General features: G+C 36.5%; 11 protein-coding genes across 17 annotated transcripts in view; 7 read left to right on the forward strand and 4 right to left on the reverse strand.

The window, feature by feature from the left end:
- The window catches only part of LOC132177072 (inorganic pyrophosphatase TTM2), a 12656-nt gene extending 4119 nt beyond the window's left edge, over nt 1–8537 (reverse strand). Inside the window, exons 1-8 of one of the 2 annotated variants that reach the window (XM_059589285.1) lie at nt 8264–8537; nt 6090–6446; nt 4652–4766; nt 3288–3483; nt 3096–3209; nt 2552–2725; nt 640–834; nt 16–138 (exon numbers count right to left, since the gene is read on the reverse strand). In XM_059589285.1, coding sequence (XP_059445268.1) covers nt 16–138; nt 640–834; nt 2552–2725; nt 3096–3209; nt 3288–3483; nt 4652–4766; nt 6090–6426 — 1254 coding nt within the window. In that variant the 5' untranslated portion in view covers nt 6427–6446; nt 8264–8537. Of the gene's footprint in view, nt 1–15; nt 139–639; nt 835–2551; nt 2726–3095; nt 3210–3287; nt 3484–4651; nt 4767–6089; nt 6447–8228 lie in introns of both variants that reach the window. The other variant, XM_059589286.1, reaches the window with a different exon arrangement.
- A 3996-nt stretch (nt 8538–12533) lies between these two features.
- On the reverse strand, nt 12534–31931 carry LOC132177446 (protein PHYLLO, chloroplastic). Of its 2 annotated transcripts, XM_059589774.1 has the most exons (28): nt 31678–31931; nt 31387–31596; nt 31017–31234; nt 30143–30260; nt 29864–29980; nt 29183–29284; nt 28605–28664; nt 28422–28490; nt 25839–25943; nt 25506–25700; nt 24930–25028; nt 23938–24501; nt 23493–23717; nt 22505–22807; nt 19905–19972; nt 19460–19618; nt 17962–18087; nt 17756–17869; nt 17551–17668; nt 17148–17303; nt 16725–16967; nt 16423–16590; nt 16112–16255; nt 15169–15630; nt 14314–14610; nt 14066–14223; nt 13850–13957; nt 12534–13295 (listed from the first exon to the last, which is right to left on the reverse strand). In XM_059589774.1, the coding sequence occupies exons 1-28, from the start codon at nt 31825–31827 to the stop codon at nt 13022–13024; spliced, it is 5130 nt and encodes a 1709-aa protein (XP_059445757.1). In that variant the 5' UTR covers nt 31828–31931; the 3' UTR covers nt 12534–13021. The 2 variants fall into 2 exon arrangements, with proteins under 2 accessions (XP_059445757.1, XP_059445758.1); XM_059589775.1 differs by lacking the exons at nt 29864–29980; nt 30143–30260; nt 31017–31234; nt 31387–31596; nt 31678–31931 and adding an exon at nt 29635–29704 and having other exon boundaries at nt 12537–13295.
- A 416-nt stretch (nt 31932–32347) lies between these two features.
- On the forward strand, nt 32348–33604 carry LOC132177447 (fe(2+) transport protein 1-like). Its single transcript, XM_059589776.1, has 3 exons — nt 32348–32959; nt 33034–33183; nt 33299–33604. Exons 1-3 carry the CDS (start codon nt 32348–32350, stop codon nt 33602–33604), a joined length of 1068 nt encoding a protein of 355 aa, XP_059445759.1.
- An 11977-nt stretch (nt 33605–45581) lies between these two features.
- LOC132179496 (basic leucine zipper 43) lies at nt 45582–46344 on the forward strand. The gene has a single exon (XM_059592231.1). It carries the CDS (start codon nt 45676–45678, stop codon nt 46234–46236), a length of 561 nt encoding a protein of 186 aa, XP_059448214.1. The 5' UTR covers nt 45582–45675; the 3' UTR covers nt 46237–46344.
- Nucleotides 46345–49191: 2847 nt separating this feature from the next.
- Nucleotides 49192–55097, forward strand: LOC132177381 (chaperonin 60 subunit beta 4, chloroplastic). The gene is made up of 14 exons (XM_059589668.1): nt 49192–49422; nt 49514–49639; nt 49920–50057; nt 50525–50620; nt 50718–50960; nt 51039–51273; nt 52369–52538; nt 52716–52793; nt 52897–52968; nt 53324–53428; nt 53660–53752; nt 53885–53977; nt 54295–54418; nt 54525–55097. The coding sequence occupies exons 1-14, from the start codon at nt 49273–49275 to the stop codon at nt 54545–54547; spliced, it is 1746 nt and encodes a 581-aa protein (XP_059445651.1). The 5' UTR covers nt 49192–49272; the 3' UTR covers nt 54548–55097.
- A 4363-nt stretch (nt 55098–59460) lies between these two features.
- On the reverse strand, nt 59461–60595 carry LOC132177625 (GCN5-related N-acetyltransferase 1, chloroplastic). Its single transcript, XM_059590024.1, has one exon. The coding sequence runs from the start codon at nt 60181–60183 to the stop codon at nt 59605–59607; it is 579 nt and encodes a 192-aa protein (XP_059446007.1). The 5' UTR covers nt 60184–60595; the 3' UTR covers nt 59461–59604.
- Nucleotides 60596–65083: 4488 nt separating this feature from the next.
- Nucleotides 65084–66279, reverse strand: LOC132179385 (protein SOB FIVE-LIKE 1-like). 2 transcript variants are annotated; one of them, XM_059592108.1, is made up of 2 exons: nt 66084–66279; nt 65084–65999 (listed from the first exon to the last, which is right to left on the reverse strand). In XM_059592108.1, the coding sequence occupies exon 2, from the start codon at nt 65942–65944 to the stop codon at nt 65492–65494; it is 453 nt and encodes a 150-aa protein (XP_059448091.1). In that variant the 5' UTR covers nt 65945–65999; nt 66084–66279; the 3' UTR covers nt 65084–65491. The 2 variants fall into 2 exon arrangements, with proteins under 2 accessions (XP_059448091.1, XP_059448090.1); XM_059592107.1 differs by having other exon boundaries at nt 65084–65959; nt 66061–66279.
- Nucleotides 66280–70027: 3748 nt separating this feature from the next.
- Nucleotides 70028–76876, forward strand: LOC132177738 (ceramide synthase 1 LOH3-like). Of its 2 annotated transcripts, XM_059590181.1 has the most exons (7): nt 70028–70569; nt 74178–74407; nt 74562–74717; nt 74960–75145; nt 75350–75534; nt 76034–76110; nt 76582–76876. In XM_059590181.1, the coding sequence occupies exons 1-6, from the start codon at nt 70432–70434 to the stop codon at nt 76063–76065; spliced, it is 927 nt and encodes a 308-aa protein (XP_059446164.1). In that variant the 5' UTR covers nt 70028–70431; the 3' UTR covers nt 76066–76110; nt 76582–76876. The 2 variants fall into 2 exon arrangements, with proteins under 2 accessions (XP_059446164.1, XP_059446163.1); XM_059590180.1 differs by lacking the exon at nt 76582–76876 and having other exon boundaries at nt 76034–76268.
- Nucleotides 76877–78126: 1250 nt separating this feature from the next.
- Nucleotides 78127–80476, forward strand: LOC132179609 (peroxidase 11). The gene is made up of 4 exons (XM_059592352.1): nt 78127–78370; nt 78462–78653; nt 78743–78908; nt 79836–80476. The coding sequence occupies exons 1-4, from the start codon at nt 78128–78130 to the stop codon at nt 80255–80257; spliced, it is 1023 nt and encodes a 340-aa protein (XP_059448335.1). The 5' UTR covers nt 78127; the 3' UTR covers nt 80258–80476.
- A 5218-nt stretch (nt 80477–85694) lies between these two features.
- Nucleotides 85695–91070, forward strand: LOC132177662 (transcription factor bHLH49). Of its 2 annotated transcripts, XM_059590082.1 has the most exons (11): nt 85695–85902; nt 86006–86129; nt 86538–86608; nt 86739–87809; nt 87892–88122; nt 88219–88284; nt 88387–88455; nt 88984–89055; nt 89138–89332; nt 90346–90433; nt 90519–91070. In XM_059590082.1, exons 4-11 carry the CDS (start codon nt 86886–86888, stop codon nt 90554–90556), a joined length of 1683 nt encoding a protein of 560 aa, XP_059446065.1. In that variant the 5' UTR covers nt 85695–85902; nt 86006–86129; nt 86538–86608; nt 86739–86885; the 3' UTR covers nt 90557–91070. The 2 variants fall into 2 exon arrangements, with proteins under 2 accessions (XP_059446065.1, XP_059446066.1); XM_059590083.1 differs by having other exon boundaries at nt 86011–86608.
- A 1372-nt stretch (nt 91071–92442) lies between these two features.
- Nucleotides 92443–100725, forward strand: LOC132177752 (WPP domain-interacting tail-anchored protein 2). 2 transcript variants are annotated; one of them, XM_059590195.1, is made up of 5 exons: nt 92443–92798; nt 93434–94059; nt 94171–95306; nt 95729–95875; nt 100327–100725. In XM_059590195.1, the coding sequence occupies exons 2-5, from the start codon at nt 93519–93521 to the stop codon at nt 100567–100569; spliced, it is 2067 nt and encodes a 688-aa protein (XP_059446178.1). In that variant the 5' UTR covers nt 92443–92798; nt 93434–93518; the 3' UTR covers nt 100570–100725. The 2 variants fall into 2 exon arrangements, with proteins under 2 accessions (XP_059446178.1, XP_059446179.1); XM_059590196.1 differs by having other exon boundaries at nt 95729–95879; nt 100327–100418.
- Nucleotides 100726–101480: the final 755 nt, after the last annotated feature.

The raw sequence follows: 101480 nt of genomic DNA on the forward strand, positions 1-101480 counted from the left end.
GTTGAGTTTTCATACCATGACCTCATTTACAAGCTTTTCCAATTGAATTTGTTCAATATATGTACGAGGAACATATGAACCTTCCAATCTCAGCTGCTCAGCAACAAATTTTACATCTAACCGGTCCTTTCCTTGCACCTTTTCATCAAAAAGGAAGAAATTTAGGTTGGTATAGTTCACATACTGGGTTACAATAAGAGATCAAAAAGATTAAAGATGAACACAGTCGCATTTAAACACCAAACATCATGTCTCTTAGATGTATATCTTAGCCTCAACCACTTGTTCTGCAGTCATATGATGGAAAAAGGTAGGAAATAAATGAAGAGAAGTGAAAGTTTTGCCAATAGGAACCACTCAATGAGCCAGGTCAGGCAAGGCCCAGACTAAACTTTTCCTCTTAAGGTCACGCCAGCACCAACCACACAAGGCACTCAGGCGAGGGCAGGCCTTGGCCTGAACTATGAATGTTCTTGGCGCAGGCCTGGACCAAACACCTCTAGCCAGGCCATGGACAAGCCTATATAAGAGAAATGAAGAGTATGCCTAAGCATAGGTTTTCTAGAACCAAAGTTTACAACATATGTAGAATCCTATCTGAGTATTCATAGATGAAGGTGCAGAAATACATAGCCATACCTGAACATACTGACGTTTTAGTTGCTCTAGCCAATCGATTTTTACAATGACCTTCCCATCAGAGAATACATGGCTGGTTCTTTTAAGGATAGCTGCTATCGTGTATCCCAAGGCCATTAGTCCACCAAGTAGACGCACGCTAACCTCAAAAGTTATTCTTGGTGATATGAGAAATGGATTATCTGTCATCAATTCCTGCAAAACAGACGTATAACCCATCAAGTCAGGTAATACCATATAGCTTCGCCTTCAATGTGTCAAATTGATTCTTAGCTAGAATGGAGAGCCACAGAAAGGTAAGAAGTCAACCATATAGGAAATTTATTCTGTTATATATGGACTTACAAGATTAAATAAAGTGAAAAAAATCATTGGCAACAATGGTCTTTGTTGAAAAATTATCATCAAAGGAACAAGTACAAAATTCAATATAATGCAACTCCTATGGTCTACAACTCTTAATATAATTTGGTCCTCCAACTTCGATTAGTGTGGCTATTTGGTCCTTATTCTTCTAATTACAGTGAAATTGCCCTCCAATTTTTGACATTGTTCTTCAATTTTACCCTTTTGTCCAAATCTGTTTAAATTAAGTTAAAGTTAGTCACTTGCAAGTAGCATGATTCAAATTGCACAAGTGGCTTGCTTCATTGGACATATTATACCACATCACCTACCTTACAAATATCTTGGATTTTTATTTTTTTAATCAAATAACAAACAAAAAATAGAAATCCTCCTGTGGAGCTTCCTGGTGTTTCCTGCCATCTAGATCTTACAAACTTAATAGACCCAAAAACTCAAGAATCAATGGTGATACATCTAGCAAGAGGGAATGGTGTACAGCATGGCTATGTAGGTAAGTTCGAGAAAAAAAACCTTTGTTTGACCTGTCCTAATCTTGATTCCAACCTCCTCCAAGGACAAAAAGTCTCAATACCCAAACTTCCTCCTAACGCCACAAGCAATGCTACTACAGTACACAAATTGGGTGTGAAACCTTCCCTTTGCATCTACCCAGACAATAAAATTGCCTCCTTGCTCAAATAACAACACCTTACATACCCAAGTATCAAGGAATTCCATGAAACTATATCTTACACCCATCTTATGTCATGTCAAGGTACTGCAAAAGAAAAAAACAATTTATTTGACAAGAATTCAAGAAACAAAAGTCTAATCTGTCAACAAACCCATGGCACCTCCTGACCTTATAAGAATAACGTGAAGATCAGGTCATACTCATTAGGTGCATGCCTAAATTACCAATATAAAAAAATCTATTAGTACAGCCCCCCCCCCCCCCCCAAAAAAAAAAAAACAATTTTGTCCTATTAAACAACTCAAATCTTATTTTCTCGGTTTTTCTTTATCAAAAAAAAAAATCTTATTTTCTCGGTTTATGTAGATTGCTATTTATTACAGACAGTTTTTGGGCTTTCTTAGACTTGCTTGATAAATTTCTTTTAACTAAAGCCAACATCACTACATTGATTTGAAAATTCATTGGATCAACCGAAAACATGCTTAGCATGATATCAATGTCTCTACAAGACTACAATCACACAAAATCCCTTAATCTGAACTATTTGGGACCCACAAGATGCATCACTTTTATCATGCAGCTATATCTGATCATGCCCTACTAAGGCCTCACCACTAGACTTACTAACAAGCAACTATCAAAAGTGAGATACATAAAATTCTTTTTCTATGAAGCTATTTCTCGGACCATACCTTCACTAAACAATCATGTCCGTAAACAGAAAATACAGGGACATACAGAAAGTCTATTACTTCTCAAAATATGTTGATCACTAAAAATTTCAGAATGCACATTTATCCTTTTTTTTTCCTGCAAGTAAGAATGCAATTATAAAAACAAGAAAACTCAAACTTTAGAGAGGCGAACCTCAAACATGAGACTGTATTTTCCATCTTTATTCCGCATCCTTAAATATGATTGGCAAGATTCTGGATCTTCACCAGGTGGCAGAAGGTATATATCATAAGTCTGCTCCATTGAATCTGTATGATTTTCAGTGAAAACAGCCTTGACTTGGTCCACCGTCACCTTCCTTGCTGACTACAATTAGAGGCAGCACTCAGTTATCAACGTAGACAAGTTGTAGTACTACATCCATCCTACATTATTTGTCCACAAGTCCATTTTGAGATATTCCAAAATATTATCCACCATAAAAAGTTAATAGACTCAATTTTAATAATTTTCCTCACCCTTACTTTATATGAGTTCAAATTAAGGAGGTTAATTTCGAAAATAGATGACTTTTTTATTTAAAAAACAATGCATTAATGTCATCTCCTTAAAAAATTAGAGTTTCTAAGGTGGACAAACAATATGGGATGGAGAGTAACTTAGGGACTTTCGGCAAGAATAGCAACAAGTATACACATAAATATAAGAAGTAAAATATCATAACATAGAGAGTGACCTTTAATATATAAGTAGGAGTCTGAAATCCAGTAAATGGATTGAACTTGTTGGTGATTTTTATATGTGCTGTTTGGAGATCTGGCTCAATAAAGGCCTTGTACATTGGATATACCTGTGTAGAAGGGTCTAGTTGAGAACTTTTAACAAAGCAATTTCTATTTGGATATAACGATTAAAAGGAAAAACAAACCGTTTCCGATATTTGCTGGATTATTTCTTCTGGTTCTTGTCCAGCACGTTGTATATCTCGTAAAACCCGTTTGACAAGGTCAAAGTGAACTCCACCTGTTACAGACACACGAAGGTCCAGTAGAGGTCTCAACCTTTCACTCAAAGCATAGATGCCCTCAATGATGACAATACGGGAGCTTGGCACTTTGAGGGTCCTGTCACCAGTACATGCATTTAAATACATACCAGGTGGATATGAAAGAGGTGTAGATAATTTAACTAGGAATTAATAAACAAATAAACAATAAAAATAAAAACTGCCAGATTATTCAAGAAATAAACCGTGCATTAGCAGAACCATAAAACATCAAAAAAGGAAGTCCGATATCATAACGGAGTACATCTGTACAGGGAAAAATATGGCTTCAGATTTCAAGATATAGATAGGACATAGTACCCAAAATATTTCTTTTCCTTTTTGTTCTTGGATGGGCCGGAGGCTCTGAATATAAATATAGATCTCTCCAATTATGGAAGATCTTGCACAAACGACTTGGTCCCTTAAAATGAATGAGAAAAAACTAACCCTCATAACAATATATAAGTACATGAAAGATCACCTGTAACGACTCAAAGAAAAGAACAAGCTACTTCTACACTATTACCCCAAAAGAACTAATCAATTTGAAATTTCCCTAAAATTACTTATAACAGCCAGTTTCACCCAGTAAGTACCAATTTGGGACTTAGCACCCATTAGTGTCTTTTATAAACTACCTAGTCTATGTGGGCTACTCATCTTCTTAAAATAGGACCAAGGTGTTACAAACTCCATTCCTTAAACCCCTGACACCCTCGTCAGGGCCTTACAACCTAAATATGATACCATTTGTAACAACTTAAGGAAAAGCACTAGCCACATTTGCTGTATCACTCCAAAATGATTAGTCAATTTGGAGTTTCCCAAGATTCACTTATAAAGTCTAGTTTCATCTAGTAAGTAAGTAAAGTGAGACTTAGCACCCATAAACCACTCTATGTGAGCTACTCATCTTCTTAATATGGGACTGGGGTGTTGCATCATAATATCCACTACTGTTTGTGTCCAATAGCAGAGAAACTCAGTACATCATTGTACTGATCATTCACAATGAAAAAATAAAAAGCTTCTATTGTTTGTTAGGACTAATTGGGACATTTAGAACTCACATCTAAGATCTCCATATATTATTCCTTGAACTACCGTATCCTTATTCGTTTACTTATCAAAAAAATTATTCCTAGAACTACCGTGAAATAATATAATTTCAAACAGCTTAATCAAATAATAATGCACCCCTCGGCTATGAAAAACTATTAGACTATTAGATGGAGAGCAAGTACCTGTATCCTGTGCGGGAACTAGACTTGAAATCATAAATTGGAACCTGGACCTCCTTCCCTGCTTTTAAATCATGGATATTCTGAAGCAAGGTGTCAAAGTCTGTCAAGCGTGGATCTGTTTCAGAAAGATAATAGAACCACCAGAATTACACTTGTGTCTTATTTCCAAACTTGAAACTGTTAGCTTGGTTTGATTAAAGGCTCACAATTATAAATAAATTTGAAAACAAGGTATTTGACAGAAACTGATTAGATTGTCATGCCAGCTTTACAATGATATCCAGACATGCTCGCTTCTTCCCAACATGCAAAAGTTAGTTAACTTTACAAATAATTTCCATGAAACCAGACGGAACTTGGAAACAAACAAAAGATTTATACACTGAGTGCAAGTTATTGATATTTTCATTCATTAAAAGACAAAAGAGCAAGGCCGTAATGAGCTATTGAATCAGCGATGACACCAAGGGCCAAGACATCCATGGTAACGCACACCTAAGAACACTAACCATGACTGTGTCATTAAATCAGACTCCACAGATGGACTGAAGACATTCCAAGCTCACAATGACTTTTTTGCCCAATCATACACATTTTTTTAAAAAAAAAGATTTGGAAAAAGAGAGGGAAAGAAGTTTTGGCTCCACTCTTGTACTAGAGCATAAAGTATCCAATCATATTAAAAAGAACATTAAGAAAGAAATACTATTCAACAGGTCTTGCAAATTGCACGCGTCTCCTAAAGTTTCAAATCTCAAATATAAAAATCATTTGAGAGAGACAAAAAAAAAAAAAAAAAACCAGGAACAAAAGCTCTCCAGCCCGAATTGTTACTATAAGTTTCTATGAACAAACTAGTGTATTTTCCTATGGGTCACAAAGCCCTATACTCAATAGCATTACAAATCAGCACATTCACTAAATCAACACAGAAAATTGTAGCAATGAGATAACTGACAAAATCGTGACCTAAAAGTAATATGAGTCAAAACACCTATGTCAATGCTTCTGTGCAACTCTGAACTTAGACTTAATTCACTCAATTGATTGGTTTCCTCCCAACTTTCAATGTTAATATGCATATGTCTAGCAAGGCCCGAGTAAGTGGGAAGTATGCATATGCCCTCACCATGTATAAAGGAAAGCGTTTTCTTACACAGATTTCTTTTTCTTTTCTTTTTTTCCTTTTTTTTTTTAATCTTTTTTTTTAATTTTTTTTTATAAGTAATAATCAGTTTTATTGAAAGCGTAAAAACGCCCCAAAGTACACCGGTACACAGATTTCAACAAGATGATATAAAACTTTTGCAGATCTTATCTCCTAAGAAACATTAATGCAAGAAAATCTCTGATATTATTACTACTTCTGGAGAATAGAATACCCATAGATATGCTAAAGCTTCATAAGAGAAGAAAAATGAGTAAGAAGATGATTTACCATCAAAGTTGCCATCAACAACTCGACTAGCATCATTGTAATTGTCCATTGAAATAACAGCAACACTTGGCATAAAACTGAGTATCTTTTCTGTAAACACCGTCTTTCCAGCCCCAGAAGGACCTGCCACGCCTACCAATATTATTCCCTCATTCTTTTGGGCTAACAATTGGAATGCACGGATTACTATAAAGAAACCCTTCTCAAATGACAAAGGGTCTTGAATTGAAGTAATCTCATATCGATCGCAGTCCTTTCTCTTAACCAATCGCACTTGATCTTTTAACAGAACCGGCCGTCTCTGATGTGAATCGGTGATAGAAGTATCTTGAACCATTGCAGATATGCTGGGTCCCTCTGATTATGAGAAACAGATAAAGCACCAAGATAAACAAATTTAAAAACATATAATGTGATAACTACAGAATTTAAGACGCTTTGTAAGGCAAAAAGATAACAATCTGCATTTGAATAACAGCAGACGTATGTCATAAAAGAAGCAATATCTGCAATAATTCACGACTATGAAATTAAAATGTTTAATTAGACAAATGTTTCCAACATCCAATTAAGAAAATAAAATTTTCTGGACTTTCTTTTAGACTCGTATAGTATTTCTCTTTAGTAGTTAGTCATAGCTATTATAATTACAATTAAAGAAGGTAAATAATAACAGAATTGAGATGATTCATCAAAATCCTAGATAAACTCCTCTGTAGTGTAAGGAAAAACAGAAGTCCATTTAATGTCATAAAAGACAACACTACCTCATCTAGTACCTTATCATTAATATAGAAGAATGACTTAGTTTTCAAGAGAGATCAAAACAATCCTAATATAGAATGACTTAATTTACAAGACAGATCATTAAAATCCTTGATAAACTCCTCAACAGTGTAAGGGCAAACAGAAGTCTATTTTAATGTCATGAAAGACAACACTACCTCATCTAGTACCCTATCACTAAGATAGAAGAATGAGTTAATTTTCAAGATAGATCAAAACGCTCCTACAGTTAATTCATGAAAACATTCAAGCCATGGAAATGCAATTAAGGTCCATCTTTCTCGAGTGGTTCTAGCTTTGGTTGAGTAAATTCAGAACGATTTTCTTGCTTTTTTCTTTTTGGGTTGTTGGGTTGCTTGTGGGCATTGGGTTTTCCTTTGTTTTTCTTGCTTTTTTCTTTTGTTTGGTGTCCTTGTGTATATTCCCAGTGTACTTAGGGGCGCCTTACGCTTTTTATATATGCACTTGGTTACCTATCAAAACAGAGCTTTAGGAGCTTTAAGCTTTATACATCAAGTCAATTTGTTTGCTGTTTCATGCTGTTATCTTTCACTTATATCATATAACAGAGCACAATTACTGGTGAGTCTCCATGCAGAACTTTAAGAATGGAGCTAATTATACATGTAAAAATCAAAGTATTAAAATAACAGTATTTGAGAAATTAAGGCATTGCTACACAATTCAAAGTTTTCGTATTGTAAAATAATCATGGAAATCAATATTGACTTGATGTATTTGGATTGCTGATCATCATAAGAATCAATAATGTCATCAACATCGAATAATCATATCTTAGAAATCAATGCATAACACAAGGTCACAAAACCAACACATTCTGGTATAATTCCAAGTATTACATCCAAGAAGTTGGCATAGAAGCAGTAACCTCCAATTAACAAAACAATACCATACGTGTATAACAACTTTGACAGGACGTGCTTTTGAGAATTACATCAAACACAACTACAAAGTACCAAATTATGGTTTAAAGATCCAAACAAACACATGTTGCACTCATCTTAAAACAACAATAAATAAAAAAAATTGATCCAAACAACATCCTCCATTATAAAAATAAAAAATAAAAACATAAAATAAGGATCACCCAGAAAAGAATATCACAAACATAACATACCCAGAAAAGAAAACCAACAAAAATCATATATACACAAACAAAAAGCACAAAACAAGGTTAACTCTCTTCTAACAATCTGTTCGGATCCAACTTTATGTGCCCCCACGCAACCGACTTAAACAAAACGCGAAATAAAATGAGAAGAACAACAATTACGCATAAAACATAAATGCCAAACAAACAAAACCCAGAAAAAACAAGGATAAAAAACAAACCAATGTGCAATGTTGGTGATGATGGAAACACTAACCGAGTTGTTTCTTTCACTGGCAACAAGTCACGGTGAGTCCACCAAGAATTAAACCCAATAAGACAGGCCAGCCCAGTTCCTCCTATATATTGCTTTTTCTTCTGGTTTTCTTTCCCGGTATAGAAAGGATTAAAGGAATGTGATATTCCTGGACTTTTTTTGGCTAGTGGGAATTCTAGAGAATCTGCTTACACTCCTGAGAGAAAGAGAGAGAGAGGAACACTTAAAGCGGTAGTTTTTCTTTGTTCTTTTTTCTTTTTTCCTTTGTTTTTGTTTTTCTTTCTTTATAGTCACGACTCGTATACCAAGGACTTGGGCAACCCAACCCCAATGATACTGCTGTCTGCAAGTAGCCTACGAGATGTCTCTTCCAACCCTAACAATAATTTCTCTGCATATTTTTTGTATTTAATTTTTTTAATTTACGTTTTATTTTTTATTTTTTGGAGATTTCAATTGAATCTCATATTCTTTTCTGCTTCTGCCTTTTCTTTAATTCTATAGGATAATAAAACCCAACCAAATTAAAAAAAAAAAAGAAAGAAAATAAAATTACATGCAATATGTGATCGTTAGCCAAATATAATTAAAAAAAAAAATTAAAAATTATATTTTTCTCTCACAACTGTTTAACAATGCTAATACGACAGTTCAATTTATGTTACGATTATCATTAATAAAGCCAAATACAAATTATAATGTGTCACCGGCTCACAAAATTTATTATTTAAAAAATGTGTAATTAATTTATGAAATTTAAAATATATATATATATATATATATAACATTTTTTTTGGCATTATTATTAGTTTTTATTTATTTATTATTAGTTTTTCCTTTTTCTTTGGAAAATTTGGGTGCTGCTTTTCAATCATAAATTGCATGGTCTAGCTCAAAGTGGTAGCATGTGTTGTCCTAGCTTGATGTACAGAATATGCTTTTCTTTCCGTAGCTTTCACGGGTTGGCGCCTGGCGGTACAAATTGAATGAATTAATATAGGCAATTTCCAAAACTAGTTGTAAAGTTCCTCTCCTCTGCGGCTGCCCACCTCATATGAGCGGAATTAAATGCCAAAGAGAAGAGACCATGCCACTTGTTCATTAAATTCTACGTGTGGATGTCCAAGCCAGCAACCCGACCGAGAACCATCTAATTCTAGAGTTAGAGTCTGTTTAGGATTGTAGAGTCTGTCAAGCCAAAAAGTACGTTTTAGTTATTTTTAAGTTTTTTGAACTTTTAAAAGTGCTTTTAATTTTTTTACCAAACGAGTACTTTTTTTTTTCAAACGAACTTTTTGAGTGTTAAAAACACTTTTAAGCCCCTTAAACGCAATCCCAAACAAACTCTTAGTGTATTTAACGAGTGCATAATTTTATGTTATTTAAATTTTTTATCTTCAGGGATAGCTCAATTGGTTGGAGACCACACTTCATGAAGCGGAGGTCGCTAGTTTGAATTTTCTTCCTCCTCTTGTGCGGACATATAAAAAAAAAAAGTTATTTAAATTTTTTAAAAGATGTAATAGTATTGATTTTATATACAATAAAATATATTAACTTTAAATTATGACCATAAAATAAATATTATTGATTCTATTTATCAACTTGTAAATGTGGCAATAAATAAAAGAGATATATGTCCATATCCCACATAAAAAGAGTTTTCCTTTTCTTCTTCTTTCTTGTTGGCCGTACGTTTGAAAGTTTAAAGTGAAACTTTCGAGGTGGGAATTTTATTTCCTTGTGGTGTTGAAAAGAAGAGAGAATTGAAATGGCAAATACGGAATGGATTCGATTCCCACAGCTGGTCAAAAAGAAAGATTTCGGAAAGAAAAATGATTGAAAATGAAATAAAAAAGACTACCCAAAAGCAATAATATTGAAAGGATTAATTAATTGCTTCTGATTTGCTCTATTTCTTGTTAACCAATAGCATTGGCATGATAAGAGAGAGGCATGACATGGGTTGAACAAGACTGTGTGTAACCAAAATCTCACAGAATCCGTGGTTGGTGCTGCCAAGTCTATTTCTAGAAGGACACAATTTTTTTATAAATTGGATTGTAAGAACAAAATTTCAATCCAAAAATATCATGGGTTATTAGAGAATAACGTGTTTTTTAATAGTACGTACTTCTTATTACGTGTTTCTTGTATGTTCAAATGACACCACACCTTTTAAATACTAAAATTGGAAAAATTCCCATAAAATGGTTTGGAAAAAAGCAAGGACATATAAATAAGGAAAAAAGTTAAAAATTATTGCCCCCATCAAAATGCATGTGCTTTGTTGCTTTCTTATGTCGTGTGTGTGGCTGTGTATTATTTTTATAAACGTTTCAACATATAATGAATTGGTTGAGATTAAGACTAATGTTACTCTTCATACATATTACGTGTTTTAAGTGCTTGATAATGAAACCCGCTTAAAATACGTTACGTCAACCAGTGTGATAAAAGGAATTAAATAGTAGCATAAGTATGAGATTATTTACTAACCAATTTCTGCCAACAAATCCATTTAAACTATTAAAAAAAAAAACTACCTTGTTCAGCGTGCAATTCCATTGTGACAAGCGACAATTTATAATGATATTTGACTGGACCTTAAAGAGTCTTCGTCAACCATGCATGGCATCAGATAGTGACCCACCTCTCTGAGTCTCTCTTGTTCGACCAATTCAAAAGTTGTTGCTCGGGGGCCTGCTTCCTTTAATTTTACAGAAATTAATTATATCCATTTAAGGTTTCCCCTCTCCTTATCTATTGTATTGCTCATGAACCCAAAAAAAAAAAAAAAAAAAAAATGTTTTTCAGAGTATTACATTATTTATTTATTTATTTATTATAAGTTATTTACAAATTAATGTAGTGGTCATTCATTAAAATATAGACTATCATATGCCAGTTTTCATGTTAATTATTATTTGATGTATCAGTCCAACTGTCCACGTGACACTTACTAAATAAATTACGTACTAAGGAAAATTGTGTTATGCCATTTTCCTTTGAGTTGAAATTGAGGCGGTAAAATTTTCATTTTGAAATTTTTGGGCCAAGTGAATTTTCAACTTGACTTTTCAAACAGATTAGGAGGATTTATGGTCAACTGTGCCATAAAATTAAAGGTATTGTTTAGTTGTTTAGACTAAACGGCAATGCATTTAATTTTTACCAAAGTCATACTTACAATTTTAAAATGTATCTGACCAGTTCTTTTCAAATCAAACATCAATTATTCTTCTTTGCATCTTTTCTTTGACATTTTTCATGGGTTTACTTTGAATTTTCCACCCCGTTGTCTGAGTTTAAGTGGTATTTTTGATATTTCCATATATCATTTTTTTTTTTTTTTTTTGACTTTGTCTTCGGCTGTATGAGAGAGTTGCCTGGATCTTTGAGGAAGGTATCTGATTCTGATGGGCCCTTTGAAAATCCAAGAACTTGAGAATTGCTCAGCCAACCAAACCACATAAAGAGAATTGCTTACCAAATTGGCCCGTTTTACAGTTTTTTCTCTTCCTCTTCAAACAACTTGTTGGGCAGCACCTGCAAAGCCCTTTGGAAACCGATGAATTGAAACCAACCCTACTTCTCTCTTTGCAACCTCATCCACTCCAATTCAACATACTACCCATTACTCCTTACAAGCAAATAACTGACTGACTACCCACGTGCCATACAAACTAGACTAATTATTAGGGCATATTTGTTATTACTGAAAATGAACAAAAGTTAAAATATGATCATTATTTCTATTCATTAGTTTTGTTGTCCACTGTTTGGTATAGTGAATTTTTTGGTGAATAGAATTATATTGTAATCGAATTTTCTAAAACATTCTTATAATACAATTCTAAATTGGTATTTTGTGCTTCTATTATTTATATGTAAAAACATTGAAACTTGCTTATTTACTAATATAACACCTAAGAAAATAGAACACAATTTTTTAGACTTGATCAACCGAGTTTGCACTAAATGGTTGATTCAAACAAATTTGACTCAGAATTGAATGATTTGACTTGCATTGAATGCGAGCCATGATGACTCAGTTGACCTAGTCACAACCCTGATCGACTGACATGTGGGCTTGAGCCAGATCAAAAAGCCCTAGTTGAACAAAACCAGACCTAGGTTGGCTAAGCACTGTAACACCAACTTAAAACTCTAAATAGAGCCTCAAGTCGGTGCAAATATTGTTCAAAAGCTTTTCTCTCTCTAGAATCTATGAAAGCGTGAGGGAAGGTTCTTGAGTGTATTGTTGACAAGTCACTACTAACTAATTAAATTCACAAGTCATTTTTAGTTTAATCATTCCACAATTTATGAACTACCACCTCAGTTTGTAAGAAGATTTGTGGTAAAAGATGTTACACTCCTAGCAGCACTCTTTCGTGAAAAATCTCAAAATAGCAAATTAGATATACCCGCCACAGACTCCATCAGATTGGTATGAGAATTTATCAGCGGAGTAATCTAATTTTCTATACCACTTGAATATTCGCATGGTTTTCAAGGGCCTCTTCTCAGGAGTACTACGATACTTGATTAGAAGCGGCAACTGGCGAGTGTAAAGGCCTCCCATGCGGAATTAACTCCTAGTGGGTGTACACTGCAAAAGGAAATTTTTCCTGAAGAAAATTCTCAATATTAGTGCCTGTCATAGTAACGTCCCATGGCTGATACTGTTGGATTATCATCAGCTGACATTTTGCATCTTACTATTAAAAGGTTACAGCTCTCTATAGGATTTCTTTAGATTGAAAATGAACTCGTTTCCAGCTTCGTCAAAAATTGTCTCAATGCACTGATTATAGGGAGAGGGTTCTCCAGATGAGCAGCATGGCCACAGTTGGGAATCTCAACCATCTCATGTATCTTATTCTCATTCCATAAGTCATCTGCACTCTTGAAGCCATGGCAAGCTTCATAAAACATTTCTTGAGCAATTGTCTTGAACTTTGTATCCTTCTCCCCATAAATGAGCATAAGGGGCGTTCTGCAATGCTTCAAGTCTTCCCACAATGGCCTATAATGCAGAGAAAAAAGAAAATAAAACTTCAAAATAAAACTTGTTTTTGAAAGTAGTGTATGAAACTCCTAAAATTACATAGAGAATGTATGTTCTATAGAGCATAGACAAACGATGAAGGCAGCAGCATTAGCTTGTTTAGTTGTACTGGGTCCCCTATCTTCAGATGGCCATATCTCAGTCAAAAGGCTCAGCTAAACGTACCATAACATGCAATGGGAAAGGTGCCTAGAGTAAAGGAACGAGCCAATTACCAACATCCTTTAACACCCCTACAAGCACTTAATAATGTTAAGTATTGCATTGCATAGATGGCCCAGCAAAAAACTCGACTTGAAATTATGCTTTTTTGAATCCTCCCAATTTTAAAATTTCAGAAACTGGTTTTCCATTTCCATAAAATTCTGGCAAGATATGCAAATATCGAAGGTGCTGAAGACATTTAAAGATCCTTTGTGCTCCCATCGTTTTAATGATGGGGAAAAAAAAAAAAAAACTTAAGAAGCTGATACTTTAGATGAGGAAAATTTTAGAACTCAAGATAAGCTTACAGCTGCCTCCCAACGCTCGAGTCAGACAGAGCTTTTGCAAGATTCCACACATCATCATGCTGCAAGCGGCTGGTGACTATTTGATTGAAGTGGGGATGGCCTCTTAAGCTGTTCAAATGCAGAATTTATTAGACAATTAATAGGCCAGGAATCATGAGTCTAATGAAGGGAATCACAGAAGCTAGACAATCTGAAAGAGAAAAACCAAGAAATCACCTCTTCCACAGATCTCCAGCATACCAGGAGTCCACAAAGAGTTGTAAGCCATGAGCAACAAGGGAACGTGCTCTGGAATCATCTTTAGCCCTACGAACTTTTCTTGCTACTTTATCTTTTAAACCAGGGCTTCCAGCTATTATAACAGCTCCTTTGATCTTCATGATAAATATTCATTTCTATTAACCACATGAGAATAAATGTGAAGCTCAAAATGATGATCAAAATCTCAAACATCACCGTTGTACCTTATCACTAAATCTCAGGGCCATGTGTAGTGCAATTCTTGCTCCCATCGAGTATCCCACACAAATAACTTTCCCAGGAGTAATTTGATTAATCATTTTATATATTATGTCTGCAACTACCTCAATGGAAAAACTTGGTGGCGCGGTATCCTTAGCACCATGGTTTTGTATCTTTGATCCCCCATGACAAGGAAGATCAATTGAAATACATCTAGCTGATCCTGAGATGGCTTTCATAATAGAAATCCAGTCTTCACCAGTCCCAAGAAATCCATGAAGAAATAAAACTATATTATCCTGCAACAGCTAAATCATGGTGGAGTGAGCATGCAATAAAGGAACACAACTATGGGTATATACATCAGTCTCAACAAGCAATGACTGCAGAAAATGCAAAGAGTCATTAATAAGTAAAATTATTGTCATGGAAATTGTCCAACTACCACGCAAAATAAATAACATATACACACAGTAAAACAATAATTTGACCTCCACACCTCAAAACTGAAGATGCCAGGCAACTTTGTTATCAGTAGTTCATCCCTCATGTTCATAGAGTGCATTTCATTTGAGGTTTTCGAAGTCAACTAAAAGAGGCCAAGTTTTGGTAAACCTATTCCTGCTGTTGATACAATTTTGCTAACAAACCACTATTAACTATGCATTAATAAACCAATCAACTTTTCTTGGCAGAAGAAACTGATTACAAAATTATGGTTCCATGTCTTGCTGTTTCCAGTAACTGTAGTGATTATGATCCCAAAGAATGAGAGAGCATCTAGGTACATTAAGTTGTCGAAAGACGAAAAGAGAAAAGGGATAAGTACAGGAATGATGTAAAATTCTTCTACTTACACTGGTTCTTTGTCCAACCTCACGAACTTTGAAGAAACAAAAGTAATCCTTCGTATCTATATTCAGTTCGTATATACTAACTTGCTCCCCAGTAAACTTTCTACAAATAACGTTGTCGTTAATTTGAAATTTCTGCAGAACTCGATTAGCATCAGCAACAGAAGCTTCTACGAAACCACTATATGGATCACGACCAATCCTGAGAGGATCAGTTGTAACATCTTCTTCAAGCCAACGGTATGTTCCTAGGCCATGGGCTATAGATGGGACCAGTTCACTTTTCATAGCTTTGCATATGTCTGCATTCTGCAGCTCAAGATAGCAAGAAAATTGAATGTATGCTGACAAACCTAGGCCACTTTCAAAAGCAGCACTGACAACAGCCATCTTTCCCTGGTGTTGTGCCCAGCGTGCAAGCAATGCTGCATTTTCAAATCCACCAATGACACTTGGTTTGATAACCTGAAACGACCAGTATAACAAATCTAAATCAGGATAACACTAACATAATATTTAAAGATGATCTTTTGGTAATTGAGAGTTTTTTTCTGCACTTCCTCTAATATATAAGGTTCCCCCAGCCCTCCCCCCTTGCTTTGGTTATGGTTTTGTTCCTAGAACAACTTTCTTCAGAAACAAATTAACAGTTAAGTATTGGCACACAATAGTACTTGCAGGCAATGTCTTGCATTGCTGGCAGCGAACGTGTAAGAGCTAGGCCAATCTAAAAAGACCTCACTAATAAATGACCCCCAAAGATAGTCCTAGTTGAGTACAGTTACCATTAATCCTTAATAGCAAGGTAGGTATGTCAATCTTGTTGTCAATCTCGTCATCTATAAATTAAATAAACAGGTATATTGCAGTGTAACTTATCACCAGTGAAAAGCATGAAACCAACTCCAACACAAGCTTATAATAATGAAAATTCACTGCCACTTACAACAGCAACTATTCCTGGGTGAGCATACTTCGCAACTTTTTCAAGAGTATTTTCCTGAATATTGCCAATCGTTTCATCCAGAGCTACAGGCAAGCCACTTTCTTCACAGAACTTAATGATATCATTGTCATCCTGAACAGGTTCCTGGTATAAAGGACAATAGTAAGCTAAACAATTACTTGACGAGAAACACCAGATGACTACCAAAGGAGATCTATGTACAATTAGATCTAGTCAAGGATACCAAATATTATCCATTCCTTAGGAAACACAACAGGTAGAATAGTAATAGTCATGGATAAAGAGTATACCTCAATGTACTGCAGGTCACAATCCTTTACTAAAGAGCTAAATTGTATAGCTTCTTCAAAGGTCCAGCTACAATTTGCATCTGCCCGGAGATCTATCTGGCGTCCAACCCTCTTTCTTACTTCTTGTATTACAGCGGCATCGTCTATGAGGTTCCCCCGACGTGCCACCTGTACTGGGAATAGTTGTTAAACTAACTAACATTACCAATACAACCAAGCCTTTAAAAACATCAGCTGCATCAACAACAGCGGCATGTCAAACAAACATTAAGAAGCCTAATTTACCAGCATGTTTGACTTACTTTTAGCTTTATTGCAGTAAATCCTTCTTCAACAAGAGTCGTAGCAGCATAAGCTACTTCTGAAGGAGTTCCATTGGAATCAATAAGGCCACAAATCTTAACTTTTGATGACCTTTCAGATTTATTTCCCTCATCAATCTGGGGCTGTAGTATGTTTAATAAACTGGAACTTTGTCTGGCTGCTATGACATTAAGAATGGCCATTTCCAAGCCACATCTGACGCTAGGAAAGATTGAAGATGGCTGCATAACCATGAAATCAATTATTGCATAAAATTACTTCATTAAAAATGAGTGACGAAAATATATAACTAACAACAAAAGAAAACATAACTATTGAAAACTTTTTATTTTTGTTCTTTTTAAGAATTTTATTCACTGGCAATATTGATATTATACTTGCAGAATAAGGATAGGACTTACCGGGACTCCCAAGTTGTTCCATATCCAAGAAGAAAATGAGCCCCTTAGTAGAGGAAGGAAGCAACTAATCGTGGCTCCTTTTATAACATGAAGAATAAACCTGAGTTGCTGTTCAACATCAAGCAGGTTTTCTCTGTGGATTTCAAAAGGTGCCACCTGTTTAATAACAGCAATGCATGATCAAATAATTTTTGAGATCTTGAGGGATGACTGGGGGGGGGGGGGGGCAATGATATTAAAGATAAAAGAGAAGAGCAAATTCAAAATTAAAGAGAGAGAAGAGAAGAAGAATATGAAAAACATGCAAACATGTGACATTATGCCCGCTTGTTCCATGAAGGGTTATATCTTAATTCAAAGTGAATATAGTGGATGAAGAGAGCAAACATCTTCTAGAGCTAACCTCACCAAGCCCGACACTCCCATCTTCAAGATATAAAGACAAAATATAACCTTCTCTATAAAACTTGCTACGGTGTTGATCAACTGTAGTCATAGTAGGCGGTGCACGTAGTGGGATTCTGTCGCAAAGAAAATTTTGAAGATTTACACCAAATTCCTCAAATTTGAAAGGAGATTACGTTTCATTATGTAATTGAAATACCCACCTAAACAGTGAGTAATCCATTCCATGGATCTTGCAAACAGAATCTTGATCAGAAAGTCTCAAGAGGATGCTTAAAGCATCATTTGCTGCTTGGCTTGTGAATTGTCCCAAAATTCTGAGATGCAAGGCACAGTATGTCAGCAGACATTGACAAGACTAGGGGCTAAGACACAGATTAATCGAAGCAGAGCATTGGAACCTAACAACCTGTGGAAGGTGGCATTGGCATCAATGGAGCTCTCAACTTCAATTACACAATCCATCTCATCATATAGAGATATCAATAAAGCATCTTGAAGCTCCACCTTTGTCTGCACTAGTAAATGCTTGACACTGCACATTCAGAGCTTCTAAAGTAATTACAGCACGAATTGATTCACAAATACAGCTGATTCATATGTTATAAGCATACCAAGTTGCAAAATTAAGCTCTTTTCACAATTAAAGATGTTTTCTGTGGTTCTCTCATTCACAAATAATTCTTAGACAAAGAAAAAAACAGCTATAAAAATGTCGTTGTAGTCATTTTCACAATATGTAATGAATAAAGATGTTGCCTTAAGGAGAAAATTCATTTTTCTGACCCTCAAGATTAGTCGGTAATTGTCTAGGAGGGAGACAGCTTATGCTAAATCTTCAAAGACCTATTACTGATTTTAGAGTTTCGTTGAATTCTTGCAACTTTCACCACTTCTAATTAACAATTTTGTAGTTGGGTAGAACCCCCTCTTTTGGCACCTTTCAATATCACTTTAGCACAATGGATATATTGAGCCCCAGGTCATATACAATTGAATGCAACAAATTTTACAAATTACTAGATGATTATGGGGTTTCAATTAAGGCACTAGAGTTAGTTAATTATCTCATATTTAAAATTGTAATAGTAACTACCACATTAAAGAACATATAAAGAAAAAAATGGTGCAGCAATTGGAGACAGAAGTATGTCATAGATGTAAGAGCATTCACATCCGGCTCAACAAAATAGCAAAAATGCTATTTTGTTGAGCCAAGTACCAAAAAACGCATCCCATCCGGCTCAACAAAGGGGTTATCAAATTGTTGAGCAGTTACAGTGCTAAACAAGTTTGCTGAGCACTGTAGCTCAACAATGTATATCATATATTAATAAAAAATTCCTTCTTTTATCTTTTCTCTAATAAAAACTATTTTATCATCTCTCTTCTATAAAATGAAAAACCAGCCTTCTTCTTCTCCCTCTCTCTTCCAGCATTATTTAAGAACCTTTATTGTTAAGAACTTGCTATTGAATGCTTTATTTTAGAACAATATGATGGTTAATAAGAAAATTGGTATTAAATGCTTCATTTTTTTCTTCTTAAATATGACGATTAGAAAAAATACAAAATTTTAAAAAATATGACCATTAGGAAAATAATTTTTTTTTTAAAAAAAATATGATCATTAAGAAAAGACAAATTTTAAAAAATATGACTGTTAGGAAATGACAATTTAAAAAATATGATTGTTGAAGAAAGAATATTTAAATGGAATAATGAAAGTGAATAGCTAAAATGCTGAGCCGGATGTAAGTACTTTAAAAAAGTTGATGGTTAAAATAGAAAAAAGTGATATTTTGGCTAAATTTAGCTAAAATTTTGCTGAGTCGGATGTGAATGCTCTAATCAGTCAAAAAAGATAGAACAAATTAAATATGGTAACTATCTGTCTAGGTTTATACCCATGTGCTGCACACAGCCTGCGGATCGAAACACTATGAGAGGTGTAAAAGTATTGCTTCAGGATACTTGGTTCAGTTTTCTCTGCAATAGGAAGGAGGCTGAAGATCGCACCACCATGATTGTTTATTACGACTACTGTCATTGGTTTCCGTGATTTCCTTCAAGCATGTCAAAAAATTTTAAATATTAGAGAAACAAGTTTTGGTATCAAAAGAACAGATGAAACATTAATTGTAAATCAGTTACAATAAAAAAATGTTTAGAAAATATAAATCAAGCAGCTGGTTTGGTAAGGGAATGTAATTACCAATATCATGTAACATGTATGAAACAGGATACTAAGAAATTAGAGAAGCAAAAAGAAAAAAAGAAAATGAAAATGAAAATGGAATGCATTAACATAATATGACACAAGCCCGCAAAATTAAAAGAGAAATTTCCCACCTTTGATTCAAAATTGCCAAGCCATTTGTATCATGGAGGAAAGAAACATCTCCCATCACACAAAGTACCTGAATATAAGTATAGAAACATGAATCAAAATAATGTCTAAATTGGAATTATAAGAAATATAGAAGAAAAGGGAAAGAAAAAAAAAAAGGAACAAGATCAACTTATACTGATGGCAGGTAGCTATTGCAAAAATGAAAGGAGAAAGTTCCTCATTAATTTTATCACCAGCAGAGGAAATAGCCCCTGTAGAAACTTGTTTCTTTACAAAGCAATTCTACGTTGGGCAACTTCCTATCATCTTATATTTACAACATGAAAACGAACATAGAATCAGGATACATATATGATGGGTTACTAAACATCTGAAACTCATGATAATGAGGTCATGAGAAGTCCTTTCATGATCAGTGATTACACCACCAACTGTCAACCAAATTAGGTGACTTACGGAATCTTACTAAACAACATTAAAACAAACTTGAATTACTCTTCTGCAATTTATTGCAATACTGGTAAAATTACACTATGATAATAAAATTATCAGGACATACTGACCGAAACAGTTCCAGTTAAAGTCAAATGTACCAAAAATCATCTCCTTGTAATAATATCAACAATCCAATCAAATTCCATGGACAGAATAAGGTCTTTAAGACTGTATCACTGCAACAGAATAATTAATTATATTTCTTGTTGATCTCAGTAGAAACAAAAACATAATCAGATGAATCATGGCACAAGACTCGATTGTTTTTCTATCTCTTTCATAATAGGTCATTTGGTCTGTCTGCTTTCTCTCCCCCTCTCTGTTCATTTAGAAATAGTTTTTGTTCTGATGGATAAGTGCCAAAATAAAGACTGACAGAAATAGAAATGAAGGTATTAGTTTTCAAGGTTGGAGTGGCACCAATTAAGGATACAATGAGGGAGAGTCACCTCAAGTGGTTTTGCTACAACAACAAATGCCTAGAAATGCACAGATATGAGAAGAGTGACATTACCAAAGTTGGAGTGAAAATGGGCTAAAAAGAGGCCACAATGCTGTGGGTGGAATTACGGATGAAGGACATGCTAATTAAAGATGTAATAGAGTAATTGATCTTAACAAAGAAAAATGATTCATGTAGCACACCCAAAAAGTTGGGATAAAGGTCTAATTGTGCCGAGTTGTTGAATCATTTTTTTATAAGTAAATTCAATCTTAATAAAAGGTGCAAAGGGGGGCGAAATCCAAGTACACAAAAAGTACATGAAAGGGGCATACAATTAAGGAGATGAGGAAAGAACACAAATCTAGAAATTTTAGAAAATTGGAAAGATGAGAATTGTTGAAAACACCATAGCTTTTAACTCTACCACCGTTCTCTCACAATCTTCAAAATTTCTAGTATTGCAGTATCTCCAAATGCACCACATCAAACAAAGAGGAATCATCCTCCATACGTCTATACAACGGTGGCTACCAAATTGGCCCCTTGATGCTGGACAATCAACAGAGAACAAGAAGCAATAAGAAGAGAGAAGAGAACGGGAAAGAGGAGGAAGAAGAAGAAGAAGAAGAAGAAGAAGAAGAAGAGGGAAAGAGAGAAGAAAAAATAGGAGGAAGAAGACAAACAGTCTTTCATTTTTTTATTTTATTCATCAAAAACAGCTAACAACAATACAAAATTAGGTTTAATAACATATGACCCAACTAAATTAACATATAACACCCCCAAAGTCTGAAAAAATAAAATAACTGAACAATAAAATGTGACATAATCAAAAGTGCCAAAAATAAAAATATCCAGTTCTCAATCACCTAGCCACAAAGTAATAAGGCTGGGCCGTCCTTCAATGTTGGGGTTCAAATACACATGTAATCAGTGGCCTATATCCGGTGTCCACACCACCCTCCAACTAGCTAACAACACCACCGTTCAAGCATGACCCACTCTACCCTGAAACGACTGAACACCGAACCCACAAATCTCTAACTACATCACAATGGAGTGAGTGGTTGAATCATACAGACATGGAACTTGGAGGTTGTGAATGATCTAGCTATCAATAAATCAATTTCTCATTATACTTAAAAATAAAAATAAAAAACAAAACAAAAAACAAATTTCCATACATTGATTGAACTTGGGTAAGAGAATGTCGATGGCAATACTCAAAAGGATAATAAAAAACAAAAAGAGCAATCATATGTTTAACTGTAGCTTATGGATGGCTCATACGAGAAGAGAAAGCAAATAATGACAAACATTGGAAAATAGCTACTGCTTTACAAAAGAAAGGCAATTTAAATGTAACAACCCCTCCAAAAAATAAAAACACCATTCACAATTGGCATAGACTACACAAACTTCTACCTGGCTTCAAGGGGGGAAAAATAAAAGTTTTAAGAAACTTGATACCAACAAAAAGAAATATAAATGACAGCATGAAAATCTCTGTCAAAAATCCCATCAACAGCTTGTACGCAGCATCAGAAAATTCCTCTAACTGAAGAATAGCAGCAGTACCCAGGACTATTAACTCATAAAATAGTTCAATTTAGAAAGAAAAAAAAAAAAAAAAAAACAAAACAAATATTGAGAACTTACACGTCTGTTGCAACCCACGGCATAGCCAACAGCTGTGCTGAGCAACCCATCAATACCACTAGCTCCCCTATTCCCAGCCACCCGTATCCAGCGATATGGTAGTTCTGAGTTCAACATTGTAGCTGCAATACTATGAATACCTTCTGACCAATTAAGTCCATACATATCCAAATCGCGTATTGCCATGCTATTCCCAGCAAAAAGAGCAGACTTGTATGATAGTGTTTCTGAAATTACTTGCGCAGCTTCAGGTTCAGTCAATGAGTATTTGGTGTTAATTTGGAACGATATCTCCCATGCAACCTAAAATAAAGTGCAAGTAAACTCAAAAGAAACAAATAAATGTGAAAAAAAATATCAAAAAGCAGTATGTAGTTACAACATGAGCATCAATCAATAATCAAGGAAACAATTTTAACCACCTGCAAGTACAATAAGCCATGCATATTACACTAAGCAAAAACATTAAGTTCATTGCAACACCACCTGTATAATGGGTGAAACCTTAAAAAACAAGGACAAGAGCTACTGTTTAGTACTCTTTCTACATAGAAGAGAAAACAGCAAAGCAAGTGAGCTACTATAAAATTCTCCCTTCAGGAAAAAAGCAACAATTCTAAAGCCCAAAATTATGTCCTTAAATGAATCAGGAACACTGGTGACGTCCTAAATTGAATTCAAGAGCATGCAATCAATCTCAAACAACCAAGGAAGCAATAATACACTCTGCATACAGAAGATTAGCCAATAGCAAACTTTAGAGAATACAACAAAAGGCCCAAACATAAGTATAGCACATCATACTCGTTCACAGCTAATTCCAGCTGTTTAGTAGGGCTTAAGTTGGCACCAGCCAACTTGGAGCACCAAAAATATCCATCTCTATGACAAGGATTTTGCCACAGAAACATGCTAAACTGGAAGAAAAAACAACATAAATACAGAGCAGCAAATAGTATTTAGAGCCTCGTTGCTTGGGATCAATTACCACCATATTCAGTAATTGTAGAAAGGAGCTCCACTTCCTATTCTTTTTTGGAGAGCTAGCTTTAAGTAAACAATCGGCAAATTCAACAATGCCACTTTGAATCCTATGAGTTACAATGTGTGAAGGATCGTGACGACATGGATGCTTGTCAACCATGATATATGAGCATGGAAAGCACTTCTCAAGCATCTGAGAAATACGCTTGCTTGTTATCCTACTCCCAATCTGTATGCAGTTCAAAGTAAGGCAATCAACAAGATGAAAAACTTATGACAAACTATAAATTGGCATAGATAGCATAACCTTCCTGTGCACAACATAGGGCCTCAATCAAGTTTTTATTCTCAATAGCTTCAATCAAGATGAGTCAGATGTCTACAGGAGTTAGCAAGAACTAACACTGAAGGTAATAAAAATTAGCCAAAAGAAAAAGGTGAAATTATACCTGAATAATCACATCAGCCTGCAACCAGACCCTAACAGAATCTGAAAGCAGAGCATGATCAAGATGATCAATAAACATAAAATTCTCTTCAAGTTCAGGAAAAGCCACAAGCTTTCTCAATCGTAACCCTGACAAGATGTCAGGTACAGTAGGCCACTGCAGGTGTTTAGCCAATAGAAAAGCAGTCCATATGTCATCCTCTGTATGGACTGCACCAATAAGTAGAAGCCCATTCTTAGCCTTCTGAATAACATTTAGAACCTGTGTCATTTGTCCATGAGTATCAGTACGTGTATGAGAATGCTGTACTTGAATATATTTAGTAAATGGTTCTGCGTTTGACATCCAAAAGTCTAATCCCTTCAAGCAGCTTGGCACCCACTTGCTTGGACTATTTTCTAGTGGCTCCCTAAAAGGGCAGTTGATATGAACAGGGCCACGAGGTGAAGAGGTTGCCCAATGTACAGCAGAGTCAAGGGTGGTAAGTAACACCCGTGCAGGAATCTGATCAGTGGCTGCAGGAAGACCGAAGAAAAACCTCACAAAAGAACCAAAATGGTTCACCTAATATACAAATTCAAAAAAATGATTCATGAGTATGCTAAAAAAAAATACTTGGACATAGTCTCATTGCAGCAATTAATCCATGATCCATGCAGGTATACCCTGATAGAAAATCAGATTTTCAAATCGCTTCATTAAGTTAAGACTTCTAAGACAAATGAAGCTGTGCAGAAAGATAAAGTTTATACAAGATATAATATCAAAGACTGTACATTCATGGTGAAACAACCCAAAATCCAGCATCAGCAGCCCAGATTATCAACACGATGAAATATATAATCATTCTGTCTTTCTTGTATAAATGATATGTCAACACACACCCACAACCATATATCTATTTAAAACAGTTAGTTTCATGAAGGGTATAATGTGTTGCAATAAAAGAAAACTGGAAAACGCAATAATGGACTGACTTGATTGTTTCATACCTGATTAATTGCTTGATTTGCTCCAACATCCTGCAACTCTGCAGGACGATCTGCAGTGAGCAACAAAAGCGGTACAAAATCTTGACTAGCCTCCACAACCTGTACATTCTCACTAATGTATTATTGTAAATAGACAAAACTAAGCTTCATACGTATGTGTAAAATCCAAGTTTCAAGAAAAACATAAATGAAGAATGAAAACTAAAGTAGAATAATGGTAGAATAAGAAAAACAGGGACTGTGACTGATGATCAAAGCGGGCCATAAGTAAAAAGATTTTGCAGACTAATACTTTGTGGTTGAAGTTCTGTACCACTATAGCGGATTCACAAGATTAAACCCCCCAAAATCAAAATAGTTTTTTTGATAAGTAATTGAAATATCATTAAAAATGCAAAGTACAACCCAGGTACACAGAAAGTATACAAGATAAATGCCTATCTAGAAGGAGAAAAAAGAACAAGAAAACATTCCACCAAAATCAAAATAGTAAATTCTAATTTATGTCATAGTCGATAAATTTTCATTTGCAGCTAATAGATGGAGTCCATATCATAAATATTCAATAAAACTCACAGCAGGAAGAAGATTTGAAACTGCAGTGCCTGATGATGTTATGACTACTGCTGGGTTCTGAGATCCTCTTGCATAACCAACAGCATGGAATGCAAGTGAGCGCTCATCATAACATACAATGCATGTTATTAGGGGATGAGTGGAAGCAGCAACAGCAAGGGGGGATGATCTCGATCCCGGAGCTACACAAAAATACTACAATGAAGAATAAATAAGAGGCATGTACATTAATAGAAAGAGAACATATTTATTTATTTATTTGATGACGAGGAACCCTTTCAAGGCAAGGCCACTTTGGGAGAAAGAAAACAGATTTATAATAATTAATCTCACCGTTAGACCAAGTCGAGAGCATTCTTCAATTATAAGGGATGCCCAAACAGTGTTGATGTTGGCACAATCTTGTGTAGAGTAACACATTTGACTGGTATGATCCAACTGATAGTAGAAAGAGACATAGAACATGAACAATCTTCACACCAAGTTTGTTCCTTCTACAATTGTTACGCTACAACCTCAATATAATTAACATAAAAAGCTTGATAACAATCACCAAAGACATACACTACTAGACCAATTGTGTAATATAGAATTAATAAGGTGAAAAAGCAACCTTCTTAAAGGAGAATATTTTTATAGACAATATTAAACTCTCCAACCCTCCCTGCTGCAAGGGTTGGTTATGATAATGAAAGGAATTTCACATTTCCATATTTCAGGTCCAACTGATGCCATTTAAAAATAAAAATATAAAAAAGAATAATTGCATAAAATTCTGTCAATTTGAATTAATAAGTGAATAATGTTCATTCAGGAGACTTGTCTTTACTAACTACTAGAACTAACTATCCACAGGATCTTATCGAACTAATTGAAGTCAACTAATCATTCTTGATAACCAGTTCAGCCCCACAAAAGCAATTATCTTCACCTCTAGGAGGTTGATATCACTTCTTACAAAATCCTCTACTCATTTTTGGCAGTCCTCCCCAAAATTAGAACTTCAACTCCCATATTCTCTTGCACACTGCTATTCATTATTTTCTTTTTCTTTTTCTTTTCTGGAGTTGCAAAAGGCTAAATAAATCACAAAAAGTAATTGCTTTTCTTTGACCATCTTTGACAATCTCAGTGTATGTCACTGCTTACCATTATTATGACTATGATCCAATAGTGGTAAGCAATAGAACATTAATTGAGACCATGTATGTTACTGCTTACCATTATTATGACTATGATCCAATGGTCTTGATTAATGTTCTATTGCTTACCACTATTATGTTTTCAAGTCTTATCTCAACATCCACAGACCATGTCTACTTACCCTTGTGAAAATTTCATTTCTTGACAGCTAACATTATTTGCTATACAATGTGATAGTAGGTGCATACACAGGCTAAAAAGAGTAGGAAACCAATCAATTCATGCTTGTATTGGTTGAAGATGATGGTTCAAGCTGGAGCTACACCCATGTTTCTGTTGACTTTGACAAAGTTTCGCTAGAGTTAAGTTAGTTAATCAAGCTGGTTCCAGAAACTAGGCCTTGTGTCAGACCACACTGAACTGAAACCAAACTTTTCACGAGCTTTAGAAAAAGCTTCTCAAGTCTGCTACTCTGTCCCTAGACAAGACTAAAAAACCACCAAAATTACTAAACCGCACCATGCAAATCTGCTCTTAAAATTACTTTTTTCTTCTTCTTAATCCTCTTCATTAATCTTTCAATTGATAATACTTCCACAATTCATAAGACAGGGATGAACTGTTTTCATAACCCAGCTTAGTAGGGGATATCCAAGCTCGATCATTTAGCAACTCAGCAAGGACTCCAACCTGAAAGTCAGCTAGCTTAGTTGTTGCAGTGAGTGATTTTGATAAACTAAGCTTATAATATTTGTGACCGGCATGTTTTTACACCATCCTCAAAAAAAAAATCAGAACAGAGGCAAGAACGATATACCCACATTAGCTTGATGAATTAAATATTCGTGGTCTTATTCCTACTCCATACCTCATCTATATGGAAACTTAGGTCAAGGGATTGCTCTTATGTGCCTCCTTTTCTTTCTTTGTTCTTCTTCTTATTGTGTTTGGTAATCAAAATGTTTCTAATATCAGCATCAGTTGGCGTATTAATATGTCCCTGATCATGCATATAAGCCTGTCTCTTGCATGTTCATAAATGGGTGAAAATTTTAACCTCACAATGGGCCTTACATCATCACCATCACTGTAAATAATAATAATAATAATAACAAATTACTCCCCAACAAACAACAGAAGCTCAAAGGTCCCATCTAAGTTTTTTGCAAAATTTAGTGATTACTCATGTCTGGTACTCCAATACACATTATGCTGCACAAGTTTGAAGACTACTGGCAAAATGACATAAATCCAAATATCTTTCTTCTTTTTTTTTTTCTTTTTTTTTTTTTTTCTTTTTTATGTTGGAAAACCTCTCCAAGGCAGGGCCCTTCAGACCCACCTCTGCAGAGTAAACCCCAGTCCCATGCACAACACCCTCGGAAGTTTCCCTACACGGAACTGGTTAAATCGCCGACTTTCACTAGAGGGTGTAGCCCCAAGAGATTGTTTGCACCCATGAGGTGTTAAACCTTGGACCTTGAAAGGAGCAAACCTTAAGACCAAGGTCTCCACCACTTGGGCCAACCCCTTGGGGTTACATAAATCCAAATATCTTAGTTACATAAAAACACAAACTGTTGTACTTAATTCATCTTGCATATGCACAAGCAAACTTGAGAAAATGCCACATAATTCTTTAGTTTTCTTCTCACTCCAAGTATATGGCATTTGACCATGGCCGCTTATGCATCCACTTTTCACTGTTGGTGGACAACCAAGATGCTTAGAAAGATATGCTTTTCTGTGTTTACTGACAAAATATTACCATACCATGTTACTGGCAACAGCAGTGGTTGGTGAAAGCTTGATGCAGAATTGGCAAGAAGATGGAGCCTCTTTCTGCAATATAATACCAGTGTCACAATGATGCAATAATTATGAGCCCAACCTCACTTTGATAAATTGAGAGTAAAAAAATATAAAGGACAAAATTTACCAGGAAAAAGAGGATACCAGTTCCATGACGTCAGATGTCACTTCTCTCCCTCCTTGCGAAAGAAGGTTAATGTAAACCTACAAAATCATCTTGCTCACTGATAAAACACTGACTTAATCAACTCAACTGGACATCCTTTACTGAACTCCAGCTAATTCAATTCTTTTTTAAAAATTAAAAAAAAAAAAAAAAAAAACTCAAAGCAAAGAACTTTCAGAAAACTGAAAAGTATTCCATATTTTTCATATTTATAGTTCAAAGGTTAACTTAGCAATAGTACAAACAAAGCAACCACACAGTAGCCAAAGAGTTAAGTGATGATTGAATGATTTGTCCATGGTTGTCAACAAAAGAGAGGAGATTCACCAGCATCAAAGCATACAGACAAGTCTAAATTTACATATTACAAAAATTGTTCTAAATATTGGATACATTTGGTACGTAACCTAGAATACAAGAAACTATGAATACCAAAAAACCAGAGGCTTGGAGAAAAAGTAATATATATTTGTCGCCAGCAGACCAACGTTGGCATTTCACCCAAAAATGAATCACTGAATAGTAGAATTTATCTAAAAAAAATTAAAATCCATACCATCGAAAGAGTTTCATCCTCCACCACATTGAGCTTTCCAAGAGTATATCTCATGTCTTTGGAGTGCCATTTCTCAGTAGCAGGCCAAGAATAACAGCTGGCCTGAACAGGAAAAATCAAAGTAGAGATGTTATATGAGAAAGTAGTAAAATACAATTTTTTAGGACCACTTCTTGGAATAAAATTCTTCAACTAGATTCCCCCCTCCAAAAAAAAAAAATTGCAATCTTCTTCTAGCTTAAAATTAGGATAGGATTTTTATGCAAATATGAAAAGCGCTTAAACATAAAATACTGTGTGAGGAATCAAGTGAGAGAAGAAGTTCCAGACTAATAGTTAGAAAAAAAAAATTATAAGTATTACAAAATAATTATAAAATAGCAATCTCATCCAAAATTGCTAAATGCGAATATTAGCAATGAATGGTATGGGAAAAAAAATGCAGTACGTACAGCCTAGACATCAAGGTGGCCTCCAAGCAGGTCAGGAAATCACTGAAAAGCCAATGTCAAAGGACTTCGACACGGTTCTTTACTTTTTACCTAAAAACTCGGCTTTAGGTAAATATTGCACTCAGACTGAAAGTCCCCAAACCAATAGCAAAATATAACAAATCAACCAAATATGAAAAGCAGGGAATTATGGAACAAGAGCATTAAGGGAAATAAGAACCTAGAATACCTGTTTGAGAGATAACTCATAAGAGCAAACAGCTTCTTCAAATGAACAAAGGGAAGAATCACTCCAAGCCAGTGTTGCTGCTAAAGTAGAAACACCTTCATACTCATGTAATTCAATCTGCTAAAATCATAATGTTAATATTTTTAAAGCTTACACATTGGTGCTACCGCATTATCTTCTAATCTTAGAGGATGATAATAAGCATGAAAACAAGGGGAAGAAAAAAGGCAGGCACCACATAGTTCTATTAATACATATGCAAACAAATACAAATTTTACCTGAGGAATGAAAAAGTAAGAAGAACCAGCCTCATGTACCATGCAAGATGACTCCATGTTGAAATTAATATCCATAAAACCATAAGCCATTATAGAGGTTGAATCAATTGACAGATACCTGCAGAGAAACTATACATACATTCTTTAGTTGATCGGAAGAAAGCCAAAATTCATCTTAATTCATAGGAAGGAAACAAAACAAAACAAAAAAAAAAAAAAAAAAGGAAAAAGACAACGAAGAATGGCAGAACATATTGTAATACTTATATTAATTTTGGATAATGGAGCATCACTCCATCATAATTCATAAATGAATCACATTATGTAGACAGTACAGTGAGTACACCCATAAGGTTTAAGCTCATGGCCATATATTAGAACCGCTCATTATATTCAACTTCACCACTCTAATCTAATTAATACCAAGACAACTAACTTCTGAATAACAAAATGAAATCCAGATTTTGACCAACATATGCAATGTGGGGTGGGAGCTTTGCTGGGACGGTAACAGCTAATAAAAGGAATTACTTTCAAGTACTTTAGTACTGTTAGTGCAATGAAGTAACCAGTAACTAACGGCAAGTAGTAGCTTAATTTGGGGTGTTTGCTGTTGCACAGACTTTTAGATATGAAATAGCTGTTAATCCAAAAAAAAAAAAAAAAAAAAATGCTTATGCAAAACTGTTATTGCATCTATTTTAAATGCAAATAACACAATCACCTATCAGTAACCAATGAAACGAAGAAGTTCTAATGAGTCACAGGTCATTCTAAATGAAGGTTTAAAATGCATAGAGAAACATTTGATCTAAATGCTAGCATGCCCCCGTTAATTTTAGAAGAGCCACAAATGAGAGAAAACGAAATCAACCTTTTGGTCGAACTAAGCTCTCCTGAAGTAAAAGAAGAACAATTCGTGAAGTAAATTGCGGCACCAATTCCAAAAACTCCAGAGCTTTCATTCAAGTAGAGTGATTTATACGTTGGATTGTCCGTATTCTTAGAAAGGAAAAAGAGAGGATACACTGACGACTCCGCCGGTTGACAGCAAAACCAGTTCAAAGCTTTTGGACTGGGAGGCACAGGCACCTGCAGATTCACAGTCATATTGCATTATCCGTAGAAGACAGAAACTTGTACAACTTGCCGTATTTCAAGTTCTTAATACAATGTCACTCTAATTCACCAATCATTGTGTATTGCTATTTTGCTCTATCTTAAATGCTGCAACAGATATGTACCTGAAACCTGAAGATTCCACAGGCGGAAGAAGGAGGATCCATCTTCATCTTCTCAACGGCCTCTGTGATCCTCTGCAGCCCCTGCTCAAGCGTCAACGCCGGAGACAGGGTACGCGTAATGCACGTCTCGAACACCAAATCTCCATCCTCAGTTCCCGCGAATTCCCCGATTTCAACTACCGGACCGTCCACTCTCACCGCCTCAACAACCTAAGAACCAGAGACAAACTGTTAGTATAACAACTGCGAAGCGAGGCGGCGTGGCAATGAGGCAAGGAGACTCGGAAGGACCTTGGGATTGGGGAGCCGGAGCAGGTGGAAGCGAGGGAAATTTCGGCTGAGAAATGTGAGAGTTGGCGGTGGCAGTACGCGCGGTAAAGACCGTTTGGAGCGGAAGTGGAGTTCTGAGAATGGGAGAGAGGGGGCTCGAGCGAGTGACATTTTTTATTTTTAGGAGTTCATTTGCCGCTGGCTATGAAGAGAGAGAGAAAGGAAGGTTGCGTTTGTTTAAGCGAATGTGGAGAGGCGGAGGAGGAGAGTGGGAAGGCGGGGAACGGTTTCCAAGGTGAAAGGATAAGAAAACACAGACGCTGATGGGTTGTTCAAAAATGCCATGTCACCTAAAACACACCTGTTGAGGACACGTCAGACTGATGCTACCAAAAGCAGCTGGAGTCAAACTGTGTGGGCCACCAGCCGGCACACGCCCTGCGCAAGCCTTCCTCTTCCAATTCCACGATATAAAATTACCCTCATCTATGAACAAAATGACCACGCGGATGCGAACAAACTGAAGATATGCTGCGCTCTCGTTCAGGGCAATATAGACATTTAGTATCACAGCGTAGAACAATCCTAAAACCATGCAAAGAGAATCCCAACAAGCCAGTGAAGCCACCCCCTCCATGACTCATATATATAGGAGTTCTGTTCAGTACTCAGTTACACACTCACCATAGCCATGGCCGCCCATATGAAGCTCCAACCATTCCCTATCATTCTACTCCTCCTCGTCTCCTTCACAGTACAGGCTTTTTCCGAATCGGAATCCAAAGCGCCGCCGCAATGTCAATCAGAGTCAGTTGGAGGATGCCACGACAAGGCCGAGGCTCTAAAACTAAAAATCATCGCCATATTTTCCATACTAGTCACTAGCATGATCGGCGTTTGCCTGCCACTATTTTCGCGTTCTATTCCGGCTCTTCAACCCGACCGGGATCTATTCGTGCTGGTTAAAGCATTCGCTTCTGGCGTCATACTCGCGACCGGGTACATGCACGTGTTGCCGGATTCTTTCGACGACTTGAGATCGGAGTGCTTGCCAGAAACGCCTTGGAGAAAGTTCCCGTTCTCGACTTTCGTGGCAATGCTAGCGGCTGTGTTGACTCTTATGGTGGATTCAGTTGCACTGAGCTACTACAAGAAACGTTATGCTAAAGCTGCTATTGCAGCTGGCGAGAAAGCGAAAAATGGGACCGTGGAGTTGGGAACTGTTGGGCACGGTCACGTTATGAGTGAGGAGGTGCTCACCGAAAAGGGCACAGCGTTGCTGCGTTATCGTGTTGTAGCTCAGGTACCCAGATTGAATTTTCTGTTTCATTTAATTTGATTCATAGCTAGATTGGAAATACTAATTAATTAGTGCAGGTACTAGAACTGGGGATTGTAGTGCACTCTGTAGTGATTGGTTTGTCAATGGGGGCATCCGGCAATCCATGCACAATCAGACCGCTCGTTGTTGCCATCTGCTTCCATCAACTCTTCGAAGGAATGGGTCTAGGCGGATGCATACTACAGGTGATCATGAACAATGAACAATGAACATCCCTCTCTCAATTCTTTAACTTTTAATGACATAATGGTATTATGGGTTTTATTTTATTTTATTTTATAATTTAAATTCTATGGGCAGGCTGAATATGGAACGAGGATGAAGGCAATTCTGGTGTTCTTCTTCTCGATCACAACTCCATTTGGGATCGCGCTTGGGATTGCTTTGTCAAATGTATACACCGAAAACAGTCCATCTGCTCTAATCGTGGAGGGAGTGCTAAACGCTGCGTCTGCGGGGCTTCTGAATTATATGGCATTGGTGGACCTCTTGGCAGCTGACTTTATGGGACCAAAGCTCCAAGGAAGTTTGAAGCTCCAAATGTGGGCATGTTCTGCAGTATTACTAGGCGCTGGAGGCATGTCCTTGATGGCAAAATGGGCATAATTAAAGAGGCCAGATTCTCACTAGCTAGTACCCCAACATTTTTTGGTCAAACAGCTTTATTAAGCTGTCGTTTAAATTCTTGTTTTTAGGCCTTTTCGCTAGAAAATTTATTTTTGATCAAGTCACTTAAATAAGGTAGCATGCACTTCCAATACTGTAACACATGATTTGGTCTTAGGTTACAAGTTGATTTTTAATGCAACACTTTTCCTTTTTTGAAGTATTATTGATGCCATGCATCAATCTTACTGATCACAGGAACCAGTTCTTTTAAGAGATGGTAAAATTTTGGCTAAGAATTACATGTCTGCTGCAGATGGTATAAATTTACAATTTCGTAGTGGTTTTTTACTCTGTTTAGGTTGGTGTGAGATAGAGAAATAGGCAAATCAACTTTGTTTAGGTTGGTGTGAGATAGAGAAATAGGCAAATCAACTCTGTTTAGGTTGCTATCATTCAGTTATATACAATCAAGATTTGATCGGTGCCTCTCTAAGGTGCCCCATTTAGCAAGCCCATTTGAACATGGACTTTAAAAGCCAATATCATGGACAGCAATATATATAGGGCTTGCCCGTATTCTTGAGGATTGCAAACAGCAGACAATTACAAGTAAATTTGTAATTATTCTTGAGTACAAGACACTATCCTAGTCACTTCCTACTTTTACCAGAACCAGAACAATCACCAAACCTTAAAGGCTTGCCAATATGTTTTTTTGTTTTTTTGATGAATGAAATTCTAGTAACAACAAACAAGGAATACAACACACTCCAGCCCCTGATTCTAAACAGAGCATCAACCTATACAACTCTCAAATTCTACCGGCAACATCATGTGTGTGTTAGAGTATATTTGAATGAGGATTATATTATTTTTTTTATAAATATTAGATTAGCCTAACTTTAAGGATTTGATTAAGATTATATTTCATGTGTAAGCTCTATTAATAGAGTCTCTTGTATTGTAAACTCACCAAAGAAATATGAACAAAATGTAAACATTAATTGTGTTATAGTATATTTGAATGATCATAAAGTTAGAATTTGATGAGAATTATATTATCTTTGATGAATTTTAGATTAGCCTAACTTTAAGATCATTCAAATATACTCTAGCAAACTGCTTTACACCCCTTCACCCAACCGACACCATCAACCATTAATACAAAGTATTCTGAGAGATTCCCCACTTGCTACCTATAGCTACTACATTCTCATCATTTTCCTTAAATTTCCCCTTCCAATAACTCTGTTTCTTACCTCCCAACCAATCTTCTGCAACATTTCATCCTCTGAATTAATTTTATTACCATGCTTGACATCATTTTTTTGTCTCCAAATGTTATAAACTATTGCACCTCAAGCCGACTTGCATACCCTAGCTCTTAAGCTCTTACTCCTCCAGTCCATAATCCCTTTGCCTATCATTTCCTCCAAACCAGTGGGTAGTTCAGGCAGAAGGCATTTATTCATCACTTCCCTCCAAAGTCTTTTACTAAAGCCACAATCAAAGAACAAATATTTTACCTCACCTTTAAACCCCCACTGCCATTCTATCGCCTGTTACATTCTGTACTTGCATACATGCATCTGTACTTGGCTCCACCCATGATACATGCATCTGCCATCTGTACTTTGTTCAACAAAGGGCATTCACCATAATTACACATATGGCTTAGATGCATGCGGGTACTTTGTTCAACAAAGGGCATTCACCATAATTACACATATGGCTCAGATGCATGCGGTGATTTCACTGAAGAATTACTGGTTCTGCTATTAGCTCCTGGAAAAATTATGCTGCAGATGTATTTTGCTGTTTTACATAGTGGTGAGTCTGACAATAATGTTCATTAATAACCTTTCACAATAACAAATGACTACTTTTTCTTAAATTATGTCTCATGTTTATCAATTGATTGCTACCTAAAAACATCACCAGAATGAGGACAGCATATTGGTGTGAGTATTAGCATTACTTTCTCTAACTCACCATGTTTTTCACATGATTAAGACAATCCAATTGCTTTTCTCTTCCTCTCTCTCTCTCTCTCTCTCTCTCCCTTTTACAAAGTTGTGTATGGGCCACACATTCATAACTCATAAGACTAGCTACAAGTTAAAAAAGCTTTGGTAGAACTAAAGACAAACCACATAATATGTGGTGATCCTAAGTTCCATAGGTAATTGTCCCATTCGAAATAGGGAAGACAATAGGCCCCACAGGGCCGGCTCTCCTAATTTATAAAAGGTCTCCAAAAAAAGGTATGTTTAAAATCTCAAAATATTCTAAACTACAGCATGGCTTGCTTTTTTTTTTTCCTTTTTTTTCTGATATTTTTTTCATCACTTCTAATTTTTTTTCTTCTTGGCTATATATATATATATATATTACACTTAATTACTATCATACACTATTGATTTTGGTTGTTCGTTGTTATGAGTTCCGATCACATATCATCATCATACCGTTGATTTTAGTACACAACTAATTAAATTATAATTACTATTGACCATCTTCCAAGAAAGATCAAATGGATTAACCATATTATTTATTAAGAATAATATATCAACAAAACTTTAACATGGGAGAATTTAACTAGCTAGTAATTTTATATTTCAAAAAGCTAAAGGCCTGGTTTTTAAGTCAACTTTTTAAAGTTTCATATAAAAATCTATTATATTAACATTTTAAAATTAAAAATACCTCATTTTAGCTTTTTGCCTGATGCCTCTCCCTCAATTTTCATTTCGACCCTTCAGCCTAGGTGCCCCTAGATGCAATCAAAGGGACACTCATTGCCACTAAAGACCTTAAAAAAGCTTTGGCTTTATTGAGTGGCTTTCGTTTGCCCTCTGAATTACCACTTTGTACTCCTTTGATATTTTTTCTAAGAGGGTTAGGCGTCTAAAATTCAGGGCCTTATTTTTTGGATCTTGCACAGACCACTTTGTCAATCCACAATACATCTACAAAATAATTCCCAAATGACATTTCATTGAGGAAGAAAAAAAAAAACGAGTTATATCAGCAAATTCACCTAATAGGATTTTACCTTTCTACATATGTTACCACTCAAAAAGCATTTTCTTTTACCTTTTGCATTGCTTGATTGCTTCAATAGTAACAAAACCACAAAAGATGCAAGTAGAAGTGGTGGAAGTACTTTGAGTCATCTTCAAAGTCACTTCCGTATACGAAATCACCTAAAATATATTAAGCACTTCTAATGTCGTAAACAAGAATATTCTTACGATATCATATTATTTGAAACGAGAAACTCGTGGGTTTTTAAAAAATTATAATTTGAAAACGTAAAAAAAAATTGTATTTTGAAACTGTGGACGCTGAGTGCATTTTTAAAAACACACAATTTTAAAAAATAAGCTATAATTTTACAAAACGCTTAACTGTGTTTTTGAAAATCATAAACCCAAAAGGATATATATGCTAATGGAGACACCAAGAGATTTGAAGTTGATGGGCTTACGTACGCCACTTTAATTTCTAGTTATGTTCAAAGTTGAGGATGATAACCAAAAGCATTGTATATTAATTTTCACATCATGCCGGCCGGTGTCGAGTTTATGCTTATGCATTTGGTGTCATTATTAGCTAATTGGCTAAGAGCGCTTGTGGTTCTCTATGCTTGGAGAGTCCTCTTAATCATTCCTTTGGAAATACAAAATAATATATGAATATGATTTGCCCATATCCACCTCTTAAGCTCATACTTTTTCAAATAAAGGGTGAAAACCAGATTAATTAATACCCGAAAAGAGCTTAAGTTTTTTTTTTTTTTTTTTTTTTTTCAAATGTGAAAGAGATTGATCCACCATGGCACGTCTACTGGTCGCAGGGTTTTTGCAATGAACTGTAGCTTTTGGGATTTGTACTAGGAAGCATATGATTCTGGTTTCTGACCATATATTTTGAAATATCCTATCAGCAACCAACGGCTGCTATGATTACTCATGGAGACCCCTGCAGCTTGACACTTGGCATGTAAAAATAGTGGGCTAGCACTATAAACAAAACCTAATTAATTAACGTAAGCAGGAAGAAAGAGAGATATGCACCAACCCACCAGTAGTATTATAAGACGACCCAGAAGGCACAAACACAGACGACACGACAACAATTGCCTGGAGAAGATTTGGAGAATATATTAATAGGAAAACAAAGAAGGGATTTGATTTGATTTGAATTGTTAAGGAGAAGAGAAAAGATGCAGAAGAAGAGGGTGATGGTGATGGTGATGGTGATGAAGATGATGAGCTTATCCTGTTTGAACCAATCACAGACGAAGGAATTTGGAGGAGGAAGAAAGAAAAAGGTGGGGGGTGTGGGTTGTTAGTGGGGGTGGGAAAGTGGAGACAATGCATTTATGGTACAGGAGATCGATGGTATAACCAAAATAAAAATTGGAAGCCCATGATGGGGAAACCTAAAAGGGGCTTGAAAACAGATGATGAGGCAGGTCTCATGGAATTTTCAAGAGACTGTGTCTAGTTCTGACACGTGGAATGACAAAACTGATAATTATAAGTAATTGGTCCAGTAATTATTATAAATATATATCTGGGATCGATTCTTATAGAGAAAAAAGTAGAGAATTTTTTTTTAATTTTTCTGTCTCTTTCTTGGATCACTTGTTTTGTTCTTTGATCTGACGATCGATTTATATACATATGTATAGTAAAATATAATGATTTAATGAAAGTTGATAATTCAGCATTTTAATTTTAATTTGTTATGATTAAAATATAATATATCTTTCTTTAAAAAAAAAAATAGTACAAAACCATATTAATATGATGAATACATATATTATATTGTATTGTATAGTTAATAAGTTATAGTTCCACTATATATATATATATATCCATGACAACAACTCCAACGGATGGTACTTCCAGGCTCCAGCAATTAATTTGTCATGCACTGCGGCAATCCCGCTCTGTTTGGTGAGCATTGTTACTCTAGTCAAATGATCTATTTCGCAATAGATTGTCTTTGGTGTGAACGTTGCATAAAATAAGGGTTTTGTGCAATCTACTTAGAGTTTGACACATCATTATTAAAAGTAAATTGCAAAAAAAATATATGTAAGCAAAATACTGGATTATTTCACTCACACCATTTGAGCCACCGGACTCCTCCACCTGCTACCAACGCCGCCTCCATACACCGCCTCCGTCTCTCTCTTCGCCAGACACATGGTGGTGGCGCCATCCACCCCCGGCCTATGGGGTGGCTCCTAGACCACGGGGTGGCCACTAGCCACCCAAATCTGGCTGGGGGCGGTTGGCGAGCCACCCCTAGACCATGGGGTGGCACCCAGGCCACCCTGGGTTGGCGTGCGGCCACCCCAATGTTCTAGGGGTGGCTCACCAGATTTGGGGGTGGCGCACGGCCAACCCCGCCACCTTATGTGCTGTTGCTGCTCTTCTAAGGCCACCTTTCTAATTTTTATTTATTTTTAACTAAGAAAAGAAGAATTATTTTGATATTCTGTTTTCATTTTAAGTTTGTATAATAAGTTAATGTGTCAGCTACTGAATGGTGCACACAAAACAGAAATTTTGTACACCGACCATATTGAAGTTATTCTCATTTCGCAAACCAAATAAGGACTTAGCACACGTGTGTGAGAGAGAGCGGGCGCGGTGGGTTGGCTTTTTTGGAGTTGAGTAGATGGGGGGTGCAAATGGGTGGAGGGCTGGTCACTCGGCATGACACAGTAGCGACCGGAAGTTGCCGTCCACTGAGGTTTGAAGGCGTTCAATCAAGTCACCCTCCGTACCCAGCACAGGAGGCTCCTTTATGCTGCCCCCCATCTCCTGTGTCTGTGTCTGCGTTTTATCTAGACCTACATTTAGGCTAAACAATATAGCAAGTACACCAATAAGTGTACAGCCGTGCATCATATCTTTTCCTCTTGTTTTTCTCTCCTTTGTAGGACCCCTCCAGTTGCCTGTTAATTAATCAAACCACCATGTTCATTCGATCCCTTCTTTTCCTTCTCCTTTTCTTCTCTTTCTTTTCCCTTTTTTTATTGTAATGGGTATGATATGTGGCTGGCAGAGGACCAAGTTTTCCAATGATTCATCATGAATAGTCTATATGCTCCTCAATGCATGTCGTAATTGAACAGGGGTGTGCCAATTCGTGGTTTGGTTTTTCCCAAGGCATTTGATAAAGCAGGCCAAGTGATTGTGATGTATACCGGCGGCTTCATTTCTCGACTCATATTTGGATTGCCACCAGCCACTTAACTCATCTCATTAATTTTTTTTTAGATTCAATCCTACCTGGCTACCTAGAACACGGCCAAGATTTGATGGATTATGCCATGTTTTATAGATTAATGAGCAATCTACCCTCATCCATCTCATTAAATACGGAAGTTACCATAATTTATTTCATATGGCTTATTTTAAACGCTTAGATGAGATGAATAACTAAGATTTATGAATTTAAAAATCTTCAATTTAAAAAGAATTTTAGAGGATCTCATTCCAATATGCAAAAGTCTTAAAGACAATGACAAAAATTATGTTCGACAGTCACTCGAGCGAGCAATACAAACACTTGATAGTTGCTCGAGTGAGTGTGGCAAAGTAATGGATAGAAACTTCGCTCGGCAATGGCTCTCTTACCAAAAAAGAAGATGAAGGGATTTTTAATAATTTTCAAATAAATGATTAATTCTTACTAGAGTAGTGATATAAAAATCTCAAAAGGTTTTCTATGAAATAACATTGTTGTTGCTAAAAATCGACTTGTTTTTACATTGTGAAACTGCCATTGTCTTTTTCTTCTTTTCTTAAAGGGCATTATACAGACTTACAAGGACAAAAAAAAGGTTGTGAAAAAGGGAATAAATCAAATTGATAAAAATAGGACCGTACAAAGAGAAGCTTTTGACGTACGTATGATTTGGTCGGTGAAGATCAACTGTCAAAATATATAATTTTTTTTTTTTTAATCGATTTTTCAATAATTAAAAAGGATCCCGCTATTTCTAATTCTCAAAAAAGTTAAACCACGTTATAAAGTTATGGACGGAGTTTTCCATCAAACTAAGTTAGAGAAACTTTTTCTAACTCAGTCTACAAAAATGATATGTGTCATTTAAACATATGAAATGCACTTATTTTTTAATAGTAGAGACAAAGTTGGAATAAATAATATTAAAAACTCATGTGCATCTCTCATGTTAATAAAAAAAATAGATACAAGTTATTTTTAAAGACCGAGTTAAAAAAAGTTATTCTAACCCAATTTAAAGAAAAACTCTGTCGGTAAGTTATTACCAATTGTGAGGGAGCAATTTGTGTTGCTCTTCCTTTTAGGCAGCATATTTAATATAGGGGGTGCTCCTACTGCTTCCCCTCACTCCTGTCTCTGCCACTGGGCCTCAACAATGCCAAAAATAGGGGTAGATAAGAGCATGTGTATGGAGTTTGGCGGACAAAGTTAATTCCCAAGGCCATCAAATTCAAATACAAACTTGTGAAATCGTGATTATAGTAGCTATACATGTATCTCCTATGCTTTTCCCTTCAATCAAATATCCATGACAAGAGTGCGTTTGATCATAAAGAGCACCAGCATTCTTCAAAGCATATCCGAACTGAATATAGGGTGTGGTCAATCTACTGATAATTTTTATTTACCCTTATATTTCATCTTTTATTAAAATTGATTTTTAAGGTTTAAAAGTTATCAAATTACTCTCTAACGTTCGCACTGTTATCAGGTAACTCCATCTAAGTGACAAGTAGCAATCATGTCACATCATATCCAATAAAAATAAGACGTGTTCAGACCATCCATTTGGCTAGCTTACATCAAACATGGCCACACTAATTTGCCATGTCATCCTAAAGGGGGGTGGCATGTGGGTGGCCTCTACATCATGGTTGTAATGCGAAATCCGTTCTTGCGGCCATGTTGGCCACTTACGCCTGCAACTATGAAATGTGTACCTTCGCGGCAGTGGCACAGTAGAAGAACTCTACGCCCAACGCCCTCCTACACTGCCTTTTCCAGTGACTACATCACGTCCTTGACAACCAAGTTTGTAACGATGCACTTGAGCGTCTGCTACAACATGTTGAAGCATTTGAATGCGTCATTGACATCAATCACGTTTCTACTCAAACCCTTTGCAATATTCTCTTTGTTGTCTCTCAACCACGACTTCAAAACCTTGCTCAGAGAGGTGGTTACACTGCCGCCTCAAGAGTCTTTTTTTTTTTTTTTTCTCGATTCCTACTGATGTAGTGATGTGTACATTTTTAAAAAATATGGGCTAACGTGACAAGTAATCTAGTGTGACATGTGGCTAATGTAAGCTAACTGATTAGATGGTCTTGATACGTATCTTTTTTTTATTGGACATGACGTGGCCTAATAGCCATGTGTCATACAACACCATTAAAAATTTAACGGAAGGGAAACGAGGAGAGTTATTTAATAACTTTTAAACCTTAGAAAATCATTTGATAAAAATAAAACCGCAATGATTTTATCACTGGATAATTTTTTCAGTACTTTCTTTTTCTTTTTAATTATCGTACATTTTATATGAGTATTTTTTGTCTGAATTAAGTATGGCTTGCCATATTAACCTTCAAATATGTAATACAACATGGTAGACACGCTCCATCTACTGTACCCAACTAAATGTGGCCTATCTCAATTATTATAGGTCGTATAATTTCATGTTTTTCGCCCGCATTGTATGATTACTTTTTGCAAATCGTGTCTTTTCCAATTGACTAATTCAGGAAGCTTTAGATATAAAGGTGTATATATATTTGCGACTTATTAAGGGTGGACCAAATGGCTTCTGTGGCCAAAGTCGTGGTACAATAATACTATCTACAACTCAACTGGTATGAGCCACTATGAGTTTGTACATGGTCAAGGGTGCCTCCTATGGTATTCTCTAATCTCCCGGGACCCACCGATGTTCATCATAGGTCGAGATCATGTTGTCAGGTTTGATTGTAATCAAATCCTTTTTAATCTGTCAAACTGGTGATCATGTTTGATTAATTGTTAGCCGTGGTCCTTATATATAGAATATTGACCTTTAAGGATTGATTGTAATCAAATCATTTTGAATTGAATGTTATGCGCTACGTGAGTCACGTGACTATGTCCACTACTATTGGGCTCTTCCCTCGTAGTGGAGGTAGGCATGTAATGTTGAACCACCTTAAAATTCTCGTCTCACTTTCTCTCTTTCTTTCGACCGCATACACTTGAATATACAACAAACTAATTTATAGCTAATTTTTGTCTGCCTACATGGGAATACAGACTTCCAACCTTGAGAGGATCTGTTTTTTTTTAGATGCACCATTATATTATTTATTTTCCTAGTAACATTTTATGAGCCCTATTTTTATTTCCTTCTTGATTAATTTGGGTTTCCTTGTAAATTTGGACTTTGAACCCTATATAGATTAAGCTGGTATAATAGATGGCATTGGCTTTTCCTGGTTGAATAAAATTCCTCAAAAATAATTATAGGGAGTTCTTGACATGGCTCATCTATTAATTATTTATATTTGATTTATTTTATATGTATTTGATATGACAGGTTGGAACCAAGAATGCTCTCGAAAAGCAAGGAATGTTATTTGATAATTGTACTCGGTGCTATTTAGTATTTATAAGTTAATCTTCACTGATTAGATGTGAGAAGAACTCTAGTAAGACCAATTTTTCCTGTACTTTCTCTCTTTTTTCTTCTAATCAGAATTGTTAAAGCAAAAGCGAGTTCCACTACCGTTTGCTTTCCTTTTATCTTTTGCATTTTCACATTCTACTCTATCACCATTTCAAAGTATCAGAATCATCTTAATGGCATTTATGAAATTGCCCCCCAGCCACCTCTCAAGTTCGCAAAATGATCCTCCTCAGTTCAAAAGGGACGAGAGCATCTAGTCCTTTATATTACAAGGGCATAATTATCATTTTACATTTTTTTTTTTTTAATAATTATGTCTATTCTCTCGTTCAAATAAATTGGAGATAATCATAATCTCTCAAATTAGAGGCGGTAATGAGTGCTATTAGTTCGTAAGTGTTTTAGCCTTTATTATATATAATCTTTTTATAAATTGAAGTGATAGTTCAAGCACACTTATCATGCCATTTATTAAAATGTGAATCGTCATGTGACAATTCTCGTACATTTATAAATTAACGTAACACTTATTAAATCAATCGCTAAAATATAAACTACAACAACATAACACCCATTTTTATAAAATAATAGGGGTTTATCATAAAAGTTACCCATCACCCGACCTAGTAAATATAAAAAGTTAGGGCAATGGCAATGAGGATGTCCCTTGAAAATTTTAATAACTAATTAGAAGGATTGCTTTTCTAATTCAGGAAAATAAAAAGTTAATCACCAAAAACTGATCATGTTATCCTATTAATGAATTAACTTAGCCTAAGATGACGACTGCCTGGCCATATAGAGTAGAGTGGGCAAAACATACATAAAGGGAAGCACCACCATGGAACCACACATATTCCACACTAATTCCCAACACGAATTTATGGAATCTTATCCGATTTTTCTTTAGAATTAGAAGGTCGACTGGAAGTTTCTGAAGTGGGGAATCACCCAATTACTGCGTATTTATAATTGAAAAACAAGCAAGATTGGGATGGAATATTAGTTGAACACAGTTGATAAACTATAAAGAATAAACGTTTGCGCTTGCAAGTTGCTGCCTCTGGGATTTGCCCATAGACTTTTTTGATCTAGTCCTCTTTAATTTTAGTTTAGGGTTTGTCTTTTGTCTTTTGTCTTTTGTCTTTCATAATATATATTGCTTGTGGGCCTGAATCAAGGAGATCGAAGCTAGCCGATTTGCAACATTGTTTTGTGTTTAAAACAAATCAATATTGCCAAGCTCAGCTCAAACTATTACAAATTTACAAGCTTCATACAAGAATGAGACAATTGCAGACAATTGAATCCCTCCCTGCTGGTTCCTAAAATACAAAAATGAAGTGCTTTTGTGAGTCATCAAAACTGTATAAAAAGGGGATCATCAAAGGAAAATACTAACCACAAGGGTGGTAGTTGAGTTGGTAGAAGAATTCATTTCATCCTAGTGGTCGCGTGTTCGAAACCATTTGCGGTAGTAGATGCGTGAATCAGATGCTACTTTGAAGGGACTCTACTGGCTCACACCTTTGTGGGGTTGTGGTGACGGGCTCGCCTTCCCAGGCAGAGCTATAGCTCAAAACGGACATTCCACAACTGGTGGGAGCTCCGATGGTAACGCTCAAGAGAGGAAACTACACTGGTCGCCCCTTCTCACCTTTTTAATTAGAAAAAAAAAAATCAAAGGAAAATACTATTTAATAGTTTACCTTTTTAGCTGGTTCTCGTTGCGTCATCAATCAGGGCCAGGCGGCGTTATTGGCTCTTAAGAGTTCTGAAGTTCTAATATGCTTCTCAAAATTGGCTCTCCTGGAATTGACCTAACACCATTTCTTTAATTATATGAATTTCCAAACGTTCCTTACCTAAATTATTGCAACCCCACATCACAACTTCTCTCTCTCGTAAGCATTGTACCTTTTTTTCTTTTTCTTTTTCCTTTTTTTTTTTTTTTTTTTTTTTGAGAGAGAGATTTGTAAGGATTGATGTAATGCCAAATGATTATCCAAATATATTAGATGTCTATAGATGCATGCTGACTGAACTCATTACTTGCATACATACATATGATGAATTGATGATGATGTAAAGACTAAAGTGGTTTATAAAACAAACGCATAAGTAAAACATCTCATGCATGATACATTAAAATTAGATAGACATCTGCAGCGGCATCCCCTGACACTGTTACACTGTTGATCAAACTGGCCCACTTCTCTAGTCTTTTCCCTCCTATAAATCCCCTGCATTCCTCATGCTCTCCTTCCCTACCCTCTTCAACACAATCTCAAACACACACAACCCTTGAAGAAGAAGCATATCATCATCATCATCATCATCTTCGATCGAAGATTGAAGCATGCTTCCAGCTGAGATCACAGGAACCCAGATTCCAATTCCCGCTAACTTTGGCATGATGCAGAGCAACACACCAGACTTTTACTTCAATAGATTCTTAACCAACTTACCCAACTCCCACTTCTCTTCACAGTACTGCAGTATGAGCAACAACTCCAGCACTTCTGATGAAGCTGAGGAGCACCAACTCAGCATCATCGATGAAAGGAAGCAGAGGAGAATGATTTCTAACAGAGAATCTGCTCGCAGATCACGGATGAGGAAACAAAAGCACCTTGATGAACTCTGGTCGCAGGTGCTCAGGCTTCGAACAGAGAACCGCAATCTGATAGACAAGGTGACTCATGTAACTGAGTGCTATGACAGGGTTCTTCAGGAGAATGCAAGACTCAAGGAAGAAGCTTCTGATCTTCGCGAAATGCTTACAAACCTGCAAATCGGCAGTCCTTACACTACTCCTACTTTCAGAGATTTGGAAGAGGTCGTCCCTTGCAACGCTGCTCATCTCAGAGCTGAATCCTCAAACCAATCCATCTCTAATTCTGTAGACTTGCTTCATTAAGATATGTCATGGGGGGGGGGCTCTTTTTTTTTTTTTCCATAATAACCAGTCTATGTTTCTCATGTCATGTGTTTGTGTGCGAAAATAGACCTTCCAATAACAACTTCTTTGGACCACTTTGTCTGAACATGGTTAATTCCCTAACATTTACGTTATAATCAATACTTTAATACAACTGTTGTAGCTCTTCTCGCCGCATATATCTCATGCAGGTTGAGCATAATCCCTGAAAATGAGACTTTTTTCCCTTTTTTTTTTTGTTCTTTTTCTTTTTTTTTTTTTTTTTTGTGTACATCTGAACCATATCAAAGACTGAATAATTGATTTAATTACGAATCAGGGAAGGAATATGAAACAGCTAGCACAGAGGATAAAAAAATTAAAAAGAAAAAAGCTATTGGGCAATACCCAATCGTCAATATCCATACTATATTAAAGCAGCAACAATTTTTTTTTTTTTTTTCCCTTCACTAGGGAGGAAGAACAAGCAGATCGTGGGCGACCCATGTGGGAATAAGCTTGAGTCACGCTGAAACTCGGCCCCATGGGCAGTTTATGTTGCATAAGAATAAGAGGGCCAACAGGACAAATGGTGGTGGAGGTGCTGGTGTTAGTGGCTCATCATTCAAAAAACTACTATAACAAGCAGAACATTTGAAAAGGCTATCCACTAAAAACACCCAAAAGCTATCTGTTTTTAGCTTTTTGTGAGGACATTGTCATCACTGCCCGCCTGACCCTGCTTCAGCCAACCTACTGTTCTCCCCCAACTTCGATCATGCCATGTAGAGCCCCTACAGTTTCAGGTGTTCTAGAACAGTACCCATATGCTTCTGCATCAGCAAAGTCCCCACCATGCCTCCCCCTCACCCTTTTTCCCTTTCATGCGCATGTACGTGTGTGGGTCTCTCCGGACATGTAGTATATTTTTGGATATTTAAATTACTCTATCTAGTTTCTGCGGAAGCAATATAATGAGAAGAAATCAAATAAAAAGGATAAACATTATTTGAATCATAATTACTTCAATGATGCAAGTGACATCATGATTATATTGTTGACGGGGTAGTCTTGATCATATACCCTGCCCAGAGCGAATTCCATTGCATTTGACAAACGGGATTTTGTTTCAATCAAAGTCAAACAAATATCTTTCAAAATTCTTGATCGCTGTAACATCATGCTTCCATTATATCATTAATGCTGATGGAAGCATTCATGTACTGAGCACAGAGTGTCCCAACTTGGCGTGAGCATGAAAATTACGCTTATGGTGCTAATCCCCTGTCTCTACTATTCCTTTTTTTGTCGTGTCTTTCTTCACTGGACCTAAATTTGGAGGGTCACTAATTTTTTCAATTTCTATATGAGTATGCGTCCTTCTCTCCTTCTTACAATTACTTTAGACTCTTAAAATGTATGATCCGTTTAATTAGTATATGCCGTAAGACTTATTGACGCCATTCCACCCGCTTCGGAATATGCCATCGATTTTTGTCTATCATGTTGACTCTATTTTATTGAGATTGTTTGATTTTAGATACCTACGTCTACAATAAAAAAGTGTTTATTTATAATTGTGGTACAATATGGTAAAATGGGCTGTTGAGGAATAATCACGCATTGTGTGTGGACAACTTTTAGCATGTTTATAAGGAATGAGCAACCATCTTCTATAGAACCGATTTTATAAGATGAGTTAGGTTTATAAATTTCTTCATGGTATCAAAGCGTAGGCTTGCTTTGAGCACTCTAATTTTTTCAAAGTAACAGCACTGGAGGCACGACCTGATCAATTAAGACCAGGAGCGTATCATCAGTAGAAGGGACGAGCAGACTGGTACACACCAAGTGTATACCGATCTGCCCAACCCAAGATCCAACTACGAGCAACAACTTAAATATATGCTATTGGTGCTGATGTGAGATGTGTTAGGAAAGGTAAAGAAAATTCTGAAGATTATAATATTTGATATAAATAATTAATATGGTTGAAAATCCACTGAATTCTAACACTTTTTTTTTTTTTTTTTGCATGGACTGAATTCTAACACTTAAGATAGCACTAGCACCTCTTATGGCATAGCAATAAGTAGCAGCAATCCACAGTCAACTCGTATATAATTAAACATGAAGCTGAAAAAAGAAAAAATAGACAACCATGTCCATGAGGTTTCTTCAAACGTAAATTTCATAACATGGTCAAGGTGGTCTTAAAATGGTGAAACTTGAAGCCCAGATAGCATATAGTATCCGTGCAAAAAGTCACATTTAATTTTGTTACTGTCTCAGACCCATCCCATTTTGGACTTTTCAATGTAACATATCCATGGCAGAGGCAGACCCGAGCCAATTTATTAGGCCACATGTAGATCATCAAGTTATGAAGACATATGGGCATTTGAAGGTCATAAACATAAAAGAGGTTAACATGTATTGGATCACCAAAAATGTACTCTTGAAATAAAGCTTAAATGTAAAACATTTTTATAATTTTTTTTGTTCAAATTAATTAATAATCAATCATCATTTAAACATCGTACTTCATTCGTATAGATATGTTATTCTCGAGGCTTCTTGACCGTTTTGCAATGTTGGCCCGAAGACGTGTATAGTGTTCTGTTACATGCTACATTTCATTTCACATTGGGGCTGATGTGGATTACTAAACATTTTGGGTTATTATTAATTTCATCTTAATACTTCTGCTTTGAGCAATTTAGTTCTTATATTTTTAAAATATTTGCAATCTTATCCTTCCATCCATTGTGTGTTTATATGGCTGCCATTAACCATCAGAACGACGTCGTATTAGTCATTGAGAATTAGAAAAAAGTAAAAAAGGTGTAACCGGTAGCAGGCATGTTGATCTATAGGAATTTGCAATAAAACGGTGTCGTAGACAATCATATTAGCGCCAAAACATGTTCTTAGATTTTTCCCTCTCTCTCTCTCTGTGTCTCTGTCTCTCTTATCCTCGAAACGATATTTCAAGATATATGTTACTCCAACCAGAGCGCCAAACTGAACCAAGCCATGGCATGTACTCCAACCCCCATCTCTGCGATTTATTTCACTAACCCAATACTACCCAAAAGGCCTTCTTCGCCCTCCATGTTAAAACCGAGAGGCATGGCCAAAGAGCTTTACTTCAACCACGATGGTTCAACAACTAAGAAGCTTCAGGTTACAGTTCAGGGGCCCTGGTTCTTTAACATCCATAACTTTGTTTTGCTTGCAAGTTTTTGAACGGTCGGGTTGGTTGGTGGTGGTGCAGGCAGGGGTGGACATGGTCGCCGAGCTGCTTGGGGTGACTTTGGGTCCAAAGGGAAGAAATGTGGTATTGCAGAACAAGTATGGACCCCCAAAAATTGTAAACGACGGCGAAACTGTTCTCAAAGAGGTATTGCATTCTGTCCCTTGCCCTTCTACCGTTCTTTTAAACGCAGTTGAAGCGTTCGGTGAAATCTGTAAAAAAATGTAGGCTGGAAATTTAGGTAGTGTTAGTTCAAATTTTGGATACAATTGGTGAGCATGAGGATAGTAGTAACAGCATTAGCAAAATGAAAATATAATTATTCAAGTAGCATCAATTAAAGAAGGAAAAATCTAATTGTTCATTTCACTATTTCTCTCATCAAGAACTTTCCTCTTAACTGGCTATGTATTATTGTTTGATTTAGATTGAATTGGAGGACCCTTTGGAGAATGTGGGAGTTAAATTGGTAAGACAGGCTGGTGCCAGAACAAATGACCTTGCTGGCGACGGTTCCACTACTTCAATCATTCTTGCTCAGGGTCTAATTGCTGAGGGTGTGAAGGTATGAATTTGATGCTGTACATGAGTATCCTCTCTATTGCATTACTACAAAAGAAGTGTTTGTTAAGAGATGCAGGGTTTCCTAAAATGCTAGCCTATAGTTAAAAAGCAGGGCTTCCTAAAAGACTAGGCAATAGAAGATAGGGCTTTATGCCATTGAAAAAGCCTTGCCAATAAAGCATCAAGCTTAAACTTCCTTCTTGCATGCTTGCTCCTCCAGAAGCACACACTAAACTAAGAGGTAAAAACTGATTGGTAGCATGTTTGATCAAATGCGTGATTCTCTCGCCTTTTGACCCCAGGTTCCTTACCAATAAGGCCTTGCCACCTAGCTGTCTCTGAAAACTCACATAGGGAGGGCTTGTCAAGTACATGGCTCATATGGTGTTTCCTTTATTTGAATAGGTTATTAGGAACTTATATTAGGTGCTTCCAATATTTTGTTCTAAGAATATACGCTTTTTCTAGATTATTGCCGCTGGTAGGAATCCTGTTCAAATTGCTCGTGGCATTGAGAAGACTGCAAAGGCCCTTGTGTCTGAACTCAAATTAATGTCCAGAGAGGTAACCAAGTTTATCTTTCTTAACTCCGTTTTTGAAAGTAGTAGTTTATTATCTCATTTTTGCTGAATCAAACTGCAATACACCTCACATGTTGCAGGTTGAAGATCATGAGCTTGTAGATGTTGCTGCAGTTAGTGCAGGGAATGATTATATTGTGGGAAACATGATTGCTGATGCTCTTCGTCAAGTGGGAAGGAAGGGTGTAGTGACTATTGAAAAAGGGAAGTGTACCGAGAACAGTCTACAGATTGTAGAAGGAATGCAATTTGATCGTGGATATTTGTCTCCTTACTTTGTAACTGATCGACAAAAGATGACAATTGAGTTTCATAATTGCAAGGTAGGATTTGTATGATTTGCATAGTCTGGCATGCTCTCCCATGAAGTAATTAGAGGGTGTGAATTTTTTTGGTTGCAGTTACTTTTGGTCGACAGAAAAATCACAAACCCAAAGGAGATGTTTAAAATATTGGACAGTGCAGTTAAAGAGAAGTATCCCATTGTGATAGTTGCAGAGGGTATAGAGCAGGAAGCTCTGGCTCCAGTAATTAGAAATAAACTGAGGGGTGTGCTGAAGGCAGCTGCTATCAAGGCTCCTGCCTTTGGTGAGCGCAAGAGCCACTACTTAGATGACATCGCCATCTTGACTGGAGGTAATGGATGAAGTACTGAAACTTAGATATCATAGCGTCCATTTTCAAAATGCTTATGTGTCACTTACAATGACTTGAAATATCAATTTCCTTTAATTGGATGCAAAAAATGTAACTGTAACCTTATTGGGTTTCTAGTTACCAATCATTTGCCTATCCACTTAGGGTTTGTCGCAGCACCACATATTAATACGCTGATTTCAGTAGCTTTTGAGGTTTAAATCCATCATTCGGAGTGGACTCAATAGCTTTTGAGGTAGTAGTAGTGTAATACTAATAGCAGCAACAATAATAATAATGAGAAATGAGAGTATAGGAATAAAATGGAAAAAAAAAAAAATGAACAACACTGAATCAATCTTTTGGTTAATGCTAGTCTTTTAGTTAGCTTTTTATACTTTGGCACCCAAAAAAAGTTAAAATCCTTTTGGGGGCAGCCGGGCAGGCAGCTATTGCAAATGAAAACTGCAGATTTTTGTTGTACAATTTTACATGCGTTTGTTGCTGGCAGACATAGAGTGCTTATAGGCACAATAAAGATCTAAGATCTAATACACCTTCAGTTAAAAAATTAGATACACTGTCAATTACAGTTAAAGACTTGTGCTTGAGATGATTAATAGACCAGAAGTCACAGTGGAAGATCAATACCTTTCCCTACATCCACCCCAGCCTATTGTAGTATTCAAGGTCTGCTAATGAAGTTGATTTTGATCTTCAAAGATCCTTTATATGATATTAAACAATACAATTTCATAGAAATTTGATGTATAAAATTTAGTTTCCTATTGTTCTCTTTGATCCTTCTTGAGTATACTTACATGGTGAATCCCAAGCCCATAATGAAAATCCTTAGATTGGATTGAATGACAGAAAAAGATTAAACTTAAAGTCACATCTCCTAATCCAAATCCTTAGAAAAATGAATGTGATCTTAGATAGGATTGAATGACAAAAAGATTCATGTATCCGTACTTGAGTAGTTGGGAGTAAGACTTTTAGAGTTGAGCCGAGTTTGTTCTTTTGTCCCTTTAACATTTTGCTTCTTTAAAATTCTTCATGCTCTTGCATGTGTGGATCTTAATAATTATGCAGGCACTGTAATCAGAGATGAGATGGGGTTGAGCCTTGAAAAGGCTGGCAAGGAAGTATTGGGCTCCGCTATAAAGGTTGTGATAACCAAGGGTTCAACATTAATAGTTACAGATGGGAGCACTCGCAAAGCTGTTGAAGAGAGGGTTTCTCAAATCCGGAGGCTTGTTGAGGTGCAACTATTGTCTCTAGTTGCAGTGGTGTACTTTCTGCTTGAAGTTCGTACTGCAGTGTCAATCGCAAGATTAAATGACCACACATGCACACTAGTGCACTGCTGATGTGTAGAAGGAATTATACATTGTTAGCATTCTCCAGAGTACCAAATGCAATTGTTTCTTGTTTTGCAGAACACTGAAGAAAATTTTCAAAAAAAGATACTGAATGAGAGAATAGCTAGGCTGTCAGCGGGAATTGCCATTCTTCAGGTAATCTAAAATATATTTCAGTCAGCATCTTGAGAATTGGGGAGTCTGGAGGCTTTGACTTCCTTTGAAGCTAATACATTTAGTCTTACCAATTGAATCCTAGGTAGGAGCACAAACGCAAGTTGAGTTGAAGGATAAACAACTCAGGATTGAAGATGCTTTGAATGCGACAAAGGTAGCTAATTTCTTCCTTGATCTTGTTAAATCATCACTTATCTCAAAAGTTTAAGCTTATAGGAAGTGATAAATTTAATCATTTAATCAATACTTTAACACTTTCTCTCATGTGTGGGCTTAAACTCCCATCTATTAGGGGGGACTCAACATGTGAAATATCTAATTTAAATGGGGGGTACATTGTAGAGTCAGGGTTCGGGTTCGAACTCATGACCTTTGGCTCTGATACAATGTTAAATCACCACTTATCTTAAAAGTTTAAGCCTGTAGGAATTGTTGTCAACACTTTAACATATCTCAATAGAAGTTGGTCCGTCAATCATCAAGTAAGCTTCTAACTTGGCACATTACAGGCAGCAATTGAGGAAGGTGTTGTAGTTGGAGGGGGATGTACCCTTTTGAGGCTATCTACAACGGTAGATGGTATCAAACAAGGCTTGGACAATGAAGAACAGAAGGTGTTACCTCATTTATTTAAATCTGATAAAACATTTTCCTTTCCTTTTCCTTCTAAATTAAATATCTTAATCAGCGGCCTTTCTATTTGGAGGCGGCTAAAGTTCATTGCAATATTGGTAATCAATTGTATTTGTATGTCCTTTTAAATGAGCATGTTCTTGTTCTGGTGCAATTAGTTTCCATTTACCGTACATAAAGATTGTGATGTCATATATACAAATGCACCGCAGATTGGAGCTGAGATATTCAAAAGAGCTTTGAGATATCCTGCGAGACTGATAGCCAAAAATGCAGGTGTAAATGGCAATGTGGTTATAGAAAAGGTCTGTGCGTAATAACATTATTTTCTTTGATACACAAAGTAAGATTAAAAAAGTTTTAGGTTTATGAACTGATTCCGCCAATTGTTGTAGATCTTGAATCCATCAAACTTCCCTGGCGAATAAATTTTGCAGGTTCTTTCTAATGATAATATTAATTATGGATACAATGCTGCAAGAGACCGTTATGAGGATTTGATGAAGGCTGGAATCATTGATCCATCAAAGGTATCATCATTGAATGGTTTTATCAGATGATGCACATATCACTAGCCTAATGACATAGACATGTAAGCGTCGGGGGTACTACCATGTCATGATATATTTTGCCCTTGAGAAAGCTATTAGATTATCTGGACATATGTTATCTAAATTTTCATGCAGAAAACATCAAGAAGGGATATAGCTTACTGAAATTTGATTGCTCAGTCCACAACACATAAATAATGACTTCAGTTTAAGCCAGAATGTCTAGGCTTTGAACTAACCAATATCTAGGAGAAACTTTAGCTGATAAAATTATCCTTCTATCAAATATGGAGCAGGTAGTTAGGTGTTGTTTGGAGCATGCAGCATCTGTAGCCAAGACTTTTCTGACATCTGATGCCGTTGTAGTTGACATTAAGGAACTAGAGCCCATCAGAAGGAGACCACCAATGCCAACCTCAGGTGATTTCTGCTTTCTCAAAGAAGCTATCCTTTCTGCATCTTGTGTGTCCCTTTGACATAATATAGCGTGGTAAGTAACAAGTAATGCCAATGTTTTATCTTTCAGGTATCAGCCCAATTGGCGTTTAGTTTGGCGGATGAACTTGTGCACCAATTCAACTCTTAAAACCCTGCTTTCATCCACCCTTTCAAATATTAAAGGACTCTTACAGGAGTTACCAAGTAAACAAGGGTCACCTAAAATTACCAAGTTTTCCTATACAATGGTGCTGCTATGTTGACTACGAGACTCGCAAGTGTAGCTGCTTACAATTCAGTTCCTTCATCACAAGTGGATATTTCTAATAATAAAACAAGCATATCCTCTGCAAATTTGCAGGGGGGAAGAAATGCTACTCTGAAGAGGGAATCCAACAAGATAAGTTAGTTGCCGAGTTTAGCTCACTTGTGAAAGAGAAATGTTATTGTACTGGTGATGTTGCTTTCCTAGCTAATGATGGAAGCTGGTTAGTGGTATTTGCAATAGGGCCTCAAAGGATCAAGCAGAAGTTACCTTCAAATGAAACATTTGATACATTCACAAAAGCATGTCATTTTTGTAACCTGGCTCAGAGCTGTTATGTATATTGATAATACAAGGGCTCACCTTCCTATCTATGAGAGACATCAATTCACATTATAGCCTTTTCACTGTGGTCTGGATGGATGTTCTCAATCTCATGAACGACCTTGTTTCTAGTGTGTCAGATAATATCCAGGGCATTGGAGGCAAAAAGTTAGAAAAAATGGGAAAACTAATGTTGAGGAAGTGGGTGGGGTGAATTATAAGCTTGACTCAGTCGACAGTAGTGGAGACTGGAGAGACCCTCTAGTTTGCCAGGAAGAGTCTCCAAATGACCCATGAGAAGTTGGCATAGTAAATGGAGAAATATTTGCTTTCATTCTTTTTGCATTTTTTTTTTTTTGTTTTAAAAAAAAATTACCATAGGACTCATATAACACCTTTTATTAAAATATATATATATATATAACACCTTTTAGACTAATTAAAAATGATCATCAATGGTATATGCACGACATTACTATTTTTATTTACTCATAGAAATAATTTTAAAAAATATAAGAATTAAAAATTGGCTCCTTAACAAAAGGTGTAAAAATTAAAAGAAATATATTTCAAAATCAATGTTTCACTTTTTTTTATCTCTAGAAGCAGAGATAGATATAAAGTCGGAAGTAATACTAAGTACCATCTTTTATCTTTCTAAAATTCTTTTAAAACTGATGTAACTTTTAAAATTATAATTTGATAAAAATTTAAATATAATTCATTTAAAATTTAATGGTTATTTTTAAAAAAAATTAAAAAATTTTAGGAGGATAAAGCATTACTCTAAAGTCGGTCATTGAAGCATCGTCATGAATCATCAGACTTTTAGAATCCCAAGACACACAGTTTCGGCTCCCCTGCCTATGCTTATCTGTTGGGATTGATTCTCTCTTCTGTCTCGCCCTCTCTCTCTGTCTCGCCATCTAGCCTTATAAATGGCCTTGAGAGATCGTATTCCCTTCCACGGAGTTCTTTCGGAACCTTGAATCCGAAAGATCCCGTCCAGATTGTTTCCATTTCTAAATCACATGCATAGAGCTGTAAACGGAAAGATAGATTAAGAAGAAGAAGATGATGGGTTTGAGTGTGCAATGCATATTAGACTTGATTGTGGCAGGTATTTCTTTGGTGATTGGACTGGGTATTTTTGCGTTCATTGCCTCCATTCTTTGCTCTGCTGCTTTCTTCCACAATGCCAAGGAAGCCTCTTAATCCCACCCATCAACCAATTCAAGGTACATCATGTTATTTTCTTCTTTATTGTGCCATTATTAGTAGAAGAGGTAGTTGTTAGAGCAAATTTTTGAACAGTCGGAATAGGGACGACGGGCCACTTGCAAAATAGAGAAAAAGTCACCAAAACCGCTAGCCTGCAGGGACGGGAGATGCTCCAATGCTTAAGTTAGTGGCCTCTTTTTGAGGCAAAAAACTGAATAGAGAGTGTTTACGGGGAGGGAGAGTCATTATCCCTGATTTTTGGGTTTAACAAGTAAAAATCTTAAATATGGTTCATGAATACTTGTCAAGTGGTAGGCTTGTATAGTTGTATCCCTCTAATTAGTTTTCATGTAGTGGAGTGTTTGAGTGGAGGCTCATCTATCGTACCGGCAGTGACCCCCATTCTCACAGCCGACTTGCCCAACTGGTCGGGCTTTGGAAATCTTGTGTGTACTTACAATTAGGTTACCTTTAACCTTCAATACTAAGGGTGAAGAGTGTTGGCCGTCGGTTGCCTAATTGAGACTGTGGGTGTTGAAGTGCCCATCGCATTACGTAGGTCTTAACCCTTCGACCTTGTGGCTCGGTACTTGTCGAATCATTATGCTTTGTCGAGTGGATCCTGGAGGCAAGGTCAGTTGTGCCTTGTCGAGTGAGTACCCGAGGCAAGGTCTTTTGGCGATCTTGGTGGGTTGGGATGTGTGGCATCCCAACTGACAACGGCAATGGAGATTTTGGCGGGTTAGGATGTGTGGCATCCCGACCGACAATGGCGTTGGAGATCCTGGCAGGTCACACATCTCAACCAACAATGGCAATGGAGATCTCGGCGGGTCAAGATGTGTGGCATCCCAACCAGCAATGGCGATGGAGGTTGTGCCTTGTCGGGTGGACCCGAGGAAAGGTCTTTTGGCAATCTTGGCGGGTCTGGACATGTTGCATCCTGACCAACAATTTACTTAGTGGCTGAGGAGAGCTTGAAATTTTAGGTGTTTCTTGTAGAAGCTCAAAGCTCACAATAGACAAGAAATGTATAGCAGTTGTGCTGCTGGTTAGCTCAAATATAGCTAGATTTTAGTCCAGGTCATTCCAGTAGATCAGGTCGTAATCATCAAATAATTCAGAACGTTTTAAACAGTTAGAATATATGTACTGAAATTGGACAATGCCGAATCAACACTCATGCATAGATGCTGCTGGTCAGACAATTTATGCTTGACCAACACTTGTGCATGGGGACTGCCGATCGGACAAAATCATGCCTGACCAATGCGTATGCAAGCAAAATATATGTTATTAGGAGTAAAGGAACAATAAAAGTTTACTTGAGTCGAGTGGCTTGGGTTTTGCTGAAAGACATACCAAGTGCTTGGAGACTGCTTTGGTGGCATATATGTTATTTAAAGTAAAGGAACAATGAAAGTTTACTTGAGCTGAGTGGCTCGGGTTTTGCTGAAAGACATTCCAAGTGCTTGGAGACTGCTATGGTGGCAGCGGCGTCCACTTCAATAGGCATGTGGTACAAGAAAGTGCAACATAATTTGCAACCATGATTGCTAGCCAAATGTCTGGAGGATATATATATATTTTTTTACCTCAGAATCTGGTCCTCAAGAATGTGTTGCTCGAGCTTCGAATTTTGGCACTCAGACATTGGTCCTCAGCTATCGGGAATGTACTGCTCGGCTTGGCCAAGGTTGTGTCTACTCGGCAATGGCCCCTCGGGAAAGGCAGTGTGTGGCAACTCTGACATGAGGAGGGAGAAGAGGAGACCCATAAGCTTAGCCCAAGCGTTTGAAGAGAAGAGGAACATTGTTCCCACATACAGTGCCAGCTGTAGAAGCAAATTTTCGGATGGCCGAACTGACGATGGATCTCCTGCAAAATGAGGGAGAAAGGTCACCGGAAAACCGCTGGTCTGCGGGGCAATGGGGAACCTCCAATGCTTTAGTCTGTAAATGCTTGTTGAGAGAAAATTGAATGGAGAGAGAGTGGGGAGAGGAGAGGAGAACATGCACGTGTGAGAATGAGGAAAGTAGAATGTGCTTACTTGGGAATGTGTACCCTTTTTTATGGGAGGCTCCTTGGGGTGGTCCTTGGATGCTTCCCACGTGGCGGACTCCAGTTGCCATATGTTGAGTGCAATCTTGCTCAAACTACTTTTGAGTGTCTATAAGTGCAATAGTTTCTAATATTTTAGGATGTCTAAACTGATGTGTATGTGGGAAATCCAAATATAAATATCGTTTCTTACGGAATCTATAAGATGGATGTAAACAGAATACAAGTTTAGCCATCTCATGCTCTAATAGTTAGTTGTTTTCAGAGTATAGTTTTTAGTATGTTGATTGCAAACAGGTTTGGTAGAAAGTGATTTTTACTGCTTAATGAGCACTAGTTAGTGGGTATCCCTTTCAGGCTGTTCACCTTTATGTTTCCATTCCTATTTGTACTTGTGATTTTGTGGCTTGATATATAATTTCTGACTGTTCTGCTGTGAAAAATGTATTCTACCACAGAGTTTAAGTTGAATGGAAATGTAATTTTCCTTTTTGTTACATCCTCTGTAGATTTTTACCTGTTTTAACCATCATTTAAGTGCTTTTCACAGAACATTTTGGGCAATGATAACTTGGATCAATTGTTTTACATGTTTCTGTAGGTACTGAAGCAAAAGATCGAAAATGAAGCTTCTTGTTTCTTTGGAATTTATCACTGTTATGGAAGTGACATCAAGTGGCCTAATGTGGCCACTGGCCTTTATGTACACCAAAAATGCACCACTTCTCTCCTTACTAAAGTTTGATTTTCGCTAGAGTTTTTGCTGCCTCTGGTTTTTCTATTTCCCCTTCAATATTCTTATGCATCTTTGCACGAATAAGTCTCGAGCACTTAAATTGTCCCTCAATAAAATCAATTAGAAAATTCAATTGAAATGATCCTGATAAACAATTAAGGGTCCATTTGGGATTGTGGTTTTAATAAGTGAGATTTAAAAAATTACGTTTTTAAAAAATCGCGTTTTTTAAATCGCTACTTTTTAAAATTGCAATAGCGTTTGGTAAAATATATTAAAAAATACTTTTTTATCAAATATTTGTTATGCGAAATTATGATTTTGTTTAAATTTGTGTTTTTTCAAATAAATACCCCATAATCTGCTTAAAGAAATTGCAGATTTTTTTTTTCCTATTTTAGATTAAGTGTTTTTTAAATTGCATTGTCAAGTGTCTTACATGTTTTGATGTCTTTTAAAATCGTAGATTATTTTTGCGAAATCGCATTCCTAAACGCACCCACCCTAAGTAATGACATTGTGTTAGCGATGGTAAGAAAATACAACCGAAAAAACAATTTACTATTTTCTTTTTTTCTGTTTTCTGGAGTACACCATTCCCCGGATCCCATCCGGATCCGCCACAAACCCCAAGGGCCTATAGAACCCGAGAACGCGGGGCTCCGAATAGAGTGCAATATTACAAATCCCTTTGGATGACAGCTCATCTAACAACCTCTCCATCACAGCCTTCCCTAAACCAATCCCCTGGAAAGAGGGGTCCACCACCACGTCCCATATGATCGCGTTGAAGACGCCGTCACCCGTCGCCCTAGCAAACGCCACGGGCCTCTGCGTCTTGTTGTACTGGATCCACAACAGCGACTCGGTGTGCTCGAGAGCGAGCTTTATCTTCTGCGGGTCGCGCTTCGGGAACCCGACCGCCACGAACACGGTGTTGAGGTGGTCGAGGTTGAGGTCGTCGATCGTGCGGCGGAGGATGAAGCCCCGGGACTCCAGGGCTTGGTCGGAGATGGAGTAGTTGGTGGTCTTGGTGTCGGTTGAGGTATGAGCTGAAACGGCGACGGTTTTGTGGCGGGCTGGGGTTTTGAGGCGGAGAGAGGACGGGAGAGGCGTGGAGATTATGCCACGTAGAAGCATTGTTCCTTATTTACAAAGGGCTAAAGAGAAATGACAACCGTGGCGGTTGTATTATAATTATTTGCGTGATATTGATATGTATGAATTTGGTTGGAATTTGTGGTGGTCATGGACCGGTGGAAGATACGGTTGGTTGGTTCACAGGGATATAATGGGCCAATTTTCTTGGTGGTCCAACTGGGACAGCTCAGCATGGTGGGTGAATTCATTTCCAGCCCAAACTCGAAGCCAAATTTGATCAATGAGATTTGACCACCCTTGTGTAAAAGAAGTGAGCAGGAATAGCGATGATGAATTATATATAGAGGACAGTGAAAGAGTACGATCAAATTCTTGGTGCTCTGCAAAACCCACATACTGAATCTTTCTGGGTTCAGCTCATTTTCAAGCAATTCCATTGTCATAACCTTTTCAGGTATGTTCTCTGCATTTATTTTGCCTATATTTGTTATTTCAATCCTATGTAAATTGATTGACTTCGTTCGAGTTATTGTTCGTTTTACTAGTTGAGTTGGATTACAAACATATGCTAAAGACGAAAAAGGAAAAAAGAAAAAAAGCTAGATCCGTTATCCTTTTAATTTTGCTCGTCTTGCCTTTTGGGTTAATACTTTGCACTGTTTTCTCATGCAGTTGTTCTGTTAGAGTCATATTCCTGTCTACGATATGAAAATGTGAAAGTTGATCCTTTACTCTATAATGGACTATAATGAGAATCACAGTTTGATGGGTTTTTTTTTTTTTTTTGATAAGTAAACAAGAGATAAACTGTATCTGCCTTGTCACCGATATCCTATAAAAGAGAAAGGATAGTCGGAGCTAAAGGCAGAGTTACGCGTAAGGAATATATACACGCAACGAAATTCTACTTCAATATTGCCTAACGATAGATTATGATCAAATATGCTATGTTATGTTAAAGCATTACCACCAGCCTTACTCATATCAATCATGCTATGCAATGTTATAATGGTTGTTTTTTTAATCGGGAATTCATTAAAAAAGGGCGAAGTGGTACACCCGAAAAAAGAAAAAAAGATCAAGAAAATTATGAAAGCTAAAAATATTAAATTAGTCAAAGGTAGTTGTCCAGTGGTAAAGATATATGGTGCATAGATCGTCTTTTGAAGGATTCTTTTCCGGAGTTATTCCGTTTTGCTAGGAATAGGGATGCAACGGTGGCTGACCTTAAGAGTGTTAGTAATGATACAACTCAATGGGACATTAACTTCACTAGGTTGGTGCATGATTGGGAGGTGGACTGTGTCTCCTTTTTCTTCAACTTTTTGTACTATGCTAGAATGGGTCGGGAGGGTGATGATAGCCAATGTTGGAAGCACCCTAAAAAAAATCTTTTTGAGGTCAAAACTGTTTATAAGGTTCTTCTTGCTAATGTTATGCATTTAGATTATTTCTTTACAGCTTACATTATAATCTATGTAGGTTCATTCATATGTGTAAAAGATCTTCTTAAGTATTGGAATTCGATCGAACTAGTTTTTGTTTGTTTAAATGGGAATCACAAAGTCCTGAAGTGTTGAGTTTGCTTGTTGATCTTTGCTTAAAAGTTTTGTTTGGTTTCCTTCAAGCATTATGAAGTGGTAGTGGGATGAGGATGGTTAGTGTATGTTTTAGTGTCAAATCCTGCTTGGCCAAAAGAAAAAATGAGAAAGAAGGAATAAAAAAAAGAAGAATAAAAAGGTTAAAAATTGAGTCTCATCTCCTTGATCTTTCACGTTCTTGTGCCGAATCTGATAAATGTTCTCAGCAAGAACCTATTTTCTTATGGAAGATAGTTGTTTGTTGTTCTTTTTTTTGATATTGACTATCTTAAAAAAAAAAAAAATAGCATTGGCCTGGTGCTGAAAGCTTTCTTTGTGGTAGGCCTTGGCTACAAATCTTTCCTGGCCAAAACAGAGAGAAAAAAAAGGACAGATAATGATATTTAAATTTTACTTTGTTGCGATTGCAGAGAGATCTATCTCCTCCTTAGACATAATTGCTTGAAGGCCATATTTATTATTTACGAGCTTCGATATTTATGAAATTGAGATTTTTTCTTTTAATAACTATTAATTAGAGAGTATAAGGGCAACTTGTTTTGGTGACTTACATTTATGATTTTTCAGAAGTTATATTTTTATATTCTTGTATCTTTGTTTCTCATTTTTATGTCAACGTCAATGTTGTGTTGTACAATAAGGTCTGTTCCGCTAACACTCAGGTACCTTGTACAGAATTTATGGCTGTCCTAACCAGAATTGGCCTCGCTAGCCTTGCTTTCATGGGGTAAAATCTAGCCCTCAACATTGCAGAGAAGTGATTTCCAGTTTCTGTTTATAATTGGACCACGTCAAAAGTTAGAACGATCCGAACAGGAAGGAAACCTTCCCTTGTATGGATTCCATGATCCTGAATCCTTTGTTCGTTCGATCCAAAAACCTCGTGTCATAATCATGCTTGTAAAGGCTGGGTCTCCAGTTTATCAAACTATCAAAACCCAATCAGTTTACAAGGAGAAAGGAGACTGTATCATTGATGGTAGTAATGAGCGGTATGAGAATACTGAAAGGAGGGGGAGAGCCATGGCTGAGCTGGATCTACTTTATCTCGTCATGGGCCGTCTTTGATGCCTGGAGTTTCCTTTGAGGCCTATAAGTACAATGAAGATATTCTTTTTAAGAGCCACCCAAGTTCCTGATAGTGGCCTTTGTGTTTACTTAATTAAATTGATAAACGAGGATCAGGAAATTTTGTTAAGATGGTTAACAATGGGATTGAATACGGTGATATGCAGCTGATAGCAGAGGCCTATGATGTTCGTAAATCAGTTGGAAAGCTCTATAATGAGGAGTTAAGCCATGTTTCTCAGAATGGAAAAAGGGAGAGCCATTCAGCTTCTTGATTAATATCACAGCAAATCTGGTCCAAGCTCAAAGAGATTACTTTGGAGTTTGGAGGTCATACATATGAGAGGACCGACATGCCGGGATCCTTCCATACTGAATGGTTCAGGATTGCTAAACATTCAAAGATCTGATTTAAGCCGTCTGTGGTGGTCGCGTGCTGATATGATGTCATTAAATGTAATAATGTGACTGGTAAATTGGGCAATCATCCTGTCAACTTCTGGTGACATCATCTGTTCATGATAGGTTTATCAAATCTGTTAATTTGTCTAGAGAGCATTCTTCTTCTGTTTGTTGTGGAGATCAATCTTGAGTAGATCAATAAGCGCATGTGTATCCCCTTTAATTTTTTGGGAGCTAAACGCGGTTTCATCAAGTGTGTATTAAGAGGATGATGCTAGAAACATCAATGATTCTTGTTTGTTTGATAATCTCCTCTCCCTTTCCATCTTTTGTCTTTTCATTTCTTTTAGTGTGCTGTTCGTCATTGAATGTGGAGCTCTCCTCGCCTTTACTTGTAAAGCAATATTGAATTTCTCGTACTTGAGTCATCAAAGGTCTTTTATCTCATAAAAAGAAATGCTTCATGGCTCTGGGCGGGCGTTGGAAATGCTGACAATGCCTTCAATTCTACTTGTCCCTCGTTCTAATTAAATGCATCAACTTTAGCGTTAGCTTTCTCTCTAGAAAGTAGAAGCCTTGCCTCCTCCTTGTGAGGTTTTTCACCGCCTCTAGCGGTGTTCTAGGGGAGGAGGAATGGATCATTTTTCCTCCCTTCTCCCCTTTCTTGTCATCTCTTTTTGCTCTTTCGCTGTTCTTTTTTTTTTTTTTTTTTGGCTCCTCTTCTTTCAAGGATCGCAACATTAGCCCCTTCACCCCTTTTGCCGAGCTGCGCCACCCCCTTCGGCCTTTGCTTTCTACTTGCACTTTGATCCCTTCAGGGGGCATTTTCCAGCCAAATCTTTATTTTTCTATTAGTTTCGCCTACCGGCTCGACGCACCATCTTCTTCCTTGGCCTTTCCGTTGTCCTCCACGCCTCCTTGCGTCTCCCACGTGACCCCCACATGCTGGCGTGTGGATTTCACGTACTCGCTAGTGTTCTCCTAGCGCCATCCCCTCGTTGCTTCCTCCACTGATGTTGTTTTTTTTTTTGGGGGGGGCCGGGGGGGTTGTAGTTATTGTTGTTTTTTGTGGGGTTTTAACTAACTCCTTGCTCTTATATAGTTTTATCTAGTAGTGGAGTCATTTACAAATGGAATTCGTTCCTCCTTGTTGACAAACCTCCCCCTTGACGACTTTCTTTTGATGGTTGTTGTAGTTTCTTAATGAGGGGGTCAAAAATGGTTGAGGGACGTTTTGAAATTCGTGTTATTTCTGACACATAATTCAAATTGTTTTGACTGGCAACCAATCTTCTTGACGTTTGTGTTAGAAATTTATAAGGTCGTGTCATTCACTTAGCACATTCCCTTTTAATTTATATTTACTCGCATCGATCTAGTTGTATTGGAGCTTATTGTTGGGTTGTCCATTCTTTCCCTTTTAATTTATGTTTACTCACCCTAATCTAGTTGTATAACTTGTATTGAACTTATTGTTGGGTTGTACATTCCTTTTTCAGTGTTTTGATTTGGTGTAATCATCCCCTCCCCCTCCCCCTTCCCCTTCCATTGTTGCGAAGAAAAAACATTAACAATCAACCTGATGATGCATTTTCTTAAAAAAAACAAAAAAACAAAAAACAAAGTGTATCAACTTTTGGTTGAAGCAGTTAAAAAAAGACAAGTGCAATTTATGGGTCCACTACACAGAGAAAATGTGCTCATATCATGTCCTACTCACTTCCATCTCAATTTTACACTCAATTGCCGTGGGTATTACTTCCTCCTAGTTTTAACATTATTTCTAAAAGTTGGAATTCACTTTCTTGCCCATGCTTGAAGGAGATCAAGCAGTTGATGTAATGTAGCTACTTGCTTGAGCCTTGAAAAACACACATAAATAGCTAAATATATCATAAATAGTTGGCTTCTAATTTCTGATCTTTTTTGGAAGTTCATCAAGCATAAATATTGCAGAATTTTTCATCTGCCATAACTAGTTAACCTTCACTAAATTGTAACTACTACCCCTTTTTGCTTTTTTATTCATGCTACTAAGACATTGAAAAAAAAAAAAAAAAAAAAAAAACATATTCGTGCATACATGTCACAGATAACGTACAAGTGCATTTGCCAGCTAACCTACCTGCTATCTTGGTTCACCATAAACTCTGAAAAGTTGGAAGCGGGAGACAGATATGCATGAGCTGCCATCTGCCCTTTAGTCACCCGAGAAGATTTAATGGATACAAAACGACGCAATCTTTGTAAGGAGAAAAATGAGCAGCTAGAATACACTAGTCTTGTTTGAGCATCATCTTGGTTTTTCTTTGCTTGGCTCCACTAATTGAGACTTGGCTTGCAGCACTTTCTGCCCTGTACACAGATTGTCCTTTTTCTTCTTTGACTCTTGTTTCATCTTTTTTCTTCACCTGTTTGCGTGGCTTCTTTTCTGAGGAATACTTGCTATTTCCCTCATCTTGTGCATGCTTCATAATATGACCCATGTTGCCACTACTTCCCTCACCCTTTCCGCATGGAAGTAGTTGATCATGGTGGCTTGGACCGGAAGAGGCATCTGAAGCCATAGAGTCTTCACTCCCACCACCATCATCATCATCATCATCATCATGAATATCTCTGCCCTTGTCGTTTTCATTTGGTATGGTGGAGCCAATATATATTGTCCACCCAGACTCACCACTCCCGCTCTGTTCTTCTGCACCTCCAAGAGCCAGGGGAGACTCCATTGCTCTTCTAGCTAGCTTTAGAAACAGAATATCTATATAAGGAAAAACATAGTACCTAGAAAGAAAGAGAACAAAGTATAAAGTTAGAAACTTGATAGATATTGTTTCCAACTAACCTGCAATATTCAATTCTCATCACCTGGGAAATACACTTTCATTTTTTGTGTATCTGGGCTCTTCAACCAATTGCTTCTCTCCACATATATGACAAAGAGACCTATCTCAACAGTACACATTGAACCCTCATTATTAAATTGTCAGTGAACATGTCCCCTCTGGCAATCCTATCACCTTAAATTGTATGGCTTTAATCACTAGAAGACAAGCACTCTCTGATGAAAGGAGGAGTCCCCCCCCCCCCCCCCCCCCCTCCCCCGTCTCCAATATTATTTAGGAATAGATATAGTTTATATAGGCTAGGGAGGGACTTTATTTTGGTCATTAATTTAACCTCACCTGAAAAACCCACCATCTTTAATTCTCTGTCTATTGCATAAATAAAGAGCAGCTTTTAAGGTCAAAACTGAAAAACAGATTAGCCCCACTCGAACGAGACAGAATTTTGAGTCAATTTCTTAGATAGGTTTTTAAGTCTTTGCCTCTCTCCCTCTATTTCTCCTAATATTACTTTTCATATATTTAAAACATGACTTTGCGTCAACAAATAGCAGCCTTTACTGTGAAGCGTGCAGAGAAAACAGCTGGGTGTTGGCATTTTGCATCAGATGAATGTGATAAGGTTGGCAAAAGGTCATTTTGCTTCTATTCTTCTGTCCTAGTTTTTTTTCCCCCTTCCCAAAAAACAGGTTAATGCCTATTGTGTCATCAATAATGATGGCTATAAACTGCTGTACAACTGGAATGTCATTATCGTAAAAGTAATTTACTAAATAACATTACTCTTTGATTAACCAACGACACGATCATGAAAATTTAATTGTAACTTTACTTGGAGAGTTATTGCAGGGTATTATTTGACTCTATAATTTTCCTTATTTCACCTTATTGGATGTTGTGATTGAGTCCACCTCCATCTGGGCATTAAGTGAAGTGGCATGAGCAGGCTTTCATCATTGAAAAGCATTTCTATGGTGCCCCACATCCCTTCTTTGTCATGTATATAAGCCTAGACAAGTGAGGCCCCTTGCCAATTCCTGCTTTTGTGGGGGCAGGGAGATCGACTTGTTCTTGTCTCTGGGCTGCATGTGAATGGAACTCGTCACTTCTCTTTTAATAATTACACATTATGGCATAAATTGGGTTTAATGTGCATTTTAACTCAATATTAATGAGTATGACTTACCATACACATGAATCATATATATTTTCTTAGGAGCATTTATATATATATTATGGTAAAAAAGAATACATCAAATTTTTTTTTTATGTTATACTTATTCCCAACATTTAATTTGTCCAAACTCAAAGGGTTTCTGTCCTTTACTAGCTTTGAGAACATTGTCGGTGGCCCTTGTCTAACATGAAGTTGTTTTGCAGTGAATCATTAATGGATCAAGAGAGAGAGCAGAAAAGAGAGAAACTGAAATATGTATTTCCTACCGAGTTCTTTTACGTACATCTTGGACAGCTCAGTTTTATGTCATTGATGTCCTTCTGGTTTTGGTGTTTTCTGTACTTAATTGACTCCTGTGTAACCTTTAGAACCGAACCACACCCCCCCCTCGACACCCTTTTTGTTCAGTGTCTTATACTTCGTTTTAACTGACGTGTTTTACTGTTCAGTGTTTTTCTGCCACGTAAGCATGTAAGCCTTGGATTTTGAATTTCGAATACTTTTTGTTTTTTATTAGTTCTAGAAAAAAAATGCTATACACACACTCACATTTATTTTGAGATGAAACACTATTAAAATTTGAATCCAATAGTAATTTTTATTGTCGGTCAATGAGAATGTATAACTGGGAATGTGTCGCATCAGCTGAGGTGGGCTCTTGTTGCTTTAATACTGGCGGACTGGGTACACATGCATAGGATGTTGAAAGAGTTGGCCTGCAGCATAAATATCTTCAGCCAACACAAGGTCACCAAGATTACAAAATAGGTTGCAAAAGTTGCCTGGAATTTTCAGAAATTGTTGGGTCCAGTCTTCCAGTCCAGGCGGGGCCTAACCCATCTGAGCCAGGCTTAGGCATCCCATTCGTGTAGGAACACCAACCCGGCAGATTGCTCGACCCACCTGGCAGCTGCACCACACACCATCAGGGCCTCCAGAACCCCTTCCAAAAAATCCAAGAAAAGGAAACCAACCATTACAAACAGACCCAGAAAGAAAATATCATAGCTAAATTTTGGTTAATACGAGCTATTTAGAACATTGGAGCATCTCCAACATATGTTGCTATTTTAGCTATTTAAAACACACATATTTCTGTTTTATCTATTACATTTTCAATACAACCTCAACCGCTCTCTACTTTCTTTAGTTATTATTTTTCAAAATGTTTTTTTTTTCTAATTAAATGAACAGAAAAATCAATAAAAACAAAAAATAAACCATTACACTCAATATTATATTCTTGAACTTTCACATATAAAGCATATTTGGAAACCCAAAAAAGACTCATATTAACTAAATACAGCTAATAGTAATACAAATTCTAGTTGCACAATAATTCTCATATCTCCCGCAAATGTTTGAAATGATCTTTCTTATAGGGTTGTACATGCAGTTACAGTTAGCGGTTATTAGGTATAACCGCTAATCGTAACCTTAACGATTTTTAATAACTACAACCGCAACTACCTAAACGATTAGCGGTTATTAAAACTAATAACTTGTGGTTTTATAATTGCTTTTTTCATATGAGTTTTTGGGCTTTTTAAGTGTTTTGGGCCATCATTAAGCCTATTTTTTTGGGCTTGTTTTAAACGTTTTGGGCAAAAATGTTCCAAAAAATATAAAAAGAACATGTTTTTTAGGTCAGACAATGTTTTTGAGTAAGAATTTGTATTCCCAACTATGGATAATTAATGTTATTTGCTTAAATTATATAGCAAGTAAAGTTACCACTAATATGTCGTCAGTTAGACACATATAGTAAACAGGTGCAATCAGATAAAATAACATAAGTGTGTATACATCAAAGATGTTATGATTTGATTATTGTCTACAAGCATTAGCAGGTAAAGAGTTGACATGTTTTATGGTACCAAAGGTAATCATGTACAATTAGGATTTTATTACCGATCATATTAGTATGATCAATTGGGAGATGTTGGTACATATGATGATCACACTATTATAAGTGTGGTCATACCCACATTAGATTGTATAATATATACAGGAAGGTAATATAACTTCCAATGGGGGTAACCGATCAAGAGACACAACTCTTGATCAAGAGTTGAGTTCGGACTCTATTTATAGAGTCTCAAAAGAACACAAACATTATCTCAACAATCTATGTTTTTAGATTAGATTGTGTTCTTCAAGTTCTCTTGTTCTCCACGAGATTTCCACCATAATGGGAGAAATCCTTCCTTAGATTAATTATACATAATCCTACAAACTTGGCCCAAAACATCACTTACCACATTATATTTCACATACAAACAACCATACACAGCTAAAACGGTGTCGTTTTGGATGTTAAATTATAATTATTGTTAATATAAAATATATAATATATATTTATATTATTATATATGAGAGTAGACGGTTAGCAGTTATTAATCGCTTTTTCCTACCACTAGAATCGCTAACCGCAACTGCCTTAGGCGATTAACGATTTTTTATAATCGCCTACCAAAGTAGTTATCAATTAACGGTTATAGGTTGACGGTCATTTAAACACGCCTACTTTCTCATATGTTATGAGTGAATAACAAGATGTGGCTATTGTACTGGAGGAGCAAAATGGCTAATATTTGTTAAAAATAGTTAATATAAGCCATTTAGAATTTGAATTACTCACTTAAAAAAAAAAAAAAAAAAATTGAAACTTAAGGTTAGTAGTTTTATTTATTTATTTAATATTTTTGAGCAAATACATGGGAAGAGGGAGGGCCGGAGGGGGAATAGTAGTTTTATATTTACGATGCTCATGGCTACTCTCCCTATCCCTCACGCAGGCTCCAGCTCAACCCATCTACTGCCACGTGGCACCTCTACAACTGTTCCTGCGTCCCGAGATCCACCACCATACGGTCTGGATGAGATGGATCTTTTTGCCCACGGCCACGATCTCAGCACTCGCTTAATTACTCTAAAAACTCTCAACTCGGCAATTTCGTCCACTCAAAAGTAGTGGTACCTCTGAAGTTCAAAGAAACATCAAGGGTAATCCTCCAAGCCCTTAAGCAATCAAAAGTCACTGGGTGATCTCGAATTCATCTACGCTCTTTGAGCTCAACGAAAACTCTCTGCTACAGTGACGATTGACGAATGTCTCTGCTTGCACTCGTGATCCACAGCTAGTGACTGTTTGTTTCCCAAGAAAATTTGAATCTTTGACGGATAATCCGAGATGGGTTTGACCGAAACCTTGAGGTCCATCGCTTGGGAGCAAGAATCATACCCGGCACATGAGGATTTCACAATCCTTCTCTTCTTTGCTCTCTTCTTCCCCTCTGTTCGATTTTTCCTCGACAGGTTCATTTTCCAGGTACTCTCTCATATATATATACAAGCTCATAAAGTTTAGTTGACTTTTATCTATTTTTGGTTTGCATTGTCTTTTATCAGGGGATTGCCTCTCTTTTCAATCTATTGGAATGTCGAGTACTTTATTTATCAAATGTTTGATTGACCCGTATAAGTTCTTCATTTTTATATGATGGCTTGTGCTTATGTTACGAAAGTAGTCATTCTTATCTATTTAAGTCAATCTTTTAATTAGTTGCAGCACTACTGTGCAGAAGTCTTGTAATTAGTATCTATTAGAGTAGGAGACCATGGAGTCTATCTCCCATAAGGAGTTTATAGGAGTCCATGTCAATTAGGAGTCTTTCTCCCATTGGGAGTTTATCTCCACTTGTAATCTTTTCTATTTAAGTGCCACGGAATAATGAGAAGCTATGTAGAAAATTATGTTCGAACTTTGAATTAGTCAAAAGTTCTAGGTTCTCTATATGAATCTACTCGATTTATCCCCTTACGTGTTTAAGAAATTATGCAGAAGTCTTGTTCCCAAAAGGAGTTTATTGGAGTCCAGAGTGTAACAACCCAAAAAAAAGCGCTAGTCACATCTGCGCAATCACCCTAAAATAACTAGTCAATTTGAAGCTTTTTCTATAATCCCTTATAAGGCCCAATTTGACCTAGTAAGTAAACAATGTGAGACATAGCACCCCATGAGTATTTTTTTATAAACTGTCCTCTATGTGGGCTACTTCTCTCTTCCCAATATGATACTGGCGTGTAACAAAGAGTCTATCTCCCATAAGGAGTTTATATCCACTTGTAATCTTTTCTATTTAAGTGTGATGGAATAAGGAGAAGCTATGCAGAAAATTATCTTCAAACCTTGTATTCGTCAAAAGGTCTAAGTTCTCTTTATGAATCTACTCAATTTATCGTGTTACGTGTTTAAGAAATTTCCATAACCCACACGAGTTATGGAGAATTCATGTCTTGATCATATAGATCAAGGGTTGAACTATATCATCAATCTCGTGCAAAAAATCACAGAAAAATTTGATGAGACGACTGTCAAATTAGACAGTTATTCAGCCAAATTTGATCATTGTTTAGTTGAAATAACGATGGAATCCAGTGCTAGGACCACCCACAAATGGTGTTGCCATCGTATTCCTCATAACAAAATTCCCAACCACCCACTCTACCACATTGAAAATCTATCACAAAAAACATTGAATTTCCCACACTAATCCAACTTGCCACCACTGGAAACCCAACCAACCGAAAACACCCACAACCTTGTCAAGTCGTATGACCCATCACCCCATAACAATTTGCAGTCATCATGTTGCATTGCCAATCTTGAAGCAACTCCATGTTTGGGTGGGAGGGAAAATTCACGAAGAAGTGAAGGGCTGTTCATCACCGTGCATAGCCAAAACAGGAGCACCATTCCCACCTCGTGTTCAATCGTAACCACCGCTGCCACCACCCTGAGCCCAGATTGAGTAGCCCCACCACCACCGTGTATAGCCTCTCGCGGAAGAGGAACCACCAAATGAACGGCCGCCTAGAAAGAGAATAAGGTGAGTAGATCCAGTCAGAGAAAGGAAAGGGGAAGAAAAATACAGAAAAAAAAAAAAAGAAAAAAAGAAAAAAAGAAAAAAGGAAGAAACGTGAAATGGGATGACAGTTAGTTCAAGTCGTTTTCCCAATGCAAGAGCAACAGATGCAGGAGTCCTCTCGCTGAAGTTGATGTGCTTCTTTGAAAAAAAAAATGGTCCCAATCGAACTGCCACAAGAGGAAATGTAAGCTTCAAAGAGTCTTCCAAGGTCACTTGTGGCTTGAAGAGATAAGTTTTGACATAAGGTGGCTTGAATGGTACTTGATGAGAGTGGAGATATTGGAATAAATTGGCTACTGCAATTAGCCAAGTTAGCTTAAAAAAAAATGGTGCTGATGTTTGATTAGTGGTCGTGCTAGACATGGAAGATGGAAATCACTAGGAACTTGGGGACAAAGGCCCTTGTTAAGGGGGAAGGAATGTTACGAAAGTAGTCGTACTTATCTATTTAAGTCACAGTCTTTTAATTGGTTGAAGCACTACGGTGCAGAAGTCTTGTAATCTTTTCTAAAGTGTGATGGAATAATGGGAGTCTATGCAGAAAATTATCTTCAAACCTTGTGTTTGTCAAAAGGTCTAGGTTGCCTCTATGAATCTAAAGGTCTACATTCCCTCTATTAATCTACTTGATTTATCCCGTTACATGTTGAAGAAATTATTCATGTTTATATGCATACTTGGTTATTGAATACTAGTTGGATTCAGTGATACGTGGTGAATAAATGTGCAGCTTTTGTTATAGTCTTAGAAGCTTGTTTAAAGCTTTTTTGTGACTCCCCATTTCGGTAGTTAACTCTGTCTTTTAGTTTTCCTTTTTTTGGGTTAGTTAGAGAATGAAAGAGAAGAATTTGATTTAAATGGAATGGTTTTCACGGGAACGAGTAGCAATTTCTTAGCAGTTTGTCAAATCTGTACCATGGATTTGTATCTGCTTTGTTCCATGCTTGATGGGCATGGTCACCTTTTTGTGTCTCTTCTGGCCAGAAGGGTGAATATTTCATTTGTCATGGGAGTATTTGTTTTAAAATTCACATTTATCTGCCTTTGTTTAGTCTTGCCATTTTATAAAGCCCTTTGTTTCTAAAGTGTTTCTAAGTCTTTAAGTAGCTCTGAAATTAGTATTACTTTTACAGGGGTCTTGATTAGTAAAGCTGGGTTTTGCTCGCGAGCATATATATATATATACATATACCTCTTCTTATTGATCAATGTGCTTAGTTATTTAGTTTATTCTTGACCTGTGATCTATGGACGTTGTCATTGACAGATTTAACATGCTTTTCCCCATTGTTATCCCACTTTTACAGCACCATTGTATATGCTTCTGTTTGAAAATCCACTTCTTGCTTATGGTAAAGGCTGTGCTGTCTGTACTGCCTGTTCAGCTATGCTGTATGCTAGAAAGCTCTCCTAAATTTTGAGAGTGTATGCACTGAACAGTTGGTATTAATTTTCTTTCAGCTAGGAATGTGATAGGTCATACTTATGCTGTGATGAAATAGGCCAAATGGAGCACTAGGCTATTTCGGATGGTAAATAGTTCTCCGAACATGGAGTGTGAATCAAACCCATGTTTGAATTGAAATTGAGATACTGCTGCAAGTTCTTCCTCTCTTAATCTTCACTAGTCTTTGCTCATGCTTGAGCTAAGCTTGGCTATTGTTTTTTCTAACTCACCTCATCCAGTTCATGCCCCAAAATTGTAAAAGCTGGTATATGGCGCCATTGCATTCTTACAAGTTTGAGAACTAATACTTTGAAAACAACAAAAGTGGATGCATAGCTCCATGTTCCATTGCTTCCTCATTTTAACTTTCTTTTTATTCTTTCTCCAAATCATAGTGACAAATATATTCATATTAGGGAATTGTGAATGTGACTGCTTTTGCTCCATTGGTATTTTGCTTTTTTCTTTTTCCTCTCTCAGATATTTTCTTTCCCTTCCTCCTGCCAGAGATTTATTTATTTATATAGTTTTTGGTCTCTGCAATGAATCTGCATATTGCAGAAACTGGCCACTCGATGCATTTTTGGAAAGGGAGATGAGATGCCAGATGTTGAGACAAGCGAAAGAAGGAAGAAGATAAGAAAATTTAAGGAGTCAGCATGGAAATGCATTTATTATCTTTCAGCAGAGCTTCTCGCTTTATATGTAACTTATAATGAGCCTTGGTTTACTAACACAAGATACTTTTGGGTGGGACCAGGAGATCAGGTTTGGCCTGACCAAAAAATTAAGTAAGACTTCCCAAGCATGTATAAAAAACTTTTGATTCTTTGATGTATGTAACATTCACATTGGCTTAGCTCTATCCATGCGTTCATTTGTAATTTAAACCAAAGAAGGATACCTGTTTTATTTAGTCAATACCGACTGATTATTGACTTTCAGGTTGAAATTGAAGGGATTGTATATGTATACGGCTGGATTTTATGCATATTCCATATTTGCTTTGATTTTCTGGGAAACAAGGCGTTCAGACTTTGGGGTTTCCATGAGTCATCATGTTGCAACCCTCACTCTCATTGTGCTATCTTACATTTTTAGGTATGTTTTGATGTACTGCTGTTTGTAGCTTGGTCATGTACTGTTAATCACAATTCCAAGCTAGCAATTGTACTACCAACATATCTATAGAAATTATTAGGGATGGCTTTATTTGAAGTCATAAGTGTGTTATTCCTCTTGCCCATGTAGAAAAACATATGGCTCTGAGTGCGTGCAATGATTCAATTATCTGGGATATTTAGGTTTTATACAATAACATGTTTCTCTCCTATTTCTTGCAGGTTTGCCCGTGTTGGTTCAATTGTTTTGGCTCTTCATGATGCTTGTGATGTATTTCTGGAGGTAGGGAAGATGTCCAAATACAGTGGTGCTGAAAGGATAGCTAGCTTTTCATTTATTCTCTTTGTTTTGTCCTGGATCTTACTGCGCCTTATGTACTACCCGTTCTGGGTCCTATGGAGTACTAGGTTTGTATAATTTAATTTCTAACTTATATTAGAATGAATGATGTCTCGCATTGTTGACTTCTCCAAATAAATAAATAGATAAATACTGTTGCCAAAGAATAGTGCTTCAAAATTGATATTTTATCAGTATTTTTTCTTTTTTGTACTTGATATTTTATTTTTGTAATTCTATTTTTTTGGATTTCTTTTGTCCCTTTAATGCAGCTATGAAGTTACTCTGACCTTGGACAAGGAAAAACACCCAGTGGAGGGACCAGTTTATTATTATGTGTTCAATACTCTTCTATTCTGCTTGCTTGTTCTTCATATTTACTGGTGGGTGTTGATGTACCGGATGCTTGTTAAGCAAATCCAGGCAAGAGGCCAGCTTAGTGACGATGTTCGATCTGGTGAGTGAAATCTGTGTTCCTTTAGTGGTTGTGTCAAGTGTAAATATGCACATTAACAATTGTAGCATGGGCATGAGGATAAACTGCTTAGCCCGTCATGGGTGAAAGCTCCTGGATTACCTGGTAACTGGTTCTGGCGGGTGGGGTCAGTTACCCGTAGGAGTTTCCTCCTAAACCCTAAACGTAGGAGAACTTTACTCAGATTAATTGCACGTCGCAAACGCATACTGTACAACAATCCTCACCGTTAATCAAACTCCTACGGGTAACTGACCCCACCCTCCAGAACCAGTTACCAGGTAATTTAGGAGCTTTCATCCCTGACGGGCTAAGCAGTTTATCCTCATGCACATAGGATAACTGAGTCCCCTTTAATCCATCTATTTTACAGTTATTTTTCAATGAACTTGACTATTTGAACCTAACCTAAGTTTTACTATTTTATGAATACATAGTAACCTGATTATAAAATTTGTTTGGTTATTTTTATTTTTTGCAGATTCTGAAAATGAAGATGAGCATGAAGATTGACCAAGAAACAAAATTTGTGTCCGCTTTGTAATGATCATTGCAAAGGTAATCTGGTAATTGGGAGAAGTCATTTAGATGCTCCATGGAAGAAACCAAATGATTATTTAGCATTTTCACAAAGAACTAGTGAACAGATGTGGTTTGAATTGGAGTCACCATTATTATTAATAAATTTTTGAATGAAGTTGCTTTTTCAAATATCATCTAAAGTCGTCCACATTTTGAGCAAGAGATGCTAAAAACAAATTGATGCATAAAGTGCGGTAAGAAACATCTATTTCTCAAAATGCTCATGTAAAACACATTGGAAGAATTTACCTTGCGTGGGAGGTCTAAACACTTGCTGCATATGTTCCCTTCTTTTTTTTTTCTTCTTTTCTTTTTACTTATTTTTAATTATTTTTTGGGGCAGGGGGGGAGTGGGTTTGTTTGAGCGTGTCTCGTTGTACATGCATTATCTGTAGTCCCCTTCTTACTTCTGTTGAGAGAGATTCTTTCCTGCCCTTTCTCCTGCAGATGAGAACAGCATTAGGTCTACATCTGATATCTTTATTTGGCTAAATTGAGAAACTCGATGCTGGAGAACTCTCCCTTTTAAATTGAAAGGGTTGTATATCAATTTGAAATCAGATATGGAAGCAGGTTTTAGACTGTAGCAATTGGTGACAAGTTTCATTTTATCTTTGATATTTTGGCCCATGCAACTTGCCACCTTAAGTTCACGTTCGCTGGCTGGGAAATGATTTGTTGTACGGAAATTAACAGCTGCTTGAAAGTTTAATAAATGTACTGAAAGAGTTGATCCTGCTGAGTTGAGAATTTCTACTTTGCTTTGATCATTTTAATGAAACCTTCTTGTGACTTTTTCCTCTTACTTTACTGTAGTCTGATGTGTCCATGGAGAGTAATTTTTTTGGTGATGAGTTGCTTGGTTGCTGGTGTAAGCCGACATATAAGTTTCTTCCTTACTGTTCTTCACACATATTAATGCAGAAAAGACTCTCTTGGTGGTAATTTACAGGAAATGCTCATTTTTTGTATCATTTCTTCTTTGGAAAGAGGACTTCAATTCATTTGATCAGTTTTGTAAGTGGCCATGGGATTTGAACCTTTTTTTTTTTTTTTTTTGGCATTTGGATATAGTTGATATACTCATGGGAAGGAGTCTGATCTCTGCACATTTGAATCCAGGAAAAGATAACAAGACTTATAATCTTTACTGTGTAGTAGAGAGATCGCTTGAGCCTGGGGCCTAATTTCTAGCCAGTTAGATTTGAGACCCAAAGATTTCTTGGTTCCTGCACAGATCGAAATCCCGTTGGTCCTGACCAAAAATGGAAAAAAGAAACAAGAAAATATAAAAAAATTAAATTGCCTGTCTGAATAAGACTAAGTCAAATTCACGTGAGATTTATCCCAATCTTGCACTCCATGATCATCATGCATGACTCAACATCTTCTATGTCATTCTAGAATTTCTCCTGCAGAAAGCAGGCAAGAATATGAGAAGGCATATGAATGCTTGTTTTTGAAGAAAAGTCATGTGAAATTTGACTACAATATGAAATTTGGATGGGCTAGGTTTTCGTAACAAACAATGGAATAAACATTTAATGTGGAAAGCATCAGATTGTGACACATCTGAAAATTGCAGACTTTAATTTCGATTTATCAGCCAAAATTAGTACCAAAAAAAGATTATATTGTTTTTTTTTTTTCAAAAAAAACATATGATTAAATCTCCATGCATAAAGAATGATGATCAAACCTAATAATCTGTTAAAATTAGACCATCCAACCAGCATTAATTTAAGAGTTGAAAAAGTAAAGATGAGCTGTTATCAGCTAATTTCCGTTTGGTGACTTGCCCAAATCTTTTAAGTTACTTTTGGCTTTAGGAGTTCCCACCAACCAGCCAATATTAGTTGCATCCTCTCTTGACTTCACACTTTTTCATACAAAATACTCAAGCTCCCCCGCGCATGCACATCATATTCTCCACTTTATATATATCTCTCGCAGTCTCACCCATCTCTCCCATTCTCTCCAATTACTCAAGAAAATGGCACTTTTCCTACATTCAAAGCTCCTTCATGATCATCTTCCATTCATGATTCTAGTTTTCTTCAGTCTCGGAGCCTGCAGATTGCATGCAAGTGATCCTCCTCTAACGTTGGATTATTACGCATCTACTTGTCCAACTGTGCTCGAAACTGTCAAGAAACAAATGGAATGTGAAGTCCAATCTGATCCACGTAATGCTGCCATGATGCTTCGATTACATTTCCACGACTGCTTCGTTCAGGTTAACATCATAACATATAACTGAGATAATGTAACAGTGAAAACCAACCGTGTACTGATTTTGATATTTTGGTATTACTTAATGGGTGCAGGGATGCGATGGATCAATTTTGCTGGACGATACAATTACATTAGAGGGGGAGAAGAAAGCTTCAGCAAACCAAAACTCTTTAAAAGGTTTTGAAATTGTTGATAGGATAAAGAACGAGGTTGAATCAGAATGCCCTGGGATTGTATCTTGTGCAGATATTCTCACCATTGCTGCAAGGGATGCTGTCATTCTGGTACGTACCAAAATGTTAATTGGAGCTTCTGTAATTCCTTAATAGTGGGATATTTGAGTGCATTTGTTTTGATTAATTGTTTGCTGCAGGTTGGTGGACCTTATTGGGATGTTCCTCTAGGAAGAAAGGATTCTGTAACGGCTAGTCATGCACTGTCGGACTCGAATCTTCCTACACCAAATGAAAACCTGCTCTCTGTCATTTCCAAGTTTCTTTATCAAGGCCTCTCGGTCACAGACATGGTAGCTCTTGCAGGTTTGTCTCTTAATTATATTATTAACACTGATAATTAAGTCAAGTTACACCTTTCTAACACATGATACATTCAAAACAGAATTCTTTTTGTTTCATCCATGATTTAGAGTCTATTTGAAATTGTGTTAAAAAGCTTAAAAAGTATTTTGAGTACTTAAAAGACTGTATCAAATAAAAAGCTGGTTTAAAGTATATTTGTGATTGCGTTAGGAAACTTTAAAAGAACTTTTTAGAAAAAGACTTTTTCTAAACCTTTTCTAAAAGTGCGATTTTACCATTTTTATAGTGAAAAAGTTAACAGAAGTGCTTTTGAAAATTTTCACCAAATAAATCAGTTGTACTTCTTAGAACTTGTTTATGATTGCGTTAGAGAGCTTAAAAAGTACTTTTAGTACCGAAAACATTGTTCCAAACAAAAGCTGACATGTTTGGTAAAAGATTTTAAAAGAATTGTTTTGACTTTTTTACTCTAAAAATTATCAAAACACACTTTGACAAAAGCTTAAAAATGAAGCTTTTGCTAAAAAGTGTTTTTTTGACTTAAAAGTTCTATTTCTCAAAAACATATGCTCTTAAGCTCCTTAACGGAATCTCAAACATGTTCTTATTTTGTAAAAAAAACTCCAAAAGTAATTCTTTAACTGTTTTTTACTTTATAAATGACCCAAATGCATTTTTGAGAAAAACTTGAAAATTAAGTTTTTTTTTTTTTAAAAAATCTCTTTTTCACTTTGAAAGCTATATTTCCTAACGCAATCCCAAATAGGCTCTACATTGGACCTTATTTATTGAGGAGACGGTTAGAAATTAAGTAAATGATTAAACTTAAGCTTTAGAAACAGAAACCATCCTAATAATGTACAAGAGTTTTTGTTTTCTCCTATGGGCTATGGTTGCTTTTTGTGCTTATAATCTACATTAAAACAGGGGCACATACAATAGGCATGGCACGCTGTGCCAGTTTCAGATCAAGGATCTATGGAGACTTTGCAGCAACTTCAGGGCATGATCCAGCCTCTGAGTCACACCTCAACAGCTTGAAATCTATTTGCCCGCCTAGGGGGGCAGACAATAACATAACAGCCATGGACTATGAAACTCCTAACCTTTTTGACAATTCCTTCTACCATATACTGTTGAAAGGGGAGGGATTGCTAAATTCAGACCAAGAAATGTACTCAAATGTGTTTGGGATTGAAACAAAGCAGCTCGTGCAAAAGTATGCAGCAGACCCTATTGCTTTCTTCCAGCAATTCTCTGATTCAATGGTGAAAATGGGAAATATTACAAACCTAGATAGCTTTACCACTGGAGAAGTTAGAAGAAACTGCAGATTTGTGAACACTTGAGCTACAAGATTACTCCAGATTGCATAAAAAGCAGAGACAAATAAACATATATATATATATATATATTTATATTTACACTTATAAAAAATGTGTCACATTAGTTGGAAGTTGTTGTCTGTTTATTAAATATGATGTCTTTTTCTCCTATGTCTCCATGTCAATTGTATAACATTGCAGAAGAAGTTTTAATTGCGTGAACAAAATAGTAAAAGGTGACAGAAAGTTATCCATATGGGTATGATTAGATATCCATATTCTTCCATCTATTTTCAGCCACTACCGCACATAAAGGCTAAAGCATCATTTTTTGTTTAAAGCAAATTCATGGTAACCATGTGATGCAACAGGCATTGTTGTCCATTTAATTACCATTCTTTTATGGTGGTGAAGGCTGAAGGACTCTTGCTTACTTCTCAGTGGTAAATTTACTTTTAACTTTTGCTTTTTCAATACTTTTGCTTAACTTGGACTGCCGGCCAGAACTCATCCATGGCTTCACGTGTGTGTGGATGTTGTCATTGGCACAATATTAGAGAAATGTTATATACCCAATAAGTGTCCAACTTCATCTGCTAAAGCTGATGTGGCATGATCTTCGATGGTATTTGGTGGATGAATTAAGGATCACGCCACGACATCAGTCTTGGCGTATGAAATGTGGATACTTATTCAATATATAGCACTTCTTATCACATGATAAAGGCAAGCGTTTTTTCAAATAAATAATATTATAAATAAGTTGAAGCAAATTAAACTCATCGAAATTTGAGACACCATTTGACTTAAGAATTTTATTCAACTCAACCAATTAAGCGTGCATATGTTTTTATTCAGCTCAATTTGTATAAAATTCCCGTTCATAAAATATATATATACAAGGGTTAAATTTACTTTACCCCATGAAGTTTCAGAGGTTTTTCAATTCGAACTCCCATGTTTAAAAATTGGCAATGTACCCTTATAATGTTTCCAAAAATTTTAATTCAGACCCCCAGTTACTAATTTTCATCTAATTTGACAGAAATCTATGAAATTACGTAATTACCCTCAATGCTCATATAGATATTTTGGGAGTGGTACAGTATTCAAACAAGGCACAAAGAGTTGGAGTATAACAGCCTCCATTGTATGAAAATTTCCCAATTAAGGTCCACTTTTGCAAGATGCATGCATATTCTTCCATTGAGAAAAGGTGGGTTTTAATGGAATTAGGGTTTGAGAAAAGTGAGCCGAAGGGTCCAAAAAAAGTTGGAAAATATTAATCATTCAAAAACCAACAACTAATGCAGAGCAATAATGTTTGCATGAAATTCATAAAACTTTAAGGATATTCATCATGACCTTTTCCTTTGTAGACCCAACTGACATTCTTCCTCTCTACTCTTCAAGATCTTTGCATCCCCCAGGTTTTTTTTTTTCTTTTTCTTTTCTTGTAGCTCATCTTTGCATATATCTCAAGCAAAAGTTATAACTTAATTAACGTATGCAAACAAATCACAATAAATTAACTTGAAATGATCAAGTCAAACCTATCAGCTGTGAAGTTCAAGCCACCATAATATATACTATAAGCCTCTTTCTTACCCTTAAAATAAATACACTTGATTGAGCATCTAATTAAATCTCATTTCTGCACGACTTGGGCAGGACATAGATCCATTAGCTATTATCATCGATACATTAATATTCTCAAGAGTGATTCGATAGTCCATATGATACTTTTCCACAATAGTTGTAGTGTATATATATATATTATTTGATTAAAGGAGAGAGGGAGAGAGAGTAATAATCAGTGATAGGGTTAGGTAGGATAAAGAAATAGAAAGCTCAGGTTAAGAGATCTCGAATCCCCAACCCCTACCCCATGTTGTTTTGGAGGGGATTTGAATGCTTGGATTTAGCTTTCCGAAAAGGAGAGCCATGCCAACCATGAACCAACTCTCATCTCTAATATCATATATATTTTATAATATTGTACTTTTTTTTTTTTATCGTGTTACATATAGGTCTCCGAAAGGACACAGCATGAGACGTGGCGAAACCCCATTTGCCAAGTTCTTGGCTTTCCAATAACTTATCTGGAGAAAATGATTCCAAGGAATCTGATTACGATCCCCCTTTTCTTCAACAGAGACAGAGTGGTAGGTTTTTGTATTCATATTGCCTTCTCCTCCTGACTCTATATATATATATATATATATATATATATATATCCCCCACAGAATTTTGTTCGAGGTTTGTTATACAATGTACACTAATAAATAATTCTTTATATTATAGAATATATAGGAGGATACTTGAATCAATCTTTAATTTTCTTCTTTTGCCATGCCTTGTAAAACCAACCCAGCAAGCACAAATACACTTTTACTTCCTACATGACCCATTTTCTATACCTCAGGCAACACATGTTAAAATTCCGTGCAGTCCATTCATTTTAACTAAAATAAATGGTCCAAATCTTATCAACAATGTCAAAATGTGAAAAAAAAAAAAGGAAAAGAAAACAAGAAGTTAGAGTTTCTTATGGGGTGGCCGAACCATCTGAGACCGACTGTTTGGGCGTAATTAAACCATTTCCTTGACTAAATGGGTGGTTCGACCATCCCATCAAACCCACTTTTTTTTTTGACATTTTGGTATTGTTGGCAAGGTGTGGACCGTTCGGTTTAAATAAACAGTCAATAAAAAATGTAGTGCACCTGTACAATACTTAGCCCTATGCATTGAATGGGATCCGAATCCTAGGGCATGTTTGGTAAAAGTTTTAAAAACCTTTTTAACTTTTCAAACGTAGAAAACTCTTTTCAAATACTAATTAACAAAACGAATATTCAATTGTGGGCAATAAAAAAAATAGTTAAGGTAATGATACAACGAACTGAAAGGCCAAGAGATGGCCGTTAGAAAGATATGGCAGCCCTACGGTGGCTGCTAAACACATATGGCGACTAGTGGTCGCCGCTAGTGATGCCATATCAACACCACATTGGTGGCTCAGTGGTGACATCATCATAGAGCAACACTTCATTTTTCAAAAAACAAAAATCATTTATTTTGTAAAATACTTCTCAATTTTTTGTCCTTCAAAAACACTTTTCCAAATTTTACCAACCAAATTTCAGCCCCACCCAACACTTTTTTTTTTTAAAAAAAAAAGCTCCCACTAAATCAATTCTCATATTATACCTTTTTTAAAATCCAAAACCCCAAATACTCTTCAAAGTTTACCACATCAGCCCCAAATTTTGTAAGCAAGTGCAGAGAGAGATTTCATTATTTCAATGCTTGGGTCTTTGTGATTCCAAGTCCCAATGCCAAGTAATAATGACATCAAAGAAAGAGAAAAAGGGACATCACTCCAATAATTTTGCTTTTGGGATAGCAGCAAATCTCAAGCAGATTGTTTCTTATTTGGATAAGCCAGTCTTATAAAATCACTCTTACATTTATTGTCTGAGCAATAGAAATCTAATTTTTTTTTACCAATTACATAAGTTCACATATGTGTGCTATCTTTTATTTTTCATTATATCTATATGTTTTGTTTATATATATATATATATATATATATATGTGTGTGTGCTATCTTTTATTTTTCATTATATCTATATGTTTTGTTTATATATATATATATATATATATATATATATATATATAAGCCTTAACACTACTATGTTTTTTTTCTAAGCAGTAAGCCTCAACACTGCATGAAAAATGGAAGAGCTAAAAGATGGTTGGTCAAACTTAGAATGACAGAAGCCTTGAATTTGGGAAAAAGGAAAATAGACATATTTTTGTGAAATAAAGACTTAATTTTTAATGTCTCTCCAAACTAAAAAGTACATCAATGTCTCTTAAAATTATTGAAAATTTTTTCAATATATCCCCAAATGATAAAAATATATTTAATAATTTATTTTTAAAAAAAATAAAAATTAAAAAAGAGGCTGGAAGATGGGATAGTTGAGCCAATGGAGGTGGCTTGGCTACCCTCTCTTCCAGCCTCCCTTCTTCTTCTTCTTCTTCATTTTTTTTTTTTAAGATTTTAGTTAGTTTTATTTTTATTTTTTTAAATTTCTAAAAGTATTTTTGTCTTATTAAGAAAATTTTAAAATTATTTTTGTTTTTTTGCTGGACAAAAGGGATACATTAAAAAATTTTGATAGGTTTTTTTTGGGAGGGGGAGGTGGACATTGATGCAATCTTAAGTTTGAAGAACATTGCAAATTGTGTATTAGTTTAAGAAAAGTATGCGTACCTTTTTATAAAAAAAAAAAACTCAAATAGTCTAGATTTCACCTTTTATTAAAACTTTTCATATCACCCCTTAAAGTTTGCATTGTTGTCAAATATTTTTTATGTTCATTTTCCGTTAACTTTTTAACAATGATGAGTGATACTTCGCCATCGGGTTACGTCATGTCGTTTAGACCATCAAATCAACTAATTCACATCAAACACACACCACACTAGATGCGTCGCATTAGTTCAAAACTTAAAATTAAACAAGTCAACCATAACTTAAAATAAAAAGGTATAAATGCATTTTTTGTCCATATGGTTTGGAGTTTTGACAAATAACTTCACGAGTTTTTAAAAGTTATCAATTACTCTCTAGAGTAATAAAAAAAGAACAAATTAGTTCTTATCGTTAGAAAAGTTAACAGAATTCATTAACGTGTCATATCAACACAAATCAAATTGCCCAGAAGGGGTGGTCAAACCACCCCCATGGGCCTATGGCTACTGGGGGTGCTTCAACTGCCCCTCACTTTTATTTTATCTTATTTGATTTATTTTGTCATTTGAGGGTGGCCGAACAACCCTTATGATCGTGGTTCGCCTGCCCCCAAATATGTTCAAAAGGGGTGGCCGAATCACCCTCAAAGTCATGGGAGTGGTTCGACTCTCTCTATTTTGCACATTAACGAATTTTGTCAATTTTTCTAACTGTATGGATGAATTTGACTTTTTTGCTTATCACAAAAAAGTGATTAATCATTTTTTAAATTTAATGGAGCTATTTGTTAAAACTCCAAATCACATGAATAAAAATGCATTTATCCTAAAAAAAAAAAAAAGAAGTGGTGGGAAGGGTTAGAGGCTAATTTTTTCAATAATTTAGCGGCTAGATGCTCCATAATCTATTCCAGCAGCACACAATCAGATAAGACGGTTAAGTTATCACAATCAGCTACATTAGATCTCCCCCTCAAATAATGCACAGTTGCACACTAGTTGACATTATATATATATCTCTCTAGAGAGAGAGAGAGAGAGAGAGAGAGAGTACATCTGTACATGATGAAGGTGTGTGAATATGAGTAAAGATTGTGGTTTTGATTTCTTGACCAAACAAACCCTATTAAAGATTATAGATGTTAATAAGCTCTTCAACCAAGAACAAAGGCAGTAAGATAAAAAAAAAAAAAAAAAAAAAAAATGGAGATTAAAAACACTGAAAAAGAAAAGATAAAAAGATAGAAAGTAGGTTAAATAAAGAAATAAAAGATGGTACAGAAATTTATCGAGAACAATAAACAATCAAAGTGCGGAAGAAAGCTTGGGGAGGTCTTTCTAATATTTTACACTGGCAGTGGCGGTGGTTAATCATCAAGAGCTCTCTTTTTTATGCAAGCGTGGTATAAATGCAGGGTCTTTCCCATTTTCCTTCTCTTTAACTCCTTCATCTCCTTAATTTCTCTAGATTTTGCCTTTTGTGTTTCTCTCTCTTGGATGTGACAGTACAGCAGGGTTCTGAGCTAAAAAGACGGAGAGAGTTGAACAAAAGGCCCAAATTCAATAAAAGTTGGGAGTGGAAAGCTCGAATGGAGAGCGGACTACTAAAAGTACACATAATCTGAAATGGGTATCTTTCTCCTGCCACTTTTAGCTGTGTTCGCTCTTTCTCTGAGGGCTGTTTCTGCTGCTCTGACTAGGGTTTGAATGGGTATTTATTATGCTGAAATCGATGTTCTTTGTGTAATTGACTGCTTCCATGGTCTTTTCCCAGCTCTCCTTTGAACTGTCCTTTTTAATTCCTGTCTTGGTTGGGCTTCCTTTGTGTAATTTGGTACTTCCAAGTTCAGTGGTAGCTTTGGAAACGGTAGCTTTTAAAGTTGCCTGATCTTTGGTACTTTGTTTCAGTGTTTTTGCGTTTTTGAGCTCAAAATTTGATGTGGGTCTTTCTTGTTTACTGCTGCTGAGCTGTTTTTCTTCGTGTTAATTCCACATGGTTGCCTGATATTCTCGTCTTTTGGGTGGAAATGCATCGTAGGGGACCGGATTCGATACTATTGAGCTTTTTAGGAATATCTTAAGACCAATGTGTGAAGCTTCTTATATATTGTAAGTTTCGAATTACATGGTTCCGATTGAAGCCTGTTTGTATAGTTATTAGTGAACATATGTTTGGAAATTGACAAGTTCTTCATTTTGTTTGTCTCTGCTTTTGGTTCTTGATCCTTGGTTCATCTAGTATCTGGGCTACTAGCTTTTTATTGAGGGTGGTCAATTTCTGAAGTTTTTGTTAGATTCTCCAAAGATTGTTTGCCGGTTGTTTGAAAATAATTCTAAGAGAAAGGTATTTACCACTGGCTGCTTTTGGCATTCTTGTCGAGGAGAGATGGACATGGGTGGCAAGGATAAATTTGAGCTAGAAAACAGGAATGAGAATCCTATGAACTATGTACCTAGTATGTCAGATTGGCGATTTGGCAGTGCCAATCTCGCAAATAGATCTACCGGTTTGGCTCCCATGGGAAATCTGATGGCTGTTAGCAAAGGAGACCTAATTGGATCTTCCCCTTGTTCATCTACTTCAATGGTGGACTCATTTGGCCAAATCCTTTGGGACCATAACTCCAATTCGGAAAACTTGGGATTTTATGACATTGCCGTCCAGAACAACGCAAGCATTTCAGAAAGGATAGGAAAGGCAAAAGCTAGTCCGGCCTCTTTAAGAAGTATTGATACATCATTTGATATGGGTTGGAATCCAACAAGTTCAATGTTGAAAGGGGGTATTTTCTTGCCGAATGCAGCTGCCATGCTCCCACAGAGCTTATCTCAATTCCCAGCAGATTCTGCGTTCATTGAGCGTGCTGCTAGGTTCTCATGCTTCAACGGTGGTAATTTTAGCGGTATGATGAGCCCTTATGGGATTCCTGAATCAACGGGTCTTTATTCTAGGGGCGGGGGGCTCATGCAGGGGACGCAAGAGGCTTTTGTTGGCAATGGGTTGAAATCAGTTTCTGGTGGGCAGTCTCAAAAGAATGAGCAGAGTGGGGGTGACGCTTCCAAAGATGTTCCTTTGTCTATTGAGCATGGGGATACTGAAGGGAGCCTAGTAAAGGATGAGAGAAAAAGTGAGAGCCTTTTGAGATCTCATGATGAAGCAAAACAAGGCATTGGTCAGTCTGGTAATGATTCTGATGAAGCTGAGTTTAGCGGTGCTGGTGATCAAGATGAGCCATCGGTGTTGGAGGGTACAGGTGGGGAACCTTTTGCAAAGAGACTTGACTCAAAGAAAAGGAAAAGAAGTGGGCCGGTAAATCATGCTTCTGAATTTTTCTTCTATTATCACAAACGATTATATTTTTTCCCCTCACGATGTTGAACTTTTGTGCTAGGATACTAAACTTGATCTAGCCAATGGTGCTCCACAACAATATGGTGAATCTGCAAAGGATGACGCTGAAATTCAACAAAAGGGAGACCAAAACCCAACTTCAACTACTAGCAAGAGCTCTGGTAAACATGGTAAACAGGGTTCTCAACCTTCAGATCCACCAAAAGAAGAATATATTCATGTCAGAGCTCGAAGGGGCCAGGCAACAAATAGCCATAGTCTTGCAGAAAGAGTAAGATATGATTATTTTTTTTTTTTTTTATCTTTTAATAAAAACCAATTTTTTTGCTATAGCATTTGGGTTGGAATAAAATGAATCTGATTATAGGTAAGAAGAGAAAAGATCAGTGAAAGGATGAAGTTTCTTCAAGACCTTGTACCTGGTTGCAATAAGGTTAGCTAACTTGGCTTGTTGAAATCAATAGGTGAAATAGCATAATTACTTCAGAATTGAGTGGAAGCTGTTCAAATTATGAGAACTGATTTGTTTTTGCAGGTCACTGGTAAAGCGGTGATGCTGGACGAAATCATTAACTATGTACAATCACTGCAACGACAGGTTGAGGTATGAGAGTAACAATTCTTTTTCGTTTCTTAGGTAGTGACTCTTGGTTTATCTAGTGTTACTGACTGGCCTTTCCTGTATCTGGGGTTTCTTGAATTAGGATCCTCTGATTCTTCTCCATTTCATTTGAACTGGATAATATCCAGTTAGTTATATTGGAGGGGTGTTTTTGCCCCTCACCCCTCCAATATAACTAACTGGATATTATCCAGTTCAAATGAACTGGAGAGGATCTTGTTCCGGGTTTCTGGGCACATCAACTCAAAATTTCGCAAGAAGTTTGGTAGAGATACATGAACTACATAATATTGGGTCACTTTGAATGATTAAACATGGCAGCAGCTTATAATATCAGTGCCATGAGGTCTTGCTTTTGAGATAAAGACTGAAAATAGAAGAACTTTACACTAATTAACCTATCTAACGAACCCTTTTCATTAAATTATTGCTTCACGTGTATATTAGAAAGATGTGTGTTTCAATGAGTCCTTGGTTCTTATATTTTAACGCTTGCTCCCTTTTTTGCAGTTTTTGTCAATGAAACTTGCTACTGTGAATCCACGGCTAGATTTTAATATCGAAGGGCTCCTGGGAAAAAATGTAAATACACAAATATTTCAATATAATGAGAACTCTTATGTGTACTGCTGGTTTACCATGACACATTCTACAATTCATGCAGATCCTTCAGACAAGAGCAGGGTCTGCACAAGGATTTTCACCGGATATGTCTGTGGCTTGTCCTCTACTACTTCCATCTCAACAAAGACTTATTCAAGCTGGTCTTCCTGGCATGGGAAGCTCATCTGATTTGCTTCGAAGAACCAATGACACACAGCTGTCACCCATGGCTGGAGCATTCAAGGATCCTACACAGGTATCTTTTGATCCATAGCTAGTTTTTCATTTGTGGAAGTTGGACTTATTACTTATAATTTTTTTAAAAAAGGGATCTGGATGGCCTCCGTGGGTGGAGGCCATTGGATTGGTGGTTGCTAGATCTATTTGGCAGCCACTGCGATGGCCACCACCAGATCTGCATGGTCAGCCGGCCTTGTAATGACCGTTGATGACAACTCTGATCCACGTGGTGACCATTGCGGTGGCCGCTGATTTGTTTGGTGGTCTCCACCCTTCACAGATGAGTTTGTAGTGATCTAGGCAAAATGCTAGCTATATTTACGCTATCACTCTAAAATGATTAGTCAAGTTATAATTGGAGTTCTCTCCAAAATGCCTTAATAATCTACCAACTTTATGTGGGTTATTCATCTTCTCAGTGCGGGATTGGGGTATTACATGGTCGCCAACTATAGAGGCTAGCCTCCAACATGTCTCCAGCAGACTTCTTTTTTTTTTTTTTTTTTGGCTTTATTGTTTATCTGGTTTTATTTTTCAAAACAGTTCACAGCTTCTTGCTTTTCGGAAACACTTCTCAGTTTACCAAACAAATTTCCTTGTGTGGACCCTACAAACAACATTTTTTCTAATGTGGCCCTCACTGTGAACACTTCTTAATTTTCACTTTTCTATCAAAACTCAAGAACCCAAAACACTCTTCAAAAACTTTTCAAAAACTTTATCTAACAAGCTCTAGTTTCTCATCATCTGTTTTGATTCTAATATAGCTCATATTTAGTGTTATTTTTTTTATCTTATATTATATTGCACAAATGGAATAGTCGAACCCTATGTTGGGCATATTCTGTTTAATAAGTTGGTTTCTGTCGGCTAGGCCAAACATTTATGTTTTCTTGACATTCATTTGCAATATTGCTAAAGTCCTGTACACTTGAGGATGTATTGACATTATTCTTTCCACTCGGGCTTCATTGAGTCTCTCCCATGCGTCAAGATCAACATTTTCTTTTGATATGCATGACTATACAGCTACCTAATGTCTGGGAGGATGAGCTCCACAATGTTGTCCAGATGAGCTATGGAACCAGTACTCCCCTCAATAGCCAAGATGCAGATGGTATAATTTTTTTTTTATCCTTTTTGCATAAATCCTCTCCTATGGTATACCCCGTACTGTTCTCAAGTTTATTCTGTATTTGCAGGCTCTTTGCCACACAGCCATATGAAAGTTGAACCTTGATTACTGTTTTTGGATTTAAGCCATAGTACCATGACGGCCTCAAGGAAATAACAAAGCTCACGAGGTTTCATCTTCCATTATTAAAGATTTAACATCAACATATTTGCTTCAAGTTCTTTGTGTTTAAGTGAGATGCTACTAGCCTGGTGTAGAAAGTTTGAAGGGCCCCTCTTTTCGGATTCTCAGAGATATGATCAACCACAGCTGTTACTCTTCTGAAGTGTTAAATAGCATACAATATCCACAAGTGAGAATCCTATATTCACAATAGTAGGTTTGGTTCCCGACTTTAAGGATGTTTTTGGATCAGGGATGTAACAGGCTAAGAGGGATGCTCATAGTCATATATAGGCTTTTCATATGGTTATGAAATTGGCTGGGTGCATTTTGTTAGAAAGATTGCGAGGGAAAAACATAGTAATGTTTTCTCCAGTTTAGTTAGAGGCTGTTTGTTTTAATCATGTACTAACAGATGTAATTTTGTTTTTCCCTTCTAATTCCATTCTTTCACCGACTCCGTGGTAGTTTTGGGGTAAACAAAACATCCCATTTCTGTGATGATCACGGGAGTAATATTGAAGCCTTCTGCTAACTTATAGCACCCTCTAATATTTGGTCTCATGCAACTGAAAATGGAAGCAAATCAGTATTGCAGATACATATGGAAGCTCTCCCCCAGTATTACAAGACCATCATCAACATGCAGGTTTTGGGTTTGGTTTCAACTCTGGCAGTCTACAGTCTCCATCAATCAATTGTTAGACCAGAAGAAAAACCAGTAAAAATTATTGGGAACGTTGAGAAGTAGTAAAAACAGAGTTTTTCTTCAAAGAACTCTGTCATCAAAACAGAGCAAATTTCTCATCCCTCTGGCTTTGAGAGTATACCTTCAAACCACTGAATTATTCTAAATTCGATTCGATGATAATCTTAAAAATGATGTCAACTTTAAAGAATAAAATGAAGATATCGGTCTTGCGTATTGCATTACCCACCTCCAAACCTTTCCATTTTTCAATCTAATTTGTTTGCTTGGATTTGAAGCCGAGTGGTGGACCGAGTGGCTGACTGGACTGAGTTGACTCAGTTTCTAGCGACGGTTTGAAGTGCTTTCTTTCAAAATGCATTTGGGCTTGGACTGGTGGCTCAACTTCATTTGGAATTTCTTTTAACAGCTATTTGGGCTTTTCTTCGGATTGACGTATGAGTTCATGAATTGGCTTGGGTCTGATTGTTGCTTAAATCTTTTTGGACCTATGAAAAATGGACCCGTCTTTCTTTATTTCACATACACACACAAAGAGAAAATTAGAAAGAGAAATGCTATATTTACTATTTTTTTTATTATTATATTTTTTTAACACGTTTGCACAATAGGAAAGATGGAGATTCGAACTAGTGATATTTATTTCATTAAGGATGGTCTTAACCGATTGAGATACCTCTTGAGAACTTGAAGTCGGTTCAAAAGTAGACACATTTCTAGTTAAAAGCAACTACTTTAATTTATTTTGCAAATGTTTGCTTTTTTCAAGGATTTATTATGCTTCACGCTTCATCCTTTTCATTGTCTGATGAGACTGAGAGAGAGCTTTTTCCACACCTAACCTTTTGGAGAAAAAGAATGAGACCCACAAACATAGTAATTTTCTAAACAATTATAATTATAGAAACATGAAGTTTAAATTATAGATATGCCCATATCTATTTATTTTTTAATTACACAAATTTAGTGGTAAATTTGTAAAATAAACAAACTTTTGGTGTACTTTACCAATTTTCTTTTTCTAAGATTTTTTTTTAAAAAAAAAAAAAAAAAATCTGACAAATTCTGTTGCTTTCCTCAACAACTGGCGTCGTGCGCTTGTGTCTATGAGAGCCAAAAATGCAAAGAGAAGCGGACACATTTTGTACACTCAGCTTCATAGCTAGGCTGTCGTACTCTTCAATGTTTTGCTAGCCAGCCTCCATGATTGAATTCCACGTCGTAGGAGTGGCTAACGTGCACTCTCATCCAACGGTATCCAATATCGACGTTGACTCATCTGCACCTACTGCCTCGCGTAGACTTTTCCAAACTCACATACCATGGAACTTCAAAGGCTCTCAAAGATTGCGCTTTCGGATTAACGGTAATTTGGAAACAAGTGGTAGTTAAGAATTTGCTTTTTCCATTCTCTCTCAACACCCAATTTTTCTGCTGAGGAGCAAAGAAGGCCAGGCGGTAAAGATTTTCCCGCAGGTACTTTTTTTCTCATCGACCCATGAAAGAATTATCCCGGGGCATTCTGTGTGTATGATTTTAGTTCAAATCGTAGTTGCATTACCGTAATTTTGTTTTCTGTGTTTGTGTGGAGCGTTCAAATCGGTTTCAGATTCTCATTTTCAGTAAGGACAGCTTAGTTCGGAAACTTCGATGTGATTTTGTGAAAATAATTCATGGATTAATGGCTTTTTATCTGGGTGCTACGCTAATTCTTTTTGATGATCACATTTGATAAGGAAACATTTTTACAAGCCGAGTTTTTTTTTTTTTTTTTTATAGAAGTCATGTGGAGGAGAGATTTGGTTCTCATCCATAGAAGTAGAACTTAGTAAGCCTAGTGTAATTTTAAAACGGGTCAGTTTTCTAGGCATATTCTTCAAGTATTGTGCAAAACCAGTCTTTGCTTTTGAATAGTTAGTAATCATAGTGCCGTTGATGAATAACAGTGATTCCACTTTCTTTTTGCCCTTCATTGATGCTACACAGTAAATATCTTGTTTCTTGTTTAGTTGTTTTACTGTAGTCTGACTATAGTTGGGTATATTGTTTGTAGTACTAATAGGATGAAGTATATACTAACATTCTGCATTCGTCTGCATTAATTTTGCTAGGCCTTGCCTTTCTCCTCATCTTCCCTTCTCCTTAGTTTATTTGTCCTTTAGCCAGCTTGGTCGAACCAAGGACTGAGCAGTGGAAATGGATGACCAAGCTGTTGGTGACATGTATGCTGGGAGTGGGACTCCGGAGTCTGACCAACTTTACTATCATGAGGGAATCTCATCTAATGAAAATGGCGTGCAAGAGTTACAGAGGTCAATGAAAACTCTAAAAAAAGTAGACTTGGACTTGGCATATTCTTCTGAGAAGTTGGTAAATTTGCATATACTTTTGATGTACCTACTGGCTCGGGAAAATGATCTTCAAACGATGTCTTTGGACAATGGCCATATCTCGACAGACTCTATCGAGAAGGTATTGGTATCTGATCTCTTATCTGGCATTTTAGATGCTGAGGTAAGAGAGCTGGGCGGTTTCATGGACACTCTCCAGGCCGAAATTGTTGATGTCCGTCATAAAGAATCTTCGTGGAGACACCTGAGAGGACTATTAACTAAGATGGAAGAGAAATTGCATGATTCTGAAGAATCTTTAAAGCAGTCTCAAGTGCAGATTTTGGAGGTGCAGATGCAGTTAGCCAAGTTTCAGAGAAGCATCTTAGCTTTCAAATGTGAGAATGGTAAGTTAATAGCCTCGGTCTAGTTAGATGGTTGCCCCATATAATGAAGATGCATTTTTTATTTTTTATTTTTTTTATTTTGTTACCTCTTTGAGACATGCATTTTGACAGGGAAATATGACAAGGCCTTGGAATTTTCAGAAAACAGTCGACTGTCGAACATAAATTCAAAATCAAATATGCAGATGGCCAAACAACAAAGACATTTGCTACGGATGCTGGAAAAGTCACTCGCAAGGGAGCTAGATCTTGAGAAGAAGTTAGCAGAATCAAGACAAAATGAAGATGACCTAAAAGTAAAGTTACACTATACGGAACAAGTATCATTTCGGATGGAGGAAGCAGCAGAAGTAGTTTGGGGAAGGTTTTTAGAGGCAGAAAATGGTGCTGAGGTGCTCATGAACATTTCAAAGGAATTGGTTGGTCAACTCCATCTTGTTAAATTTAATCTAAATGGTTCAATTCAACGAGAAAGTGAGACAAAAACTAAACTTCAAGAATGTATTGAAGAGCTGAAAGAAAAAGATATTGATCTGGAGAAGCTTGAAAGCAGCAATGCAGAACATATTGCCCAAAGCTCTGAGGCATTCACTTTGAGAGAAAAAGTAAACTTGCTTGAGGAAATACTGAAAGAATCTCAGATCCATCTGAATGAAGCAAATGCCTGCAATGAAGCAAGTCAAGAACAACTTACTGAAATGGAAAACGTAATTGAGTCATTGAAAGAAAGCATATATGTAGCAGAAAGTAGGGTTGAAAGTGCAGAAGCCAAGGCTACTCAGTTAACGGAGACAAACTTGGAGCTTACCGAAGAGCTGAATTTTCATAAAGGAAGTGCTAGTAATACCGATAAAAAGGTAGGTGTACTTGAGAACCAGTTGAGGGAATTAGAGATCCAATTACAGCATGCGAAGGCATCCTCTGAAGCAAGTCAAGAGCAGCAGAACATGCTATATTCCGCAATTTGGGATATGGAAACTCTGATTGAAGATCTAAAATCCAAGGTTTCAAAAGCTGAAAGTAAGCTTGATACTGCAGAGGAGCAATGTGTTCTGCTATCTGAAACTAACTCAGAACTTAACAACGAATTAAGTTTCCTAAAGGCTAGAATAGAATTCTTGGAGATGTCGCTGGATCAAGTTAACAATGCAAAATTAGAAAGTGCAAAAGAAATTAATGTCAGGACCAAGTTTATTTTGGATATGGCAATGCAACTAGCCATTGAGAGGGAGCGGATCCAGAATCAGGTATGGACTTTCTTGTACAACCATTTCATAGTTTTTCTTTCTGCCTTCACAGCACTTAAAATGATTACATTTGCTGAAGGTGCCTTTGCATATCCCATGGATATTGAATTTTTCTGTTGTCTCTTGTCTATAACTAATTGGAGCTGCTAAAGGAAGTGGTAGCCCTCATTGCAAATGATAGTAGAAAATCCTAATGGCCACGTGTAAGAGGATAATAAACCTTATCAATATGATGGCTTACATATGGTCTCCTGGTTGTATTATGATGGTGAATCCGTAAATTCAGATGATGTATATAACTGTAGATGTTCCACTTCTCATGGGAAAACCATGGACTTCTGAATGCTTCTTCATAATCTTATGTAGTTAAATTTATCTTTCATATAGATTAATTTTGATCAATTATGATATGTTATATGCAGCTAAATACTTTAACAAAGGAGAACAAAATTCTGGTGGAAAATTTACATAATCCTAAGATTATGTACAACAACGTAGGTGGTGACAGCAAAGAGTTTCTGTTTTCCAAGAATGATCAGATCAATGCTAAGTTGGATAAAAGTCTCCAGGCAGGTATTCATTGGATCTTTCTTAATTTCTATGCTAACTTGCCTTGCATGTCTTTCTTGAAGAGAAAGAAGGGTGGAAATGGTCTTCATGGATTATAACTGGCCATCGGGTTAGGCCAGGAACATACAAATAGGGCTTTAATTTAGGTGCATAAGACTATTTAGCACTTGAATCATGTTTAAATTACCAGTTGTCACACAAGTTGAAGCTTATAGGAAGAGGTAAATTTAATAACTCAATCATTATTTTAACGCTCCCCCTCACGTGGGGGCTTAAACTCCCTTTTAATAGGTGAAGCTCAACATGTGAAATATTTAATTTAAATGGGAGTGAATTGACAGAGTCAAGGTTCGATCCCAGGACCTTTGGCTTTGATACCATGTTAAATTACCACTTGTCCTAAAAGGTTAAAATGATAGGAAGAGGTAAATTTAATCACTTAATTACTTTAACACTCCTCCTCACATGTGAGCTCAAACTCTCTTTTAATGAGGCCCAACACGTGGAATATTTCATTTAAATAGGGTGAATTGACGGAGTCAAGGTTCGATCTCAAAACCTTTGACTTTGATACCATGTTAAATTACCACTTGTCCCACAAGTTTAAGCTTATAGGAAGAGGTAAATTTAGGGGTTGTTTGGTAAACATCATTCCACCCCTAGATATTATTCATATTTTGGTGGAAAAAAAATTGAAAGTAATGATTGGTATGAAAAGTGAAAAAGTGGTATTGAAAAGTGAGAAAGTTTTGTTTTGTAGTATTTTTTTTTTTTAATTTGAATAGTAGTAAAAAGTAAATGATGTGATATAAAAAGTGAGAATGCTTTGATGTTAATTTTTTTGAAAAAAGATGTGAATAGTATTTGGGGGTGGGAGGGTGTTTGTTAAACACCCTCTTAATAACTTAATTATGACTTCAACAAATTACAAAGGTTTTGTAAGTATAAAATGTTGTCATTTAATTCTTCTATAGTGGATAAGTTTACTGGGTTTAATTGCCACGAAATGGTTTTACTTTTGAAGAATTCTTCAAAAGGTTTCAACTCCATCATGAAAATTATTGTGTTTGATGTTTTTACAGCTTAATTTTGGTGATATATTATGTGGCCGTGAAATTTTAATTAGTTGTTATTATTGGAAAACACCTACTTACCCCCTTCTAGGTGTTATTTATGGTAATTGGGCGAATTTCAATTAGTATCAAAGCCTAACTCTGTTTAGATTAAGTTCCTGAGTGAGATCCTTGACCCCAATTGTCAATGGATAAGTCCCAATCCCTTGGTACTCTTCCCTATTTTGATGGAACAATTATGCTTATTAGAAGGTACACATGAAAGCGTTCTTGAAAGCCTGAGATGTGTTTGGGCCTCTTTGGAAAAGGCCAACTACTGCCATTGACGCATGGTCTAAGGAGAATCAAATGAGTGTAATTAGAATAGCAAGGGATTGAATACTATATTCATGGTTGTTTCACTTGAAGAGTTCAAACAAACATCTATGTGTGAAAGCCAAGAAGGCATGAGACATTCTTGAAGTCACTCATGAAGGTATCAAAATTGTTAAAAATTCTAAACTTTTCCTGCTGCCATCTAAAATTTGAAGAAATAAGAATGAAAGAGGATGAAACTTTTGATGAGTTCTATGCCAAATTAACTGAAATTGTGAATTCTAGCTTCAACCTAGGGGAGAAGATACCTGAATCTAGAATTGTTAGAAAAATCATGAGGTCTTTGCCCACTGTTTAGACCTAAGATCACTACTATTGAAGAAAGCAAAGAATTTGACACTATTAACGTTGAGGAGCTAGTGATTTCTCTTCGAACCTATGAGCTCTCATTGCCTCAACCCAAGAAGAACAAGTCTATTGCCTTAAAAACTATGCCGGAAAAGGCTGATGACTCCTCTGATGACGGTTCATTGAATGATGAGGACTTGGCATTGTTTCCTAAAAGATTCAAGAAACTTTTCAGACCTAGGAAAGGAAACACAAAGAACAAGTCTTCTAAGAGTGCTGAGAAATCCAAAGGTGATTCCTATGGAACCTCCCAAGGAAAAAAGGACAAGGGTAAAAAAGATAAGAACTCTCAATGCATTCAGTGCCATGAGTGTTCAAGTTTTGGTCATATTCAGGCTGAAGTCCAAGGGTAAGGCCATGAATGTTGCCCTTAGTGATGAATCCGATTTTAGGACTCAATGATGCCCCTGATGAGAGTGGGAATTACTTGGCCTTTACTGCCTCCATTGGGAGCAGTCATGAGTCCAGTGTGTACATCACACCTGACTTAGGTGAGTCATCTCAGGGTGATTCTGATGATGAGGATGACCTGCAAGTTGCTTATAATAAGCTTTTCTAGAATGCAATAAACTGAAAAAATTGAACAAAGACTTTTAAAAAGCTTGATGAAGTTGAATTTGAAAAAGATAAGTTGCTTGCAAAGTTGGATGATACTCTTGTTGTTGATAAACTGAAAGTCTGAAACGTGAAATTGCCATGCTTAGTGAATAAAACAGGTCACTTGAGAATGAGATTAAGGAATCTGAAGATCACCTTAAATTTTTTTCTAGTGATAAGCTTGAAAAAATGTTAAATATTCAAAAACATAATTCTCATAAATCTGGCTCGGGCTTTGTTAATTCCTGTTCATCTTTGCCTTCTACTTCACATGCAAATTTTGTTTCTAAAGGCAAGACCATGCTTGTAAAGCTGTGAAAATCGAGGAGGCCAAGGCTGAGGTGGCTAGTCTGGGTAAGGGAAAAAATGTTTGCTTGAATGATGTTGTGAAGTCCAATTCTAGACATCCTCCTAAGAAACAACCTACGCCTAGGTTTGTTCTAACTTGTCACCATTGTGGGATTGTTGATCACACTAGACCAAATTGCTTTCAACTTAGATCTCGGATACGTTTGTTGGATTTGGCTATGCCGGAGTGGTTTTACTTTTGATTGGTTATTCCAAAGGTTTCCACTTCACAAACAAAATTGTTGTGCTTGATGTTTTTATAGCTTTACTTAATTTTGGTGATATATTGTGTTGCTGTGAAATATTAATTGGTTGTTATAATTGGAAAACACCTATTCACCACCATCTATGTGTTATTTGGGGTTATTGAGCGAATTTCAATTGGTGAGACTGAACTCTATATAATAAACCCTTTGAAGACACAACAACATACATTATACCAAGGTGTTTGAATTTTTTTTTCACCTGTTGATCCGTTGAGGGTTCTTACACCATTGATGTCTCTTCTTTGTATTCATAAAAAAAGTAAAAGTACTCATCTTTGTGCATTAGCAAACATATTGGTATACCCACAAGCAGTTCATGATTACTTCTTATTCAATGATAGAGGGAGGGAAGGGGTGGTGTGGGGGCACTGTGGCGAGCGTAACTTGCATTGAAAGCCACACCAAACAATCAATAAGCTTAATTTTTGGTCATTTCTGGTATGAAATGCATGTCTGATTCTGTGTGTGTGTGTGTGTGTGCGTGTATTGCAGTTTAAGCTTGATGGATACCCCTAGTTTAGTCAAAACATAGAATGATAAAATTTTAGGGCACTATGAACCAAAGAGAATACGGTCTCCAGTCTCTTATTGCATTATTGTTGATGGCTAAACCTTGGTGCTTGTGTAGTTCCCCCTTCCACACTCTCTTGTCTGTTCATTTTAAGCAAATTCTTATCTCTTGTTTTAACACTATACATTCTCAAATTGGTCACCTGTTGCTGGCTTCTTTGACTTGGAAAACGTTTTTTGCCAGTAAAGAAGCATTATTGTTACAATGTGCATGAAATTATTGGAAGAGGTGACATGGCTGGAGTTCAAATGAAGCAGAACAAATGATTCATAAGTCCTAGTTTTGCTTGTCCGTATGATGATTATTGTTTTCTTTTTAACCTCGTCTTCCTTATGTGGTTCTAGTAGTGGAAAATTGAATTCATAGTTTTGGGTATATCTCTAAAATTGTTGACAAAATCAATCCTCTCACCGTGCTTTTGTTCATTCATTGGATTGATGGGTCCTTTGTGGCTTTTTGCAGCCAACAGGTTGCAACAGTGATACACCTTAGGTCAAGTGAAAAACATTTAGGTGAATGGTTAACTATCAAATATTTTATTAAAGTCAATAAGTTATCCACATTTATGTGCTTAACATTGGTGTTAACTTCTTTATATTCTTAAGATTCATGAAGAAATTAAACGTTCTTATGCTGATCAGAGTAACTGGAAATTCTTAATGAGTTATTCAGGGACCTTGATTTATTTCCCAGTCGCATTCTTCCTGAGGGATTCTATTTGAGAAGTGGCATTTAGTTCCTTTCAAAATCAAAGGAGTTCTTAAGAGTTAGATGGAAAGTTTCTGAGTTTGACATTTCATGCACCTTGACAATCTATTTGGTAATTGAGGATTGCTGTTCTAAAAAATCTCTCCCGCTTTTTCTGAATTCAGGTGGATAAACCATCAGAAGAGGCACCTATCTGTGAGAGTGAAGTGAATTCTTCCATTTCTGCCAATAAGGCTGATGGCATGGTTTCAAAGTTTGAGGCTTCGGAAATGGCAAAGGCCAGGCGCTCTAACCGAATTTGTGTTATTCTGGCCGTATTTGTCTTGCTATTTTCATTGTCAGCGAAATATTTGTTCAACCAGAATTTCTTCTCTAATTTTGGTGCTCAACATTCTTCATCGCCTTGACACCTGAAGTGTTTGCAGTCCAAGTGCACATATTGTATCCTGTAAATCGTTTTTTTTTTTTTTTTTTTTTTTTTTTTTTGAGTTTCTTGATTTCTGTATAATATATCATTGTACTTTTCCCCTGATTTTATATCTAGTGGAATGTTTATTCTTTGTTGTCATAACGTCTTCTTATAACATCAACTGAAATCGCCTAAAGATGGAAACTTAAACCTAAAAAGCAAGTAAATCATCTGAGAAGGAACACTGCAAAATACTGAATCTCAAAAGGCAATAATATCATCCAAATTTGGATAAGGCCCTACAAAATCACTCACTCTAATTTGAAGAGGAAACAAATTTGGATGAAAAGTCTAAATGGAAATCGAGTCGGAATTCTTGTTGGTTCGGGAATGTTGAAATATTTTCAAAATAAATATATATATAGATATTATTTTGTGTCTTGGGAATGTTTTAAATGGAAAGTTTTAAAGAGCATTGAATGAAAGTTATCCCACATTGGAAAGAGTGAAGATTTTGTTGGCATTTATAAGTTCCAACAAGTTTAAGCTGTTAAATGATCTATGCTAGGGTACACCCTAATACATGTTACCGTACGGTGCGAAGCACCGGACACACACGCGCGCGTGGCGTGGGCTGTAGGGCGCTAGTGGTGCCTTGATGGCGCATCGGAGCTCGGAGCGATCAGATCATGACCATTCATTTTTGGACGGTCAAGATCGTTCGATCTAGAGGTTTGATCTAAACCGTAGGATGCTTCTTAAGTAGATCCAATGGTTAGATCTACTGGATTGTTGATCTAACTATTGAGATTAAATAATTATTTAATCTAACGGTCAGATTTAAGTGCCAATTGGATTAACAGTTTACAGCAGTTTATATTTCGAAATTCAAAACAGCAGTTTATATTT

This window comes from Corylus avellana, chromosome ca4 (assembly GCF_901000735.1).
Source record: "Corylus avellana chromosome ca4, CavTom2PMs-1.0".
Classification (NCBI taxonomy): Eukaryota; Viridiplantae; Streptophyta; class Magnoliopsida; order Fagales; family Betulaceae; genus Corylus; species Corylus avellana.

Coding starts and splice junctions, on each gene's coding strand:
- LOC132177446 (XM_059589774.1), bottom strand. CDS start 31,827: ATGTCACTCGCTCGAGCCCCCTCTCTCCCATTCTCAGAACTCCACTTC. Junction 28,665..29,182: donor AGGATGAAACTCTTTCGATG/GTATGGATTTTA, acceptor ATGATTTTGTAG/GTTTACATTAACCTTCTTTC. Junction 19,973..22,504: donor CCGTGGGTTGCAACAGACGT/GTAAGTTCTCAA, acceptor ACTTATATTCAG/GTACTTTGTGTGATGGGAGA.
- LOC132177447 (XM_059589776.1), top strand. CDS start 32,348: ATGGCCGCCCATATGAAGCTCCAACCATTCCCTATCATTCTACTCCTC. Junction 32,960..33,033: donor GTTATCGTGTTGTAGCTCAG/GTACCCAGATTG, acceptor TAATTAGTGCAG/GTACTAGAACTGGGGATTGT. Junction 33,184..33,298: donor TAGGCGGATGCATACTACAG/GTGATCATGAAC, acceptor TTCTATGGGCAG/GCTGAATATGGAACGAGGAT.
- LOC132179496 (XM_059592231.1), top strand. CDS start 45,676: ATGCTTCCAGCTGAGATCACAGGAACCCAGATTCCAATTCCCGCTAAC.
- LOC132177381 (XM_059589668.1), top strand. CDS start 49,273: ATGGCATGTACTCCAACCCCCATCTCTGCGATTTATTTCACTAACCCA. Junction 50,621..50,717: donor TCAAATTAATGTCCAGAGAG/GTAACCAAGTTT, acceptor CACATGTTGCAG/GTTGAAGATCATGAGCTTGT. Junction 50,961..51,038: donor TTGAGTTTCATAATTGCAAG/GTAGGATTTGTA, acceptor TTTTGGTTGCAG/TTACTTTTGGTCGACAGAAA.
- LOC132177625 (XM_059590024.1), bottom strand. CDS start 60,183: ATGCTTCTACGTGGCATAATCTCCACGCCTCTCCCGTCCTCTCTCCGC.
- LOC132179385 (XM_059592108.1), bottom strand. CDS start 65,944: ATGGAGTCTCCCCTGGCTCTTGGAGGTGCAGAAGAACAGAGCGGGAGT.
- LOC132177738 (XM_059590181.1), top strand. CDS start 70,432: ATGGGTTTGACCGAAACCTTGAGGTCCATCGCTTGGGAGCAAGAATCA. Junction 74,408..74,561: donor TGGCCTGACCAAAAAATTAA/GTAAGACTTCCC, acceptor ATTGACTTTCAG/GTTGAAATTGAAGGGATTGT. Junction 75,535..76,033: donor TAGTGACGATGTTCGATCTG/GTGAGTGAAATC, acceptor TATTTTTTGCAG/ATTCTGAAAATGAAGATGAG.
- LOC132179609 (XM_059592352.1), top strand. CDS start 78,128: ATGGCACTTTTCCTACATTCAAAGCTCCTTCATGATCATCTTCCATTC. Junction 78,371..78,461: donor TCCACGACTGCTTCGTTCAG/GTTAACATCATA, acceptor TAATGGGTGCAG/GGATGCGATGGATCAATTTT. Junction 78,654..78,742: donor CAAGGGATGCTGTCATTCTG/GTACGTACCAAA, acceptor TGTTTGCTGCAG/GTTGGTGGACCTTATTGGGA.
- LOC132177662 (XM_059590082.1), top strand. CDS start 86,886: ATGGACATGGGTGGCAAGGATAAATTTGAGCTAGAAAACAGGAATGAG. Junction 88,285..88,386: donor TTGTACCTGGTTGCAATAAG/GTTAGCTAACTT, acceptor TTGTTTTTGCAG/GTCACTGGTAAAGCGGTGAT. Junction 89,056..89,137: donor AAGGGCTCCTGGGAAAAAAT/GTAAATACACAA, acceptor CAATTCATGCAG/ATCCTTCAGACAAGAGCAGG.
- LOC132177752 (XM_059590195.1), top strand. CDS start 93,519: ATGGATGACCAAGCTGTTGGTGACATGTATGCTGGGAGTGGGACTCCG. Junction 94,060..94,170: donor AGCTTTCAAATGTGAGAATG/GTAAGTTAATAG, acceptor GCATTTTGACAG/GGAAATATGACAAGGCCTTG. Junction 95,307..95,728: donor GGGAGCGGATCCAGAATCAG/GTATGGACTTTC, acceptor TGTTATATGCAG/CTAAATACTTTAACAAAGGA.